The 144,179-nt window shown below is 37.9% G+C and overlaps 6 protein-coding genes across 6 annotated transcripts; 2 read left to right on the top strand and 4 right to left on the bottom strand.

Moving 5' to 3' along the window:
* Positions 1–11,088: 11,088 nt before the first annotated feature.
* On the bottom strand, positions 11,089–13,794 carry LOC145786946 (chromatin accessibility complex protein 1-like). The gene is made up of 3 exons (XM_082598690.1): positions 13,613–13,794; positions 12,759–12,876; positions 11,089–11,361 (listed from the first exon to the last, which is right to left on the bottom strand). Exons 1-3 carry the CDS (start codon positions 13,742–13,744, stop codon positions 11,282–11,284), a joined length of 330 nt encoding a protein of 109 aa, XP_082454816.1. The 5' UTR covers positions 13,745–13,794; the 3' UTR covers positions 11,089–11,281.
* Positions 13,795–37,795: 24,001 nt separating this feature from the next.
* LOC145786956 (E-selectin-like) lies at positions 37,796–45,324 on the bottom strand. Its single transcript, XM_082598706.1, has 10 exons — positions 45,234–45,324; positions 44,113–44,289; positions 43,701–43,886; positions 42,704–42,895; positions 41,793–41,984; positions 40,402–40,593; positions 40,079–40,270; positions 39,229–39,426; positions 38,499–38,615; positions 37,796–37,937 (listed from the first exon to the last, which is right to left on the bottom strand). The coding sequence occupies exons 1-10, from the start codon at positions 45,304–45,306 to the stop codon at positions 37,921–37,923; spliced, it is 1,536 nt and encodes a 511-aa protein (XP_082454832.1). The 5' UTR covers positions 45,307–45,324; the 3' UTR covers positions 37,796–37,920.
* A 5,665-nt stretch (positions 45,325–50,989) lies between these two features.
* Positions 50,990–73,874, bottom strand: LOC145786299 (sushi, von Willebrand factor type A, EGF and pentraxin domain-containing protein 1-like). The gene is made up of 19 exons (XM_082597939.1): positions 73,784–73,874; positions 71,832–72,005; positions 70,781–70,972; positions 70,240–70,428; positions 69,530–69,718; positions 69,076–69,264; positions 68,330–68,506; positions 67,909–68,083; positions 60,177–60,337; positions 59,437–59,637; positions 58,691–58,885; positions 58,209–58,391; positions 57,930–58,109; positions 57,049–57,231; positions 56,215–56,394; positions 54,000–54,179; positions 52,496–52,681; positions 51,722–51,907; positions 50,990–51,315 (listed from the first exon to the last, which is right to left on the bottom strand). Exons 1-19 carry the CDS (start codon positions 73,872–73,874, stop codon positions 50,990–50,992), a joined length of 3,537 nt encoding a protein of 1,178 aa, XP_082454065.1.
* A 2,955-nt stretch (positions 73,875–76,829) lies between these two features.
* On the top strand, positions 76,830–83,683 carry LOC145786567 (carbohydrate sulfotransferase 11-like). Its single transcript, XM_082598246.1, has 4 exons — positions 76,830–77,031; positions 78,075–78,159; positions 79,186–79,570; positions 80,502–83,683. The coding sequence occupies exons 1-4, from the start codon at positions 76,921–76,923 to the stop codon at positions 81,043–81,045; spliced, it is 1,125 nt and encodes a 374-aa protein (XP_082454372.1). The 5' UTR covers positions 76,830–76,920; the 3' UTR covers positions 81,046–83,683.
* A 6,133-nt stretch (positions 83,684–89,816) lies between these two features.
* On the top strand, positions 89,817–95,509 carry LOC145786559 (protein arginine N-methyltransferase 7-like). Its single transcript, XM_082598236.1, has 7 exons — positions 89,817–90,019; positions 90,398–90,594; positions 91,372–91,491; positions 91,810–91,911; positions 92,413–92,739; positions 93,405–93,584; positions 94,171–95,509. Exons 1-7 carry the CDS (start codon positions 89,839–89,841, stop codon positions 95,284–95,286), a joined length of 2,223 nt encoding a protein of 740 aa, XP_082454362.1. The 5' UTR covers positions 89,817–89,838; the 3' UTR covers positions 95,287–95,509.
* A 1,384-nt stretch (positions 95,510–96,893) lies between these two features.
* Positions 96,894–128,167, bottom strand: LOC145786594 (uncharacterized). The gene is made up of 14 exons (XM_082598278.1): positions 127,923–128,167; positions 117,282–117,534; positions 116,520–116,687; positions 116,074–116,242; positions 115,258–115,576; positions 113,188–113,280; positions 111,669–111,839; positions 101,965–102,090; positions 101,165–101,247; positions 100,792–100,960; positions 100,447–100,567; positions 99,998–100,105; positions 99,400–99,544; positions 96,894–98,486 (listed from the first exon to the last, which is right to left on the bottom strand). The coding sequence occupies exons 1-14, from the start codon at positions 127,998–128,000 to the stop codon at positions 98,378–98,380; spliced, it is 2,112 nt and encodes a 703-aa protein (XP_082454404.1). The 5' UTR covers positions 128,001–128,167; the 3' UTR covers positions 96,894–98,377.
* Between the last annotated feature and the right edge of the window lie 16,012 nt (positions 128,168–144,179).

Below are 144,179 nucleotides of genomic sequence, written 5' to 3'. Positions count from 1 at the left end.
ATTTATTGGCACCTTCTTCAGTCTGTGGCTCATCTAATTATTATTTGACATTTCTTTAACGTAAATTAACATTTTCGCGACGTATTATCGATGAAATGGCGGCACCTTATGTTGGCAGATATGTGGCTACAATGTATGTCTGCACACTTCTAGCAAACAATTGGAACAAACAAAACGTTCTGTTACGCAACACTATGCAACATCTAACATGAAAATTATATTAACAATAGATCAAAGAAACATGATGTCCCATAAAATATTAGCAGATAAACAAAATTTAATAGCAACAATCAATTAATTTCAAGCTGTAAGATAGCATTAGAACGAATTCTCTCCTGTGTCCCTTCCTTTGCCAAGTTTACCTACCCAAATCCAACCCCAGTGGCGCAGGTGTGAAATCCAGTGTGCTAACTGGGATTTTGGGAAAATTAGTGGGGCGAATCACCCATTGATGGCTTTCCCATGATTGCAATTCGTCGGGGATTCATATCACTTAAATTTCAAACAAAAACCCCGAAATGAAATCAAACATTTTTGAATTTCCAAATATCCTTCCCACAAATTTAAAACAAATGCAACAAAAAAATTGAGATGTTCAACAAATTGAAATCAAAGGTTTTTTAAAACAAATATGCACCGGTGTGGCAATTTAGAACATGAATTGCATTAGATAAAAATTAAACGAATCAGTGAAAAAGTTAAAAAAAAAAATTTAGGTGGTAAAAGCATCTGTTAAGGGGAAACGTCATTCAACATGAATTACAAGGATATTAAAACGTTATGCCAGCATTAAAACATATTTTGTAGGGGGCGATTGCCTCTCCAGGCTACGTCCCTCGAATGAATTGTAACAGATGAGTAAAAAGCGAAAAAAAATAGTGCAAGAGCACAGAAAAAAATGCAATTTGTAAGTTTGTAGTTGTTTGTTTTTAGTCTTTTTCTTTAGAGTCTTCTACGTTTGGTTGATACACCACAGATCGACACATTCTTGTGGGACAGAGTTCTATATTGAAAGGTCCCACTTGCTGCACTGGGTGATAAGCTGGATCACACAACAAGATAGTCTGCTGTTTAGGCCTTGGTGCCACAGATACATGCAACTGGGCCCGTGTTGTAGCCCCAATTTACCATTGCAAATTTAGTATGACCAACACTGGTTAGGAGTCGATTTAAGGTTTTCCAATTAGCCCAGGGGCGTTTGCTCTTGAGGGAAGAGACTCTGATGCTGACGCCTTCATTTCCGCGTATGATGGGTCATTTTCGAATTGTTGTTTCCATTGCTTAAGCCTTGTTTCTTTTTGTTGTTGAGATTAGTGGCTGAACGTGTGTTAGGAAACTTTTTCTTGATTTTTAACCGGGTCTGTGCAGCAGTTTGCCCATAGAGAAGATGGCTTGCAGTTCATTCGGTTTAATTAATTTGTTGAACGCATTGTCCTGACAATTTGTGGTAAATCTTGTGATTTGGTAAACACAAACAGCAATGTCACCAGGCTTCACTCACCTACGTCATGAACTAGCAGAAATTTCAAAACATCAAGTTGAAATGTCAAAGGACAGTAAATATCTTTGCTAGTAAGAAGACATTAGAACTAATATTTATGAAAAGCTGATTATCAGGAAATCTGCCTGATTACCTAGAAACGGTCATTGTCCTTAAGCCACTTCTACGAGTAACATATTTCTTCGCTAAAAACAAGTTTCAATTTTGAAATAAAATTCTAGGGAATCAGACTAAATCACCTTCGTTCCAATCGTTTGGGACGCTAGCGTCAGGTCATCAGTTTCCAGAGCGTACGATATTTCGCAGACTCATGTTGGAATTCAACCGCTTCCGTATCTTTGCCTTTTTGTTTCTGGAGCTTGATTGTAATGAACCGTAATATCCTGAATCATTATTGAATTGATATATTAGAGTTGTCAATAGTCTAATCATTATATTATTGTTACCATTCCATTTGTATAACTATAGTATATGCTTTTACAGTAAATAAAAATATTTTTAAGGTTATTTTTAAATTCAATGCCAAGCCAATGTAAAAATATTCCATCGTGTCCTGATATTAAAGATTTCCAATTAATGACAATTTTTGCTCATGAGTTTGTTAAAGTATCAACTAGTGAGGTTTGGTGGAGGCCTTTTTTGTGAGTTGGTTCTTTATATATATATGACTTAGACTTATATATGACTTATATGACTGATTATATATGACTTATATATCTATACAAACTATACACATCAGGGATTGATACACATTTGCAGAGTTGAGTGTAGAAAGTAATTTAATGTCCAGTTTTCGGTTTCAAATTAAGTAAAATAAATAAATGTTGTTTCTAAAGTTTTCAATTTACTTAATTTATTTTTTTGAATAAATAAATAAATAAATAAACTGAATCCGGTGGTGATCCTTGTTTGTTGACCAATAAACTTCAAGTGATGCGACAAAATTAATCACAAACACCTTGCCACTATGACTTGATTGGCTGTGCAGAGCCTGCCACGCCAGCGGCATTGTTGCCACGTGCCTACAGAATCAAATAGTGGGAGAACAACTTTTTGAGTTGTTGTGCAAAGCAATCAGCAAATTAATAATCACCTACGTTGTGATGTTGGATAACATGAGTGAAATTTCAACTGATCACAGTGTTGGCTAACAATAAATTATAATATTCAAATAGCATTGCACTGATTTCAAAGCCTGGTATCTATACAACAGTCAAATGCCTAACCGTAGCCTACAAGTAAAATTCGGATTGAAATATACAAATAATATCAAAATGGATTGTATTACCTTTAGTCTGTCTTTAGTGGATAACAATCAAGGCACCACTAAAACCATGTAAAACACACCAATACAATTTGTAGAGATTTACAAGTTGGTAGACCCAGTGGCGGCTCGTGGTCTCAAAACATGGGGGGGCTGCATCAACCAGTAGGCTAATCTAATATAAATAATTATAAATTTGTACCGGACTGAGTTATAAATGCACTGAGTTAGGGTTAGTAACACAGTAACATGTTCTTTTAATTGGCTGTCGTTTAATGTTTTTATCATTTAAAGTAAACTTTTGATAATGGCTTGAATTTGGTCAAGTTTAGGTGGTCACCAGATGGAGCTAGTACTATTTTGGGACTTGGTATTAACTTAGTTGGTTAGATTTATGCTTGTGCTTTCCAACGATAGCAAATTTGTTGAAATTGAACAACAAATGAATAAATGGGAGACAATTTCCTTCAGGTGTTTTTTAGTGCATTTCCACCCCGTACTTCCTCCTTCATAATAGTCCATTCCAACCTGTGTGACGTATTAAGACGTCATCATCCCAAAAGGACGAATTGTGAAAGAGCACCAATAATTACAGTAATTGGCTTTACTTCACATCAAAACTAGTCTGTCTCAGTGACTTCTCAAAACACAGATCAAGTAAAGTAACCTACATTCCCTTCACCTAATCACCGATAACTTCCACACGCTTACCCTAAAGATTTACGAGAACCAAAGTTGGAATCCCTGACCAGGGTCTGTTCTATTTGCAGTCCCTACATCGCTTGTTCAGTGATGCTAGAAAACTTTTTTCTGAAAAACCTACGTCATAAAAAAAAGAACAAGCAACACCGGACCTGCAGAATTTGCAGACCCAGAGTTGCCAATTAATTTTTGTAACACAAATTTTTTTTTTTACAAAAAAAATTAATATTAAGAGTTTTTTTAATTCTTCAAGCGAAATGAATTTAAAAAAACATGACAAAACTATCTATATGTAATATAATTCACATATGCACAAAAATGATGGGGGGGCTGCAGTCCCGCAGTCCCTTATGACGAGCCGCCACTGGGTAGACCTATATGCTTTACGAGCAGTGTTAGGACTTTTCAATGTGAGCTCAGTGCATCGCTATTTGGGTCAAATTACCATTTTAAATCTGGTTTGTTTAATAAATTTAACTGTTTGATATATTTCAAGCTTCAGATAAATTTTGGGGTTCTCACATAAAATGCAGACTCCTTTGCCAACTTTATAGTCGTAGCCTACCCCAAAGTGACCAATACCACTTGGCAGTTGGCTGATGGTGAATCGCCATTAGCTTCATTGTTACATTCACGATTACAGTTGGGTTTTGATTTGAACTATTTTTCATTTCGAGACCAGTAGCCTAACTAAGTCATAATTCATATTGGTGAACCTACCAAACTATGGCCCTAGGCCCCACACTTTCAGTTTTACGAAGTTTTCTTTAGTTTTGAATTCTGTTGTTGTTTCGGCTTTGGATTTCAACAAATTTGGTTAGATTTTTAAACGCAAACATTGTGCTTTTGGGGAACAAACAAATGATAGGTTTGCCGCATTAACTACTAACTGGTTGTTTGGAAGGCTTCGATAGCCTATGTTCCTAATTTGGCTTCAAAGTGGCGAGGTAGTTAGACACTAAATGGGTTTTGGCCGCCACCCCAATAGACACTTAACCGCAGCATGTCATGCGCCCATCAGAACGACGAGACGCTAAATGTAATTCCAACTGTTAACAACCTATTTTTTGGAAAGCATTGAAGCAATTCCTCTTTGGCGAGACAATTCTCAGAAAGCTTATTTTTAGTTTGCAAGCTCATGCGTTCCGTTGCACGCACAATTTGCGTCTAAGTGAAAACGACGCTGAATTTACATGTTAACAGCAAAATGAAGGTCATTGGTTTTCACTTGCTTTCAGATTATATGGATTGTTCTTCGTTTAGAAGCGTTGCTGCAAGGGTCTCTAGAGAACTAGCCCTGCCTTGAGTTCTATTTTACCTCAAAATAATGTTTGCAACACGTTTTGTTGCACCGGTATTTAAGCTTCTGGCCAGAAGTTGGGCAGTGCTTGAGTGAGCATAGAAGCCGAACTTCGTGACAACTTTCGAGCATGTGGTCAACGTCTTGCCAAGATACAATTGCATGCACTCGAAAGGTGTTGAACTTTGACCTTTGTTTTCGAGTATGAAAAATAGTTTCTCAACCAACCATTTGTATGGTTTGGAACTATCTGTCTGGATGCGTCATTGCTTGGCGCGCGATAACGATTCGCAACCAACAGAATCCGAAAACAGTTGGAAAAAAATTAAGCATGAACAATTTTAAAGTTTGCCAATAAGCTTTAAAAATTTTTCAGAATACATCAAATACTTTGAAGAAATGTGTGGCCATGCAAACAGCGGCGCTCATGATTTTGTACATTTTCGACCCTGAAGATAACATACCGACAACCAGGGCAGTTGAGAGGATAACTTGGACCCGGTACCAATGACGTCCGCGGGCCCTAATCAAGATACTTTTAAGTAAAACACTCCATAGCTCAAAACTAAGTGATAGTTACTTTAAGCTGCCGGGCCTTTTGGAAGGCTACGGGCCTCTAAAATCATCCGGGTCCAAAAGCACTCCCTGTCAAAGCTGCTGCCGACAACATGTAGGCTACAAAACGTTGGCGTTAGTGTTGCAAAGGTTATTGACAGACAATTGCTGAAATTGACCAAGCGTTCCTTCCTGGCATAACATGGGCAGCATCAGCAACATGAATTGATGTTACCACATTTGCAGTGTTTGAGCATCACTGCATTAAAATACTTTGCGCAAGAAAAGGTAAATAGAACAATTATTAGCAGCCTATCAATGAAAACATTCAACTTCATTTAATATAATAAACCGACCCTTTCAGAAAATTGAATCTATTGCATTTTCAAAGAATTAGTGGCTGGGATACCACCCAGTCCGTCACAGAACTGGTTTGAGACGAATGCTGCTCACCATGCCGAAGTTTGTAATGACCCGGCCTGCAAAATATAAAGTCCGTCATTTTACATTGATTCAACAGTCTGCAGACGTCGAATCAATGTAAAAATGATAGATTTTGCTGTCTGGGGCGCTGCCAAACAGCAACATCAATCATTGTCGTGGTGAGACAGCTGATCGTGCCAAAAGATTAATTTCACACAGAAAGGTGAATTGAGTTATCACAACGAACAGCTTCTGGTTTGAAACGAATCAAATAAACAAGATCACATCCAACGGCTACATTTTGGAAAACAAAATTCACTTGGAAAATATGAACAAAACTTGGAAATAGCCTACATTGCTTCGATAATTCAGTCCAAACTTTTACGATCAAGTTTAAAAAGCTCTTAAAAGTTTAATTTTGGTAGAGAGGTGACTTTTTTACCCATAGACAAAAGTTCAATAAAAGAACATTTGCATAGTTACTGAACAACGTGTAAAGTTTCCTTTCTAAAAACGGCGACTCGCAAAGAACATCGTGGCAGTGTTTGAAGTAATCTAGAACTGCATTCCTTCCACGTCATGGCAAGGTGGCAGATTGTTTTGGCAACAAGTTATTGCAGATGAAGGTTTAGTCGGAGTCATTTAATTTTATCTTTTGATCATTGATGTGTGGTGTCTGGAGTAGAAGATAGCATCAGCTACAGCAAGCAACATACAACGTCTATAAACGGGAAAAGTGGTAAAAACTTTGTAAGGTGCATGAACATTAAACAGTCGTAAGAAATGGAAGCATTTGCAGCAAACTTTTATCATGTTCTATCGATGTTAAACTAGGCTCCAAAGAAGGACTATAAGACGATATGGTTTAAAGAATACTACCTCTATCAAAATTGTATTATTAAAGAACTAGAAAGACCAGGTCACGTTAAAATAATTTTTATTTGGTTTCCATCATTTCATATGACGTCACGAGGTAAAAGTCAAACCAAAATTTTCTCAATCGTTAAATGCCGTTTCAATTTGCCACCTAATCTGCTATTCTAAGTCATCCATGCATTGGCCACAAGCCAATGCCGGTGCTATTAGCTATAAGGACAATTAATCTCAAGAAAAACAAATCAAACTAACTGACCATTTCTCTAAAATCTTTCCAACAAATTATTAAAACGTGTCAATTATTTGTATGAGATTACTTTTTGGTAATCAGAAATTTGTTTTCCTGCCATGCCCATTTTTGTCTAACGCAAAAATGGGTTATTGATTGCACACAGTAGAGGCCGTATGAGGTCGACAATCGTTTCCTTGTGAATGTCTATGCTGTCACCTCCCTCGCTACAGCCGGCTGGGCGATTGCATGTATGCTGCAATACTGAATTCGTTTGCAAACCGTTTCCTGCGCATGCTTTGAAACGTGGACAAACACGATAGGTCAACCAATGAGGAAAAAATGCCAAACAAAATATAGGCCTATTTGAAAAAAAGATGAATTTTTGATTCCATGCCATGTGAGAAAATTACTTTCAGGTTGAAGCAGTAGCAAATTCAGGAGGACGCCAGGTCAAGTGTTCCCGCCAAAACCGAGAAAAACACACGGTGCCGATTTTTTGATATTTTATTGCAATTGTTTCTCGCTCGTTCAATTTGATTAACCTAATTAGCGGCATTGGCCACGTGGTCTATGTTCTCTGCAGATGATTTAATAGACAGAAATAACGCCAAGACAATAATGCAATATTCCAAAGTAAACATATTGCTCACTCAACACTAAAACTTTCAATGAGCGGCACGAAAAGAAATGTGCCCTGTATACAATTTTTTGTTTGTTTGTCGTATCCAGGCTTACACCCGGTGATTGAAGATTTAGATTAAGTGAACGGGAAGGCAAGGAAGCCAATCTTCGTGTCCACCTCCATGCGTGCCTTTAAGTATCCTGCTACACAGCCGCATGCTCTTGAGCGGTGTAGAACCAGCACCCTTTCAAACGTCGTCCCAGGGCTCTCACCACTCGGCAATACAATTGACAAAGGAGAAGAAACCTCAGGCAAATTTTAGAATGTTCACAGAAAACACAATAGAACCATTGTTTCAAAACCTTGCAACTCAACTCAAGATTAAGACCCCAATTTTTATATCGTCCATTTTTTTCTAAAATTTTTACGCCGTCGAAACTACGGTGCCCGCTAAACATTTTTTCTCAATTCAGAGGTGATTTGAAGAGTGACTTTTATGCTGTTTGAATGGCTACATGCTTCGACGTTTCTCTGCCGTTGTCTTGTCATTACCATAGCCTGGCCACGTGCCGTGAATTGAAAAAATTAATTTCTGATGAATAAATACTCAGCTTGCATTCACGATAATTTTTTAGTTTGCAGCAGTTAGGCTACTCCTTTAGATAGATTTTATATTGAAAACAAAGAATGTGATGTAACACTCTTGACGTCGCATATAATGTTTAACGTAGACGACGTTGTTGGCTTACAACACTCCTGACGTCGCATGTAATGTTTAACGTAGACGACGTTGTTGGCTTACAACACTCCTGACGTCGCATGTAATGTTTAACGTAGACGACGTTGTTGGCTTACAACACTCTTGACGTCGCATGTAATGTTTAACGTAGACGACGTTGTTGGCTTACAACACTCCTGACGTCGCATATAATGTTTAACGTAGACGACGTTGTTGGCTTACAACACTCTTGACGTCGCATATAATGTTTAACGTAGACGACGTTGTTGGCTTACAACACTCCTGACGTCGCATATAATGTTTAACGTAGACGACGTGGTTGACTTACTTAACCCAATGTACCACGTGTAGGCTATTGAGGATACGTTCAGTGGCGTAAGCAGGATTTTGTTACTGGGGAGGGAGATATAATTTGACAATTTTTGATCATCATATTTTTCGTCATCAAAAGTGGCCCAATGTTACCTTATAGTCCGACCAAGGTTTGAGGTAGTCTGTGACTATCTGTTGGTGAAATATAAACTCTCACGACCTTTGTGTATATCACTGTATTTACGGATTGAATTATTAGACATGTGAATATGAAAAGTATCACACTTTTGCTGATAAATACAATGTATTATAGTTTGATTGACAGGCAATGTCATTAGTTCAATTAAAGCATAAGTCGAACTTCTTAGTGAAAGTTCAAGTATCGCATGCAATTTATCACAGTAGGCCTAATTACGGTGCAAAATTATCGCACTTTGAACATATATAATGAAAAAGACCTACCTACCTACAGGGCCGTGTGAGTAGGCTACCATCTCGCTTACCCCAATAAAAAAATCCACTATTGGGCCCCTATGTCATAGCAAAGGTGCCTAAAATGTTTTTCAAACTATACGTTGTGAATTCGGATCAAAGGCATCAGACTAACTCCACAATCTGTTAATAAGACTCCATCTCTGTTTAAATAACAACAATGCAAAGAGTTATGGAGTTTTACTGAAAAAAAAACAACAACTAAGCTTAGAAGACCAAACAGGGCCGTTATCATAGGATGGGCTAATTTGCGCCTGGTGTCAACGAAAAAGAGTTTTTATTTATAAACAACATTGTCTTTATTCTCCTAAATGTACAGCAAGCTACGTTATAGCAGATTTGAATAGCGGAAGGGCCAAATTTCGCATAGCTGCTGCATAGGCTATGTGTCGTTTGGTAGTCTAACGTTCGGCAGCAGTAGGCCCACAAGTCTATATTGAGCTAACGCAAAACTTTTGTCTGCCAACCTATTCGGAGAATTCACATTGGCATTCTTCCGAGCTTTCCTACCAATGTGTTGCGTTAAATAACTTGAGAAATACTTGCTCGAATATGATGTGACAGCTACAGACAGAGAGAAAGAGAAACCTTTTATTTTGTCTGTTGCAAGATAGCACGGTACAATGTATACACAACATGAATAAAATAGCACCATAGCCACCTAGATACCACAACAGACAGGAAGCAGCGAAAGACTATATCAGCCATCGAGTCAGCTGCTTCCCTGTTCTTAATGTGACAAATGTCAAGCATCGGTAAATTACGTTTTAGTTATTTTTCCAGTTTCCCTTTTGTTAGTTTGCCGTTCACTACGTGTTTGCGCCAACAATTAAAAATAAAATTGAAAAGAAATTAAAAAAATTACAAGTTTCCTGAACTTTTTACTTTGAGTCTTCATAGGCAGATTGATCAAAATTATGTTCGACATTCAAAAGTCAACTCAACAGCGCCAACTTGCGGATGTATTATCCAAACTGCATTTAAATAAACAGCAAGGTAAAGGAAACCTACAGTAGCAAATTTTTAATTAAGAAATTGAGCTCTTCTGAAACAATAATTATTTTCACATTCTGGGGTCAATAAGCTAAAGTTCATGGAAGTGTTCACAAAATCCAAAACAGGTTTAAACGGCTTTAAAACGGAAGGAGACAGTTTTATAAAGTAAATCGCTTTTGAATGATGAATATTTAAAGCGACCAAAGAGTGCTGGTGACACAGGCAGCTTCAAGGAAGTATTTCGTCAATTGAAATAGTTTATACTTTGTGTTTGCAATTGAATTTCTATCTCTGACGTCAGTAATCGACGCGTAAAGCAGTTGGTGAAAACGTGCCTTTACAAATAGCTATTGTACTTTCCACATGCTTGCTTTAGATACAAACGACAGGGTATTCAAGGCAACTTTATCCACTTAACAACCTCAAGGTTTTCATTACTGTTTGTTCACGCAGCACTGGACGAAGTTACGCTGACTTGGCTGCATCACCATCTGCTCCGAACAATCTGTCTCACATGAATCAAAACTGTCTGGAAGCTCATGGAGATTCTGTGGTGGTGATATTGATGATGACGCTTAATTAAAAAGCCAATTTTTGTGTGCTATGCAGATTAGTTGTTTCGGATTACAGCCTCTAATATAAGTTCAATTAGGTGGGTTGACAGTTTTCTAGCCTCAGAAGCAATATTGCAATGTAAACCGCTTTGTATTGTCAGTTAGCCACCATGGAAAAGCAGTTGTAAAGTGTGTTTCTCCAACTAGGTTAAACCATTGTTGCTTGATCTTGTTTGTGCGGATAAGCCCGATACACCATACAATGGATGGTGGTAAATCACAAACGACACGAAATTCAGTGACGCAACAGCCGAATTGCCAAATAATTCAACCGATGCTTTTGGCACGATGATAGAAATAGTAGGCTAGCTAAAATCTGAGAAGAGGCAAACAAAATATTTTTTTTTGTTTCAATGTATTGACAAGTTATTCACTGAACCTTGTATTTGGCGGGAAACAAAAGCTGTTTCAAACTTGATATCTGGCAAAAAACATAAAGGTTGAAAAAGTACCATTGCCAGGCAGTATGAAATTTTATTAAAAAGCGAAGGTAATTCTTTGTCAGCAAAACACATCTTCTAAATACAGCTCGCATTGAAGCGAGTGTGGAATAACGCGAAGTGAAGGGAAACCATCGCAGCTTCATTGAAGTGGCAAGTTGAAGGTTCACTTCGTTTCAAATAGACGAGCAACCGTTTGAATGGAAGGAAGCATCAATCGTTGTCACCTGAGCCTTGCATGCCCTTCGTCAGCCTCATGTACTCCCGGACGGTGATTTTGTAGGGGATGACCTCTGTGATGTCACAAACAATTGCGTGTCATAACGTCATGTTATGTAACAAAGAAAGAAGAAAGTTTGTATCATAACTTTTTAAGTCGGCAAAGTATTGCCTAGAAAATAGTTTTGAAAATAATTGATGCAGCATTAAATGTTCAACAAATAGTGAAAATGAAGAGTAGAATTACAACACATGCATCGTTGATACAATGTCAAATATTATAGGATGCATAATTGCATATTGTCATGCTCGAAATGGTGGAAACAGGCTTTTTTGACGAAACTACACTTAATAAAAGGCAGTTTGAATTTGAAACACGAGTTTTTCACCAATATTTGTTTCGAACAAACCCACAAAAGCCGCATTACCGATAAACATGGCGAAGGACCATGCACTATAAATTTAAGATCGTTTTCTGTGCACTGATAGTCTGGATGCACCACATGATATTCCGAATGGTGCCTGATACCGGTAATGATATATACAGTAGTACCAATCAGCTAAGACGATGGAATGTTCAAGCTTGCAAAATAAACGTGAAAGTCAGGTGGGGTTCCTGTACAATTGTACATAGTTCATGCTATTTATACTATCTTGTTGGAAGGTGTACCACCGATAGCGCGCACAAGCAAGACCAAGCAACTAACGGTTTAAATCCTGTGTAGTTGAGCAGGGCAATCAAACAAACAAAAAAGGCTAAACTAGTTGATTATCAGTTGTGAGTTGACCACTTAAATTTATAAACACAACTGTAATTGCAGAAGGTGGCAGATGTTTTGCATTCTGTTCAAAATATGTAAAGTTTTTGCTTTCTCTAATTCCACAACTCTTAAAGATTGGGAGAGTTATTTATATGACTTTTTTTGAAGTTTGCAGAATAAAAGCAAATGTATTTATTTCAGGGCAATCTAACTGGGGGTGATTTTATCATCATCATAATCCATCGTCGGTTTGTTCCCCACTAGTGGGGGTGGCCGATTGTTTCCAATTATGCAATTACATTTACAATAGCCGATATTATAGGGAAACTAAATTTTCTTAACTAGTGATTAACAGTTGTAGATGATTATTGTCAATAAGGGGCTGTCCAATGTCCATAAAAGACGTCCACAGTCAAGGGGTTGCAAATTTTTCCATGAGACAGAGCCAATTTTTTTCGGACATAGGAAGATGAGGGGGTCATTTGTTTACAATATATGAGAACATCTTGGATGAACACTCCCTAATAATGTTACAAACTAAAACCAAAACACAAGCAGCGCAATTAATATATATGTATTTGGAATTAAAGATTGAAATAAAATCTTTTCAGTTGTTGAGGTACTTTGAATTTACATACTTTTCCCATAAGAATTTTTGAAATATGGCAGTAACTGATAAAGGGTTAAAACAATCGTATTTTGATACAAACCTTGCAAAAATCCGAACACATCGTCACTGTTCACAACATCAGCAAGACTTTTGTAATTGATTTGCTGTGCTCCACTGTTTGAGTACGTTTTACTGGCTAAATGTGAGACAAATAGCTCCTAAAAGTAACAGTTTAAGAAAATTCAAAAAGCAGAAACTAAACGTATGTTACCAAACATGTAGAAAACTAAACTGATTTTGTCATCAGTGTTCCACATCAAATAAACATGATTTTGCTGATGTTTGCCATTTGCTGACATGGGAGTTTTGCTTTTTTAAATCTGCAGTTTTGGCTTTGAATAACCAAGTATTCCAACCATTCTAAGTAATCTTTTTAAATAGATTTTTTATTAAAATGAAAACACAGCGCAGTTAAACTATAGTACTTAATAAAATACACAACTACCTGCTTTTAATTTAAGATTATATTATATATATGTGGAACTTTATTGCATTGCCCATCTACAAATACTTTGTGAAATTATTATGATACAAATTACTAAGTGGCTATTTTTACACACTTGTTGCCATGGTCACAATCAGGTGTTGCCAGAGTTAGGATTAAAGTTAGGAAGGGTTCAGGTAAGGGTTAGAGTTTGAAATAAGGTTAGGGTGTTGATCTTTGCCCAGGACTAAAAACAGTTTTTAAAATACAAGTTTTTGTTTTCAACAGCATTAAACTTTTCTCAAATTAGGGCAGAAATTCATATCTCGCAACACTATTGAGACTATATTTACACCATATAGTGCAAATATAGCCACAGCTTACAAATTAACTGTAGTGCACAATCATGCAGCACTAAAAAAAATGAGTATTGACAAACTTGTCTCATTTACATGTATCATCAAACTTACTGTTGCTTTAGTCATGGTGTAAAGAGCATCTGGGCTTATCTGCTCCACATCGGGAGAGCTCTTCATAATCACCTTCACCCGAGATGTGGGGAGACCCAACTGATGAGATAATTTGGGAGATTTATCATTCATAGCCAAAGGTGAAGTGCAATCTTAAAATAACCTGATTGTAAAAAATTCAAGTTGAATATAAAATGCACTGAAACTGCTCTTAACATAAGGATAAGTTATTCACAGCCTCGAAGAGTACCGTAGGCAAGTAAATAAACAATTAAACATATCTTTCACATTGAATGCTATAGGTGCTACAGTGGCTAAACTGAGTTATCAATGGTCGTATGATTGCAGACCGTGTAACATTGCATTTATTCATTCATTTTTCATCATTAACAAGTTTGGGACTAAAAAGATACTACGGTAGCTTACACACTACAATAATAAACGGGAAAAGGTGGCAAAATCTTGAAAGGTTTAAAATGTGCCTGAATAGTAAATCATGCAGTAGGCTATATGTCTGTAGTTAGCACGGCCACAAAACACAAAAAATTAACAGCAAAAATAAAACAAAGAGAAGCACACATGTAGTAATAACTGACAACCTAATGAAAAGTGTTGAGGATTGAATCTGCCAGTTCCAATATTGATGTGGATGAGCAGTCATAATAATAATAATAGGATGGAGAAAGAAAACCGGACATAAAAGAAACTCATCCTCAGGCAAAAGCCCGTTTTGATGTGGCCCAGGAGAGCAGGTGATGAGCTCTTTCCATGGTCAAACTGCAACTGCACATCACACAGTGGCCTACGATGATTATGGAATGGAAGAGCTGGTAGATAAAAATAGCCACTTTGTAAAAACTAACAAGCATGCCACAAGAGCAAGACTTCCATCAATCCATCCTTGCACAGTGCACACTCTTGTCACTTGTCACAGTGTGTCTCTGGCAGTCTGGCTCTGCAGTGCAGAGTCTGCACATGCGCATTAACAAATAATAATCCCACAGTGAAAGAATAAAACACAAGTGTTGTCATTGCTGCTTCAATCTTAAAAATACAGCAAATGTAAAAAACCAAACAAAAAAATTGCTGCCAAACGACTTTAAAAAAAGGCCTTATTTGGGAAATTTGTCCAAAAGAAAAACAATCTGGCAACCCTGCTTCATTGCATCGAGATTCGAGACCGTGTTGCAAAATACCACCGTCATTCTGGCAGAATAATTTTTCCGCTTTCCGCCTAAAAACGTCATCCGTGAATAAGTGCGCGGTATACAATGCGACCCGAGGTACTTTCGAAAAATCTCAAATAAAACTATAATCCGCAACATATGCCACTTAAATTTTACATGCATCGGATTCAGTATTGAATTACCTTTCCAGGGGTGTGCACCAATAGGTGGGCATTTGGTAGGAACTCCCAGCAGAACGGTTCAAAGATGGAGGATAGATTGACGATAATAATCAAGAGAATAATGCAATTTTTGCATAATTGACACCTCTCCAATAAACCTCAAATAAAACTATAATCCGCAACATATGCCACTTAAATTTTACATGCATCGGATTCAGTATTAAATTTCCTTTCCAGTGGTGTGCACCAACAGGTGGGCATTTGGTAGGAACTCCCAGCAGAACGGTCCGAAGATGGAAGATATATTTACGATAGACATTAAAATAATACGATTTTTGCATAATTAAAACTTTGCCAAACATCTTCGAATAAAACTATAATCCGCAACATATGCCACTTAAATTTTACATGCATCGGATTCAGTATTGAATTCCCTTTCCAGGGGTGTGCACCAATAGGTAGGCATTTAGTAGGAACTCCCAGCAGAACGGTTCAAAGATGGAGGATATATAAACGATAATCAAGAGAATAATGCAATTTTTGCATAATTGACACCTCTCTAATAAAGCTCAAATAAAATTATAATCCGCAACATATGCCACTTAAATTTTACATGCATCGGATTCAGTATTGAATTACCTTTCCAGGGGTGTGCACCAATAGGTGGGCATTTGGTAGGAATTTTGAGGTTTATTGGAGAGGTGTCAATTATGCAAAAATTGCATTATTCTCTTGATTATCGTAAATATATCCTCCATCTTCGGACCGTTCTGCTGGGAGTTCCTACCAAATGCCCACCTATTGGTGCACACCACTGGAAAGGTAATTCAATACTGAATCCGATGCATGTAAAATTTAAGTGGCATATGTTGCGGATTATAGTTTTATTTGAGCTTTATTGGAGAGGTGTCAATTATGCAAAAATCGTATTATTTTAATGTCTATCGTCAATATATCCTCCATCTTTGAACCGTTCTGCTGGGAGTTCCTACCAAATTCCCACCTATTGGTGCACACCCCTGGAAAGGGAATTCAATACTGAATCCGATGCATGTAAAATTTAAGTGGCATATGTTGCGAATCATAGTTTTATTTAAGCTTTATTAGAGAGGTGTCAATTATGCAAAAATTGCATTATTCCCTTGATTATCGTCAATATATCCTCCATCTTTGAACCGTTCTGCTGGGAGTTCCTACCAAATGCCCACCTATTAGTGCACACCCCTGGAAAGGGAATTCAATACTGAATCCGATGCATGTAAAATTTAAGTGGCATATGTTGCGGATTATAGTTTTATTTGAGATTTGTCGAAAGTACTTCGGGTCGCATTGTATACCTCGCACTTATTCACGGATGAATTTTTTAGGCGGAAAGCGGAAAAATTATTCTGCCAGAATGACGGTGGTTGCAAAATGCCGTCACATGGATTTCTCCAAGCCGCTTCACAAATTCCAGAATCGCAATCATTTCTTTCATCTGTTGCGAAAATACTACAGTAAAATTATAAACAATACAAATAAAATGGCACCACGGGAATCTAAATACCACAACAGAAAGGAAGCAGCGAAAGACTATATCACGCATCCAGTCAGCTGCTTCCATGATCTTAATGTGACAAATGTCAAGCAGCGGTAAATTACGTTGAAACAGTGTAGGCTGATGTTCAGTTAACGTAAAAGAAAAAAGAAGAAGTCATGTGCGGCTGTTTTTTTTTTTTTTTCATATTATTACCCTGCATTGCGGGAAAGCGGACTTGAGCGCTATGCATCGGTGTACGCCTTCCGACGTACACCTGACCCACGCTGCAGCCGACGGCAATGTCTGTTTCCGATCGTCTACTCTACTTATAACTTAAATTTGGTACTACCCATTACTCGAAATCGATCACTGGGTAGAGGCAATTATCGTAAAGTTTCTTGCCCAGAGAAACAACAGCAAGTGGGGGTGGCTGGAGTCGAACATGCAGGCTCTGGACTGCGAGCTCAACGCGCTAACCACTCGGTCATTGCTGCGATCCTCAAGTGAAGTCTTTTGGTGTGGAAGAATTTAATTATTGAAGATTTTATTGAAGACAGTTTTCATTGTTTTAATTATTGAAGATTATTTTTTACCTATATTAAAATGACCACTAAAACAATCTAAACCTCATTTTTAATCCATTTTTCTGCCAATTCCAGCGTGATATTCAAAAATAATGGTTTTAATAAACAAAATTATTTCAATTGTGTGCTCAACCAGCTCCCCAAATTTTCATAAAAAACGCTGCATTAATACAAAATGTTAGCGTTGCCAGACTAAATCGAGAATAACGTTTTAACTACTTCTCAATTGTAGATCTATTCTGATCTATTCATATTTCACCAGTAGCGTAACCAGGAATTTTGAAAGAGGGGGGTTTTGACGACCCAACGGCGGGAGGTCTGGGGAGCTTCCCCCAGAAAATTTTAAAAAATTACTTTGAATTTGGTGCATTCTGAGAGCATTTTCAACAAAAATGTAGTTACGAATATTCCTGTAAAATGGTGGTGTCTGGTGGCATAGCAAAAGGATAAGATCATGTTTTTTTCGGCATTTTTCGGAAATAAAGCTAAGTCTCTATGTTTTCTTGTTGCTAATTCCTGGCTGAGATGTTTGGTATTGGCAAAACTTGCTCTTTTAATGCAATTTTGTTTAAAATTAAACAATTTCTTTTAGACTGAAAGCATCATTCTCAATATCGTGACGTCACACGCGTGCCAAAGGGGGGTTGTAACCCCCAAAACCCCCCCTTGGCTACGCCACTGTATTTCACCAGCCATTTTATGGCAGCAAGTGCCAAAAACCGAATTTCAACTTTTTCAAAGAGTTTTTTTTTTTAATTTTGAAAATAATACAAGTGTAAAAAATTCAATCGATTTTTCAGTGCCAATGTGTATGGGTTTTTTAGTCAGGCTTTTATTTTGTTTGTAGGCTAGCAGACGTAGGTTTTATGTCGGAACTTGAAAATGTTTACAGTTTGTGTTGGGCTACCAAACTTGAAAAATTCCCAGATGAAAGACAGATTTTATCAAATGGCAAAACTGCTAAGGATAATTGTTGCCAGACGCCTAAGAATAAAATTCTTAAAAACTGAAAAGAAATGGTTTAGTTTTTTTCCGAACTACGACAACCACAGCAACAATGCAGTTTCCAGACGCCCAGCGAAATATTTTCCAATCACTACTTCAAATTTTCTCAGCTTCAGTTGTCCTTGCGATCACCAAGATGGTCTTTAAACAAGCAAGAAAAATTTCTGCAAAAAGTTATTGTTTTCCGGTAGCATCTTGTGGACTTTGTAATTTCTGGCGTAGGCCTTCTAAACTTGCTAAATTTTCCCAATTGCAACTTAATTTCGTAGTAGTCAAATTTCAACAATTTTTTTCAAAAACTTTTCTATAGCTTGCCAAAGGTAGCCTATTCCTTACTTTTTTATAAAAAAGAGATAAAATACAGCTAAGCTGGATGGTTAATCGTTTTTTCATTTCAGTTCGCCCGATGGCTCAGTTGGTTAAGGACCTCACATCAAGAAAAAATAAACTTAAAAGTAAAGCGGCGATAGTTCGACTTTCATGCAACTCATTTCTAGGACAGCTTTTCATTCAACGGCACCTAGTGGATGGAATAATTGGAAGACAGCAACACTTCACAAACATCAACAAGCGGCAACTCTTCTCTGTCAATTTCGGTGATCTGGTCTGCTGTTTTATTTGCTAAAATAATAACATTTTTTCCTCATTTGAAAGAGTTTGCAGTCCAAACCTTATGATTCCACCACGGTTTAATTTTGAACATGTCCATTTCACTACAAAACACAATAAGTTAGGCGCAGTTACGAAATATATAGTGGCCCACTTGTGGACTTCGAGGAAAGGCAAAATGGTGCTTATACACAATAGGTCTCTGCCCAGAATTTAAACCATCGTTGCCTGAGGCACCAACGCAGGGGTCGGAAACCTATGGCTCGCGAGCCATATATGTAGGGCTACCATACGTCCTCTTTTAAGAGGATTTGTTCTCTTTTTTCAAGAAAAATGAACTGTCCTCCAAGGACACTAAAAATGCTCAAAAGTCCTCTTTTTCGACAGCTTGGGTTTTCATGCTTATATTTTTAACGGGATTATATTGCTTGATGACGTTTCGGCGACAGCTTGTAGGCTATTTGTTTTCTAAACATTTTGTACAGGCTACCAAAGTAACGTGCTGATTTATAAATTCTACTAGAAATTAGCGCATTTTATGGAACTTTTGTTCCCTGCTTTTGTTGAACGTTTATTACCTGGTTCACTGTAAGATATTGAACGACATTAAACGACAGAAAGTATTGAGCAACAATGGTAATTTTGCTGCAAATGTAGTCGAGTGATTTTTGTTGATTTTCATAATACTGAAAGAAGTTTTGTCATAGGCTATACTGTAGATATATCCGTTGTTTAAAATCGAAAGTTTAAAGGAATTCAATTTCACGATGAGGAAAGTAGCCAAGTTCGGCTTAAGACACATGATGCAACGCATGATACAAATTTATTACTTGTATTTTTGCTGAAAAATGCTTTTTGGGGCCCACTTTTAGTATTGTTTCCCAACCAGTCATGATTTCTCTCGGAGGCCCTGCTCCAGGCATGCTAAAATCCTTCCGACTCCAAAACCTACTCCCTGCATAAACACTAAGCAGGTTATAAGTTAGTAAAATTATTACTTCCTATAAGTAGCCTAAATAACTTACATTGAGGTAAGCAGTCAACCAGTCATAAACAAAAGTAGGCTATCATGCGCTAGATGGTGCTATCACAGAAGGATCCAGAGATGTTCACAGAATCAGGATTCAGATCTTGCAGGATCACTGAAAGTTGGTAAGATCGGGACAGGGATGAAGATTTTGATTTTCCCGGAAAAGCGGGATCAGGACCAGGAAAGAATTCAAAAGTTTTTGCAGCAGATCAAGGGTTGAAAACAGCGTGGAAAATTATTCACATACTTAACAAATTTTATTCTTTACATGTAACTTAGCCTGTAGGCTACATGACATGAAGAGAGGTAGGCATTTTACGTAAGTACGATTTGCACTGTGCATGCAAAATGAAAATTCAACTTCAATGTTTAGTTTTGTTTTTTTGTTTTTTGTTTTTCGTATCTTTATCCTGCATTGCGGGAAAGCGGACTTGAGCGCTATGCGTCGGTGTACGCCTTCCGACGTACACCTGACCCACGCTGCAGCCGACGGCAATGTCTGTTTCCGGTTGTCTACTCTACTTATGACTTAAATTTGGTACTACCCATTACTCGAAATCGATCACTGGGTAGAGGCAATTATCGTAAAGTTTCTTGCCCAGAGAAACAACAGCAAGTGCGGGTGGCTGGAGTCGAACATGCAGGCTCTCGACTGCGATCCCATCGCCCTAACCACTCGGCCACTGCTGGCCATTGATTTCAGCAACATGGTCCTGTGTTTTGCCATGCTAGACACTTAGACAGGTAGTCACTACCTGGTCTAGACCCTTGAAGAAGTCAGTCGTGTCTGGTTGACGAAACGTCGGAATAAAAGCAGATTGTCACTGTATACATCTTGTGATAGTTTAACATAATTTGCACCAGTAGAACATCTCATATTATTTAATTTGTATATTTTATTGGCATTTTCATTCAATGCTTCGCTTAGTTATCTACACGCTGTATGGCAGTACAGAGCAATTCACAAGCTTTTTGCTGGTTGACTATGTCCGACGTCACCAGGTTGTTTTGAGAAAGGGTTAAATCATGAGTCAAATGATTATGAGAAGAGATGCTCTCGGGCCAGGTAACCATTTTGTTTGCAACTTGTGGTCATTCAAAAGAGTTGTCCGCCCCGATAGCTCAGTTGGTTAGCGAGTGACTTCGTGAACGAAGAAGCTTCAAGATCAAGCGGCGCTGGTTCGACTCTCGGGGTCTGCGCTTGAGCAACCCACCCTAAAGACTGCTCTCCATGCAGTGGCACTAAATAGATAAAATAATTCCCTGTTAACAAGACTTGAACAATCGAAAACTTTACTCTGCCAATCTCGGTAACCGGCCCTGCAACAAGAGCCTCTACAAGTAGGCAAAACTATCAGGAATAACTTATCAAGGTTTTGTCAGTGCGATAATAAAGATTCAAAACTAACCAACCAGTGGATCTGATATATCCAGCTGAAAGTTGTTGTAAGTGTGGCAAGTGTTGACAGCGATGTCAATTCTGTTCTATGGTGAGTAGTCAGGTGGTGCTGACGCCAGGAAGATCGCTTCCTCTCAACAATAATTGTTACTTTCGGTCGATGCAGGCGAATGGGTCGAAGAAGAAGAAAAAAAAACTAATTATTTTATAACAAAAGTTCTTTTAATTTACGATAAAAATATTCCGTATGTCGTGGGTTCATGCAATTAAAAATCACTCGCCTATAAACTGTTTCAGAGCAGTCTATTATAGCTTGTTAGCAAAGTTAAGCATTTAAAAAGTTACACGTAAATAAACATAACGATGCGAAAGAGAAGCAACTGTTGCACGTTTATTCTCCAGGACATGTGAGAACATAATAATGCTCACAACACACACAGACAATGACAGATTATTTTGTCACCGACTAGAGGAGGTTTTAAGTGTTTTGTTATCAACGTGACACACGTCATAATTATGACGTCACGATAATTAGATCGATACTAATGCAATTAAGAAATAAAAATATTGCAATTTCTAATTTAATTCTTATTATGCAGCTCACTTTTCAAAGAGTGATTAGTGACCCCTTAAACTCCAATTTTTGGCTACGCTACTGCTTGTTGTAACTTGATGCTTTGTAGATATCCACATTTTAAATTAAAGTGTCGCAGTCCGTAGACCAAGTTTAGCCTAACTTTATTTTATACCCAAATATATTGTTAAAGATTACATACAATTTCGTTTTGTGAGGTAAACTATTTTTTCATGCAGCACTGTTTTTGGTTTATTAGTGAAGACATAAGCAGTAAAGTTACAATCAATTAAATGAAGACTACGTAGTGTGCAGTCACTTGTGGATAAAATCAATAAATGCAATTGAAACAAACACAATTTTTTCTGCGATTATTCAAAAGTGCACAAATATATAAATAAAAAGCCAAAAAATATTTTCATAGTTCACTACAGATTGCTACATAAAATTATATGCTACATTGATAAGCGTAGAAGATGGTGGTGCAGGGGATGCAGTCTCTCCATCGCTTTGTTTGCACCCCAAAACTGTTTTGTTCTTTTGCGGCTCTGGCTACATTGCAAAACTTATTAACAACCTACCAGAAGTAGGAAAATAATTTGAGCAATTTTTTAATAAATTAATTTTTTTACTTGCCAAAAAATTGGTTAATTTACTGATCAATTAATGGCGCGCTAGTTTCATCTGTGGCAACTGTCTGTTATTTTGGCAAAACATTCATTCTGTTGTATTCACTCATAAAAGTAACAATTACAATTCACGATTGATAAGCCAAATTAGGCAATTTTTGCAGATAGCGTATGAGACTAAAACCTCTCTTAAAGTGATAGTTAGCCGCATCTGGTAAGATTGCGCCAGTAATTTATGAAAAACAGGTACAAATGTTGCCAAGAAAAATGTTTTCCAATTATTATGCAATAATTATTTAACACTTTCCAACAACATAAATATTTGGACTCTGTACGTCAAAGGAACAACTCCTCACAACGTAACGTAGTCGCCCACAATAATTGACACGCATGATTAGAAGTCGAGAGGTTGCTGGATTGATTCCATCACAAACAGCGCTATTTGTAACAGATTTCCACTGGAGGGGCAATATTATTGGTAATTGTAGTAGTTGCTGAGAGGCTTCACCCCCAGACCCCTCAACCTCAACTCTATGCTGGCTTCTCTGATGTGTAATTCACTTGGCAAACTGTGTTACTTTATTGCTTCCATCGTTTTAGCATCAACGTTCATTTAAAATCTACGATAAAGATTTTATTTGAGCTTTTCTTGCAAACTTCAGGCTGACACGAAGAGAGGTTTCAAAGTTATTAAGTAAAAAAAAGTCAAATTTTATGGTTAGGTCAAAATTTTCTTTTAACGTAGTTTTTCTTTTCTCTATTGATAATTTATTAAAGCTACACAGATACTGATTTTTTGTTGCAATTTCTGACGTAATAATAAATTTGTTGCAATTTCTGAGGTAATAATCTTGTTTCGCCCACTACTGACGAGTGAATATTAGCCTAAGTAGGCTAGGCGTAGAAAGCAGGTAACGTGGTTTTTGTTCTTAATTAGGTAAATGCTCAAACCATTATACATATAGGCTAGTATTGAGTTTTAACTTCCTGATGTTCTCAAATTTGTCTTTAGCTAGAAGTATAATACTGCAGAACCCTCTCAGTAATTTCGGGATATTTAAAGACACTCCATATTTATCTTTTGCAGTTTTTCGAGTGACTTTCATTACATGTTCGTTAGCTGTGGTGTCGTTAAGTCTTCCACATTTTTCTTTTATTTTATTAGAAAAAGAAGATATCCTTACCTAACGGTTTGATTTCTATTATGCTTTGTATTTCGCATTTGGGTTGCAAACGCAGAAAGTTATTGGTCAAAATTAGGTCAAAATTTGTAAATTATAAAGTCAAAATTTCAAGTTTTTAGGTCAAAAAATTGGTTGCCTTAGTTATGACTAACTAGGTACAAAAGTTTCCAGAAGGATTGATTGAATAAACACTTGAGAAATTTGTAATGTTGGTTTTGCTCCTTACATTCTAATTTGTTTTTCACTTTAAACAATTTGGATAACCTTACTTCAGGGAAGATGTTTTTGTTTGTCGTATCCAGGCTTACACCCGGTGGTTGAAGATTTAGGTTAAGTGGACGGGAAGGCAAGGAAGCCAATCTTCGTGTCCACCTTCAGGCATGCCTTTAAGTGTTTTGCCAAAGACACAGCCGCATGCTTTTGAGCGGTGTCGAACCGGCGCCCTTTCGATTGCCGTTTCAGGGATCTCACCCCTCGGCTGTGTAGCCGACGTGATATTTGTTAATAGATTATTAGTATTTTCTTTGTATATCGTTTAATAGAAACTATAGTAATTTATTTGTGTGAAATAAATTATTAAATATTTTGGCACAATATTTTGATATATGACAATTTCACTGCAACGGAACATTTTTTTCATAAGAAATACTCAACAAAAAATATCAAGAAGGAAAATTTGCGTCAGATCCAGCTTCGAATTCGATTACGTTGCAAGATGTACTTGACCAATTGCTCTGTTGCCATAGAATCTAGTTTGATAATTTGCTTGTTCTCCCTCGAAAGTTTGTAGTTGTGGGTTAAACACTTCCCAGTCGACAAATCAACTCTTTTTTATATAGATTCAACGTCGAAAAACATTGAATTAATACAAAAAGAACTTACAACTTGTTGCTGATTGAAGATTGAAATTACTCGTGTCGCGTTATGATTGGTTGAAACATTTCAGGACATGAATTTCATTGGCCATCCCTAGGGCGATCTTATATCATCCCACAGCTTTGCAAAGCAGGTTATTGGTAGTTCACCAATTGATTTGATTCGGTGCGACCCAGTGCCGGTGGTGCTTGAGGCATGGAAAGTTGAACATTTCTATTCAAATCTCATTATTTTTGCAAAACAACTAAAAATAAAGCATAAATTTTTTGCTATATAATTAAAACTTATTGAGGTTTTGACTTAACCTTTTCCTGACACAGCATAAAAAGTTATAAATTGATTCAACAAAGCGAAAAACCAATATGAAAACTTCATTTCTCGATCCCGGACAGGAAAAACGTATCTAGCAGTCATGGACAATGTTTTAATTTAAATGTTCTGTAATTGTTTGAAATAATACCTAAGTAGTTTTTTATTATCAGTTTGCAAATCAAATAAATTAAATCGCTGCAATGTTTTTAACACAACAGGTCATTTTCAACAAACGATGCATTGGATTGTTTCTATAATCATTCAATATTGCTGTGTTACGTCATAGGAGAGTTTATTTTTATGTTGAGTTCTATTTTGTCGTCTTTGCTTTGTTCCAATTGTTGGCAGACTTACATTGTAGCCACATATCTGCCAGCATAAGATGCCGCCAATTCATCGAATGTACGTCGCAAAAACTTTAGTTTACATTGAAGCAATTCTAAAATAACAATTAGATGGTATGCAGACGGGAGAAGGTGCCAATAAATTAATTGAACAATCTTTATAACAAAATATATCTAAAAAAAGCAATAATAATCCAATTCGTGATTTGTCTCAAAAGTTTTTACTTGTGACAAATTGAGATTTTAAGTGCTCATAATGCTCACAACACACACAGACAATGACAGATTATTTTGTCACCGACTAGAGGAGGTTTTAAGTGTTTTGTTATCAACGTGACACACGTCATAATTATGACGTCACGATAATTAGATCGATACTAATGCAATTAAGAAATAAAAATATTGCAATTTCTAATTTAATTCTTATTATGCAGCTCACTTTTCAAAGAGTGATTAGTGACCCCTTAAACTCCAATTTTTGGCTACGCTACTGCTTGTTGTAACTTGATGCTTTGTAGATATCCACATTTTAAATTAAAGTGTCGCAGTCCGTAGACCAAGTTTAGCCTAACTTTATTTTATACCCAAATATATTGTTAAAGATTACATACAATTTCGTTTTGTGAGGTAAACTATTTTTTCATGCAGCACTGTTTTTGGTTTATTAGTGAAGACATAAGCAGTAAAGTTACAATCAATTAAATGAAGACTACGTAGTGTGCAGTCACTTGTGGATAAAATCAATAAATGCAATTGAAACAAACACAATTTTTTCTGCGATTATTCAAAAGTGCACAAATATATAAATAAAAAGCCAAAAAATATTTTCATAGTTCACTACAGATTGCTACATAAAATTATATGCTACATTGATAAGCGTAGAAGATGGTGGTGCAGGGGATGCAGTCTCTCCATCGCTTTGTTTGCACCCCAAAACTGTTTTGTTCTTTTGCGGCTCTGGCTACATTGCAAAACTTATTAACAACCTACCAGAAGTAGGAAAATAATTTGAGCAATTTTTTAATAAATTAATTTTTTTACTTGCCAAAAAATTGGTTAATTTACTGATCAATTAATGGCGCGCTAGTTTCATCTGTGGCAACTGTCTGTTATTTTGGCAAAACATTCATTCTGTTGTATTCACTCATAAAAGTAACAATTACAATTCACGATTGATAAGCCAAATTAGGCAATTTTTGCAGATAGCGTATGAGACTAAAACCTCTCTTAAAGTGATAGTTAGCCGCATCTGGTAAGATTGCGCCAGTAATTTATGAAAAACAGGTACAAATGTTGCCAAGAAAAATGTTTTCCAATTATTATGCAATAATTATTTAACACTTTCCAACAACATAAATATTTGGACTCTGTACGTCAAAGGAACAACTCCTCACAACGTAACGTAGTCGCCCACAATAATTGACACGCATGATTAGAAGTCGAGAGGTTGCTGGATTGATTCCATCACAAACAGCGCTATTTGTAACAGATTTCCACTGGAGGGGCAATATTATTGGTAATTGTAGTAGTTGCTGAGAGGCTTCACCCCCAGACCCCTCAACCTCAACTCTATGCTGGCTTCTCTGATGTGTAATTCACTTGGCAAACTGTGTTACTTTATTGCTTCCATCGTTTTAGCATCAACGTTCATTTAAAATCTACGATAAAGATTTTATTTGAGCTTTTCTTGCAAACTTCAGGCTGACACGAAGAGAGGTTTCAAAGTTATTAAGTAAAAAAAAGTCAAATTTTATGGTTAGGTCAAAATTTTCTTTTAACGTAGTTTTTCTTTTCTCTATTGATAATTTATTAAAGCTACACAGATACTGATTTTTTGTTGCAATTTCTGACGTAATAATAAATTTGTTGCAATTTCTGAGGTAATAATCTTGTTTCGCCCACTACTGACGAGTGAATATTAGCCTAAGTAGGCTAGGCGTAGAAAGCAGGTAACGTGGTTTTTGTTCTTAATTAGGTAAATGCTCAAACCATTATACATATAGGCTAGTATTGAGTTTTAACTTCCTGATGTTCTCAAATTTGTCTTTAGCTAGAAGTATAATACTGCAGAACCCTCTCAGTAATTTCGGGATATTTAAAGACACTCCATATTTATCTTTTGCAGTTTTTCGAGTGACTTTCATTACATGTTCGTTAGCTGTGGTGTCGTTAAGTCTTCCACATTTTTCTTTTATTTTATTAGAAAAAGAAGATATCCTTACCTAACGGTTTGATTTCTATTATGCTTTGTATTTCGCATTTGGGTTGCAAACGCAGAAAGTTATTGGTCAAAATTAGGTCAAAATTTGTAAATTATAAAGTCAAAATTTCAAGTTTTTAGGTCAAAAAATTGGTTGCCTTAGTTATGACTAACTAGGTACAAAAGTTTCCAGAAGGATTGATTGAATAAACACTTGAGAAATTTGTAATGTTGGTTTTGCTCCTTACATTCTAATTTGTTTTTCACTTTAAACAATTTGGATAACCTTACTTCAGGGAAGATGTTTTTGTTTGTCGTATCCAGGCTTACACCCGGTGGTTGAAGATTTAGGTTAAGTGGACGGGAAGGCAAGGAAGCCAATCTTCGTGTCCACCTTCAGGCATGCCTTTAAGTGTTTTGCCAAAGACACAGCCGCATGCTTTTGAGCGGTGTCGAACCGGCGCCCTTTCGATTGCCGTTTCAGGGATCTCACCCCTCGGCTGTGTAGCCGACGTGATATTTGTTAATAGATTATTAGTATTTTCTTTGTATATCGTTTAATAGAAACTATAGTAATTTATTTGTGTGAAATAAATTATTAAATATTTTGGCACAATATTTTGATATATGACAATTTCACTGCAACGGAACATTTTTTTCATAAGAAATACTCAACAAAAAATATCAAGAAGGAAAATTTGCGTCAGATCCAGCTTCGAATTCGATTACGTTGCAAGATGTACTTGACCAATTGCTCTGTTGCCATAGAATCTAGTTTGATAATTTGCTTGTTCTCCCTCGAAAGTTTGTAGTTGTGGGTTAAACACTTCCCAGTCGACAAATCAACTCTTTTTTATATAGATTCAACGTCGAAAAACATTGAATTAATACAAAAAGAACTTACAACTTGTTGCTGATTGAAGATTGAAATTACTCGTGTCGCGTTATGATTGGTTGAAACATTTCAGGACATGAATTTCATTGGCCATCCCTAGGGCGATCTTATATCATCCCACAGCTTTGCAAAGCAGGTTATTGGTAGTTCACCAATTGATTTGATTCGGTGCGACCCAGTGCCGGTGGTGCTTGAGGCATGGAAAGTTGAACATTTCTATTCAAATCTCATTATTTTTGCAAAACAACTAAAAATAAAGCATAAATTTTTTGCTATATAATTAAAACTTATTGAGGTTTTGACTTAACCTTTTCCTGACACAGCATAAAAAGTTATAAATTGATTCAACAAAGCGAAAAACCAATATGAAAACTTCATTTCTCGATCCCGGACAGGAAAAACGTATCTAGCAGTCATGGACAATGTTTTAATTTAAATGTTCTGTAATTGTTTGAAATAATACCTAAGTAGTTTTTTATTATCAGTTTGCAAATCAAATAAATTAAATCGCTGCAATGTTTTTAACACAACAGGTCATTTTCAACAAACGATGCATTGGATTGTTTCTATAATCATTCAATATTGCTGTGTTACGTCATAGGAGAGTTTATTTTTATGTTGAGTTCTATTTTGTCGTCTTTGCTTTGTTCCAATTGTTGGCAGACTTACATTGTAGCCACATATCTGCCAGCATAAGATGCCGCCAATTCATCGAATGTACGTCGCAAAAACTTTAGTTTACATTGAAGCAATTCTAAAATAACAATTAGATGGTATGCAGACGGGAGAAGGTGCCAATAAATTAATTGAACAATCTTTATAACAAAATATATCTAAAAAAAGCAATAATAATCCAATTCGTGATTTGTCTCAAAAGTTTTTACTTGTGACAAATTGAGATTTTAAGTGCTCATAATGCTCACAACACACACAGACAATGACAGATTATTTTGTCACCGACTAGAGGAGGTTTTAAGTGTTTTGTTATCAACGTGACACACGTCATAATTATGACGTCACGATAATTAGATCGATACTAATGCAATTAAGAAATAAAAATATTGCAATTTCTAATTTAATTCTTATTATGCAGCTCACTTTTCAAAGAGTGATTAGTGACCCCTTAAACTCCAATTTTTGGCTACGCTACTGCTTGTTGTAACTTGATGCTTTGTAGATATCCACATTTTAAATTAAAGTGTCGCAGTCCGTAGACCAAGTTTAGCCTAACTTTATTTTATACCCAAATATATTGTTAAAGATTACATACAATTTCGTTTTGTGAGGTAAACTATTTTTTCATGCAGCACTGTTTTTGGTTTATTAGTGAAGACATAAGCAGTAAAGTTACAATCAATTAAATGAAGACTACGTAGTGTGCAGTCACTTGTGGATAAAATCAATAAATGCAATTGAAACAAACACAATTTTTTCTGCGATTATTCAAAAGTGCACAAATATATAAATAAAAAGCCAAAAAATATTTTCATAGTTCACTACAGATTGCTACATAAAATTATATGCTACATTGATAAGCGTAGAAGATGGTGGTGCAGGGGATGCAGTCTCTCCATCGCTTTGTTTGCACCCCAAAACTGTTTTGTTCTTTTGCGGCTCTGGCTACATTGCAAAACTTATTAACAACCTACCAGAAGTAGGAAAATAATTTGAGCAATTTTTTAATAAATTAATTTTTTTACTTGCCAAAAAATTGGTTAATTTACTGATCAATTAATGGCGCGCTAGTTTCATCTGTGGCAACTGTCTGTTATTTTGGCAAAACATTCATTCTGTTGTATTCACTCATAAAAGTAACAATTACAATTCACGATTGATAAGCCAAATTAGGCAATTTTTGCAGATAGCGTATGAGACTAAAACCTCTCTTAAAGTGATAGTTAGCCGCATCTGGTAAGATTGCGCCAGTAATTTATGAAAAACAGGTACAAATGTTGCCAAGAAAAATGTTTTCCAATTATTATGCAATAATTATTTAACACTTTCCAACAACATAAATATTTGGACTCTGTACGTCAAAGGAACAACTCCTCACAACGTAACGTAGTCGCCCACAATAATTGACACGCATGATTAGAAGTCGAGAGGTTGCTGGATTGATTCCATCACAAACAGCGCTATTTGTAACAGATTTCCACTGGAGGGGCAATATTATTGGTAATTGTAGTAGTTGCTGAGAGGCTTCACCCCCAGACCCCTCAACCTCAACTCTATGCTGGCTTCTCTGATGTGTAATTCACTTGGCAAACTGTGTTACTTTATTGCTTCCATCGTTTTAGCATCAACGTTCATTTAAAATCTACGATAAAGATTTTATTTGAGCTTTTCTTGCAAACTTCAGGCTGACACGAAGAGAGGTTTCAAAGTTATTAAGTAAAAAAAAGTCAAACTTTATGGTTAGGTCAAAATTTTCTTTTAACGTAGTTTTTCTTTTCTCTATTGATAATTTATTAAAGCTACACAGATACTGATTTTTTGTTGCAATTTCTGACGTAATAATAAATTTGTTGCAATTTCTGAGGTAATAATCTTGTTTCGCCCACTACTGACGAGTGAATATTAGCCTAAGTAGGCTAGGCGTAGAAAGCAGGTAACGTGGTTTTTGTTCTTAATTAGGTAAATGCTCAAACCATTATACATATAGGCTAGTATTGAGTTTTAACTTCCTGATGTTCTCAAATTTGTCTTTAGCTAGAAGTATAATACTGCAGAACCCTCTCAGTAATTTCGGGATATTTAAAGACACTCCATATTTATCTTTTGCAGTTTTTCGAGTGACTTTCATTACATGTTCGTTAGCTGTGGTGTCGTTAAGTCTTCCACATTTTTCTTTTATTTTATTAGAAAAAGAAGATATCCTTACCTAACGGTTTGATTTCTATTATGCTTTGTATTTCGCATTTGGGTTGCAAACGCAGAAAGTTATTGGTCAAAATTAGGTCAAAATTTGTAAATTATAAAGTCAAAATTTCAAGTTTTTAGGTCAAAAAATTGGTTGCCTTAGTTATGACTAACTAGGTACAAAAGTTTCCAGAAGGATTGATTGAATAAACACTTGAGAAATTTGTAATGTTGGTTTTGCTCCTTACATTCTAATTTGTTTTTCACTTTAAACAATTTGGATAACCTTACTTCAGGGAAGATGTTTTTGTTTGTCGTATCCAGGCTTACACCCGGTGGTTGAAGATTTAGGTTAAGTGGACGGGAAGGCAAGGAAGCCAATCTTCGTGTCCACCTTCAGGCATGCCTTTAAGTGTTTTGCCAAAGACACAGCCGCATGCTTTTGAGCGGTGTCGAACCGGCGCCCTTTCGATTGCCGTTTCAGGGATCTCACCCCTCGGCTGTGTAGCCGACGTGATATTTGTTAATAGATTATTAGTATTTTCTTTGTATATCGTTTAATAGAAACTATAGTAATTTATTTGTGTGAAATAAATTATTAAATATTTTGGCACAATATTTTGATATATGACAATTTCACTGCAACGGAACATTTTTTTCATAAGAAATACTCAACAAAAAATATCAAGAAGGAAAATTTGCGTCAGATCCAGCTTCGAATTCGATTACGTTGCAAGATGTACTTGACCAATTGCTCTGTTGCCATAGAATCTAGTTTGATAATTTGCTTGTTCTCCCTCGAAAGTTTGTAGTTGTGGGTTAAACACTTCCCAGTCGACAAATCAACTCTTTTTTATATAGATTCAACGTCGAAAAACATTGAATTAATACAAAAAGAACTTACAACTTGTTGCTGATTGAAGATTGAAATTACTCGTGTCGCGTTATGATTGGTTGAAACATTTCAGGACATGAATTTCATTGGCCATCCCTAGGGCGATCTTATATCATCCCACAGCTTTGCAAAGCAGGTTATTGGTAGTTCACCAATTGATTTGATTCGGTGCGACCCAGTGCCGGTGGTGCTTGAGGCATGGAAAGTTGAACATTTCTATTCAAATCTCATTATTTTTGCAAAACAACTAAAAATAAAGCATAAATTTTTTGCTATATAATTAAAACTTATTGAGGTTTTGACTTAACCTTTTCCTGACACAGCATAAAAAGTTATAAATTGATTCAACAAAGCGAAAAACCAATATGAAAACTTCATTTCTCGATCCCGGACAGGAAAAACGTATCTAGCAGTCATGGACAATGTTTTAATTTAAATGTTCTGTAATTGTTTGAAATAATACCTAAGTAGTTTTTTATTATCAGTTTGCAAATCAAATAAATTAAATCGCTGCAATGTTTTTAACACAACAGGTCATTTTCAACAAACGATGCATTGGATTGTTTCTATAATCATTCAATATTGCTGTGTTACGTCATAGGAGAGTTTATTTTTATGTTGAGTTCTATTTTGTCGTCTTTGCTTTGTTCCAATTGTTGGCAGACTTACATTGTAGCCACATATCTGCCAGCATAAGATGCCGCCAATTCATCGAATGTACGTCGCAAAAACTTTAGTTTACATTGAAGCAATTCTAAAATAACAATTAGATGGTATGCAGACGGGAGAAGGTGCCAATAAATTAATTGAACAATCTTTATAACAAAATATATCTAAAAAAAGCAATAATAATCCAATTCGTGATTTGTCTCAAAAGTTTTTACTTGTGACAAATTGAGATTTATCGATTTTGGCCGAGATTGGTTTAAATTTTTGACAGATTTTTAGTTTAATTGATGACTTTTGTTACCTGTTCAATGATTGTTTCACATTGCTTTCAACTCACGCTTTTATGCACATGTTGCCATTTCTGCAGTAGTAAAAATTTATTACAATCGCTTGAAATTTTTTTCTCAAAATACATAAAAATAATTATTTGTAAAAAGTACAACTTTAGGTACATCATGGCCACCTGGAGGTGCGGCCTGATTTATCACGTTTTGCAGATTTTGATTACAGCTACTGCGAGTGTTTGACTGACATTTTTTGCGATTATTTTACTTTGTGCTGTCTCCTGTTGATATAAAAGCTTCTTGTTGCCTTGAGGAAGCAATATCAAATGAGAAAAAGTAAGTTGAAAAACGCGGACTCAGACTGTTATTGAAAAATTAACAGTCTGAGTAAAATCTTCGAAATCAAATTTTCTTTGTTTTTCAACATCTGAGGATGTTAAAACCAGTTGTGTCATCTGGGGAAAACAGTAAAGAAAGCTTAAAAATATAATTTTTAGAAAAAAATATTTAAACATTCGCCCAAAGTTAGAAAAATCTGAAAATTTCTGCAAAATGTGACAAATCAGGCCGTATCTTTAGGTAGCCATGGGTACATATATTCTTGCTTCTGAAAGTTATTGTATAAAGATGAGACAATATCACTTTGTGCTTGCACGTACAATTTCTCACAACAACTGTTTCTTTGAAGCAAATAGAACAAAGAAAATAAAATCCAAACAAGCTTTGCAAGAATGTGGTAGTGCCACATTACTTTGGTCAGAAAACGATGCAAAATTATTTTAATCCGTAATTAATTAAAAGGTCAAACATCTTGTCGTGTTCTACTTTTTCGTAATGAATGAAATCTTTAATATTTTGTGACATTTTGACATTCATTGACAATATCTTGGAACCATGTTAAAAACCTGTCACCTCAATCACAATATCATAAATATTTTGCAAAAATAAACAAATTTTTGCACTTATTAGAAAAAGAACGTTGTTTCACAAGAAGTGCAAAAACACGAGGAATTGTTTGTAGATTTTCTTAGAGACAATTCAGACGAAAACAAGCGACATTTTGATTTGTCATATGAACTTTTACAAGACTTCAAGTTTGTTCTGAACTAGTTAGTTTGTATTGTTGTCAGGCAACTCTTGAGACTTCACTCGGCGTAAAAATACAAATAATCCTCACGATTAAATGTCACGTGACTTGACTAAACCGACTCCCGATGGATGGCACAGAGAGCCCCATCTCCACCTGGCACGCCTGCAGATTATGATGCTGCTGCTGAAGCTATGGATCGGTATTTTCCCATTGTCAGCTCATAAAAGACTTTGTTTTGCCATAAATAAACATAACTTAATATAAGTTCAATATCCATTGTCGACTATTGAAGACAAGTGAGCCTGCAGCACGATTTAATGATTGCCTTCCATCGCGTCACTTACGAGTGGTACAGGTTTGTTTTCGTTTTGCTAAACTTGGTGCTCACAAAACACGTTCTTGCACAAGAAATTTCCATTCTCTAAGCAGTGGCGGATCCAGCAGGGCCATCGTCCCCCCCGCCCCTTCAACACAGAAAACTAACTTTATTTAGGGCATATTTGCAAAGTCGGATTAATGGAACCCACATATCATTGTGTTTTATTGAAACCCCCCTCCTTAAGGCTACTTTCTGGAATTGCCCCTGTTTCCACAAAATGAGATAAAATTACAAGCTGAAATTGCGTCGTCATCAAAAATGATCTCCCTCGTTTCTCTCATATCGTCGCGTTAATTATCATGGCACAGGCAGAGATGATCGTGATCTTGGACTTGATCTGACATCATTTTTATTTTGGTGATTTTGATCTAAGATCACTTTTTTTGTGTGATCTTAGATCAAATCGTTCTGTATCAAACAAACGTCAGAGTTGACTTTTATTTCAACGACTCCAAACACACCAAAATCCCTCGACTCCAAGACTCTGACTCTACACCCATGTCCCCTACGCCTATAACTGTTGCTATGATATGTGTCCAGCAAAAATCAATACGAAATTCCAATCTAAGTTGGTCAGTGTTGCCATTTCAAAATCGAAAAAGTTTTTGGTCATAATAAAAAAGTAAATTTCCTTATATATTCTATGTCAACGGTGAAAAATAATTCAACTTTGTTCACATTTGCTGGATAAACTGCATATGCACAAAAATTATAATATAACGTTTTATTTTTCCAACATTGTTATACGATCAAAGTGTAGGGTATCGTATTCTTCTGACCACTCGGCTGCGTAACCGAGTGGTCAGAACGTCTGCGCGACGTTCAAAAGGACGTGGGTTCGACACCCCTCCAGAGCACGCGACTGTGTCTCGGCAGACACTTAATGGCAAGCCAAAATAAGGGGAGCAGCTGACTCGAAGACTATATGTCACTTCGCTTCTTCTTGTCGTCTGTTGTATCGCATCTGTGATCGCAGTGTACTGTATGTTGTGGCAATGGGCGCAAATAAAAGCATGATTATTATTATTATAAATGAAGCCTTCTCAAAGCGATTCCGAACTAAATTGATTTTGCTACAGCAAACATGTTACATTTTGCGCCATTGTGACATGACGCTAGAATCACGTACATGCAACACGCCAGACGCTTGAAGCAGTGAAAGGATATGTAGTTACTCGTTATTAGAGGCGAATTAAACCGGCCCGAGAAACAAAAGCGGCCGACTTTTATCAAAATAAATGTTGCAGCCTAAATGGCTACCACAAGTTGCAATTACGGACAAATTACAACTAAACACGACTGAATATGTTGCTATGTAGGACGATTTCTAAGAGTCTTAATTGGTAAAATCATAGCCATGGCAAACCTGTAATTTTCCCATTTGCATAAATATGTAAAGAAAGCAGTGACGTTCGGTGGCTTAAACCGTTGGGAAAGCAACTTGGAAATATGCTGCAGCAAGGTAGTAGGCACGAAGGGCTAAAATTTTTGAAAAACACTTCCAACTTGGTGCGCTCTGAGAGCATTTCCAAAACAAATCAAAATAAAAATCTGTCAAATTGTGCTTCGCCTATGTCGTGATCATGCATCCATTTAATGTTTAGAAGTCATGAACAATCTTAATTTTAACGTTGCAGGACCAAAATCCAGTGTTAGACATGGAATAATAGTTGTCTAAATATTTAATTCGTCATGAATGTTCATTCTCAGATATTCAGTTAGGCCTACACTACAAAAACTAACACTTAGGCCTAAACATTACAACCGCAAGCAATTTGTACAAAAAGCTGGATAAGTTTGCCTCCTGCGTATAGAAGCTTAACGAACTAAATATTGCACCCGCACCTGAACGTTCATTGGCGAAGTAACGTTATATCAACGCTGTAAAAAGGGCAAAGGCATGACTATGAAAGCTAGTAGGCTAAAGTACATGGCGAGGAGACATAAAAAAACGGTTATAGGCGAATTCTTCGTAAACAATTCTTCGTAAAGCAATTCTTCGTAAGCAATTCTTCGTAAAACAATTGTTCGTAAACAGTTGTTGGTGAAATGAAATCCGTAAAAGAATTTTTCGTAAAGCATTTCTTCGTATACACCAAATCTCCATTGCATGCACGAATAAATGCTTTGGGAAGAATTGTTTTACAAAGAATTAACTATACGAAGAATTGTTTTACGAAAAATTGCTTACGAAGAATTGCTTTACGAAGAACTGTTTACGAAGAAAACGTCGGACACCAAAAAAACAGCAACAATTATTTCGGCATTATGATGCTGTGCTCTGTACCGTGACGAGAGACCATTCTGACGAGTTAGTCTAGCCGCTCTAGCGAATGTTCGCATTGACGTCACTGGGAAAGCAAAACTAACCATACCATAACCATAACACATCTGATTGGCTAAGCAGCTGGTGACGTTTTGCAAAACGTGTGCGGATTGGATAAAACAAAGGCGTTGTTTGACATTTTTGAATCTTAGGCCTTATCAAGCACGTTTGATAGTTGCTTACTTGGAGCCTCAGTGATTGTTTCTGACAGAAGCGTTTGCGTTAATTGGCATTTATAGGCAAGACATGCGGTTTGGTGAGGACTTAGACTACTCACAAGCGTTACGAGTAATTCTAGTCACGAATACAGTAATTTTCAAGTTAAAATAGACGTGATAAAAATAATAATAAGTTAAACCTAGAATTCAGTCATTATATTTTGCATAGTTTTCGCTCAGGTAAGCACTGCTTTCCTTGCTTTCCCTCACCGATCGTCACTGAAAGTAAGCAATATTTACCCTTAGACATTTTTTTGGTTTAGCCGCAGATGAGGTATATGCGTTGACGTTGACCACAATTTACGCAATAGTAATGTAAAACATGTAGGCCTGAGATTTTCCAACTGCATTCTGGAGGTTTTTGGAAACTTTATTCATGGCAGTTTTGCATAGCTGTTAGAGCAACATCATTGCAGCAGTGTTGTTGTATGTGAATTATTCCATCAACTAAGTGCCGCTGAATGGAGCAGTGTTCATGAAATGCGTTGCTCAAGCGAGCATCCTGAAATTAGAACTAGTCTAGCTTGTATCAATGCTTCTTTTTCGACTGTTCTGCACACAATCTCTTGTTTAACTAACTGGCCTACTTGGAGTGTGAATGCGGCATAGTGATCTAACAATTCAGAGCGACGGCATCAATATAGGCCTACGGAAGCAAAGAATTAACTCCTATAGAAAAACGAGGAACTCTCATTAAACGCACAGGACCCCACTACATGTTCCACGGAACCCTAGGGTTCAGAGGAATCCATGTTTAACAGCACTGATATAGAGGCCCCATCTTCTGTGATATAAAAAACAAGCTACATGCCGGCAGTAAGGAACAGAAGAAACGATGGAAGACACGCCGCTGTTTGAACTTTCGAATTTTTCGAATCAACTGTTGTCACGTGGTGGCGACTGCTACGCGTTTTCTGTCTGCTGATGCGCATTTGCACACGACGCATTGTTGAAATGAAACAAACTTGGTTTATTTGTTGTGAAACAATGAAAATTGTAACGTTTGACAGGATAACAAAGAATATATACATAATGTTGTTGTTCTCCATTGTCATCCACATCTCCTCTTCTTCATGGCGGTTAACCCCTTCGCTTTTCTGAAACACACAACAAACCATTGAAAACAAAGTAATAACAAGAAAAGAAAAACTTTTTGAAATTGTAAAGACAATATTGCTTGAGAGGAAAACTCCCTAAAAAGTTGCAAAGTCCAGTTTAAGATTAAATTCTCAACACAGTTGAAAATAGCATAAGATGTCTTGTTAATAACCCAGAAAACAACTTCGTGAGATCGACGATGCTATAACAGTATGAAAAATCCATTTCTAATCATTATGATGAAACTGGTAAACTGATGCTGCGTTATTAGCTAGGCGCATTCTTCTTATTGATGATGAGACAATCAACCGCTTCAAGCAGACAGTCTGCTTGGGTTAGGTTCCCAGAATAACTGAAAGATTTTATTTACCACAATTGAAATATTACACCATTAAACTTATTAAAAATAGAAAAAAAGTCATTGCACTTGGTCATGACAAGGCACGACATCCAAGGATAAAATACGTCGATTTTTATGAATAGAAAACTGCTTGATGAAACTCGTGTTGTGTGCGATTGGATTATGACATCATGACGGAAAGAAGCATGCATCTACTTACGGCAAACTGATTTATAGTCGTCGCAGCAGTCTCGCTTGAACACTCGGCAGAGTCTATTGCATCGGCACGGAGCTCGGCTGTCGTACCTTCCATTTCTACACCTGTCTTTGCAAGACCCTGTAAAATAATCTTGTGTATTAAGCTGTTGGCACTAATAAGAGCAGGGTTGCCAGTTCCTTACTTACGGCCGCCTTTCCTTCAGCAACTATGCCCACCCAATTTATTACACCCTGGGTAGAGGTGAGCGGTGTTTTCAACAACCAGCTTAAGCCGGGAGTCGAACCCGCATTGCATGATTGGAAAGCGAACGTTCTTCTCCGTTGCTTCATTCTATCAGTGCACAGTCTATAGACATTGAATTACTAAAAAAACGACAAATTTGTTCGGGTAAGATCATGCCTTGACAGTTTATAGTTTTTTTTTTTTTATAACTTGTGACAAGCTTACCCAACAGTGTTGGTCTGCGCAATTATATAATGCTATCCTCTCTCTGAAATAGTTAACTAAACATTGTCAAAAACAAAATAGCATTGCTAATGCTTTGAACAGCTTCTTCAATGTGGTTTTCTATTCATCCTTTTCAGAAACTGGTTTTAATGTGAAATTCTTTTCAAATTATGATTTGTTTTTGTTGATTGCTCACCATTTGCTATTCCCCAAAAAGGTAAATCAATTATCAACCAAATGGAACAGTTTGAATCCATTAAAAAATGATAAACGTTTTAGTTACCCTTGCAAGTGGGAGGGTTCCTGTTCCAAGTTCCTGCAGACGTACAAGTGATGTCTTTGTAGCCCGAAATTGCGTAGTACTTGCTGCATTGGAACCAAACCTTCTCGCCTTTGCTGAAGTATTGTTTGTTGTTGGGCCTGCTTGTGACGTATCCATTTTTGGGATTCTTTGGTCTGGGACACTTCGGTGTCGAAATACCTGAAAAGATACAATAATTGTTAGAAATTACAGCAAAATGTTTACTCACAAGCGAAAAAATCTGTCTCTGACAGCAAATCAACCATCCCCAACCAGCGTCTCCAGACGTTGAATCAATGTAAAAAGCGATAGATCAGCTGTCTTTGATAGAAAAACAACAGTAGCACATTTAGCATGTGACATGTGGAGAAGGATGATTGGTGGAGTGAACGAAAGTGGAAACCGAATGATGGTACGAGTAAGAAGAAGAACCCGCCAGCATGCCCGAAATAATACGACAGTTAACAGGCACTTGAAAGAACAAGATGTTGAAAATTTCAAACTTCAACTTTCGTAAAAATTATCTGTGAACAAATGCTTAGTGAGAAGTCTCATGCAATTTTTAGTAGGTCTACCATTGTGGAAACCGGATTATATCTTCCACTGTAGACGACTACTACTATCGTTGGTGCCTGAAAACGCTTTTGGCAACTGTACTTCGCATGGGCACTTTTAAAGTCGTATTTTACAGAGAAACTGACACATAATTTTTGATGATCTCATAGAACATGGGTATTAGAAAATCACTTTTGCCAAAAGTTTTAGCAAACATTCAGATTTCATTTTGAGTGCCAGCTGGTTGATCAACTTAATTTTTAAACAATTTACTTACGATCACAGGTTGGGAAGTTGCGATCCCAGTCTTCAAAGCCCTCGCATGTCAAATCTCCTGGTCCGGATAACCGAAACCCAACATTGCATCGGAACCACACCTTTTCGTTGACATCGAAAACTTTCTTGGAGTTTGGTTTGCTGACTACAACCCCATTGTCTGGGTTGTCTGGGCGAGAACATCTTGGGATACCTGTGACGTAACAAAGAAAGAGTCCAAATTACTGCGAATACGCAATATTACCTTATACTAATTAAAATATAAAAATAAGCATAAAAGATGAAAAAAGGCGCTAAACTTCGCTTATTCTTCAAATTACTCACGATCACAGGACGGGAACTCGCGATCCCAGTCTTCAAAGCCCTCGCATGTCAAATCTCCTAGACCGGATAACCGGAACCCAACATTGCATCGGAACCAAACCTTTTCATTGACGTCGAAAACCTTCTTGGAGTTTGGTTTGCTGACGACAACCCCATTGTCTGGGTTGTCTGGACGAGAACATCTTGGTATACCTGTGACGTAACAAAGAAACAATTGAAGATGAAGAGGGTTAGAAAGAAGTATTCGGAATTCAAAAATTTTAACTTTATTTTTAATATAATTCACCAAGTAGAATGATTTAAAACAAAGTTAGGCCTAAATTACAGAATTTAATTTATTTGAACTTAAAGGAAAACTTTTATTTTGTTGGTTTCCTGACAAAAGATCAAAGAAAACAAATTCAAAACTATTTTTACATTTTTTTTCACATCCCATTGAGGATCATCAGTGAATCTACTGTTACTAAGAAATAATTTCATGGAGCGCATAATGGCACATCTTCCAGCTTAGTTTCTTTTCATTATTTAAAATTAGTCTTTTATTCACGACCAATGGAAACGGAGCTTTGTTTGGAACAATAAGACACAGAAATACAGTAGAAAAAGTAAATTACTCACTGGCAAGCTAAAAATCAATAAAAACTCTCACAATTTCCATATTATTTAAAAAAAAATATATATTTTATCAAAGTTGTAAATGTTATCATAACTTATTTTATATGTGTTTGGCAACTCTGGTGAATATCTGATGGCACTGATGCTAAATAAGCAATAATATCGACATGCAATTAGACAAATTGAGGGGATCTGGAGATTAAGCTATCAAGTCCCAATCGAACAAAAGTTGAAGACCCCATAATCGAGTTTCATCCTTGTTTGGGATCATCAACGGTGCATATCCACGTGACCTGAGGAAGCTATCCCATCTGTCTCACGTCGGAGATGTCCACAATTCCCATCAAAGTTGCAGGTTCGATTCCCAGACAAGACACATGGATATATCCTACTGATAATCCCCACAAAGGGTGAAGCTCGAGTATGGGGTCTTCCATTTTTGTTCGATTGGGGCCTTTATGAATTAGACAAATCGAAAGAACGCAGATCTTCGAATGCTTGAATAAAATGCTCTGTGCTTTTTACATCTTTTGAAAACATAAATTTAAGAGTTTGTACTAGTAATTTCAATAAAGAAAAAACAGATTTTTTAAAGATGCAGCAAGTCGCTTCTTGCACTGTTCTGTTTGTGAGGTTATGACAAAATCAACTTGTTTTCCGAAACATGTTTCGACTCTTTGAGCAGTTACGCAGACTGAACACAAACTAAAAGTTTCAACAGCGTGGCAGATGAAGGATTGTCAGCTGATGTCTTTAGTATTGTTCAATTTACTCACGATCACAGGTTGGGAAGTCGCGATCCCAATCCTCAAAGCCTTCGCATGTCAAATCTCCTGGACCGGATAACCGGAACCCAACATTGCATCGGAACCAAACCTTTTCATTGACGTCGAAAACCTTCTTAGAGTTTGGTTTGCTGACTACAACCCCATTGTCTGGGTTGTCTGGGCGAGAACATCTTGGGATACCTGTGACGTAACAAAGAAAGAGTCTAAATTACTGCGAATACGCCCAGTAATTGCAATTATTTTCTTAACTTTCAACTTAGTTTGCAATAAAAAGCTTCAACAAGTTTAATTATATAATTTATGTTTATTTACCGCAATAAACAAACATTTGGCGTTAATGAAACAAATTGAACTTTTTAATTTGTTGTCGTTTATGTTTCTGATACTCTGCCCATGACAGAGAAGTTCGAAAGAATATGATCACCAATGCCTGTCAGTCTGCAGTGTAGGCGCTGTATCTGCTCAGGCACATAATCATCATCATATCTTGCCCAGTACCCATCGAATTTGAAATCTTCAGTAAATTTATTGGAAAAAAACTTTTGTGATAAATTTGTAACGACAAACGAGGAGAAACAAAAATCACTTTTTGCAAGTGGTAAAACATTTCTTTTCAGGGACTATTTTATCTCTGAATGCAACTTTTGCTGAATGCTTTTGCTTTGTACAAAGCTTCAACTTAAAGAATAGAGTATGTGTTACATAAAAGATAACAAAGGTTAGCATTCATAACATCGAAATATGAAGTTTTGTAAAGTTTTGCAAGTCGCTTTTGCAGAATCTGTGATGAAATCAATTGGTTTCCCTGAAACAAATTTCCTTATCTTTGATGTTTTGCTTCGTTAAACGTAAAAGATGAAAAAAGGCACTAAACTTCGCTTTTTGATTCATTTACTTACGATCACAAGACGGGAACTCGCGATCCCAGCCTCCGGAGCGCTCGCATGTCAAATCTCCTGGACCGGATAACCGGAACCCAACATTGCATTGGAACCAAACCTTTTCATTGACGTCGAAAACCTTCTTGGAGTTTGGTTTGCTGACGACAACCCCATTGTCTGGGTTGTCTGGGCGAGAACATCTTGGGATACCTGTGACGTAACAATGAAACAATTGGAGGGAATTCTAACGCAATTCTGAAAGGCCATCACATCTTCGAATGTCCATGGGATTCAAAATGGCTTGCATAAGTTTTTTAGTGGTGTGATTTTGAAAAATAATATTTATGGCTTGACAGTTTATTTTTTGGCATAAAGAAAAATCGTTATGATTAAAGGTTTTCCGTTTTGGCGTTTTGTGTAAAAATTAACTGATATACTTTCATCAAAACAAACTCAGTTTATTCTTATGACCCAAAACAAAGTATGAACTAATTTTATTTACTAATTTGGCAAAACTGTACTTGCAATCTGAAAGCGTGAAAAGCTAATTAATTCTGTTTTTTAGCAGCAAAGCAACGATGGTGAAACATGCCGTTTTATCTCAAACCTTCACAATTAGCAGATGGAATTGATGAACTCAGGGCAGTCTCCAGACAGCAAATCGCTTCATTTTTACATTGATTCAACGTCTGCAGACCTTGAATTTTGTTGTTTGGGTCAGAATACAATTATGCAAGTTGAGTTGTGGGACTATGAGTTCGTGGAAGGTTAAAATTTTACAATTTTTTATCGCAATGTGTTGACCTATAGGCAGTAAAATGTTTACATCGCCGACGTTGAATCAATGTAAAACTACGGGTTTTGTTGTCTGATGATTTACTCTAAATTGTATGACATGCCTGCTGCCGGATTATATAAGTAAAAACTTGGCTTACCAGTCGTATTCCTTTATTTAAATGTTTATTTACAACTTTTTGTTTAAAACTTTTAGTTTAATACTTTTTTCTATACTTACGTCTACAAGTGGGAAAGTCCTCGTCCCAGGTGTTGGGCCCCTCACAAGTCACGACGGCATCTCCGGACAGTTGAAACCCGTCATCGCAACTAAACCTTACGCTATCATCCTTGGAAATAAATCGGCTCCCTCTCGGCCGAGTTGTTACATCCCCATTGTCTGGGTCGTCAGGTCGCGCGCATATCGCTATAAGGTACATGAATATTTTGAAATCTTGCTACCTGTTTTTATTTTTTGCTTTAAAATTTATTCTTCAATTTACATCCATTAGTTAAAAACATTTTAAAGTATCGTTTGTAGGACTAACTCTAACTGTGACGCAACAATGGCAGCCGCAAGTGAAACGGCAGCCGCAACAATGGCAGCCGCAAGTGAAACCGCAAGTGTAACTTGTAGGCTACATGCAACTCACGGACGCATCGCGGCGGGGTCTTGTAGTTCCACCCATCAGTATCGCACTGATACGAGTCGTAGCCAGCCAAGCGGTAGTAGCGATCGCAGTAATAAGCAATTCGCTGTCCGTACCTGAATCCTCCGTTCCTGCGTGGTCGATAGTATCCATTGCGTACCTTGTAAGGGTCACATCTCGCTAAAAAATAAAAACAATTCAATTAAATTTGTTTTTGATTTTTCACTTTTTATTAGTTTCTAATTATAGAAACATCATTTATTTTACCTGTCATGTGTTTCACCTATTTTACAATCATGTTTCACACGAAGGAAGAAGCATTTATTTTCACCATTTGAAAATATGTGGAGTAAACTAATAATTTCTACGTGTTATCTTGTGAGGTGTTGTTCTGGCAAAAGCAACCTATTGTTGCAAATGCAATCATCTATTAAATTGTTATTATTTTTAATTATCTTAATCTGTTGGTTTCATGAGTTGACACAGAGTTTGGATTTAAATATTGTCACCACAGTTATACAGTAATTATTAGACTATTAAGTAACAATATCGGTTTGTTATGTACAATATTATATAGCGATGCTTCCGCGATATATTTTTATAGTTCATGAAACATCGTAAATGTTTGTTTTTATGCAACTTTGCTTAAATAAATTAACGAGAAAATAATAATGTTGAAAGATTGAAGTTAAAAACATCTTCGTTGCTGCACGGCACATTAATATTACGTAGCATATTTCAATAAGAATCCTTTGCTGATCCCAGTGAGAACGAATCAGGTTGTCTATGTTTTTAGGTGATTGGTAACTCTATTTGTTATACAGTATTGACAATTTGACGTTATTTTCATTTAGCAACGCAGACAGTTTCAGCGCAGGTGACAATCGTTGAAAACGTTCATGGAAGAAATATTACTATAGTCACCTATAGTCACCAGAAGAACGCTAGTTACTTTAATTATCAAATCTCTGGTGAACAATTTCACTCTGTTTTTAGAAATATTACTGTTATTTTTTATCTTCAAATTACAACTAGGTTCGATGACATTCGTTCCTGTCTTTGGTTCGATTCCTCAGGAAATCAAACTGGCAAACTACTTCTTTGAAAGAAGGCTTTATACTTACCGTAGGTTGTTGCTCCAGAGAGCTCGATGAAGAGACAGAGAGCCACCAGAGCGACTCCGACGCGAAGGCTCATTGTTACAAAGTTGTGATTCCTTCGATGTAATCGAACAATCAATGATGCTTGTTCACAGATGACATCGCTTTTATAGCGAACAGCCGATGAAAACGTGACACTTCTTTGTTTGAGAAGATTTAAAAAATCGCAGTTCTTTCTTTGAAACCCTGTGGGCAGAAAGATTCGAACGTGACGCGTTTTCATAACGCTCGCGATGATTATGTCGTCACAATTAAATATTAAGATTTTGAAAGCAATTAAAACCGAACGTCCTTTTGATTTTCTTTTTCATGAAACAACAGAAAAAGACATAACGGCGTTTGGCCGGCTTGTGATTGTTTCCTATGAAGTGGTGACAAGGTGGCAATAAATCGACGAAATTTATTTTATTTTGATCACCAGAAACAATTTTTACGAATTCTTTACTCAATTCGATTAAATGTTGTTTTCATAAAAGTTCGCAAGAATTTTCGTATCAGTTTGAAAACTGATTTTTGAGAATTGTAGCTTCAACTTAGTGTATAATTAGAATGTCAACTAAACCTTGAACAAAATTAGATTACAGTAAACAAATCCATAAAGTTTTAAACCTTTTCAAACTTACATTCATTTTCAGTAATTAAAAATTTAACTGTGTGTAATATTTAAATATTAAAAATTAATCATTAACATTATTTATGGAACATTAATAATTAATAAAATTAATCAATGAAAAATTAATAATTAAACATTGCAAATAAATCTAGTTGTACTTTGGCAACCATTGCTAAATTTTTTTTTATTTTTTATTAATTTTGTGATTATTTTAGATTTATTGCATCAACAAAAACCTACCACAGTATGAAACTTAACAGAAATTACTTGTTTTTATAAATTCCTGCTCTAGCTTGTATTTCTAGCCAATGTGTTTGCTGGGTATGCCAATACATGACAAACATCCAAATTTTCCTACTTTTTCCTTTCCAAGAATCAAACAAATATTTTGAGTGATTTTAATTTTTCAAAATTAAAAGTATTGAAATGTTATCGAAGCAAAACTGAAATTTTTCAAATCGAAAAATCATTTAATTTTTATTTTTTAAACTATCTTTGATTTTTATTATAGTTTAAAATTTAACGGAGTTGTTGGCACTTGACGGAATTGTTATTAAAAAAACGTCGGGAAGACAGTTTACTTTGTAGCTTATGTGTAATTTAGCTTTTACCGCATATACAATAAAATGTAGTGGTGTTGGGACTGTGTATAATCTATTAGAAGTCACTTTTTAGCATTATTTTTTAACTCATTAAGCATTTTTTCACACAATGTTTCCACAAATACAACTGCAAAGTATTTACGAGAAATAAAGAAGAACTTTTATCCAGTGAATCAATGTGCTGGCATCACTTCAACATCTGCAAATGATAAATCAATATAATTTTTTTTAAAGGGATAATTTTATCTGATCTTGTTTTACCTGTTGAACAGTTCGAGCCACCTAAATATGAACTCAGCTATAATATCCTTGTAATTGCCTCAAGTTTAAAGAACGATTTAAAAGGTTAATAATAAAGTTATTAAATAATTGTAACGTAGTTTGGAAAGTCAAGAGCATAAATTGCATATGTTTAAATGCACTCGTGTTTGAGTACAGAAGTGCTCATGTTGTTTTTAACATCAGAGAATAACAATTAAAACACAAGACGTCATAATTGCTGATAACATTCATTATGAAATCACAACTATGCAGAGAATTCTGTTGTGACCTTGTTCATAGACGATGCGTGTCTAAAATTATGCTTGGGAAGGAGAACACTAGGGAGGTTATCCGGTGGATAAGGACAAAATGGGGCGTGGGAAAAAAGAAAACATTTTCAAGATGTATATTTTGCTAAATACGACTCCCCAAAATCAATAGAGCAGGAGAATGTAATGATTTCTAAATCCCTCCATTTAAGATGGGTATGGTCGCGTGAACTGAATCAAGAAAAACAAAAATACCAATAAATAATATTTTAATAACATCGTTGTGATTGTATTTATTATCATTTTTATTGTAAACAAAATAGATATCATTATATTATTTTACAATTGAAATATCGCGGCAACTCAATATTTCAAAGTGAAGTGGTGTGGGTTAAAGTTGATACCCCTCCCTGGCAGTGGGCTTGGTTTGGTTTGAATCTTTATCTTCGGACTGACAAAGCCTTGGTAGGTTATTCCTGGTAGCTTCGCATACTTGTAGAGGCTTTTAACGCAGGGCCGGTTACTGAGATTGACAGAGTGAAGTTTCCGATTATTGAAGTGTTGTTGCCGGGGAATTGTTCTATTCACTAGGTGCCGCTGAATGGAGAGCGGTGCTAAAATGCGTTGCTAAATCGCGCACCCCGAGAGTCGAATTTGCGCAGCGTGATCTAACCCTCCAATTAAGTCGCAACGAAAAACTTTGAATTCCATTTGAAACTTGCACTTTCCGAACATGCGCGACAACGTCCGTAAGTTTTATCAATGCCACGTTTATCTCAGCCATCAAAACAGTCACTTTTACAATGATTTAACATTTGCGCAAACGTTCAATTAAAAATCAATCAGATGACTAAATTTCTGACTGGGATAAAAAGTTAGTTCTGATTTCTACTTATCGTGTCTGTCAAGAGAGAATGTAAGTGATACGGAATATATCTATACAGAAAATATCCATACGAAAAATATCCCAACTGGAAAATGTCATTATTTTTTGATAAGGGACATTTTCCAAGTGAGCACTTTCCCGTCCGGATATTTTCAGTATGGACATTTACCGACGGAAGCCAGTAAACGACATTTTAGCTTTTGTATCTTTACTGATATGACTTTATGATCTGACAGTTGTATGCTGATGCACTATCGTGTTACTAATTAATTAAAGAAGCAAATATTCCCTTGTACCTCAGTGGACCGCTATCAAACTAACACAGTCACTTTACTTCACGTCTGAATTGTATTTTGAGAAAGGTTCCGACTGAAACTCAGAAGACATCTATTACAAGACCTATAGCACCATCTTGTGGTTATAATTGACAAAAATATGTTCAGTCAAACGGCGCGGATAAGTTGATGTTCTTTTCGAAAGCTTCTGTCGTTTCAAGCTACTGTAGAGTTGAACTTCAGAGCTGGCGCGTTGTTTGTGTTATTTTGAAAAGAAAACATATATTTAAAAAAAATTGTTAACAGTATTGTTTCATCTGTTCAGTCAATGAAAAGTTTACAGGTTGATTCTTCACGGAAAGTCAGAATGAAATTTTATTATTGGATGCTCTGAACTTACCAGGAAACTTATTTTGTATATGAACTGATCTTAAATTTCGTTGACTCCAGAAACTAAGAAGAAATTGTTCTCCACTACTCAAGCCTCTATATTAGTTAAAACAATCCTCATGCATAACCTGTCAAACAAAGGTAAATAGAAAAAAATACAAGTGCTACCAATTTGGTAAATAGAGACTGAGAAAGCTGAAATAATTAAAAATTACTTGCTGGAGAAAAATTATGAACTATGGACGATTATGATGTAACTATTACAGTATGTAAACAAAAGCCATAGTCACAATATTGAATTTTAAAAATAAATATATTATATTGATGGTGTTTTATAGAGTCGAAAACTATTGATGCCACAATGTGATGTGCTGTTGGTCATCGCTTCTTTCTGTAGACTATGTTCTGTGATGTAGTAAACTAAAGCAACACAGCAGAAAAGTAAAATATTATCTTATGGAAAACGTGTAGCCTATAACTTTTCAGCAAGCTTTATCTTGTAAGTGTAAATCCAGCATCTTCGAGCAACGTGCTGGCTCTTGGCACTTCTCTCGATTTGCTGCAAGCGTCACAATAATCATCATTGGCAACTGAGTCAGGGAAGAACGTTGAGGCAAAATCCCTAGTTTTGTTAACTTCTTGTTTTGATGTTTAGCGTAGGATGGTTTACAACGCTCAGTGAATGGCAATTATAAGAATTAGGTTGACTCATGTCAATGATACTTGGATTGTGGATTTCTCTATCAGAGGAGCATCTGGCAATAGAAAGGTTTGTCATTTTTTTAACGTGACACTATGAATTTTACAGTGATTTGAGTTTAGTGGTCACACTCGTGCAATTAGGATTTTCATAAGTACCATTTCAAATAGGTACAAAGTACATTTGGCTAGAGTTTCAAATCTTGATTAGCCTACATCAGTCCGAAATCATCTTTAGAGATTTGTATTTTGGCAAAGCCTGTGTGTGCAATGTATGACGCTATAGCGCAAAGGCTTCTTCTAATAAAAAAGCATCAACGAGTCGGCTGCATAGCCGAGTGGTGAGAGCTCTGATACGGCAAATAAAAGAGCGCCGGTTCGACACCGCACGAGAGCATGCGGCTGTGTCTTTGGCAGGACACTTAAATGCCTGAAGATGGACAACGAAGATTGGCTTCTTTGCGTTTCCGTCCACTTAATCTAAATCTTCAAATGCAAGACATAAACCTGGATACGAAAAATACACAAACAGCAACCAGTAACGTTGACAGGGGAGTGCAGGGATTACTTTTGGAACCAGGCCCGGTATGATTTTAATGACCCGTAACCTTTACAAGGGTCTGGAATGTAGGAACTTGAAGAAACCATCGTGTATTCTTTGGATGTAGAGACTTGGTTTGGGGTCCGATGACCTCATTGGCAACGGGCCCAAATTATCCTCTCAACGGACGGCCCTGATAGCAACCGGTTTTATATAGAGACCTGCTGCTGTTTCAAGGCACCCAACAAAAATGTTTTCTATATTGCTTTTATTACGTCAACAAGTAAACTCTATTACAAAAGTAGAAAATACGAATTTTTGAACAGTATTGTAAACAAACACGACATTGCACAACAACTTTATACAATGGAAATTTCCTAATATACCAACTTTACAGTATGTAAAGATCAACCACGTTTTGATTGGTAAGACATAAATTAACCGCACAATCTATCAGCAAGTCACAACAAGAACAACAATCAGTGAGTACCTTGCTACAGAAACGATGTGACATATTTACATATCAATTTAGAAAGAATTTGTGCGTGATAAAATTAATGTGTCATTAATTATTTTAAAATATACTTAATTGGATCAATTACAGCTTTATTATAAAACATGTTCTAAAACTTTGTTCTGCGATTTCATAACAAAAGTCTCACTTTACATGAGGCGATTGATTTTGTTTCTTTCACACAACAAACAATTCAAAAATAGTTTTAACATGCACGCTCTTCATCAACCACTATACTCAACATAAAAGTATTTTCCAAGCTCTGCTGATAAAATACGTATTTGTATGAAACCAAAGCTTAAATAACTAACGTCAACTTGGAGATGCAAAGGTTTCAGAAGAGAATACCAGCAGGGGTTTTAGCAGGGAATGCTAGCAGGGGTTTCAGCAAGGAATGTCAACAGAAGGTGCATACAAATACGGTTCAATTTCTTCAGTGAAAGCGAGGTACGTAGCGTGGACCTGAACATAAAGAAGTTGAAGAGATTGTTTAAGACGTGATTTAAAATAATAATAATGGTCTTGTATGGAAAAATTGATCTGTCAATTTTGTTAAAATATTACATGATGCTTTCAGCAGTGTCAACGAGATTTTTTGTCGACGTAAACGTGGCTTGAGTTGTACTAGCTTAATGAAACAACTTGAATCAACTACTGTCAGCACAAAAAATTAAGGTATGTACTCACAAGTGGAAACAAAGTCTTTGCAGCAGTTCTTTCGGTAGGCGCACATGAAATTGCACTGACACTCCTTTGTTTCGTCATAATGGCCACAGCGCCCGGTGCATCCTCCTGGAATACCACCGCGCTCACATCGAAAGGAAGGGGTTGGGAACCATTGACCATTTCTTCCACATTTCAAATCTTTGGTTCCTTGACCAAGATAGCCAGCATTGCATTTGTACCACAACACAGTACCGGGCTGGTAGGTATCCTGCCTTCTGGTGATGTATCCATTCTCTGGGGTAGGTGGCTGCTTGCAAGTTGTGGAGGTTCCTAAAATTGAAACTAGATTTTAATTTTTAGTAAGCTTGATATACTGTAAGATGAAAGTTTATACGCAATGTTATAAATTGTGAAAATTTATTTATTGGAAACTGAAGTTAAAAATTAAGAAGATGGCCTTCCTTTATTCTATTACAAAAATATAACGTTTAATTTCAGAAGTTTATGCCTGGAGATCAAATGCCCTATCTTTATGAATGCAACTAATGCGAAGTTTAAAGACGTCTTGTCATGTTTAGACGCATTATTATGTTATAATAATACAATTTGTTTCTTGTATTCATTAGTGTGAGTTTCATGAAAAAATTAGTAAGCGACCAATACATTTCCTTCATTTTAAAAACTTGTATTGCAACAGCAGCAAATCAAGACTATAGGGCCTACTGTGGCAACTTACTGTTACAAGTAGGCTCTTCTGATGACCATTGTCCATCGCGCATGCAGACAATCATGGACGCTCCAGCGATAGTGAAGCCTTCGTCACAAGAGAACATGACACGAGTGCCCACGGAGTATGAAGAGCTAGACGCTCGTAGATTCCCATTGTTTGGTTGCTGTGGTCTTCTGCAAGTTGTTTGACGACCTGAGGAGAGCAAAGCAAGATATTAAGCTAGTTCTCGTCTGTTGAGGAAATTGGTTTGAACTCAACAAAGACTATAGGTTTGCTTTCGCGCAGCTGTCGTTGATAAAGTTCCAACAAAATTTCTGTGCCTCTACATACAATAAATTATGTTGTCATCTCGTATGTTACTCGATGTATCAGTGACAAGCGAGAAACTTAGAGATCAACTGAATAGTTATGTCATGGTGAGGTAACTCCTATAGAATCAATCAAGCTTTTAGAATCAGACTTTCACTGTTTAGAACACAAAGTCTTTCAGCAACTGATTTATTGCTTTTTGTTTTTGATTCTGTTTGAGGTAGTAAATAAACGTGGTTGAATGAAAGACAAATGAAAGTTTTGTCTCAATGTCTTAAAATGCAAATGAGTTGAAGCAGAAGAATCAGCAAAATCCTCAAAACTAAATAAAAATGACACGACTTATGGCTACGATCGTAACAAAGCCGTTTATGACGTGAAATTAGTCATCAACTTAGTCATCAATACTGACTTAGTCATCAATAGCTCCCAATACTCTAACCCTAATCACCTACGTAGTTGTGTACTTACGTCTACATGTTGGCTCTCTGGCCGACCAATCACCGTTTGGTTGGCATGTAAGTCTTTTTTCACCTCGAACCTCATATTCTGAGTCACAATTATACGTCACTACTGACCCCACCGCGTAGGAATCCTGGTCAGGGTCCAAACTTCCGTTTTCCGGCTGGTCCAGTATCCCGCACCTGACTTCGTCTCCTATGAAAGAGAAGCTGTGTGGTTAGTATTAAGATTGGCACAACTTTCGTTCAACACAAAAAAAACAACTTAAACGTAAGTTTAATGTGATATTATGATGTAGTGGTAAAATCATGTGACAGGAGCAACCGAAAAAGTTGCAACTTTGAGCTATTAACGTTCTCATAAAACTTTTCTTTACAGCTTAGGCTTGAAGGAGCTTATATTTTTTTGTAGTTTGATAAAATTTACAAGAAGTTTCATTTGATTTACAGTAAAATAACTTTGACTTTGTAGACTAAACTACAATGACATCCAAAAAAAGTTTAAGGTTTCTGTGAATGAGTAGCGGATATGCTTTGTTGTGAAAGGGATTCGCAAAAACGTGCCTCATACGAAAGAAGAAAAAATAAAAATGAATATGTGTTATCATTCAATGATATATTTTGTAATGGATGGACAAACGAAAATGAAATGAATGACAAAAAATGTTTCATGAAAACCAAAATCGTCCCAACTCAAATGGTATGCCATGCTGACGTCATTATATGACGTCATCGTGAATGACGTATTTACGTGAACAAGTGGGTGGTGCGTTAGACCATTGTCCATTGGATCGACAGGTGATCATTCGTGGTCCACGGCGGATGTAATAAGCTCTGCATTCAAAGATAACGGGACACCCTACTTGGTATCTACGGGTTTTGGGCCAAAAATTGCCATTCCAGGGTAAAGTAGGGGCTGCACAGGACGTCATTCGAACCCCTGGAATTAAGAGTCACTCTAGTTACATTGAGTTTTTAATGCTTTAGTTTATTTCTGACCGACCTAACAAAAAATGAAGCTTGCCATAACATAACATAGGTCTAACTATGTTTGAATATTGGCTACAGTCGTTTTTTTGTAAGTCAATATTGACTGCATTTGTATAATGTGAAAGAAAGTCTACTTTTCCCAGTTTTATTCAATTTATATTCTTGTACTTGTACAACATAGCCTACTAGATGCATAATGAAGAATCTTAGCATTTGGTGTCACGATTAATTGTTTGCTTCTAACAGGGTTGCCCCTAACAAATAAATTGTCACGTTGACAGCCTTGTTCCACAGTAACAGGATCCTCAGGAGGTAATCAATATTTGTATACTGCTAGAGTTTTTAATTGGTGGTTGATATAGTCTGTTTGAGGAGGACATAAGCTTTGTTCCGAAAACTGTTGCAATTTGCTATTACCACAGCAAACTCGAAAAATCAGGCTTAATCAGGTCATTAATATCTACATTGTGGAGTAAGCACAGATCATGCTGCTGAAAGCGAAATTCAATCAACAGTAAACTTACTTGTACACGTAGGCTCCTCCATAGACCATCCAGTTGGTAGACAAATAATCCGTTCGTCTCCGTCAACATCGAAGCCATCATCACATGAGAAAGTCACTGTGTCTCCAATTTCGTAACTTTCCTTCTTCTCTGAGAAGTCTCCGTTAGACGGCGCATCAGGTGAGTTACATGTTGGTTTAGCTGCAAAAGACCAAATAAATAATTTGCTAAACACCATTAGTTGACTGCGAAATCTCGCATGTCATAAACTTTTACTCTGTATTCAATTTCAGGACTTCTTTTAAGTTTTACAAGCATATAAAATTACCAAGACTGAAGCTTTCTTTCAGTTCGACTCTCGGGGTGTGCGCTTGAGCAACGCATTTCAGGACTGCTCTCCATTCAGCGGCACCTAGTGAATGGAATAATTTCCCGCCAACAAGACTTCAACAATCGGAAAACTTCACTCTTCCAATCTCGGTAACCGGCCCTGCGTCAAGAGCCTCTACAAGTATGTGAAACTACTAGAAATAACTTGTCAAGGCTTTGTCAGTCCGAGGATAAAGATTCAAAAACCAAACCAACCAGTCTAAGGTTGTGCCCCAGGAAAAAAACTCTCCATTATAAAATTCATTCGGTTTGCACAAACAGAGCTTTAAACTTATCAAAGATAAACCGAACCGGTGGTTAGATCATAAGAGATTGAAGGCCACATAGAGTAGATTCTAATACGTGTCTTGACGTCATAAGCCCAATGTGAAGACGTTTAGGATCACACTGATTCATTGCAAATTATTTTTAAAACAATTAACTTTTTTTCTTTTGATTTGACAAATTATAAATAGTTTATGGTAAATTAGTGATTCAATTTATGCAAATTCATAACCAAAAAAACAAAAGTATAAATTATGTGACGTCATCAAAGGGCAACCATTTCAAATTTCAAATGCGCAAGGTTTCTGACGACATAAACAGGTTAAACAGCCTCCAGAGCCAAACATAGTTTCTCTGTTAAGGGTACATTGAAACTGAATGTTTGAGATAAATACGAAGTGGCAGAAGCAATCTTATAGCCTAATTAGCAACGCTCCAACACTTTTGGAACGCAACTTACTAATTGTATTTGCATTTATAACTGCTCTATTCATTTTCTTCCCTCTATTATAATATTCGGTGAAGTTTTCGTGATTTAACTTTGCGTTTGTTAACATTTCTTTATCATATGCTTTCACCATTTATGTCGTCACAGACGATGCCGCTGATGACATTTAGGAAAGATATAGAAGCCTCACTGTGACCTTACGTGATCCAAGAATGTGTTTGCATCTAGCCACCGTTCCCAAGAATAGTGAATTGCTTTTAAACAGTGTTCTATTTAAATTGTCATTGTTGAACAGAGATTGTTCTAACAGTCATGTTGCGTTGTGATGTCACAAATACGTGACCTGAACTGAAAGTTATGGAGTCATAAAGGTCATTCGGTTTTGTTTGTTTTGTAATAAATTAATCGAGATCAATGAAATGGAAGCAATGAAATATAAACGTAACAAACTGTCACTAAGCTCTGTACTGGTTAACAATCGAGGAAGATGCTTGATCGACTCACGCTATTATATCAATAGATAACCGAGGTATCTCATTGGAAATTCACCTGGGTTGCAAACAAATAAAAAACAAGATATGGAAACGATGGTTCACCTCTCGAGGTGTGCGCTTGAGCGACGCAGTTGTAACTTAGCGGGAGGAATAATTCACAAACAGCATTCAACAACAAACAAAAACTTCACTTTATCAACCTCAGTGAACAGACCTGCTTCAATTACTCAAACTCTTTGCAACCATAACAAAAAACAGAACTAAGTCTCAACACAGACTTTCACTGTCCCAGGATAAAAATTCGACTCTCGGGGTGTGCGCTTGAGCAACGCACTTTCAGGACTGCTCTCCATTCAGCGGCACCTAGTGAATGGAATAATTCCCCAGCAACAACACTTCAACAATCGGAAAACTTTACTCTTCCAATCTCGGTAACCGGCCCTGTGTCAAGAGCCTCTACAAGTATGTGACGTGAAACTACTAGAAATAACCTATCAAGGCTTTGTCAGTCCGAGGATAAAGATTCAAAAACCAAACCAACCAGTCTAAGGTTGTGCCCCAGGAAAAAAACTCTCCATTATAAAATTCATTCGGTTTGCTCAAACAGAGAATGGAAAACAAGAAATGGATTTGAACTCACCATTACAGATTGGGAACTCGGCATCCCAGCTCCCATTGGTTTGGCAGGTCAGATCTCTGGTGCCCTCCAAAACGAAGCCATCGTCACAAGTGAACCACAATCGCTCGTCTGTTGCATAGGTCTCGTTCACCGGTTCCATCACTCCGTTGGCAAATTCCGACGGTGGCAAGCAACCAGCGGCTGGAAGTGGTCATGAGGTTTATTTTATGTGTTGACATAAGCATAAACAATAATTAGGCTGCTGTTTGTGCAAGTCTACTAATGTCAAAGAGAATAATAATTTTATTATAACAGCTCACTTTTTACTACAAAATGTAATTTGTGAGGTTTGATACTCGCTACACTACACGATTTCGCTTTTACTTAATATTTTGTATCTGTTTAATTTCCTACCACAAACCTCTATAACAGGGGCGGACCTACTAAGTAGCTGTAGGGGAGAGGAGATTTCAACAAAATACAATGATATGTAAATTTAAATCGATTTTGCAAATTACCATGAATGGCGTCACCGTGAACGATGACGTCACCGTGAATGACGTCACCATTAATGACGTTACTTTTCTGTGTTTTAAAAAAGGCGATTGACCTAATCGGGTCTTTGGATGCGCCACTGCCTTATATAATATTTTATATAATATTCAATATCATATAACATTTCCATATTTTTGCATTTAAAGTGCATCTTAGAACAATTAATCACAAGAGATCAGTGTTTAGAAGAACTTGTTTTTAATTAGAAATTAAACGTAAATTTATGAAATATTTCTAGGAACTTTACACCACGATTGTGTGTGGGGGTGTTAGTGAATGTGAGTTAGTGTTAGTTCTTACGTCGGCAAGTTGGCGGTGTAATTGTCCACGTGTCTCCAGGGAGGCAAATGATGTTTGCCAATCCTTCCAGGATAAAGTTTTCGTTGCATACAAAGAAAACAATGTCTCCAATGTTGTAAACTTCCTTAGGTGGAGAAAATCCCCCGTTTATTGGGCTGGGTGGGGGTTTGCATGTGGGAATTTCTAGAAAATAAAAATATTATGACAATTTAACATTTCAATAAAGCAATTTTAGTAAAATATTTGAATCCTTCCAAATAAAAATAAAACACATTTCAAGTATATGAACCTTGAGAGAAAGATCAAAACACTCTTACAATAGTTGAATTTTTGATAATTTTGTCCTTTCATGTTTTGACTTTTCAAGGAACGGTTGTAGCCTAATTGTGAATAGACATTTTTTGAACTTAGTTAAAAGTGTATTTTAATGCTTGTAAGTATAGCACTGTCAATAGAGAAAAACAACACGTTATTCTGGGTTAGAATAAAGCAATTATATCTGCAAACTCCAATTAAAAAAACAAAACTGCTTTCTAAATATTTGCTGGAAAAAAGATAAACCCATATCACAAGCTATTTTTTGTATCAATCAAAACTATGTAAGAAACTGCATCCAGATGTTGATTATGTCAACATCTACACCAGGTATAGATTATATCTATAAAGAATTATGCATAGTATATGCAATGGATAGTATCAATGCAGCAACGATACTGCTCAGTGAAGTGCACTGTAAAAGTGTATAAGTACCTTATTTTTAAAGCAAAAACTGACCAGGACATGAGCCCTACAACATTATACGCCACGTAAGATTTCATGGTGAAGAAAGTGTCACGTGGAAACTTATTTTAACAGAAGTATGAGAGTACACAGTGTAATACCTTCACAAGACGGAAACTCGTGTGACCATTCTCCAGATGGGAGGCATGTAATATCCTTCTCGCCAACAACTTCGTAGGTCTCATCACATACATACCAGGCTCTCTCTCTGATAGAATAAATTGGCAAGTCTGGCTCGAAAATTCCATTTTCTACTTCGCCGGGACGAGCACAGCCAGTGGCTGAAAATTAAAATAATATGTTGAAAGTGGGTTTGGGGAGATCTTACAACTTTATAGTTTGCTCATTTTAATTATGTTCCATTTTAGTCTCCATCTCACCATTGCATGTTGGTTCGCTATCCGACCACGCCCCGCTCTCCAAGCATGTAATCTGCGCAGCTCCGTCCAACTGGAATCGCTCGTTGCAGGAGAATGTGACCTCGTCCCCCACGCGATAACCGCGTCTTCTAGGCGACAATTGACCATTTTCTGGGACAAGAGGGGGCTCGCATGTGTACGCCTCTGCAACATGAAATGGTTTTGAATAAGCAGCGATCAATAAAAATAATACAAAAATAATTAATTAGTCATAAGCAATATAAAATAATAATTTTACTGTGATTGAAAATGTTACATTTGGTACAGTTTCACTAAAAAGATATAAGAATATATTCTAAATTATAATGAAATTAATTACTTTAAAGTTAAATCATTGAGAGAAAATATAATGTAAATGTATCGCACTTAAAAATGTATTTTTCAATGAAAAGATCTCGTTGCGTATCATTGATCACGTCACAATTATGACATCTACTACTCACCAACGCACACGGGCTCGTCATTCGACCACTTATGCTTAGACAGGCACGTGATTGTGACGTCACCGATCAGTCGGAATCCCTCGGCACAAGTGAAGGTGACCCTCCTGCCGACAGCGTAGTCGGTGCCATCGCGAGTGAACGCCCCGTCCTCAGGGGCGGACGGAGGAGTGCATGTCTCGGCGTCTCTCTGTTTCCCTTTGGCCCAACAATGAGAAACCAAGTTAGAAAACAACATTTAGAAACTATTAGTTGATCTTGGATGGAAGCAGCTGACTGGATTGTTCAGCACTAAGCGTACTCTATGTTTGTGAATTGTATGCTATTGTGATGTAAAGTTATTGTGTACTACTGTATCATAACATCTGATTGGCAAATAAAGTTATTTTTCTCTCTCTCTTCCATCTCTGTTTGTCTGTGTCAGCTGCATAGCCGAGTGGTAAGAGCCTTGGAATGGCAACCAAAAGGGCATTGGTTCGACACCGCTCAAGAGCATGCGGCTGTGTCTTCGGCAAGACACTTTAAAGGCATGCCTGAAGGTGGACACGAAGATTGGCTTCCTTACCTTCCCGTCCACTTAATCTGAATCTTCAACCACCAGGTGTAAGCCTGGATACGACGAAATAGATAAGGAGATAAAAGAACAGCTACTTTTTTAGATGCCACAGCACAAGTAATTAACAAAGAAACGGAACCGAAACATCTTTTGACAAATGTCAACCAATTATTGTTGTAAATCTTGAACTCACTTTGGCAAGTGGGAAGTCTGTGAGACCATTGTTGATTGTCAGCACACGTGATGTCCTTCTGTCCAATCAGCTCATAATCAGAGCGGCATTTGTACCAGATCTTGGACTTAGGTTTGAAGTATTTTGTGTCTCTTGGAAGGATGTATCCATTGTTCGGTTTGCTGGGCCTCTTGCAAGCTCTTTCAATGAAGGCGCTTGTTGCTGAAATGTTGAAGAATAGAAATTTTTGTAAAGTCGCAATTGACTTGCACCAGCCTTAAAACACTCTTGCTTCACATTTCCCAGTTAGCAAAGTTATCCTTTTTACATCGTTTCAACGTTTAACGATGTGGAAGTAGGCAACAATAGACTGGCCATGTAAAAAGGTCAACTTTGACAATCTCGGTGTCAAGTCCCCATTGAAACGTATTGGTTGACAAAGATAGCCAATAATTCATCACACCACTTGTCGTCACCTTGTTGCGAGTGAACGAAAAATGAAAACTATATGCTCACCCTGTGAAATGTAATTCTTGCCTGAATAAGAACTCATTAAATAGTTGTACTTTTATTGTACTGTATTTAAATTGCTTGATTTATCATTTCGGGTTGTTAGAATCATCTTAGCTCTTTACAAAACACTTTGACAAGGTTGAAAAAGTTACCACATACATACGTTTAGTAAAAACAGTATACAAGCAAATTGTAACGTGCATGAGATTTTATTGACTAATATTACAGCAAATTTATTGTATGCTTACGTGTACATGAAGGCATTCTGTCCTCCCATCGCCCGTACACGCATCTGGTACTTGAGTGGCCAGACATGCGGAAGTCCTTGTCACACTGGTAACGAACTCTTTCACCGGAATAATAGTACCGTCTCCGATGGCTGACGGAACCGTTTTTGAGGTACCGGTACCTACAATATCTACCTGTATAATTGAAAAAAAATACTCGTTTTTCTTTTTGGCTCTATCATGCATTGATAAAATTTGACTTCCTCGCAAGCCAAAAGCGGTTTATTAAAGTGTTATTAGATTGTTAGCACAACAAAGCAACAAAGCAATGCATCCCTTGTCGATTTGCAAAGACGACAAAGTATTGTTTGTTAGAAGAAAAAAGCTCACTTCTTGTTTAAAATTTTTGTTAGCAATTTTAATATTTTATACCGCTTGCAATGATCACTCCCCCATTCGGAGGCTGCCATACAAATTGTGACCTCAACGTGTATGTTTCACATAATTTAATAAGCACCTTTTGAGCTTTCGTGGCAATTCCATCATTTTAAAAAAATAAACGGCAAACCGACTGGATAAGCACATACTCAACCTACACGCTACGTATATATACGTATGTGCACAAATATTCAAACTTACTTCTGTAGTATGTTGTTGCTGTTGCTATAGAAGCACACAGCGCGATCATAAAGACGATTTGATGCTTCATGTTGTTTCTTAAAACTTCCTTCTGATTCTTCCGTAACTAACTGATGATGAAAAATGTGTTTCGCTGCTTATATACCCAGTGGAAAATGCGAGCGCATTTACAATTACATTATGTAAATAAGTTAGAGTGACTTATACTAGTTAATTACGCGCTGTAAAACACAAGTCGAATTCAACAATGGTAGTTGATGTTTCTTGTTCCACCTGACAGTAGCAATTAAGTTACATATTTTATCAGGATCATGTAAATGCGCCATTCGCTTGGGACAATGATGTTTCCTTGCCGAAAATTGATCACGATTTTGTGTAATTACAACGCAAGCGCCTTTAAACACTAATCAACGCTTTGATGTTATTCTTTTCTAAACGGTTAATTGATGCTTTATTGCATTTGTTTTCAGTGTAATGATTACTTTTTACTCTTAACACCTCACTTAAGTAACTCCTTTGCCGTGTTAGTTGCTGCAAATTAAAGCTTTTGTTTGCTAAACAATTGATGTCATCACTGCGTGACGTGATGCGTAGGCTTACTTAAACATGCCTTCGTCATAACGAAACATAACTTTTTGAATGTACTTCTTTAGTGCTAAATTATAGATGTTATCGTAAATATTACGTCACAATAATAGCAACAAGTAAACCACAATGTTTGATGTACGTAGGTATTACTGTGAATTTAAAACTAAAAACTCAAAATGAAAGTTTTGTAGACTACTTTATCTTTCCTTATTGATTTGAATCAACCATCACTATGAGAGCCACATTTGGCGAAGGCTGAAATGAAACTCGATTGACTTAAACGTGATAGTTCTTGTAAAGCTTTAGTTAAAATTAAATCATTTATCTCTTTAACCATTCAGCGGTATCCCAGTTCGTATCAACGTTTAAAAGTGACAAGTGGAGTTTTAAAAGTTTCATTTCATGAAGTTATTATATGAATATGCTTTTTTAACACTGGGTGGAATTTCTGTGAAAAATTGTTATCAGTACCTGTGCCCTATGCAGCTATGCTACTAATATTGTTCCCCTTATGTAAATTACCTTTGTTTCAACTAAAACTGATTCTCAGCATCAGGTGATTGCTAACCTTGCTAGTGAAAACAGATGCTTTCACCATTTGTCTTTCCTTGGTTGCAACTGACAGTTATGCAATTTGCTCATCTCGATGGAAAAAATTGCAATTACAGAAAAGGTCTCCACATAGAGACAGAGAAATTAAATAAATTTTAATTTGAAATCAAAATCTTGACATTTTAATTAGTCTCAAACCGTGACTTACGCTCATGACATGTGTTGTTTGTTCGGTCACAAAATAGATTCTCATTTGCTTGTGATGTCTGCGCTTACTTGCAGCTTGAACGTGGTGTGGCTCATACCACTTGCAACCTCTTGAGTTCAGTTGGCATGTCGGCGATCGTTAGCAACTCATTAGAATGGTTGGTTTTGAATCTTTATCCTCGGACTGACAAAGCCTTGATTGGCAATTCCTGATAGTTTCGCATACTTGTAGAGGCTCTTGACGCAGTTACCGAGATTGTCAGAATGAAGTTTTCGTATTGTTGAAATGTTGTTGCCAGGGAATTATTCCATCCATTAGGTGCCGCTGAATGGAGAGCAGTCCTAAAATGCGTTGCTCAAGCGCACACCTCGGGAGTCGAACCAGCGCCGCGTGATCTTGAGCCGGTCGCGTAACCATAACCACTGAGCTAACGGGGCGGTTTTATGAACGACACCGGTGTTTTTACACCATCTTGATATCATTTTGTTTTTGTGTTCAGGCCTGTTAGTTAATAATTTGAATCAAATGGTCAAGAAGTCAAAATATCGCATTTCCGTATTCCAATCCATGCATGTCATTAACTTCCTTGCCAAAACATAGTCGTATGATCTCAGCATGTTACAAAATGACTTGTTTGTTATAGATTGATAACAATGTTCATGTTTGACTTTTGAGCAATGCTCGAGCTGAAGGATTGCAGGAAAGATTGATAGCCTACTACATTCGTCGGTGGTATTGTGTGACATCACAAGAAGTTTATGGCAGGGGCAAACATACACTAACTAAACTAATCTATATAAATAGTAGAACATAGAACTGCAATTTGGTTTACCAAAAGAAGCAGTTTTCCTTGGTTTCCCTGTGTTACCTCTTTGACCCTTCTGTGTTACCCTCTCATCCTTCTGTTTTACCCCCTAGTTTCTCTATGTTGCTCCCCAGGCAATATTAATAGCAACAATACCAGTTGATGTTGGCAATGGCACTGTCCTGAGCGAAGGAAGCAGGTAGCCTTAGAGGAAGAGCAATTTCTACAAAACACAAGGATGTGTAGATCTACCCTAATCCAATATTAAAAATATTCGGTAAATAAAGTAACCTTTCTGTGCTTTAGATAGGGGAGAGGGCAATTGCACCATTTACAAGCCTCTCCCTGGATCCGTCACTGGTCTTGAACGAAGGAAACAATGATCTACTCTTATCTTCGGTTAGAAAACACACGAATAATTATTTGTAAGTTTAATTTTAAAACATTTCAAGCTATACAACAAACTGCGCCTGCTTTATATAGAGACAAATTAGTTTTTTTAATTCTGCAATCGTTTAATGTTTTCCTGTCACGCAAAAAATCGAATAAAGTTTCCCTGCTGCACATTATATGATGTTTCGCTCTATTCTTCATTAAATTTGAAAATGAAAAAATCGAATAGTATTTGCTAGTGATTGTTTCATATAATTGTTGGAAATGTTATTAAGAACATACTAGATTGTTCAATTGCATAGTAGACTAAACATTTCAAATAAAAGATAATAATGTTTAAAAATATACAGTAATCAATTGTTTTCAGTGACGAAATGCGTGAGCCTCCGAACAAAAGCCTCAAAATTAATGATTTCAAAATAATTTCAATGATGTAAGCTTGTCGTTAAACGTCAACCTCATTTATTCGGTTCCATTTTAATTAGTGTCTGGAAACTCTATTTCTGAATCGTTATTTTTAATCAGTCCTCGACTCTTCAGTAAATTAGTCATCGTTTCAGCAAGTTAAATTAGTGATACTCAATTCGAAAGTTCTGCTTTCCTAGCCACCAAAATAAGCTAGGCTATTACAGTAGTTATGAGCTATAGTGTTTATGACGTTTAGGATGCAGTGTTTATGACGTTTGACTACAATGTTGCCAAGTGGAAATTTAATTTTATTTTACAGTTTGAGTAGAGAGGTTACTTTTTTCGACCATAAACTGACGTAACCCAGTGACGTGCTAAATGCGATGTTGTTGAATTGTGTTAGTTTTATTTTAGGAGAACAAACAATTTAACCGAGAAACTTTCTTCGAAATGAAACCACGAGAAAATAATTCAGGGTTAATTAAAGCGATGTTCGAGTCAGTTTTAAAACTTTTTAATTGAAAGCTCATGGACCTCAATAAAGAACATGTGTTATTCTCACTGCGGTATACAAGAAAGAACACAGTCAGTACCGTTTTTAAAGTCTTTGATATGACCCGACTTGGAATCGATCTCAGATCTACCAGCACTACCAGCACCAGAGCCGAGTATGATATCCACTCGACCATCAAAACGAAAGCCGGCGATGCCTGTCGTTCTTGCATTAATTCAACGTTTGCTAACGTTGGATTGGTGTGGAAGTGACGAGTTTAGCTGACTGGGGTTTAAAATTATCGCTTTATCAACGCAACTTTTATCAAAGCACGCTTGATATCTTCAAGACATAACTTTCCCTGGGTAAAATTGAATTTCCGAAAGATGATGATGTTGTTTTTGCTAGTTTGTTTTATTTGTTTTCGTCATTGTTTTCAGTGTCGTCAAGTTATAGCCTATCTATTTTGTGAGTCGTGCAAGGCCTATGGTGCGTTGCGCTTGAAATGGCTTTGCCCGTGGTAGGATTTCTTTGTGGGGTTTTCTTTGCCTGCCTTGCTCTTCTTGCTATGAGCTAAACGCATCAAGACGTGTTCCCCTTAAGACCATCAGCACTCTTGATAACGCACCATGGCCGATCTTCATAGCAACTGTCCATACAAATCTTAAATATATCAGCTAAAGCTATGCGGGCTAATAAAGCTATAGCCTAAATTTGTTTGTTTTTGTTTTTTAACATTTTCTTTTTTTTCTTTTCCCTTTATATCTTAAATTTTTCTGAAGGTGTTGCGACCGTGCCAAATTTTTTTCAACTCAATAACTTACTTCGGTCACAAGCACGTTTTAACGTTCGCGTTTTGTCGCTTCTACCTTTTTCTCGACCTTTGCTATGTTGACGTGTATTGTTTTGATATGATGGTCAGAAATAAAAAAACAACTGAACTGAACTGAAAAGTAAAAAAAAAAAAAAACGTAACCCAGTCGAGAATCGAACTCAAGTCTGAGCAGTCTGTGAGTCTCAGTTGACAGCTGATGCCGTAAGAACGTCATTTCTCGTCAGTTGTGAAAAGACTCATACTAATCTTTTCAGCAGTTTCCAGCATTCCAGAGGCAAGCTCTGATGGTATCCTTATCTGATCGCTGATCTTGCTGATCACTCTTATCATTATCTTCCCTCCTCGTATTGAGGGTTAGATATAATGCTGATCATTAAGTGACGAAATTTAACAAATTTTGCGACTATGATGCAGAAATTTATAAAAAAAAAGTTGCCCAAAAATCTTCACAGTTGTAAAACGTTAACATACGAGTAAACAACGTTGTTTTCACCATAATTTCTTACAACATCAGAAAAGGTTTGGTGTAGTGGTAAACCTTAATGTGATGTTCCTGTAAGCAACCGCCAGTGATTGTGGTTGATGTTTGCTTGTCATCGCATCGTCTCAGGTTTTGTTTGGTTTCTTTGCTGCTTTTTATTAGAAGTTTATTTTTGTTTCTTTCAGTTTGATTTCATTTGCTGTCGGCTGGTGAAAGCCCTGGAATGGCAATCGAAAGGGCGCCGGTTCGACACCGCTCAAGAGCATGCGTCTATGTCTGTGGCAGGACACTTAAAGGCATGCCCGAAGGTGGACACGAAGATTGGCTTCCTTGCCTTCCTGTCCACTTAATCTAAATCTTCAATCACCAGGTGTATGCCTGGATACGACAAACAAAAAAACATTTGGGGCGTCCCTACTTTTCGGTTACAAAAATGTTCAATCAAAGAAAAATTTGGTTTGTTTTCGTGCAAACTGTTTTCGTGGCCTACCGAGTGGTTGTATGACCCCAGACCGAACAGAGACAAAATTGAAACTCGAGGCATGGTAAGGCACTTGGTATTACTGGTGAGCAGTTGATTTATTAATCGTTTGCTCAAAATAATGTTGTGGCTAATGAATCACATAACGTCTTTGCACGTTTTTGCCAACATCTTTTATTGACCTGCTGAAAGAAAAGTGGCCTGTACATTTGTACAATGTATTTTCTTTTCTTTTTTTTAGACTGGATAAGGGCTATTTGCATAACCGAAAACGTTTGCTATTTTGTTTTTAGGATGCTAAATGCTGTGTTGTTATCAATTATGTCTTTTAGGCCTCTTGCTATAAGCTAACAAAGTCGAGGGTTCTGTCTAAATGAAATCACAAGGTAACCTCCGGTTAAAATCTTTCTAAATTTGTCAAATGCATTAAAGAAAATATCAGCACCTCAACTTAGAGTTTTTCGATAAAATTGTTGCGTGCTTGCAATGTTTACAAATCACTGAGTAAACAATGTGACGTAATTGCACGGTTGGAGATCGTTAGTCAATCTCAAAAAGAAAACTCTTGAGATTTATTTCAATATAAATTACTTCTTTTATTGGTCAATGTTAATATTCGAACAACAAAATATTAATTATCATTTTATTTTGACCGACTGTGATAACATGTAGAACATTTTGAGATATCGATATAATATCTTTCATTGGTTAAATCGTAAACACCGAGCATAAAAGTGGACGCAAACAATAAAATAATTCAATTACATAAAAAATAACTTCTACAAAACCAGACACTCATAAAGCTGCCAAGGTTTCAGTTAAAAGTTTTAATGCATTAAAAATATCATCAAGTGAATTTGAATTATTTCACGTGGTATCATAAAGCTGGCAAAGTAAAAGTTTCAATAAATAAACAAAAACATAATACTTGTTTTCAGGTATAGCGTGACACGTAATGGGTGCTTTACTACATTGTGATATCCAGTAAACTTTACAAACTTGTTGTCAGTCATCGCAAAATCAATAAAAAATATATTTTTGATGCAAATTAACAGTTTTCATGCAATTGACTATCCACTAGTTTCTGTGGGAATGAAAAGATTTTTCTTCAATATCTTTTTCTTCGGACACTTCTTTGGTATATTTGAGAAATGTAACTTCGGCCTGCAATGAGAAAATGCTATCAGCGGCATCTTTCTTGCAACAATAAGTTCGGGCGCTGTATGCTCAAGAGATATCTACAGGTAATTTTCAACGAGGTGTTTAAAAACTGGGTAGAGTAGTCTATAGCCACCATCTTTTTCGAATTCTTGTCATAGGGTTTACATGTGTGCACATTGCATTATTTAAAAAAATGCATTTATTCAAACGTTTCATCATCCACTGAATACTAACTTTTTCAAATAATCCGCTTTTTATAAAATAAAGTGTAAGCCTACTAAAAATAGATTTGTTAAGGACAGTGTATAGGCAAATGTTTTGGTACTATCAAACTGGTGCCACCAAACTGGTACCACCAAACTGGTACCACCCTACTGGCACCATCAAACTGGTCCATCGAAAAACATGAAACCAAAATTTTAATTTAAAAATTCTTCATATGACTGCCATGTCTTTCATATACCCTATGTTTTACTGAAAGCCGAGTCATTCACATATGGCCTCCAGGGAAATTTTTACTAAAATGGCTTGGCAATCAATGTGTAGTTACTCTTTACTTTTAAAAGTTACAAACGCTAACTTACAGTATCCGTAGAAATCTGTGCAGCAGTTTCCATAATGTCTGCACAAAATGTTGCACTGGCACTTGAAGCTACTGCTATAATGGCCACATCGCCCCAAACAGGTCGAAGTCGATTTCCGAACACACTGGAATTTTGGGTGGGTCCACTTCCCGTCTGTGTTACAACGAATATCAGGGATACCCCTGGCCACATATCCTGGATTGCAGCGGTATCTCGCCCTCTCAAGTCTTTTATAGTCGGCTTTCTTAGGAGTTACAAAACCATTGGAAGGGATGACAGGGATATGGCAAATTGTCGGCTCTGAAATTTACTCAGCATTATCATGAGAGAAATTTCTTCTTTATCTTCTTTCTATTATTCCTTTCTTCTAATTTGGTTCATGTTTTGTAGTTATTCAAATATTTAATAATAAAACATGATCAAGTATTATCAAATGCGCTGTAAACAATAAGTCATAAAAATGTGATTAAAATAAACAATATTAACTTTATTATTCTTCAATTTTTTTATTTACAATCTGCAAATGAAGGTTTCTAGCAGACTCACTCTCGCAGGTAGGAAGACGACCCGACCACGTTTCATGTTCCAAGCACGTCAAGTTTGTCACAGGCAGTTGGCCTCTGGAGGAACAGCTGAAGTACAACCTCTCTCCAATAAGGAAAAACTTCTTCTGTGGTTTAAAGATTCCACTTTGAGCCTCCACAGGAAGAGAACATCTCAGAGCTGCACAAAATTGGTGAATCATATATTTTCTTATCATCACATATAGGTTGAACAAGGCGGTGTCGGCTGCATAACCGAGTGGTGAGAGCCCTGGAACGGCAATCGAAAGGGCGCCGGTTCGACACCGCTTAAGAGCATACAGCTGTGTCTTTGGCAGGACACTTAAAAACATGCCTGAAGGTGGACACGAAGATTGGCTTCATTGCCTTCCTGTCCACTTAATCTAAATCTTCAACCACCGGGTGTAAGCCTGGATACGACAAACAAAACAAGGCGGTTTAACTTTTGTCTTTTTCTTTATTTGAGCTTTTGAGTTAAGGATCAATACTTTTGCTGCTTTACGTTGGTAATGTTTTTTTCGCACTGAAAAGTTACTGGAGGGTAGAGAGAAAGATCTATCCCGCATTCTGTGCATAGATCGATTGAAACTGTTGATTGCAGAACCAGCATATTCGCATTTTTGAGATGCGCTGTTCGGCAAGATATATTTCCGATAGTATTCTAAACTGCCAGTTTTCGTGTTGATATACAATTCTTTACATATGCCTTGAACAAAGTAAATTACTTACGAACACATCTTGGATATGTTGAAGACCACGATTGATTTTGAAGACAAGTTAAGTCTTTAACTCCATCCAAGTCGTAACCGGAATTGCATTTGAACCAAATCTTTTCGCCTGGGAGGAAATGGGAGTTTTCTCGGGGTAAGATGAACCCATAAGGATTATTTCTGGGTTTTTGGCACTGTGGATTGAGAGCTGCAAAGTGAAAAAGCTGAGTGAGATATTTTCTTTGAAAACAATCTTTTTGTTTCTGATATCAAATAAATGAATATCATTACCCAACTGTTTTAGTAAATTTGTTTAAATAAAAAAGGAAGCAAAAAAACTTGGAGAAAATGACCTTTAACCTTTAACTAATTTCGAATTTTTAACTCAACAACGTGCAAAATCTGCTGGGAACTTAAATATAACTTAGTGAAAGTTATTTGTCATCGCTATTCAATCCAAACAAATTACTTACGAACACATCTCGGATATGCTGAAGACCACGATTGATTTTGAAGACAAGTTAAGTCTTTGACTCCATTCAAGTCGAAACCGGAATTGCATTTGAACCAAATCTTTTCGCCTGGGAGGAAATGGGATTTTTCTCGGGGTAAGATGAACCCATTAGGATTATTTCTGGGTTTTTGGCACTGTGGATTTAGACCTATGGAAAAAAAGAAACAATTTAACTTTTTGATTCTAAACAATGTTGAACAATTAAACATGTCATCCAACATTCACTGGGTGGTTTGTTTATCTGGTTCAACGTATATTCTAAATAAACGAAGATTAATCATGGGAATTAAATCCTCTTTGAAAGACAATTTTGAAGACAACATAACTCAAAGGCAAATCAAATGCTCGGTTACGTCATCAGAAAAGAAAAGTTTGATGATCTTTGCCTAAGCGGTGGCCTTCTCGGGAGATATGCATGCGGCAGACAACGAACAACATTTTTATTTAATTCTTAGCAAAATAAATTAAAAAACACTTCGGAATACAGCACGACATGGGGAAAATTGGGAAAAAATACGAACTGAGCATCTAGTTCATCAAAGGCCGCATCGGCAATGATACTGTAATAGTAGTAGTAGTGTACAAGTAGCAGGCTATAGTAATTATGGAATGGTTTTGCAGGTACCATCCTCACTTAGCAAGGCTATTGAATCAAAGCAAATTACTTACGAACACATCTTGGATATGCTGAAGACCACGATTGATTTTGAAGACAAGTTAAGTCTTTGACTCCATTCAAGTCGTAACCGGAATTGCATTTGAACCAAATCTTTTCGCCTGGGAGGAAATGGGACTTATCTCGGGGTAAGATGAACCCATAAGGATTATTTCTGGGTTTTTGGCACAGTGGATTGAGAGCTGTAAAACATTATAATGTACGTTTCAAATAGGAGTTGTTAAAAAAAAAAGATTAAAAATATTTTTATTGTTCAAAACTAAACTCAAACTGTAGATAGCCTACAAAACTCATGTTCAGCAAACGTTTCGAAAACTGAACTGCTTTCATCTTCAGTGCTATAAATATAGTGGTGAAGATGAAGAGAGTAGGCTACATAATTTTCGAAACTTTTGCTGAACATGAGTTTAGTTTCTATATTTTTTGATCAGATTAACCAGGCCTTCCAACCATTTTGCTACTGAACTTTTATTGCCATTAGCTTAGCCTAATATATCTCTATAGCGAATATGAGCGCAATAATAACTTATTTACCAATGCAAAATGGGAACTTGTGGGACCATTTTCCTCCCAATAAACAGGTTAAATCGGAGGGGCCAGTTGCCCTGAACCCCTCATGACATTTGAACCAAATAGTTTCTCCAACCTTGGAGTGTCGAGACCTTCTTCTGCGTTCATACTTGAGGTATCCGTTGGCCACCTTCCTGGGACGTCTACATGGACGAGCTGGAAAAAGATCACAATCTGTTGCAATTGAACCAATCAATCCATCAATGATTATCCTTCAGAGTATGAAGGCATCAGAAACAATTTTGAGTTGTGTGTGATCTTTTAACAAATCCGTAACCTTTTCTGTTTGGTTTGTATACGTACATGTAATTGTTTCAAATTTCTTTGCATAAATTCGGTTTTGTTTTTCAATAGAAAAACCACCATCAGAATAGCAAAGTTTCTCGCTGAATTAATAAATTCAACTTCAGAGAGCGCGTGACTTGCTTAGTAAAAGTTGTAAGAAAGCAAGCTGCGTAAGGCTAAGGTATACTAAGTTAATTCAGAGATCATTATCAGTAGGCTATAGTCACTTATCACAAAGAAAACTTTTGACTGTAAAACTATTTGTAAATATGTAAAATATACTGTTATAATGCTATAGCGAAATCGATTCTTAATAAATTATACTAAGAGGTTAGAACGTTAGATTGTTGTGCAAATGCCAGCATTTGATGAATGCAAACGAGCAATGCTCAACCCTGTTGTATTGTTGTGTCCTGCCTGTCTTTGGTACAAGAAAGCAAACTCTCTCCCGAAACTACAGTAGGCTCCTATTATAAGGAAATTCTTCAAATAGTAAGTAATCAATACAATAGGTTACAAGTATGATTTGAGCAAGTAGATATCATGATTGTATTTTGTCGCTTGCATAGGCCTGAAGAGCTTTGGGTAAACACTTACCGAGGGCACGTTTGATTACCAAGCACACTTGGTTAATCACATGTTTTAATTAAAAAAATTTGGTTTTCTTACATTGCAGTCGACTAAAATACCAAAATGTCGATCATAGCGTATCAGAGTAGAGCAAATTCACCTTTGCAAGATGCTTTACTTCCTTTCCACCCGTTTATCGTACAGATAGACGTTGAAGACCCAGAAATGTAGTATCCCTTGTCGCAAGTGTACGTGATATTTTGGCCACGGTTGAACGAGTCTGCAATCGGGTGGAACGAACCGTGATCGATATTGCGTGGGAAGCACCGGGAAACTGAAATTTGAATAAAGTTTTGTAAATTATCCGTTTCTAAATTTCACTGGTCTGGATTACTGATGAGGTTGGGCAGAGTGCGTAACCAAAGTTCATATGGATGAGATAGGAGCTCTTAAGTACAATAGGCCTTCGACTCTCAGTCTCAGGGGTGATTTATAAACCGTAAGCAGCCCACATTCTGGTCTGTTGTATGCAGTATAAACGTCTACGTTGCTGTTTTTGCAACGTAGACGTTTTTGTGCACCAAAAATAAGCTTTCTGATTGGCTTTTTTTCTGACTTCTTCCTTTAACACCAAACAAATTTACAAATAATGTGCAGCAAAGCATATATACTCCTGTACGTTTTTGGGTATTAGGCAGGCGCGGATCTATGGGGGGGCCCAAGGGGCCCGGGCCCCCCCGAATTGCTGTGAGAAATTGTTGAATGGTTTGATACGCTTCTAAACAGGTGATATTAGTCCCACAGCGGACTTAACTTATCCCGGAAGGGGGGGATTATTTATTGTTATTATTAAGGTTGAAATTATCCATCGATTATACATTTTAATAGCAATATTTGTTGGAGCTGGCTCAGCTGAAACCAACGCTGAGCCAAATGACATCAGTTGAAACAATCTGAAACCTGAATTGTTTTATAGTTGTTGGTCTTCATCATAATTTCAATCAATTACCGTAGGCTATATGTCTGCAAACATACAAATATCCAATTGGTCATGGACATTGCATACAGGGTTTTAAACCAGATTTCAAGTTTACTTTGCATGCATAACAATTTTTATTCCAACCCCCCCTTTGGCACGCGTGTGACGTCACGATACTGAGAATGATGCTTTCATTCTCTATGTCTCTAAAACAAAATTTGCCCAATTTTAAGCGAAACTGCATTAAAAAAGCGACTTTTGCCGATACCAAACATTCAAACATCTCAGCCAGGAATTAGCAACAAGAAAACGTAGAGACTTAGCTTTATTATCGAAAAAATGCCGAAGAAAACATGATCTTATCCTTTTGCTATGCCACCGGACAGCACCATTTTACAGGAATATTTTACCCATATTTTTGTTGAAAATGCTCTCAGAATGCACCAAATTCAAAGTAATATTTCAAACTTTTCTGGGGGAGGACCCCGAGACCCCCCTCTGCTGGGTTTCGCCTTTGGCGAACACGCCATCGGGCTTCGCCCGCCGGCCGTCTACTTTTTTATTAATTTTCAAATTTTCTGGCCCCCCAAAAAAAAACTCCTAGATCCGTGCCTGGTATTAGGTAACTACTTGTTGAAACATGAGCGCATGATACGCACTACATTGCAAGCACCACTGAAGCCGAATAGCAGGCCACACGTAGATGTGCAGAATTTACGAGAAGGTTAAATTTCTTTTTCGAATTTTTAAATCTGATTAACAAAAGGGAGTGGTTCACTTTTTTTCCCCTGTCAACTACTCCTATCCTCTTGGGAGTGAAGCAAATTAAACAATTATGAAAATAATTTTAAATAATCATGGCAAAAGTTACAAGTAAAAATAGAACAAAAAAAAAAAGTCTGGAATGAAATTTTAAAGAACATTATAAAGTAATGCTTCATCTCGTTTAATAAGAATTCAAATTTGTTTTCCTCTGCAAAACAACATTGTTGTATCAAACTTTGCAGATACCTGCAGTAAAATACCGCATGTCACACTCTGTAGCTTACTTTGTTGTGCTAGAAACGTTACAAATAAAAACATCTTTACAGAAAAAAAAAAACTGTTAAGATTGTGATAAAACAAATAATCACCACGTGGTATGCTCTTCCCTCTGCTAGACCATGCCAATGCATAGTAAATGAACTGAGCAAGAAGAACAACAGCAAATGAAATTTTCGTCATTATTGTCCTCCCTTTGAAGTGGCGTAGCTTGGATGAGTTCGAATCCAATGGTTCTATACGATTTATAGTTTCAATTACACCCCAAGCGTGACTCCTTCTATCAACAAATGGATTTTAATTTCATAAATAAAAGTTAATTGCTTCAGTAAAATTACACTCGACTCTCTTCGCTTTCAGCGCCTTGTGCAATTACTTTTGTTTATTTGATATGACATCATCAATAAATTGCAATGGAAAAAAGGCTTAGTCACGTCACAGCTCAGTGGCGGATTCAGGGGGGGGGGGGATGGTGATTGACGATTGGAAGGATCGCGGTCGCTTCTCTTCCCTAAAACACAGAAAAGTAACTTTTTCTTTATTCACGGTGTAGGCTATTTGCAAGGTCTGATTTATGTAGATTGCAGACCTACACATCATTGTGTTTTGTTGAAACCTCCGCCCTAAAGCTACTTGCTGGACGCGCTCTTATCACAATTGGCCCAAAAAATAATTTATGCCTTCTTTACATATAGTATTTACCATTATACATACATTTTATACGATTATAAGATCATGAGTGACCAACTGACCAATCACATAGTAAAGCATCTTGTTCTTCAAATACTGCTCTGAAATATTAACCGTTGAATACATTAATAGTTTTGTTGCTTCTATCTTTGTATGGAACAAGTCGAAAGTTTGTAAAAAAAATTATAAATTTCGATGGCGATTTAATGCCGTCTCAAAGTTGATTGGGATGTTGCTATGTTGATTGTTTCAACTATCTTGATTCAAGTTTAGCATTGTCACCAAATTGTTGCGCTAAATCATTTAATTTGGTATTGATTGTCGGAAAATTTTCTGTTAAAACAAACAACATCGCGTGATGTCATTGTGACGTTTCCTTCAGCGTCCTGCATCACGACTTTCGATAAATGAAAAATTACCCAGTGTAGAATGAAATTGCCAATTATAAATGTAAAAGTATTAATAAATAATAATTGTTTGATATATTTATCTGATAACAATTGCTTCGGGTGCTTTTGTCCAAGTGCATTATGATTTTGTAGCCAGCTAAATTCTTTCGTTATAAATCATATTTTGGCTGACTGGCAAAAGACAGTGTGAGCTGCATTACCGGTTCAGAAGGGTCAACGTGATATATCAGCACATAGTCCAGTGATTCCCAAGCTATTTCCATTCGCGTATCATTTGAAAGTTTCGTGCTATGTTCACCTACCAAGGAAGTGACAACAATAAACAATAAAAGACTAGAAAGTCTAATGGATATCGGTGCAGGGCTCAAAGACAAATAAAGAACTAAAAATGACTCAAAACATCAAATATTTTCATTGACATGTATTTTTCCACCAGTTGGCCAATGTGAAGAGTAACTTCGCTAATAACGCACCCAAAATCATGCCCAGGCGCAACAAAATGGTTTCTAAGCTACTTTTCGAATTGATGGCCTTTGATACGGAAATCTTGTGGCCTCATAAGCGCTTGAACCTCTTTTCCTTCCCCTCCCTAATACAAGTAATTATGGCTCAATAATGCACATTATCTAATTTTAAAGTTTTCTCAAATTTTATTATTTTGTCTCAATTCTTGTCAACTTTAGGTGAGTTACTCACGTACCACCTGGAAGACTTCCGAGTACCACTATTGGTGCGTGCACTGCAGTACTGCAGTTTGGGACCAACGGTCATGGTGTAAAAGGTGGCCATGGTGATTCAAACCAATTTTAACTCCAGCGTCTAGAAATGAAAACCTCGTAAATGTCACTTGGATCATTGCTGGAAAGTTCTGATGAAACGATTTTCTTTTTCTTTTATCAACATTACATTACATCAGAATGACCAACTATACAGAGAACGGTTGACTGATTTACTTGGTGAATCTCTCAAGCGAAGATAGTCTCGACTCTCGAAGCATGAAGTTGGTAGAACTTGCAATGTTTCAAGTTTGCTAAATGTTGTAGTGATGTTCAGTTGCCTTTCTCGCTTCACTAAACTGCAAGCTCATTGTGAAAGAGGACAATAGTGCACAACAATAGTGCACAACAATATTGTAACTTGTTGTGCAAATCTACGTAGCACGCCAAAGAAGCTCTTAGAATTGTGAGCTTTTGTACGTTGCCAAGGAATTTTACCACTTTAGATCCATTGAATACTTGCAGCTTGCTGTAAATAATTTCAGTCAGATAGGTGCAGAATTTCCAGTAGGAAGGCTACCGCCAAGTTGAGTATCTTCCGATTATTGAAGAGTCTATTCAGGGTTTAATGTGCTTCTAAGGTTTCAACGTTACCTAACGTTACAACAATGCTGAAATGACGTTTGCTATCCTACCTCTAACTGCAAAGTGTTTGCGAAACAGAAGAAAAAAGTACATCTACTGTAAGATGATCTGTTCCACGCCGAATTGTGTGGTTTGGCTTGGCGTTTGTGAGTGATGATATGTTTTGTGTTTCGTTTCAGAGGAATAGCTTGCAGTGTCAAAACAGTAAATGTTAAAAATCTGACTGTCTGCCATGTTGCTTTAAATGTGGTTGTTTTCTTTTTGTTTGTTTTTTCTGCAATAAAACGTGCAAATCAACATGTCAAAGTAATCCTTGCAAGATTACAAACGTTACGCAAAACCAAAGAACTTGGTCACATGAATCCACCGACTGCTTACCAATAATAACCACATAGGGTCAGGTCAATAATAACATCACAAAATGGAGGCAGTTCATAAGGGAGATCACAGCTGATCAAACATGATCAATCTGTTGAAGAAGAAGAAGGATCAGGATAGCTGCAAATGGGTTCAGGTCTCAGGGTAGCTGCAGATGAGTTCAGGATAGCAGGAAATGGGTTCAAGAATATTATCAACTTGCCTAGTGATAATATTATCATTTTTGTTATTGTTTTATGTTCAAGTTAATCATCCTCATTATATTCAGTTTATGGTAGCCCACTGCTGAGCGACGGCCTTCCCCTTTTCTTGCCAATCCAGTCGCTTGTATGTTTTAATGCACAAGTTTGTTCAAGTTAATGCTCGTTGTGATTGTATTAAGTGAAGAAGATGGCTAGAGGAAGAGGAAAACTTCGCGTGCTCATTTTCGCGTCTGTAGCATTTGGAGTTGTTTTCTTGTTTTTGAATTATTACGAAAAGTATCCACAGTTTGATGAAGATGTAAGTAAATAAATAAAAAAATAAAATAAAGATTTTATTAAACATTTTAAATTTTGATTGTATATAAATAGAACAAAAGTATTTAAAACTACATAGGTTTATTTAATAGATTGAGTTTCGCTTGTAGCAGCGTGATCGTTGTTTACTTCACAATGCAGAAACAACCTGTTTTAGCGTGATTCTGCGGGTTCGCTGTGGTAGTAGCGATTTGTCACGAGCTTTCGGAACACAGTTCCCTTGCCATGTGATATGACGAGTGGTGAAGGAGTCAAAGTGTCGTTGTTTCATTAGGTTCGTTTTATTAAGAGTTTGTGTTATTAAGGTTTAATTAAAGCAACTACACATTGACTCCTACTGTACATCATTCGTCATTGCACAATGCACATCACTAAGGAATTGTGTTTCGAAAGCTCGTGGCAAACCGCTACGACCACAGCGAACCCGCAGCATCAGGCTTAATCAAACCATTAGCCTAGCATCTACATTTGTGAAGTTAATAGGTTCAGTATTACTTCATTTATTATACAGTACACCAAGATTAGTACATTGTCTTACCGCTGCCACTTTGTGGGATAAAAACAAAATTTAATGTTATAACTAGGGTTATGAGTATGTAGCCTACTTGAAACATTTTAAATTTTACTTAACAAATCGGGTTAAATCTGTCGGTTTTGTCAAATCTGGCAGGGTAGAGTTCCTCAAGCATTTTTGTGCTTTGTATTTACACTTGTATTCGACGCATTATCTCGTTTTTGTTATCTATCGTCTTCATTTGTGTGAGACAGGATCTTTCAGATTTCAGGACAGGTTTCTTCGTTCTCTGGGTCGCGGGTTTATCCTTTTACCACCCCAGTCCCCACAGATACCCTGATGTGTCTCTATATAACTTTCAAAGTTAGCAAGTTGCTATTATAACATGATTAGTCTGTTTCAGCACTCCAATTGTTTTCTCTTTGTCAGTTAATTTATGACACATCAGTCGCAGCGGATTACGCAGCCCTTTATTCGTTTTCCTCACAAGTCATATTTGTCCATTTGTCCAGTTTCAGATTAATGGGATAAAGGTCAAGGATTTGTTTCGTTCCAAGAAATTGAAGGAAGCTCCTAAAGAAGTTCCAGGATCGATAAGTATTGAAAATAATGCTTTCTTTTTAGTCATGGTACAGTTTAAGAAACAAATTTCGAACCGACATGTTTGCATGTGAAAAACTCAAAGGCTGAGGGGTTCTCTCCTTTTATGTTTCACATTCATTAAATTTTCATTGCTCTCTTTTATATAGGTGCAGGCATGGCTGTAAGTTTTCTCCACTTATCTTCATTATGTTATTACCTCTTTGTATTTTTTATTTAAACCTATTTGTAGGGATGTAGTCATGAAGTTGTTTAAGAATAAGATGCAAAAAAAAAAAAAAGCAAAACATTCTATCTGAGAATTATCAAAAACCTACTAGGCCTATGCCAAAAACTAATTTCAGTAGTAGCTGATTGTAGTCTAGGACTAATTTTAACGCATTTGATCAAATAAGAACTGTAAGGCCATAATGCCTTTATAAAGCTATGAGAAAACTTGTACTTGGCAAGGAAAATTTTTCATCGTGGTAGATCTGCCTAGAAAATAATCTTTTATATTAAAAAAATAAACGATATACACTAATTTTTTGAACAAAAAGTTTTACAAAAATTTATTTGAAATAGATATTTTAATGCTGGCTATGATGAAAGCATTGCGTCAACAATGACGTAGAAAGTTTGAATTTTGTAGTCTCTATTGTCATCATATACCTACTGCACTTTCGTTTCGATTATAAAGTAAGCCGCCACAACTAATTTTCACATTTAAAGTATTCTAGTGATACGAGTGGAAGTCTTAACCCACTCCTATAAAACTTTCTGTGTACGTCACTTACTACGTCACACAATTAAGTAAATGTAAGGTAGGTTTCACAGTTATCCAGTTCTATTTGTAACTTGTTCATAATATTGAAGCATAAAAATCGTGGTTTACAAACAACAAAGACCCGGATGTAGCCTACTCACAATCTTATGCGAGTCAATGGTGGTTTTAATAATAATTTGTTTCTAAACGCTTCCAAACCAATTTACCATAAATTATGAACAAAAAACGATTAAGTCAAACTGTTGTATTGTTTTCAGCGCAAGGTATTGAAAAAGAAGAAGAAGCCATTCTAACTGATATATCCACAGGGATTGGTCAGAGGGTGGAGAAAATTAATAAACTTCGAAGGCAGAACTTGGCCAAACAATGCTTATTGTCTAAAGTCGTGACGAATACGTCACTATTTGATTATACTCATCCGCGTATGCGTGATCTCATTAACATTTATCAAAAATCAAGCGATAGACAAAAAACTCCTCCAGTCCCAAGACTCTTAGTCTCTGATCAGCACAAAGCACTTTATTGCGCAATAGACGGTGCTGCCATGGAAACATGGGAGATGGTCATTATGATGCTGGAACAAGGATACGGAAAGTCGTTAGAACACGCGGATCAAAGATATTTAACCCATGATAACTTAAGGTAAGCAACGTATGGGATGAAAGTCGTCTGTGGCTGAGCCTCTGCTATGATGAAGCATGTCTTTTTTTGTCACAAAAGAGAATAATTTACGATATGACGAAGTTGCAATGTAACATATTCCATCTTTTAATTATCACTTAAAATTTGATATTTTTTTACGATTAGTAATCTGCATGATTGCTGAAATTCGTGCATCTGAAACATCAATGGTCTACTATTTCACACCTTCACCGTATCCATGACCATAATGGACTTCTAAATAGTTAGTAGAATCTGGACTGGAAACGCAGTGGACAACAGTAGGCCAAACAGTTGGTACAACAGTTGGCCAACAGTGGGCCAACAGCCAAGTAACTAACCCTGTTGGCCCACTGTTGGCCAACTGTTGTACCAACTGTTTGGCCTACTGTTGTCCACTGCGTTTCCAGTCCAGATTCTACTATTTAGAAGTCCATGCCATGACACTGCTACTTGTTGGTCCCCTTTCATCCGTAACCTAGGCCTACCTTCTTTTCTGTTGAAAAATATAATCAAAGTAAGATTAAGGATTTTGCTTCAAAATGATCTATATTTGCTTCCAACAGCTTTTATATAGATCTAAAGAGTTGTTTATTATCACCTATTGTTACTTCGACCCTTGTCACCCAGAAAATACATCTTCATATCTCTTAGCGTTTGCACACGTAGCACAGTGGCTTACACTTTTCCAACCTGGGTTTCCTATTTCTAAAGATGCTAGCTTTGTGGCACCAGTCCATAGTTAATAAATATACCATGGTATAACTATGGTAGCATTTCGTCTTTGAGACGCACAAACGAGATGCATAAGGAAGTGCAAACACTAATCCTCTGGAGATTTTCTGTTATTTAAATAGAAAACCCCTTTAAAAACTCTGATGTGATTTTTCAACAATTTGTTTGTATCTTCCAGGCCATTATGGGATTACCGACCGATAGCAATTGAATACCGGCTGAAGAATTATTACAAGTTCATGTTTGTTCGAAATCCAATAAACCGCCTTCTGTATACCTTCCAACATCGGTTTCCACATGAAAAACTTCAATCTGAGAAACATTTTGGAAATGCTAGTTGGTCCAATCAAGTCAAAAAAGATCACGTCTCAACTGGTGGTAAAATTTTAAAAAAAGAAGTCGTCACATTATCGAGATTTGTGTCTCATCTCACAGAATTGTCGAAGTCCAAACGTGAGATGGACGCGATGATTGGTTCGTTCGTGCAGCTATGCATGCCCTGTCACATTCAGTACGATTTCATTGGAAGGACAGAGACGATAAAAGATGACTTCCAATTTCTTTTAGGAAAGGTTGGAGTAGAAGAAAAGGGCTTTGGCATCAGCCCCATTGACCAGAAAACTATGAGTGAATTGTTTGAAAATCTTTCGAAACTCGAAAGGGACGAACTATATAAAATGTACAAATTAGATTATTCTATTTTTGGATATTCGTATCCATGATATCATATGTGTAGCCGAAACCAGTGGCGCATCCAGGAGGAAAGCAGTGGCTACTCTAAAACACAGAAGTTAAATTTATTCATGTGGGTTAGTGTTGGGCGATATTGAAAAAAACAAAACGATACGATATTTGAAAAAATACTCGATATTTCGATACTTTTCGATATTTTTGTACTACTTAAGAAAAGAGTTTCTCAGTCTTCGAAATTAGTGTCGGTAATTGCCGACGCAGATGCATGAATGGCGCATTAGCGTCGGCAATAAAAATGACGAGGCCACAAGAGCGCTTGTAAGGTTAGGGTTAGACATTCCTCCCAGTCGTTATGCCACAGCCATAGATTTGCTCCTTAGTCAACACCCTGATGGAGCTCTGCGAAAGAGGCGTGTGGATGGGAATCAAAGCACGAAAGCGGCAAAACGTGGACGCTTCATTGAGAACGACGAAGACAATGTAGACTGTAGATTTACAGCCAAGCGACAAGCCTCTTGATGTGTCCGATTCCAGTGATGACACGACAACCTCATCTTCCGATACAGAATCTGATGATTCCGATTCTGACATCTAGTTCTTCATCAAACAGACTTTGTGTTGCTCGCAGTATCCCAACTGTGCCGAAATTATGTTAGTGCATACCTAAATCGAGGCAATCTTCTCGCAGGGAGCGATTAATTTGTTACCGGTACTTAGTTGAGCAACGTTATTTTATGATAATTCAACGTCGCTAGATGTCGAATTAATGTAAAACAAACGTAAATTTCTGATTGGGCAATGTTGTTACGCAATATAACCACTATAACTAGCCGGGAAAATTAAATCGATTTGTGCTGACTCGAACGTTGAATCAACCCAAAATTAACTTATTTTTCCTTCCCGTGAGTTATTCATCGTGAATTACCGCAACAGCGTGCGTATCGCGTTGTTCGCTTTATCGCTACTTTTGGTATTATTACATCACAACAAATCAAACAGTGCGGTCGTGATAGACTACTCTAGTATATTTTTCGCTTCTCGTTTCACATGTTTTGGTACAATTTTTTTCCTAATAAACGTTCACAGCAATTGCCGAGGCAATTTCAACTTTTGCCGTTTGGTTTCGGCAACGTTTTTGTAGGGGTTTGCTGTTACGAGTTATCGAACGATATTGAAATAAATATCGATATTGAAAAGATATCGTATCGTATCGAAAATTCGATATATCGCCCAACACTAATGTGGGTGGATATTTACAAGGTCCGATTAATGTTGTAGACTTACACATCATTGTGATTTGTTGGTATTGCCCCACCCAAGGCTACTGTACTTGCTGAGTCTGCCCCGGATCCAAATCGTAGGCTGCTTAGCCTAATATCAGGGAAATAGTCATAGAGGATATGGGATGGTAGTTAACTCACAAATATTTCTTGCCCTTGAAACACAAAGGATGCTGTTATCACACACAAGCTACAACTCCTTTGAAAACAGTTGAATGAGACCTGAACACTTAAAACAGGAGTCACCAAACTACGGCCCGCGAACTGATTTCACCGCGAACGTGCTGCGGAAATAACAGCTGCGCTACAACTGTTAAGGAAAAAAGTTACCAAAATTTTTGTAAAGGACTGACGTTGCTGTTTATCATTAGGCCACCATAAATGGGGACAGCCTAGGCCAAATTTGGAAAGATGTAATGTTGTTTCAAGAGCACGATGCCTTGTAGTGTATCACAGCAGGAGATAACTTTTCCAGCAACCATTCGATTTTCATCAACTTTGCTATTCCACAGCTGACTTTGTTATTTATTGTGCTCAATTGAAGTCAATGGAGATTCTAAATGGTTGTATATCTTTTCGCAGTTTGCATCCGGTCCGCAGCTGTTAATCTCGCAGCAATCCGGCTCTCAGAGAAAAAAGTTTGGTGACCCCTGACTTAGAATATTCTCCCCAAATTTCTTCCAGCAGTCAAGTGACTCACATCAGGAGTGTACGGTATATGCTATAGGCCAGGGGTCACCAAACTTTTTTCTCTGAATGCAGTATTGCTGCGAGATTAACAGCTGCGGCCGGATGCAAAATGCGAAAAGATATACAACTACAGTATTTAGAATCTCCATTGACTTGAATTGAGCACAATAAATAACAAAGTCAGCGGTGGATTAGCAAATTTGTGATGAAACTCGCAAGGTTGCTGGAAAACTTATCCCCTGCTGTGATGCACTACAGGGCATCGTGCTCACGAAAACAACATTAGGCCTACATCATTCCACGTTTGGTCTAGGCTGTCCCCATTTGTGGCGGCTTAATGATAAAAACAGAACACCAACATGCAGGCTGCCTAGTGGTGCTGCCGTGTAGCTCAACAGCAACGTCAGTCTTTTACAAAAAGTTTGGTAACTTTTTTCCTTAAAAGTTGTAGTGCAGCTGTTATTTCCGCAGCACGTGGCGGGCCGGATGAAATCAGTTTGCGGGCCGGTTCCGGCCGGCGGGCGTAGTTTGGTGACCCCTGATATAGGCTACTAATCTATAGCTATTTGTCCAATGTGATCAAGTAAATTTCAACTATAAAAAGAAATTCGATTGTTTTGTTGAAGACCTTTGTATTTCGATGTTTCACATTCACGCTCACTGCTAATATAGATTACAAACTCGTTAAATTACGTGTAACTTACATCGGACTACTCTCGTTTGTTATAATAAGTTAGTTTTTCCAGTTCCAATAATTGGTGCAAGTAGTTGTTTGCAGTGATGTACGCGCATACAAAAAATATTAACGCCGTCAGCGTAAACGCAAACGTTCAAAAAACCATACGCCGTATGCGTCAACGTAACTTCTAAAAGAAGTTGGCGGCGTCAGCGTCAGCGCATACACCAGCGTAAGCTCATTTTGTTCGCTCGGTGCCAAACATTCACACGGTATAAACCACTCGAAACAAACAAGTTTTATTTTGAATATCCACGAAGGAACACAAGCATCTGAAAGTGTTCATCTGACATTTTGCTGTGTTTTGGTTCCAATGTCTTTGGCCATTGAAAACATTCTTTCAACTGCAGCGCTGGAAGGTATTGGCGTGTTGTAGCGAAAAAAATACATTAAAAAGTATGCATTGATGCTATGCGCTAAAAAATTGCGAAAACTTTACGGCGTAGCCTCAAGCGCAAACTATCCAAAAAAAATGTAGCCGTAAGCGTTAGCATAAACAAAAAGTATACGCCGCAAGTCTGCGGCGTTGAATTTGCGGCGTATACGTACATCTCTGGTTATTTGATGGTAGACCAGTTGATTTGGTTTAGATCTTTCTGTAAGTACGCTAACTAAACGCTGCATTAATTGGGATTAATCCGCCCCGTTAGCACAGTGGTTAAACATTTGACTCACGATCAAGCGGCGCTGGTTCGTTTCTCGGGGTGTAGCCTAGGCTACGCTTGAGTAAAACATTTCAGGACTGTTCTTCATTCAGCGTCACCTATAGTGAATGGAATAATTCCCCGGCAACAACATTTCAACAACTACCGTAAACTTTACTCTGCAAATCCAGGTACTCGACCCTGCCTCAAAAGCTCGGCTTATCCAGAGCATCGTCAAAAGCCTCTAACAAGTATGCGAACCTGTATAAATATAATTGCATCATTAGCATGATAAACGAACGCAAAATGAACAAACAACACAGCCTCGTTCTAATGTAATCACATAGCTACAGTAGGCCTATACTGCATAACTTAGTAGTCAGCCTGCAGATTCAACACAACAGTCAGGATAGGCTACCTTATGGGATAGAATGAAAGAAGATTTTTCACTTTCTATCCTAAATTTCTCTTACATTTCATTTCTATTCCACCATCAAAATCTTCTCTTCCGTATTTCATCTTAAACAAAAATTTAGACAACCGCGTCCGTTTAATAGGCTACAAACAGAAAATAAAGTAATTTTAGTTGATCAAACGGAAACTTTTAGGTACTCAATTTTGAAAAATTTTTAGCTTAGGCTAGCCTATGTCTTGACACGGTGAAGAAGTTCATGATAGAAAACTGTCTTTATGAAAAGGTTAAAAAACTTTAAGTGTCCACCCAGGGGCGCCGGAACGATTTTTGACTGGGGGGGCAAGATTACGAAAAAAGGGCACTTTTTTTTTTATTAAAAAGCAAATTTTTTGTCAAATTTTAAGATAAGATATAGCGATAATGCTAATCTATCAGCTCACTAGGTATTGAGTAATGATAGCCCACAAGTGTCCAGTATACAAAGAAGGGCATCATGCTATGTCATAATGATGTAACCTGCTGTCAAGCCTTAAAGCAGCCTGCGGCCATGGCCGCTAAGTAGTGCTTGAATGACCGCCGGTGCTACCTCCTCAATCGGCCAAGTTTGGCCGCCGGTCTCTTCTAACCAATTATTTAATTTCGCAATAGAATGATTGTCGATTAACTGTCGAAAATATGTAGTATAAAAGAGTGACGCAAAATTAGGTCAGCGAGTCATAATCGCCACTGTTGCATTGTGCGGGGATATTTGTTATTGATGGAATATATCCATCTGCGTTCACCAGCGCTGTAAGTCTTGTTTGTAATTCCCGACGTTTATTTTAACAAAGTCTTAATCCAAAGTGCTAATTTACATCGGCTGGCAATATTGTCGTTTTTATGTCGATTCGATGTTGTCGGACATTGAATCGTTGTTAAAAAGGAGAACTAGGTTAGTTGACGTCCAAGGGGAAAACATTTTTTGATCATATTCATTGCCCCCCCTGCCCCTCCATCTGCAGAAAAATTGAGGGCAGTTTCCGGCGCTTCCGGCGCCCCTGTAGTCCACCCAATAGTCGCATGGTGAGTTTTGATCTTGTGTTTTTGTTTACTAACGTGCCTTGAATTAACAAGTAGCCTATCCATGAGCATGCAGTGAGTATCCAGGCTTGATGCTAATAGCGCAATGCAGATTAATTATCATAGCAAGATTTATTGAACTACGGTACTATCGCTGTCACTTGTCATTTTACGGTAAACAGAGATCATTTACGATAAACAGAAGCCCTTCTACCGTCCGACGTATTAAAAGACTTCGTATCCTCTTCTTTAGATATCCCTGCATAAAATTATTACATTTAGCGACAGAAGGCATGTTCTTGTAAAACAATAGCTTGTTTCAAAAGATTGATGGCGTCACCATGGCACCCCATTGGTCCCAACACTGGCAAATTTTTTCTTGCCACACATCGAAAACATAATATTTGAAATTTATCCTGAGTTTAATCCCAAAGTGTATTTATGTCGATGTCGATGATATTTTTGCCATTTTTGATGATGATGAGTCAAGCTCAAAACGTTTAAACCTCTTAAACTCGCATCATAAAAATATCGAGGTTAGCCTAAACTTGAAAAATCTAATAGGCTACTATAGCTTTTTTAGATGTTAAAATTGAAATTAAAATTATATTATAGCAACTAGGTTGATGATAAAGTTTAAGGACATGTGACAACACTCAAAATATATTTAAAACATCTTCATTGTTTTTCTAGGCAAGAAACTTAATTTCTTGCCTCTACTCAGTGATCGATTTCGAGTAATGGGTAGTACCAAATTTTAGTCATAAGTAGAGTAGACAACCGGAAACAGACATTGCCGTCGGCTGCAGCGTGGGTTAGGTGTATGTCGGAAGGCGTACACCGATGCATAGCGCTCAAGTCCGCTTTCCCGCAGAGCAGGATAAAGATAAACAAACAAAACAAACAAAATCTTCAATGTTTGTTTCATTCAGCATTGATTGATTGATTGGTTTATTTTGTTGTGCAATATCATAACAGCAAAATCATTAAATGATGCAGCACGCTTAACGAACACAATTGAAACAAAGAAAAATAACAAATGTACACTGCATCTTTGAAGTAAATCATCAAGACGTGTTCCCCTTAGTGCCTTACGACCATCAGCATTCTTGATTACGCACCATGGCCGATCTTCATAGCAACTGTGAGCTGTCCATACAAATCTTCAATATATCAGCTAAAGTTATTATGTAGGCTAATAAAGTTATAGCCTATATATATAGCCTATGTTTATTTGTTTTGTAACATTTTTTTATTTTTTTTTATTTTCCCTTTATATCTTAAATGTTTCTGAAAGTGTTGCGACGGTGCCAAATTTTTTTTCAACTCAATAACTTACTTCGATCACAAGCACGTTTTAACGTTCGCGTTTTGTCGCTTCTACCTTTTTCTCGACCTTTGCTATGTTGACGTGTATTGTTTTGATATGATGGTCAGAAATAAAAACAACTGAACTGAACTGAACTGACCATGACGGTCATGCAGCCACCCTCAGCCAAATCGATGATAAACATTTGTCAGTTGGGAACTTTTTCTGCCAAAATCAGTATGAGAAATCTGGCAGTTGTTTAACCTGTTTAGCAGGAAAACGATCAGTTTCGGCGGTTTTTCAAAACGTGTGTGAAAGTCGGCAGCAATGGCGAGTGGTTAGCGCGTTGGGCTCACAGTCGAGAGCCTGCATGTTCGACTCCAGACACCCGCACTTGCTGTTGTTTCTCTGGGCAAGAAACTTTACGATAATTGCCTCTACCCAGTGATCGATTTCGAGTAATGGGTAGTACCAAATTTTAGTCATAAGTAAAGTAGACAACCGGAAACAGACATTGCCGTCGGCTGCAGCGTGGGTCAGGTGTACGTCGGAAAGCGTCCACCGATGCATAGCGCTCAAGTCCGCTTTCCCGCAATGCAGGATAAAGATAAACAAACAAACAAACAAACAATTTAAGAAATTTGGAAATTAAAAAAAAATTGATTTAAAAGGTGAAAATGAACACTAATTTGGCTTGATCTTTCATGGTTAGTTGGCAGCACTGCATGGAGAAGCCACTAAGATTTCAAAGACTTGGAGTTTCTCCCTTTTTTACTTGAATGTGCACAGTGCACTTGCCTTGGCAATACCATGAGATTGTAGGCTTAACCTTATTTTTGCATTAAAATAGTAGGAAAGAAATAAAAAGCGTTCTGTGATGGTAACGGTAAGTATAAAACCAAATAGGGACAAAAGATTGCATGGATTATGATTAAACAAGTCAGAGATGGAAGTGGTGATGCTTTGTTATTGCTTACGGTACGGTAGTTCCATCAAAGATCATGGTGGCACCCAAAAACATAAAGCTAAAGCTCGGGTGGTGAGTGAGGCAGAAGGCTTTTTATGCCATGCAAACCACAACAGAAATGTGTGGTGAGCAATAAAATAAAAACAGCCGAATATACTAATTGCAGCTACCGTAATATAACATGCCCAGTTAGCGATTTATACACAAAAGATCGCCATAAAACCAGGGCTACTCTTGGCGGATCGCGGTTTGAATCTGGACCTTCATTGCCTCGTTTCAGGGCTTTTTTGAACAGATTTTACTGGGAGGAAACAATGGATGTGTAGGGTTTTCCTAAACCCTACAGATGCAACCTAGTTCGTACCCTGAAAAGATCAAAAGAAAAAATTAAAAAATGCGGAAGTTGCTGATCGCAGTTTCCGCAAACATTTAAAAATTTTTCCCCTGAAAAGGTCGAGAGAAAGCTAGCACAAAGCCGAAGTCGCTGATTGCAGTTTCCGCTAACCCTTACCCTAACGCTAACCCTCGCTCATCGCAGTTTCTGCAAACATTTTTTAGTAGTTTCCGCTAACCGCAGTTTCTGCTAACCCTTACCCTAACCATATAGTAATCTATGCTCTAACCCTAACCCTCGCTGATTGCAGTTTCCGCAAACATTTTCCGCAGTTTCCGCTAACCTTTACCCTAACTCTAACCGTAGAGTGATCTATGCTCTAACCCTTGTTGATTGCAGTTTCCGCAAACATTTTTCTGCAGTTTCCGCTTACCCTAACACTAACCATCGAGTAATCTATGCTCTCTAACCCTCGCTGATCGCAGTTTCCCCAAATATTTTTCCTTGTTTCTGCTAAGCCTAACCCTTGAGTTTGTTTGCGGAAACTCTGATCAGCGACTTCGGCTTTGAGCTATTAAACTGCGATCAGCGACTACAGCTTTTTTTTATTTTTTCCCTTGATTTTTTCGGGGTACGAACTGAGGGTACAAACTGTTCAGGGTACGAACTAGGTTGCACCCGGAAACAATTACTGTGATTATTCTAGTTTCTGGGGGGCTTTGACTCCCAGACTCCCCAACACTCTCTCAGAAATCCAATTCAAGTTACGTTTTACCTAAAAAAGTGGTTTGGTATCAATGTATTAAGTTTCATAGGAAATAACTTATTACCAGACCGCTAAAAATATTCAATTTGTTAAACTGAACCTTTGTTATAATTAGTTGAGTAACCCTGCCATAGACCATAAGTTTATTGATTGGTGTATTTTTTTTGAGCAATGCTGTTTCAGCATGCAGTCTCAAATGAAGTTGCTTGCCAAAGATATAGGCTATGTTTTATTAAAATATTATAATTGGTACGGTGAGTAAAGGTTTACTGTGTTTGCAAGTCAACGACAAATAGGCAGCCTCAAGTGACCATGGCAGTTTTCAAGTAAAGCAATTATACTTTGCCAAGCTGATAAGAAACAGTTGTTTTACTTAACATTTTTTTACATGGCAACAAAAATAGAAGATTTTTACCACTTTCTGACCAAATTGGACAATTTTCATTACAACTCTGATCAATTTGTACTTTTATCCATCAACTTTCTGGTTTCTAATGGTTTCATCGCACATTTTGTATATACTAAGAGCAATTGTTCTAATGGTATAGCCTACCCTAACTGATATTTTTGTTCAGTTGATGCAAGTATTAATGGTGTAAATTAAAACTTATATATACATTTTATGCTTGTGGCTTGGGAGGCAACCTTTGCTTTGCGTCGTTGTTGCTCTCTTAGGTTGAAAATTGTTACTCGAAGAATGAGTGAAAAGTTGAATAACTACCAGTTCACACAGAAGACAAATCCAACCACAGGGCAGCATGAGTGGGTTGCTGAAATCCAAGATGAGCATGATTATGCCACTGGTATTTTCAAATGTATTCACATTATGCTGCATCAAATGTTTAAAATAAAGTTAGGTCAAAACCTTAACCAGTCAATATCTTGTGCCTTGTCATGTAAATTACTAACTATGGTGTTGCCTACTCAAACTTTTCAAAATAAAAATATTTCTTTAGTTTCAATGCTAAATTTTTCAAAAGTTTTTTTGAAATTTCTTCTGTGAAGCCAAAACAAAGTTCGTCAATATTGTAATGTCTTTAGCATGAAAATATTACAAAAGGTTTAAACTCATATTTTACTTTATTGTAAAATTGTCTTGGTTTTGCTTTAAATATTTATGAATAGTGTATTTGTATTTCGACAAGACAGAGTGTTTTTAACAGTCACGTTGATATTTCCAGACATTGCTCGGTCATCGTATGCTGACATGCTCCACGACACTGAAAGAAACCAACTTTATTACAAAGCTATCAGGCATGCTGTTGAAGCGATTCACAAAAGAGGTGAAAAGGCAAAAGTCTTGGACATTGGGACCGGGACTGGTCTGCTGTCGATGATGGCCGCTCATGCTGGAGCAGAACAACTTACTGCAATTGAGGTATGAATAAGTGTTTTAATGCAGATTCTTTTAGTTTTGAATATATATTACATAAATAGATATATGCAGTATCAAGCGTTGGTGGTTGAGATTTTGGGATGTAATTGTGGAAAGCTGTCCACCTACGGAATGGCTTGTTTCGGTGAGTCCGATTCGGTGAGTCCGATCCCTTAACGGAGAATTTTTTCAATTTTTTTTTTAAATTATTGGGTACCGTAGCCTAATTATCATTGCCTTTTTAGGGTTAAGGGTTAGGAGTTAGGGGTTAGATGTTAGCAACTCACCGAATCGGACTCACCGAATAGTAGCAGACCTGTCCATCTAGCACCACCTTGTGGATGGCATAGCTTATTGGTCATCAATACTGAAGCTAAACAAAGAAAGTTCAAACTGTCAATTTTTGTTATTTGGGCTATATAAGTGATTTGTGATCCCAAAACCAGAATAAACTAGGCTACTGTGTTTGAATACTGAAAGAAATATATCGTACTGAAAAGTATAATATATCATAAGTATTGTGCAATTCCATTGAAGTCTGACTACTAGTAACATTATAAGTGACGGAGTAGGCAGTAGGCACTGATGTCTCTCAATCTCTGTTTTGGTTCCTTCATTTTATTGTGGAAGGAAAATTATTGGAATAAGATACTGAAGAAGCCATCTCTACAGCAGCAAAAGCTTTATCAATAAATTGTCTATGTTTCTGCACCTGGCTGGTTTTATTTCTTATTGTTTCAACATTATTTATGCAATTACTTTCTTTATGTTCTTACCAAGGTCTTTACTCCGATGGCAAACATAGCAAAGCAAATTACAAAACAAAATGGATTCCCAGAAATCAAAATCATCAACAAACATTCAACAGAAGTTTCTATGGGAAATGATGGTGACATGAAGGTATTGCTCAAAACAGCAAACACAAAAACATTGTAGGCTTACTTTGGTATTTTTGTAAGTTAGAAATTTAGTTTATGATACAGTAGCAAATCTTTCAATTTGTATGAATTATTGAATGCTGAAATTGTACTTTGTGCTTATTAATTACATGTTACATTAAAGCATGTCTAATTGTCTAAAAGTGTTTATGAAAAAAAGTTTTAATAACAGAGTATCGCATGATAGCCTCACTTGAGGATCATGTACTGGACGAGTTTTGACAATCGTCTTCAGATTTAAAATTTCAAACCTAATTGAACAATGTGGTGTTTTATTTAGGAACGGGCTAACATATTGGTCACGGAGCTCTTTGACACAGAATTAATTGGAGAAGGGGCTTTGTCAGCTTACCAGCATGCTCACAAGTTCTTAATGGAAGAGGTATATTCTGTAGAGCGTTCAAGTCAATGACACGTGGTTAACAAGTAACATGGCACAGATAGGCGTGTGCTTGTCAGTCACCTGATGTCACGTAAGGCTTTTAAATGAACACTGCCGACCTTGTTGTTGCTATTACAGCATCAGGTTTGGCCAGATTGCCTTGACTAGAACATACATGTAACAAAAGTTGTGTCGTTTCTGCGTCATCCACGGTTTGCTTGTCGCCAACCATACCATCCGTCTAACAGTATGAAACTCTGCGTATTTTGGATAGTGAAACCTACATCTGTCTGTCTTGTTGTGGCCTCTCGTTTAATCCCGGGTAATATGGTAATATCGCTATCTTGTGGTGAAAGAACGGCCTCTGCCCCGACCGCAACCGCTCAATTGATGACGACCATGATCAAGTTGGGCTTTCTTTACACTAATTTAACGTTTGTAGACATTGAATTAATGTGAAAAGAACCGCCATTTGTGATCCAAACTCTTGTTTGTTTGCAGAATTGCATAGCAGTTCCCCACCGGGCTGTGACCTACGCTTCCATTGTGGAATCTGATCTGATGCTGTCATGGCACCAATTGAATCCAATCTCAATAGCAAGGTCCGGAGGGCAGAAACTTCACTTGGTACCCGATGATGACATGAGGAACAGTTCTGGCGTTCCAGCGGTCCACGATATCCAATTGTCACAGTTTCCACAAGACCGCTTGAGGGAACTAACCAAGCCGGCAAAGGTGTTTGACTTTGAATGGGCCAGCAGGGAGTTGTCTGACCAACCTCGCTCGAGTGTCTCCAACTTAGAAGTGATTGCCAGCGGCCAAGCACAGGTGGGGTAGTTTTGTTTCATGTCGTTTGCAAGTCGGATTTTGACAATCAGTCTCCCGCCTAAATCTTGTTTGAGAGCGGAAGACCTTCCACAAAAAGTCTGTACACTTTGATTGTACAGTACAGTGTAGTATTTGCGTTTGATGAAAGTGCTATCACTTATCCTAGAAGGTTATCATTATAATTGAACTGATTATAAGAAAGTAAGATACTCTCCTGATACGCCAAGGAGCTGTTACTCCTGTCCCTGCCTGCCTTCAACAACTTCTGCTGAAACACCTTAATTTCAATGCTGAGCCTTGAACTTCACCTTGTCTTTGGATCCCATCATGCTTTGCTTATTCCAGCGACTTCACGATGCACTTACCTCCACGATTGTGACCAACAATATAGCGACGCATTTGCGTTGTTCGAGGAGACGTTGTGCTGAATATTACTAAAACAACTGATTAAAAAGAAATAACGAGTAGTTTTATTATTTGACGTCAGATCAAGACTTCAGGGTTTTTATCCCAAACCGAAGCCAAGCGATTACTATCCTCGCTGATGTATTGTGATCTCATAGACTAACGCTTCACATGGAAGACATGGTGGATGATGTTTTCGCTGAATTTGTCAATTTTCAAGGTTCATTCTTCACTGACTTGTGATGTGCGTGATCTTTTAGGTTGTCCTTTCATGGTGGGAACTAGAGATGGATGTTGAAGGAGAACTCCTCCTGAGCACAGCACCACGTTGGCATCATCCGGATCCTAGCAACATGCAATGGAGAGATCACTGGATCCAAAGTGTTTACTTCTTGCCGGAGAAGTTATCATGCGAAAAAGGCGATCGTATTACTTTGAAGGTTCGTGTTGTTAGAAAGTGGAATTCGGAGAGTGATAATGTTTTCATAATAGTTTTTTGAATGATAATACCTGAACTGGGAACTGGTCTATCTTGTGGCAGCATTACGCAACAAAACGATTTATGTTTCTGTTCAGTTTGTTGGCATTTATTCTCCATGATGGAGTCCTCTGAACAGAAGCTAGAATAATCCCATGCGTTGTCAATAATCGTGTAATGCGCCTTTCTTTTCAAACGTCTTGTTAATTTGGAATGGAAGACCTGACTGGTTTTCTCAGATTAATATGAAGCTTACTTTTAATGACTTCACTGCATTTGAGCATTGTCCATTGGGATCAAACCAAAAACCTTTTAACTTTCCTTTTTATGAAACGTTTGAATTAATAAAGTAAACAACATCACACCAAATCAGAAAAATCAATTTATTAAAATATAGAGCTTTCGCCACACAAGTGTCGCTTCTTCAGTATAGGCTTATTCAAATAGAATCAAATAAGTAGTTCGAGTTATTGTTTGCATCGCAATCTGTGGAATCATGGCGGTGAATTGACTGCTGTACCTAGTCTCATCCTCACGCCTTGTTTCAGGGCTTCCACGACGCTTATTCACTTTGGTTCGAAGCGTCTTCCCCGAAAGAAGTCGATGACATCATTTCCATCGAGCGTTCTTCTTGCGACTATCCGCCCCGTGTTGTGTGGAGTCGGTCACGACTGGGGCGGGTGAACGATGCTCAGTTCAACAAAACCTTTGTGGATGCTTTGGACGACTGCTCGAGCCGTCTGCCCGACCGCGGTGTTGCGCTGTGCGTCAGTGATTTCAGCTTGTTGTCGCTGTTTGCCGCTCAGACCTGCTTTGCTGGGAGGGAGGTGATCGCGTTGGAACAATCAAAGATCGCTCAGCGCGGCCTTATCAACTTGGCTCGACATAATCACCTCAGTGTTGAGGTAGCGTCTGGCAACCCTGCTTCAATATCTTCTGACCTTGAAGGCCGTAAAATAGCTTTGCTTGCCGGAGAGCCATTTTTCACGTCATCATATCTTCCATGGAATGATTTGTACTTCTGGTACGCCCGCTCTGAGCTGGATTCGTACCTGCACCCCCAGTGCCAAATCATGCCCTGCAAGGCTCACATTTGTGCCGCCCCGGTTTGTTTCGAGGATTTATGGAAGATCCGGGCACCTGTGAACATTGTGGAAGGTTTCGATGTGTCAGCTATGGATGACATGATAGAGCGAGCTCTTGAACTTAAAGAATATCACGAACCTGAGCCCCATGCATTGTGGGAGTACCCGAATCGCATGCTCTCCTCCCCACAGAGGATAATGACTTTTGACTTTACCGGTTTGGTACCAAAAAACCCGATTACGTCTATAGGTAAATTTCAAATTCGAACACGTGACTTTTCAAATAGCCGATCACAGCACTGCCACGGTGTTGTTTTGTGGATGGAATACGATTTAGACAAATCGCGGACGATCTCCACCGGTTCACAACCAGCTAGCAACAATGGCGATTTTAGCGCGACTGACGCGGCCCGCCCGCGTTGGTGCATGCATTTCAAACAAGCGGTATTTTTATTCAAACGACCGTTCAACATTTTCCGCGAAAAAACTTTAGAAATCAATGTCGATTATGACGTCACGTTTCAACCTCGTAATGGAGACGTAAAATTGAAATTTATGGTCGCGCAACAGGGAACATGAAGCGCATGCGCAGAAGTGTCATTTTGTAAAATGCTTAATTCTAAGTATGTTGCATTATCATAAACAGTCTTCTTCCAGATCTCCCACTCATGAGCTCCAAGTGTGATGGGAATATAAGGTTGCCTATTCAATGATGTCCAGTTGTCCACTGCACGTAACCTATTCTGAATAGGCTATTCATAATAATAAATTATTTCCGAAACTGTGCAGAAAAAGAGATTGCTTGGGGAATGTAGGGACAGTGATGAATGTTTCTACTTGTACGAGAAAGGACCACAGAAAAGCTCAATGGAGCTTTGAGAATAAGATATTAGCAGCCGCAGAAGTCCTGGTATGCCTCGTCTACGTTGCTCGTGTCAGGTACCTTTGCAGTTAGAGAAGCTGCATTGATTTCGGTCGTTTTTTTTTGTAAAGATCACGCTACTTTAATTGCACTCGTCTGCACGTGACTTGACTAAACAGTAAATACAAAACGCTGGATTTTGCGCCAAACACATTTCCTTATCAGGAAGCAGATTCCACGTGTGCCTCATCATTAGAACTTTCTTGCGAGACGGAGAAATGGGAAGCAGCAACTTTCATTCGCTATAGGCATTTTGCATTGTTTTTGCTTAAAAAGCCTTGGAAGCTTTATCCGATATAAGCTACGCACCACGCAGTTCATAACTGTTTATTCGCGGCTTCGCGCTATGAGGTTTGGCGGGTACTTCGGTGATATTCTAACTTAATTGAAAAAAAAAACAGGTTGCAGTTCTAAGCCAATGCAAAAATTATTAAGTTATAAGTTGCGTCCATGGCGAGATCAACAAGAGTTTGTTGATGCTTTGCCTTGAGCTTAATTCAAAAACGTTAATTTTTTTCATCAAACATACAAAGTACAACCAGTCTACTGCTGGAGACACTTGCTTGCCGCAATGGGCCAATCCATATAATTTTAGTAAGCTCCTGGCAGCAATCCAAATATTCGCACCCGAAGCTTTTCTGTGAGTTTTGCATCACAAGTACAAATCTTGTGGATTTTAAAATCTTTAACTGCCATTTTTTAATCAGCAGTTTTGTGAAAATTTAGTATAAAAATTTCGCCACTCGCAAGGCGCTTGTCTGTCGGAATGGGTTGGATCGTATAACCAAAGCAACCGCTGTTCGAGACAAGGATTCGTAGGGCTCGTTACGAAAATAGGGAAGTTTCATAGTTAAATTTTTCAATTGTAAGGACTTTTAAAAAAGTTTAGTATCCTATTACAAAAATCCCAACATCTGGAGTGGACACCCTTGATCGACTGAGTGGGTTGGTTCGTGTGAGTACAATGTGAGGTTGATAAACTCTACAAATTGTAAAGAACTCGTTGTGTTGCTGAAGCAGACCTCTACCGGTGATCCGAGGCGACCTCACTGGGTCAACCCACTATACGGCACCAGATACACGCGGTGGCGCCCTTGAAAACATGCGTACGATCTAGCAGCCAGCCTACTTTAAGATTTCCTCGTTTTGTGAAAAAAAAAACAGAAACTAGTGGTAGTGACAAAAATGCCAACTCAATGGAGTTAAATGTAAAGCGAAGAGTTGAAGCCACAGGTAAGCTTCAGTATGACAGATCACGTAGTTGCAAATGCATTAGTTATTTATTAGCGCTCCCTGCTGGGCAATCTTTTTCAACGCAAGCAGTCACTAGGTGGCATACTAAGTATCTACACACAATATATTTGCGCGTATATGACGTCACAACCATCACCGACGCACCGCACAATAGAAATGACAATTCACGTTTGTTTTACGTCAAATCGACCGTAAACTTTCGTGATTACATGAAAAACGAAATGTCAGCTTACAAACATAGATACGACCGTGATATGCATGACTACTTGATTTTATGGCATGGTTGATGTGAAAAGTCATTTTTACACAAATCTAACATCAGATGAAGGCGAAAAGCAACTTTCCACATATTTTACAACTACACAAATTACCAACAAGACGGATACCGATGATGTATTATGATTCAACAATACACAACAAAGACCTTCGATAGTAATTACAACGATCTATGACGAAGCAAAGCTGGTCGCTCTGCATGCATGTGACGTCATGATGCTCAATTGTTTCATGCACTTCCATTGTTGGGTGTCTCGATCAGAAAAACAGGAAAATTGATGGCAGGACGGTGTTTCCCCTCATGTAGGAATGTGATTATTTACAAACTAATTGCACAATTATCTACAAAATATCAGTTGCACTTATTCCCAGAGACTTCTGACAGGATAGAAATTACTTTTTTTTTAAGTATATACATACAACGTAGAAATAAAGTAGGTTGTATTCCTGTAAAGCTACATAATATAATTGTATGTCTAATTTAGTTAATATATTATATCTCGTTATAATATTATATACCTATGTCGGAACATTGAACATTAAGTTTTCTAATGATAAAAAGTAAAAAAGGCACAATTTAGATAGTAACGCATATGCATGTATCTTTCTCGTATACACGTATGTACTGTACAGTGTACAATTGTACATGCAGTGCAGCTGACAGATGTACATTATTTGGACATTGCTTGATAGTGAAAGCGCCATCTCGTAAATAGATTCTCAGTGGAGCACTTCCACCAGATAGCGGCCGTGATCATCCACACAATACAATTTCTGTCAATACATGGAGCGGTTATTGCATTGAGTTGTAAGGAACCTATGCACTGAAATGAATTCTCTAATTTCGAATGCTGGTGAACAATGTGCTTGCTTTTAAGCACAATTCATGTTGGTATTTTGAAGGTATCGCCCCTATCGACGGCGTAATAAAAGAAGGATACAGGCAAAAGGGTTAGTGGCAATGCTACCTCAAACTCGTCAGCTTCAAGAACCTCCAGTTCAGACGAAGAAACTTGAAGTAAAAAGTTTGCAGCACTAAATTTTGAAAGCAAATATAAAACAGCGAGCATGAAAATACACAAGGAAATAAAAAAAGTCTTTCTGTATCAATTTAAACATTTTTTAAAGTCCAATTCGTCAATCCAAATGTCCAGTAAGCATGTTCAGAAGACAAGGGTTTAAATCCCAGCCAAGGCATAACTACAAGTTGAGCTGGGGTTACTCTGTGATCAACTGAGCGGAGGCGGCGATTTTCTTAGTGACGTCATGTGGGCTTTCTCCATCAACGACAACTTTCATCCTTGAGTTTTTTATCACCACCTTGCGGCTGAAACACAACGTTCGATTATTGCAAAAGCTGAGGACTTCAGTGCAAATGATCAATAAATTAAAGACCTGAGTTGTAGAACTACTTCAGTCACATTTTGTTGAAATTGAGTTACCCCCAAAAATATGCTGTATAAATTGACCAATGCCTGTCCCCGTGCAAAATTTGATTTAGAAAACGGCTTCACTTCGCTATAACGCTGGTGTTTGCATAGAAATCAAAGATTAAACAACGTTAAATTGCTTTATCTCAAAAGTTGTATTTTGGACTTAAGTAGTTCTTCAACTCAGGTCTTCAAATGCTTTCTAAGTTGCGAATCGAGTCACTTTGTGTGAAGCAAAAACGTGAGAAGCCACAGCACCAATGCAACGGGTTGCTGTTTGAGCGTGGATTAGGAGATCTATCCTTAATCATCCCAATGAAAACAACAGTTTCGGGTCATCAAGAGCATTTAAAAATTAAACACAAGTCATGGAATCTAATATGGTAAAGGTTCCATACTCAATACTCAGGTACAAAACATCAGGGAATGAGAAGGGAAGATACTCATCACACTAAACCTTAAGTACCAGGGATGGCCACTTCCTTTCCTTCAGCAACTACGTCCGCCTAATTTATTATACCCTGGGTGGAGGTGAGCGGTGTATCAGCAGCCAGCTTAGATCGTGTGTCGAGCCAGGTCCGCATTATTGAAAATAGAGCGCCTTATTAACCTGACAATCCCACAAAACAGTGCCAGCCACAATGGGTGATATACCAACACTATACTGAACGATGGCAGGAACTTGCAAGCTTTACCACGTGTATGGCCAGTTTTTGGAGTGATCCATAGATCTAAAAGAAGAAAAACCTGCAACTGCACTCTACGATTCCGCTTGGCAAATATCATTAAAACACTCTATGACCACACTACCTAGCTATGACGTCAGCAGCGTTTCTCGGTTCCATGGTGTTGGCGATGATCTTGCTGCCTTCGTCACCGGTATCGTTCATGGTGAATCCCCCGCCTGCTGGCTCGTCATATGTATCGCTGCCACCCTCACTAGTCACTTCCATGTCTGTGAAGCGACAAAAGCGTTGACATCATGAATGACCAAACAGTAGCCATGTGGCGATAGAAGGGCAACAAATGGATTGGTTAGATTTTCTGCTTTTAAACGTTAACAAGATAAAACATAGAAAAACAATTTCCTGGCAAAACCAGCAATACAATTAGTCACCAACACAAAAACAACTGCTAGAAGCCATGGATGCAACCATGCAACAGACAGAAATGAATTGGGCTTTATGAACGAGTAGGCGGATACCAGAACAATTATTTTAGCTGAATGCACAAGATCCAACTTTTTAGTGATTTGGATTGGTGTGAAAGTAGCAGGCTAGCGTGTAGCAAACCAGTTTTAATCCGGTGATGCCCCTGTTACCGAGGGTGGCCGGGTGGCTTCCAAGTGCCGCAAACAAAACAAAAAAACGGAGGAAAACAGAAGTATCCACTAGATGGAGCCACTCACCGCGCACGTCATCTCCAGGATCGTTCCATTCCTCGCCGTATCCATGGCAATACTTATTCCCATGGCAACTGTCGCCCTCCTTGAACGAGAAAAGAACTCGCGAAGGTCCTGCCAATCACGTAACTATCAATTAGCAAGCGTTGACATTGTGACATCATACCCAGATAACCGCGTCAATGGGTTCCATGGTTCACGTTTGAAGAATGGATCTAGTTTCAGCATTTGATGCAGTGACGATTGGGGTCACGTTTCAAAAGATTCCTCGAAATTTAACTTCAATTTCCTATTTTGAACTTCGCACTTTTCATCCTCATTCGTCTTCTGACGATTGAAGTCTTAATTTTGCCGATGCATTCGGCGCTGGACAACATGTAACAAACACATACGAGTCTGTACATCACAGCAGAGTACACTACATGCAGATCCACTTCACCAATCTGCGAACTCACCATTGTTTAAGAACTCTTCAGCTGCATGATCGCCAAGTAACGTCATAGACGATGACCCGCCGTATGGGGAGAGCCGGGGGTACCAGCCCCCCAAGAAGACAGCAAAACACAACACCAGCATCTGAAAGGTAAAATGTGTCACTTGTAAAATTCTAAATACGTCATTTAGCAAGCCAAACGGGCCACAGAAAGACACAAACTCTCAACAATTTTTCAAAAAACAGATACCAAAGATTTATGTCGGTTTCGGCGCAAAGTGTTTTCTAGGCTTTTGTTTCCGTAAATGAGCCCACGACAAATTAATAAACAATTCACAAATCTGATCCATCACATGGATGCACGCACCATCAAACAGCTGCTGGTTTGTGTCGTCACAGTACGTGAGGCCTTCGGGATCTTTCCGGCCACCAGTGTCTGCAGCGACCTCAACTGGCTGAGCAGAGACCGGTTGCTATTTTCCAGGGAATCAACTTTGCGCTTCAGATCAAGATTTTCTTTGTTAAAATCGTCCATTCTGCAAATCAATGATTTTTGTCAAGAATGAATACGTTGTTCCATACCAGGTGACGTCAAAATACGTATGATTCTACGTCATAATTGTAAAAAGACAACACTGCGTGTGACATTGCGTCTAGAACGCAGAACTTTAACTTATTTGAAACTAACTTTAAATAAACATAAGCAGCCCAAAAACCAACCACAAAGTCACACAAATCACCTTTTTTCCAGTGTTTCCACATATTCCTTTTTCTTTCTTCGGCTTTCCTGGGCGGAGAGTTTGTTCTTGATCTTTCGACGAACCTTCAATAACACAAGTGATGAATATTGCTCGCGCTATGTTGACGATGCATTGAAAAATAATTAGCAACTTACCCTCCAAGCGTAACATAGAGCAGGTTTTAACTTTTTATTGACTTCATGTTGAACAATGCCACCCTAACGTTAAATGCTTCACTTCTCAGACCAATCTTGAGATAGAGCTCCCTACATAGCAAGCCCCATCACCAACCGGATACGACGCAAAGCTGCCCAAGCACGCGTCTCGTCAATGACTTTATTGATTGCATAACTATCAATGAACAATGGGTAGTGGAAACTATAGCGTTGCTTAGCAACCAACAGGTGCCCGCTGAACATCAAATCTGTGACTTTGAAGGCGAATACGCAACGAGAAGAACTGAAACTCTTTGGATTTTACTGATAAACAAGTAGGGTTGACCAGTTTCAACTTTTAAGTAAAGTTAGTCGCGTTGACTGACGAAATGTAGGAAATGAAAGTGCTTATAAAGTTCAACATCTAATAAAGGCAGCCCAGTCAATGGTCTCCTGGAAAACAAATGTTATTAGTTGGTGCCCAGTAAACAGTCTCATTCCATATTATATTGTTTCCTAAAACCACAAAAACATAACAGATGGGACTGTGCTGTCATAACTGAACCAGTTGTGTATGAATATTCACAAGATGAACGCAAAACTTATTGTCCTTGGAAAGTATTCCACCATAATATTGAATCTCACCTTTTTTAAAGATTTCTCCTCACTCTTGCTAAGCGGCAGTTTGCTAGGTATGGAGTAGCCTTCAGCTACCAATGTTCTTTTTTCTTCCTCTGTGAGTATTAGAGGTCCATGGGTTTGTGTGAAGCGCTGAAACATGAAGGCGACAAGATAAACGATGAGAATTGACGCATTCCAACCCATGGGTGAACACTGTTAGATGTCTAAGAGCATTAAATTTTTTGCCTACTTTTTGCCACAAATTTCGTTTGTATAGTTTTCTCATGTACATATTAAATCGTACAACTATCTACCAACGCATAGGAGGCAAGGGTGGTATGGTATGGTCAATATTAGTTAGTTACAGCAGACCTTGTAGGCTACAATGTACAGAAAATGAGAAAGTAATAAAATGTGTATGCGTCTAACGAGGGGTGGTCATACGAAATAGCATTCTGCAAGTGCAAAGATAAACATATAGCAATATTTACATATTCTGCTTATTCAAACTAGGATATGTAAGTGTTGTGAAATAGAAAATCAATGTTATTGTTAGTGTTGCCAAGTGCGCTACCATATTTCAAAAGATGGTGTAATTTTGTGGAGTTTGGTGAAATTACTGATGTTTCCGGTGGGAAACCCAGTGAGAATCCGGCAACACTGATGTGTGAAGCGCTGAAACCATAAAAGTCATACTCCCAAAAAATGCATCACAGGAGTCCAGGAAACCACCACGACACAAATTTAAGACCTAAGTTGTAGAACAACTTGCAGGTCTAAAATACGACTTTTGAAATAAAGTAATTAAATATTTTATTTCTATGCAGACACCAGCGTGTGTTATCGCAAAATAAAGCCGACAGATATTGAATATTATACAACATATTTTTGGTGATAACTTAATTTCCACAAAATGTGACTTGAGTAGTTCTACAACAATTGATCTTAATTATTGGCAACTTTCACAAGGCAAATTATTGCGTTCAGCGGTTTAAATTCTCAACTCTGTTATTATTTCAGCCTTTCATATGATCACGCCCTTCAATTAATTCGTATCTACCACATAATTAAGATCAACTCGAAAGGATTTACATTTTAGGTGAAGCCGTTTATTAATTTAGTCGATTGACCGTTTTAGTGTAAATTTTGGCGATCACAGTTTTGAACAAAGAAAGAAACGCAAATCTTATCACCTGGAAGTGCAATCAGTCGTCGTCCTACTTTCAACCATCGTCACAATTTGCAAGTTGATTATGTCACAATCAACCATGTCAAAGATTGCAAACGAAAGGAAAGACTCTTTCACTAATTGTGAAATAATGATGTTGCTCGCTCACAAAAGATGCAGGGTTTCAAATTAACTAAAGAGCTCCCTGCAGGAATGGATGGTGATGATGTGCAGGAAGATTTAAAGGTGAGGTGGAGGTGCTTTCTCAACAACGAGGGTTAACGAGATGATGCAGCAGGTCCAAAGTACTGAGCTGCAAGCGACCGGCTTTGTCAATAAAGTGATTCGAAGGTGCATTAATGTAAACTTGCGGAAACTTGGCATTCACCACGCGATTCAACATCAATTGCATAAATCGGTTGATAGACGAGCGCAACCTGTGCGGAGTTCGCGCCTTGTGTAGCCAGCTTACAAACGGCGCCCGGCATTAACAAAGCAAACGGCTAGGTGCCATGCTATGTTTGTACAATGCATTTATTAACGCTTAGATTGACTACATGCAAACACAATACACTTTATTGTACCACAATCGACGCCGTGTCCCACACAATGATTACAATGTATCAGGTGTAAGTGTAAATTTAAGCTCAACGAGGGATGACAACAACATAAACATCCTTTACAAATATTTGAAGATTATGCAAGTCTCGACTGAACAAACGAAGGCATGACGCCACTGAACGATATACGACCACGTATATACTGTACATATGTGTTCCAGTGACAAGGTGCAGAAGTTGCAATTAAAAGTGTTCCATTCAGCAAGCAGAGCTAAAATATTTACAGAAAAAACTGATGTGAAAATTTGATGTGTTCGGTGAGATTTCGTGCCGGTGTAACGGTCCAGGAGTGACCGCAGTCCAAGAGTTACCAGGGTTGCCAAATATAATTAATTATTTTTTTTTATAAAAATTATTGAAATTCTTACTGCTCAAAAAGTTACATTGACAATTTTAAGCATTGATTAATCTTAAATGAAAAGGTGTCCAGTAGTTTGAGAGCAACTACTCAATTAAACTTAGTTGCAAAGTTTTTGTTTTTGTATTGCTTTCGGATGCGCCGGGCAGCTTTGGTCATTTGTGGTCTGACGTCATTTCTAGACTGCCACGCTGCAGCATCGCGGTAACTTTTGGACCGCAGTAACTCCTGGACCGTTACACCGGCGCTACCGTCAGGCGCCACTTTGCGTTGATTTATAAGATTGCGCGTGATATCGCCCCCCCCCCTCCTTAAAACTACTTGCTGGGTCAGCTTCTTTGTATATTTGTTGGACTTCATAAATAAAATAGCTGTGTTACTCAGCTGTACACGTTTGTGACATAATAAAGTGAACTGTTAAAAGCTGCACGACTGCACGTGATTGTTGGGCTTGCAATGAACAACTTTCTATGAGGACAATGATTGGACCATAGGCATACGAAGCCGAGCAACGTTATTGATGGGATGACACGAAAAGCAAAAGAGCAATTATTCAAATGCTTTGTGCTTTTCTGACGTTTGTAAACCAAGAAAACCAAGAAAATTTTCGTTTTCAGAGCGAATGAAGTGGAAAATAATTTAAATTTTTTGTTTATCGTTACCTCTACTTCCATAGCACACTTCATATGCGTTGATGACGAACTGTTGGCACTTGCACAACAGATTAAACTCTCATTATATATGGAGCATCGGATTTGTGTAGTGATAATATCTTCAGCTTTTTAAATAGAATTTGTTTGTCTTCAAAATTGACACTGCCATGGAGTTAGTAGCATGATCCTGTCAACAAAGTTACGAACGCAAAGTTTAATTTGAATTTCTTGTTTGTTTTTCTTCAAAAGGAAAATTGTTTGTTAGAAGGCGGCCAGGGCGATGCCGGGGAGCGAGTGAGTCAATTGTGAGTCAAGCATCCTCAACAGTGTCAACTGCAATGCAAACCATGAGTGGGAGAGTCTGTGCGACGTAATCTGACGTTGAATCGACCACCGAATATGACCGTTTGTTATCATCCTTCTAACACGGTGTTTGAGCAAGGGTGGCAACGGCAAACAAACTAAACGGTGCAAGCGTCGCCGTTTTTACGTAATTGGCCGTTGCCACAACCACTTTTTATAATTTCAAACATAAAAATTTCAGTTTCAGGTGAAACGCTTTCTATCAAAAAAACAAAGAAGTTTCTTCGCCTCAGACAAAGCTGTTTACTTAAACAGACGCAGTGAGGCAATAATAGAAGCAACCGCATCGATTAAGACAAAGTAAATAACACGACACAGTGTTACTCCAATGCATCACTGATCATAAAATATAAAAAGCAAACAGAATTGCCTGGTTCGGATTTGGCAACCGAAGAATCTGCCACCAAGCAGTGCAGCTGAACTCAGTTTCAAGGAGCAAACAATCGGCGTTCTCTGCCACCTTTGCACTATATTTGTGTTGATGAATCTGTGGCGTCGATTTCTTAACAAATATCGACCAGTCTAGACCAGCCTAGCTGCAACATCCGGGTGTAAATACTAGTTTAATGGCATTTAAACTCAAACGATCTTCATCTGGAAGAAGTTGGCATTTTTCAAACCTACATTTCGATAAGTGAAACATTGTAAAAGCGTTGGCTTTTGTTACGCTGAGTTGATGTAATTGAGGAGGGCATGACACAGTAACTCAACCTTGAAGGGAGAAGGCAAAGTAGTTTTCAGGCAGCAAATCAATCCTTTTTTTACATTGATGTAAAAAGGACTGATTTGCCGGCTGGGTTGGTCCATAACAACCGCAGCAGCACACTTGGCTTGGAAATCAAGCTGATGTGATGGCTCACCTTGTGCATGGTATTTGGTGTCGCGAAATAGATGGACCTCCGCAATATAATCCTTCAGAAAGATGCCCATCAAGCTAAGCAGTTGTTAGAAACGATTCAACATGCCATCAATGTTGTTACTGGCAAGCCTGATGCGGTCGGTGGTGTGCTAGCAATTCTTGCAGACTCTCTCGGGTTAGAAAAATCTGGTCTTTTTACATTGATTCAACGTCTGTAGATGCTTTGGGAGTGCATGAATTGAAGGAGGCTGCGTGGGATCGAGAGATGTGGAGAAAGATGACATATGGAGTGACCAAGAGTTGTAAACGACTGAACGTATGATAATGATGAGATGCTGACCCAGACAGCAAATCAATGTAAAACACGACCGACTTGCTGTTTGGGGAGACAGTTGAACCTGATCAGGCAGCGACGAACTCAGCTTGCAATTAACACACTAAATTGGACTTTCCTCACAAACGATGAAAATGACGTTGATGAACAAATAACCAATGCACACTTCACTATGTTGGATCGGTTTGTGACCAACTGTGGAATCTAACACATGGGTGGGAGATCTCAATAAACCGTTGATCGGACTGGGTTGATTGAAAACATCACAGACAGAAAAATTCGTAATTTTTGCACTGATTCAACTTCTGTAAACGTTGGTAGTTGGTATTAAATTGAATATGAAGTTGGTATTACCATTAAGTTGTTTGATAACAATGTCATGTAACGTTGCAACTACGTTCATGGAAAGATATCTGATTCCAACAACATTTCGTGCGATGGCTAGTGGCTCTTTGAAATGGGTAAAATTAGAAGTAACTTTTGTTAGACATTTACGCAAAATGACATATTGTGTACGTCTAGCAATTCTATATTGGTTTCATTCAAGAGCTGCTTGCCACAAGAAAACATCATTTTCTTTCGATTGATATGAAGGTGAATCCTCAGTGTTCACGCCTAGAGATGGAAACTTCAGCAAAGGGACAAGTCGTTTACTTTATAGAGTCGCTTCAGTCAAGTTCTTGCGTGTTCTATCAGAGGCGGTTGCATCCAGACCACGTGGATTTACTTCATGGCTTAAGGCTATGCTGCGTCATAAAGAGCCGCGGGTGACGATGACTGCAGATATATTTAGAATGAAATGTCAAACCAGCAATTTTTGAAAGTTTGAGTGCAAAAATATTATCAAAATTTCCAACCATCCAAAGCTTAAAGATTGTTGCCTTGAGGTTGAGTATTTGTATCAAGAAAAACAACCGAAAGCAACCCGATCCACATTTGCGGAGATTGCTTGCCCAACGCAAGACATGCTTGCTGTGCACCAGAACCAAACGATTTTACAATTACTTGATGAAAATCCTCTAAAACTTGTTTTCTATTTAGATGAGAGTATGTTAGCGGCATGTGCACCATCAGCGCTACCTCTGTGACAGGGTGGTACCAAACCCGCAACCTGGCGAACAGACAGTCCAATTCATAGCGCTTGAGCGTGCTTTTTACTTTTATTCAAGCGGTTACTACAGCAAAAATATCAGAAGCATCTATGATGACGATACTGTATAAATCCCAGGGCCAATATAAACCACGTTGAAACCAAAACAATAAAATAATTTCACATGGTCGGCATTAGTTTGTTTCCTCGGCTCATTGCTACTGCGACTGCGGACTGCGAAGTCAAGTGACGGCCTAGTGCGGTTAGAAGGACGCCGAATCGGCACCTCATGCGTTCTTGGCAGGACATCAGATGACGTCTTCCTTGAAGGTGAACACAAAGACTTGCCTTCTTTTTCTTATGTCAACTTAAAAACTTTCCTGATATGAACATATCCGGATAAAATGATGAAGATAATCATCATGATGGATATTCAACACTTTATGTGGTTGGTGATTGGAAATGAGACTTATAATGAAGCCTCATTGATTTGAATATAACAAATCTGATTTGGTGAAAATCCTGCAGTAACATCTTAAAATAGAGACTGAGGACAGTTGACGTAGACATTTTGCAATAATTTTGGGTTCAATCTTTCGTGCACTCACTGCACTGTGTTTTTTTTTCAAATAAGTTGATCCACAAAATGCTTTGACATTTGTCACAGATCACTTCACTGCGGAAAACACCGGAAAGTAACTTTCATGTCGATTACATTTGAGGTTTGTTGTTGTTGGATAAAAATAGCAAATGTATATCTCGACAATCATGCAATCAAGCCATGCATGGATTTCCTTGTTGTGTCGTGGCTAGTTTAGCGACGTTGAAACTACATCTGGTTAACATCTGAATATTTCAATGCAAACTACACCAAGACAAGCCTGCTAGCAATATATCGATTCGACGACTGCAGACGTTAAAAAAATGTGAAAAAGACAGATTCAGCCGACTAAGACTTTTCAAATTTTGAGAAAATTCATCACTTTAGAAGAAATCATTTTGAGACTGCGGACGTTTCCGACCTCAACGAACCGAGGTTCACACCAGGTCGCCACAAAACAGGTATCCGCAATTGTGTTGTACAAGGCGCTCGTTTCAAAGTGCATTTCAACTTCAAACTAAACAAAATCAACAAGTGCTGAGGGAAGCAATACAAAGAAGCTATTGGACTCAGTTCTCATAATTTGCAGCTATTCCAATTCAGCAGACGTTGAATCCATGTAAAAAAACGGTTGATTTGCTGTCTGGTATTGGACTGAATTCTCATAATTGCAGTTATTCCGATTCAGCAGTTCCAGTTCACTTACCCTGAGACCATTCCACGCCCAGTGGCATTGAACCGATGTGTAAATAAGTCAGTCAGAGGTAAGTACAGTAAACATATGAACACCATACGATGTTAACTGTCTCGCAGTCTCTGTGGCTTAAAGAGGATCAACAAATACAATTCATCAAAATACCCTATTTGAGCCTAACATCAAAAACGACGGATGTGAAAATTACGTGAAAACGTCGCTCTGTTGCTTGTGAAAAACTTTTTGTTCTTAAAGAGCAGCTGACGTTCTAGAACAAGTTTCCTTTTAGATCTTAGTTTTAACGGAGAAAACCCAAAACCACAACACGATTTCCCGTCATGACATAAAAGGATCCGGATCCGGGTCGAATGATGTGATATACTAGATATAGTATATTGATATCGTTAAGCCGGTTTAGACGGCCAGATAATTGGATGGTTGGATCAATGCCCTCAAGCTATCTGGACTTTTATCTACAGCTTTGTTTCAATCGCTCTTTTAATCGTAACTGACTTGAAAACATAATATAAAAGTACAGCTACTTTATTGCGTCATAAAAAGGCGGCGTTAATTTTAAACGCGTGGTTTACTGCCTATAATCTACATGCCCAATTGTCCATGCTCCTCTATAATCTACATGCTCAATGTATGGTCGCTCCTTATCAACTGTGCATATCCTTGGCAACAGATAGTGTAGTTGTTTTCTTTTCACAAAAGGTAAGGGTTCAATTGACTGGCAAAAACAGCGGTTGAGAACTATGTGGCTTGAATTAGTGATGCGATACTGATGAGCCCAGCCTCATGGGCGCAACACGTGTCTATCGCTGTTAATTCTTGCTACACTCGACTGCCGAGAAAGACAGCGAAACAGGTGGCCGCGGAGGTAAAACAAATCCAAGAATCAAAAACAAACCAACACCGAAATCAACACTAACCTAGCTCTGCATCAGGCAACCATAGGTTGCCATCGCACATCCGTCAGTTGAGACAAAGGCGGGAAACGGGATTTCAAATCAAACAATGCACCGGCAACCACGCACTCCTGGCCGGTGAAGATATTCATAAGCAACAAGACGCCGTGTTTTCGTCGCCTACAAATCTCTCAATTTCACAGTTTTGATGTCATGTTATTGCTAAAGCGAGAATTGTAGCGGTATTTTAAACGAGAACAGATCTGGATATTTGTTTGTTAACAACTACAGCTTTGGTAAAGCGTTTATTGTTTTACACAGTAAATACTGGATGTAAAAAGTAAGTGCCATGCCCATGCAGAACTACAAAACTATAAACTTTCCAACTTCCAAAACTATAAACTATAAACAACTTCAAGCCCACGAAAGCTGAAAATATCCGTTTTTTGTCAGTATTGATGAACATAACTTTGTGGTGAAAATAACTTGGCTGTGAGGCTGAAACTTTGGAAAGGATTGAAGTATTAAATTACGATGATGAGTGAGTTTACTACAATATGACATACGCAAGTTGATGAAGTGCACTTTAGGGCACAAGTGTGGCGTAGTGAGTAAATTGTTCACTCGAAATCTGTTGCGTAAAAACAGGTAACAATTGCTTTTATCCAACGTTTGTTGTTGTTTATCAAACGAAACTGCAGATTCATCTACGGACTACACCTTCAACGTCTGCAGTCGTTGAATCAATGCAAAAATGACGGGTTTCGCTGACTGGGGAGGTATATGACAACATCTGCATTGATTTAACGACCCGAGGTTCGGTGTAGCGCTTTCTTGGTAATTGAGGCAAAATGCTGCTACATCCAGAGTCCAGACCACTTCAGTTGCCGCAATAGCGGCATCACCAGCACACAGACAGTACATTGATCCGTCACAGTCAGATGTTGTGAGGACACAAACAAAAACAAGGTCACAAAAGCAGCGATGACCATCAGATCCCGACGATAAGAGGCAACAACTGGGATTCCCAGCAAGCAAAATTGGTCCACTTCACGTTCATTTACGTTAAATTTAAGTGAAAAGGACCAGTTCTGCTGCCTGGGTTGTTGACAAGATCCCAGACAGCCTGAGGGGTATGACGATCAAAATAACAAGGCCTCGCGACAAAAAAAGATCAGTATCATAATTCATAAGGGTTGTCAACAAGGCATCATCTTACAAATAAAGGGTTCGCCCTTTAATCGACGGGCGATCGACGCGTCACGCTATTATCGCGCAACTCAGACAACAAATCAACAACTTTTACATTGATTCAACGTCTGCAGACGATGTAGAAAAACGATTGATTTGTTGCATGGGGATATGAGTTTGCGGTTTTGGAATTCACCTTTTGCGCGCAAGAAGCGTCTGCGCTCTTCACCATTGAATTAGTTTAATCTTCAGGTTACCAAATTAAGTTTCTTAGAAGTCACTTCAACCGCAATACTGTTGTGCTGCTTTAGAATGAAACATCGCGACAGCAGTTGTTGCGATTCTTTTTTTCACATCTGGTCTACCGTAGGTGCTTTATTTAGTCGCAAATGATGACGACGCAGAATGAAAAAGTCGCCGTTTTTACAAAAGTTGTTATTTTCACGGCGTTGACACGACACAAAAAACAACTTTTGCAGCTCGGCTGGTTGTCAAGGTACGATGGACATCGACAACAAGGAAAAATATATCCATCTCTCCGGCTTTGTTGGATAAAATAAAAAGTAGCTGCCATCTTAGATAGCAAATCAGCGCTTATTGACGTTGATGTAATGTCGTGTGCTTCAACACTACGCTACGTTGTGTTAGTAAGTCATGGCACATGTAGCCGTTCTGTTTTGTACGGTGGCTACAGGGTTAAAAATGGTAATTCTATGTCATAAATATGTCGATAAGCCGTTGAAATTAACTTTGTCACCAAAGTGTGACAGTTCAGCAAAGAGACCCAGATGGTAAGATGAGCATATGCTTCATAGATCAGGCATCGGCCTTCGTTGGCATACCGGGTAAGCCCCGCTGCTTAAGCCGGATGAAGGATAAAACTTACTTGGGACGAGCTAAGAAGTTGCGCCGCGAGCCTGGTACTGGAGGGCTGTACACGTATGTGGGGGTGCCGGGCGGAGGGGGAGTTTGATGCGCTGCTGCTCCCAGAACCGGGGCTCGAAGAACCCTCGGCATCGCTACTGCTGCTACTGGGGGGCGTTGGGGGAAGGTCGACCTGAGGATAACAGAAATCAAAATAACAAAAGTCAAAAACTAGTTGCGGTGCAAAAGATTGTTTAGATTAAATGCATGTAACTTGTTTCGTTGCCGCAAGTTCTCTACAAAAAACGAGACAATGAATTAATTCTCACTTCATCGGTTCAGACATAATCCCTGTCAGCAAATCAGTCATCCCTGCTTATATTGATTTTACATCTTGCAAACGTTAAATAAATGTAAAAAGGCCTGGTTTGTTCGGTGGGTTTAACTTGGAAGAATCGATCACGACCTACTGGTAGATTGTCATCAGCCAAGCTATTCAAATAAATATATCCTGTCAAAGTAACCTGTCAGAAGGTACCTTTTCCCTTTTATTGGAACAAATTGATGGCTAATCTGACAAAGCGAAGAATGAAACAAATTACTGTTGTTTCGCAGTCAGTAAGTGCTGGATGACAAAATTATGTAACTGGATACCGCGGAATAAAAAAGCGCAAGTCAACCGCCTTCCACAGTGCTGATGTCAGCATATTCGCTTGTGGCCGACCAGGCGACACAATGATTGTATGGTATTCACTTTGGTGGTAAGCTAAGTCCAGCCATGCGCCAATTTGTAAGCAAAAATAAAGTTAGCAAAATACCGATAAGGTTTTGGGACAAATTTTGTTCCCTAAGCTGAGATACTAATAGTTCATTGCCGGAACAACAAAAGTTTTTTGTTTGCTTTTTATTCAATTCAGTGTACGCAAGGGCTTCTCAAACTATGGGTCGCATCCTTAAATGGGATCGCAAATCGTAACTGTAGAGTTGTCTAACAAATTAAAAATAGGTCTTCACTCTTCAAGGGACAGAAAATTACTTTCTGAAATGGGATCGCACCATAAAAATGTTTGAGAAGCCCCGGTCTACAAATTTCAGAGGCAAAGGCGTGACCAGTGTACCGCAGAGCCGGTCATTAGGCTACACGGTTCAGGGGATACAAGATTCCACAGAGTACTTTCCATAGCGGTCGCAATTCACATACACTGATGCAATCATGTAACAAGCGCTCAGTGGTATATAGAATAGGGGAATATGCTAAACGACATACGCAGTCGAAGAAGGTGATCACTAGAGATAAAATTGTTCGACTTCGAAAATAAATATTGTTAAGAATGTTACAAAAATCTAACCAAAAATTTTAAAAATATTATGTTTTTGAAAAAGGAACATTCTAGAATATTAAATTTTACGTTTGTTCTATTTCTTGCAAGTTACGAACGTTTATAGCACTGCACTGAACGAGCATGCCAGACAATAACGGGCGAGTGCGTCACAATGCAATGGGAGACGCGGGTGAATGCTGTCAGACCGGTTGTACATACCTGTGGCTGGCAGATCTTGACAAATTGTCCACTGTCCTCGCAAGATTCCGTTTTGATGTGAATCTTACCTCCTTGTTGCTGTAGTCGTGTTACCTGCAATACGGAATAGTTCTTAAACCTCAACGTTGTTGGGTTGGAAAATCACGAGGTTTATCACAAAAGTTGGTCAACTTGTTGCCGGTATGGTAAACGATAAAAGTAGTTTCCCCACTCGAATCCAAGCATCGGGGGATTAGAGGAAAATATTTTCATGACACTTGGTCTGAGACACTAACGTCAGCAGGGCGGCCAATTCCTTTCTTTCGGTTGCTTTTCCATCAGCACTTACGCTAAAACTATGGCCATTGGCAAAGTGATGAGACGAATTGGTAAAATGAAAGCAAACTATAACACAGCTCTACAAGTATCACAGATTAACGATAAAAATTGTGGTAAACAAAACGTTATCATGGACATTGCGTTTGTTTGTGCCGGCAAAACAATTTAGTTTCACAATCGAGGCACATGAGCGTTTAGTCGTACGTACGTTACAAATCGCAGCATTTACATTAAACCCCAGGCTCCACATAATGTGGCGCATTATTCGCTGGCTCGCAGGATGTCACATGAGGATTATATACAGCAGGAACAATATAGCATATACCGATGAATACTGAGAACTGCGGTAACAGCGCATTTAATTCATACAACAATGATTATATTTTGCAAAAGGACACAAAACCAGGTGTAGCTCTAACAGGATAACCTCATAATCTTCACAGGCGCTGCAATAACAAAATTAGGCACAATTTTGAATGGTTAAAGGTTACATGGATGGTGCTTTTCTCTTAGTTTAATTTAATGTAATGTGAAACCAAACCACCCATACCATTTGTATCCAGGTTTACAGCTATTTAACATCTTTTCATAGCTCGTCTGCGTCCAAGTTTTAAACCTAGTTTTAATAAACACAGAAACTCCTGCTTCGCTTCTGATAATCGCTCCAGGCAAACGATTCAAAATTAAAGGAGCCATAAATTGAACCAAATGAGCGAACAACGCGTCACTGAAAGGTTGCAGTCCTCTGAATTCTATTTCACACTTGCAACATTGCAGCATTCATGAAAACAGAATCCACTCAAGTTTTTGTAGCGATAGGGCTGTGCTCGCAGATGTTTATTTTTTTCAATTGAGTGCGATAGGATATCAGCATTGGTTCTACATTTAATCGCGAAAACACTGCAAAATTTTCCATGTTATGCCAGCGAATGCACAAAGGCCAAATATACCATGCCACAAACAGGCTTATCAGCCAACAGAGGTGTGCCAGTGTGTATGCTAATCGTATTCTAATTGGTTGTGAATAGTTTTCTCCACAATCCATGAATCTGTTTAATTTTCATAAGAATAAAAATTCAGAGACTACTAATCGATGATTGAGTTGAGCAAACCATAACACCAAGATGCATAGACGGAATAGAATTTATAAAATGTAAAAAAATCGTTTTGGAGTCTGCTACTATTCGGTGAGTCCGATTCGGTGAGTTCCTAACTTCTAACCCCTAACCCTAAAACGGCAATGATAATTAGGCTACGGTACCCGATAATTAAAAAAAAAAATTGAAAAAATCCCCCGTTAAGGGATTGGATTCACCGAATCGGACTCACCGAAACGGGCCATTCCGGATATGATAATTAATTAATTATACACACAAGGAGAAGGATCTTTACCAAATGTGAATCACAAATGACAACACCAAAACCATGGAAGCCTACACGCGTACCACACTGGCACTCACAGATATTTAAACTTTCGACTACAGTGATGTGGATCTATCCACCTCAGCTTACAGACCTCGCCATCTTTCAGTCAGTATATTGTAAGTAATCTTTTGGTTAATATAAACAAGCAAGGCGACAGTCAAACAGGAAGTTGATCAAAGTTAAACCAAAACAACTTCACTGGCGAACCGGCACCGGATCTTTGCGTGTTACGAAAACAACCGCGCACCAGAAATAAGACTTCCTTGGCCCAAAAATAAATAAACTCAAATCAAACAGATTTTACGACAGAAACCGTTAGTCACTTACCAATCGTCCATTCTTGAGAATTGTTTGAAGAGTTGATGTCGGTATTTGTATTTGAGTTTTATGGGTGAATGTGTTGGTTGTGATCTTTGCCTGTGGGGCTACTTTGATTTTGTGGGGCACCGTGATCGCGGTATTCTGGTTTTCAATTCCGTCTTCTAGAAGGGGCTTAGACGTTGGGTTAGACCCAGGGTGAACTATTTTCAAGGGGTTGCTTTTCAAAATGGTGGCTTGGTCACAGATATACACCTGAGATGGTTTACTGGTGAATTGTGACACAGGGGTAGATAAGCTAGTGGCAATCCGTTGGTCTTTGCTGAAACTAAAATAAAAAGTTTGGTTGAGTTTGTGAAAGAATGCGAGAAGATGGGCTGTAAAATTAAGCAGGCCCAAAGTTAGAAAGTGGATTACAAACACTTCAAACTTCATTGAAATTAACAACACCCAGACATGGCATCACGTTTCAACAGGGGCTCTATCCACTTTTAGAATTCGGGGGGGGGGGGTGATTTTTAGACAGTGGGCTAAAATCGTCTTAGTTATTCCAAACCACTCCAATAAGTGGGGGGGGATCACCCCCTCACCCTCCCTTGGATACAGCCCATGCGTTTCAACACCGGGTGTAGCATATGCTTCTTAAAACATCTATTTGTAGGTGCAGTCAAGTTCGGTTTAGACTTGATAATAGAAAACTATGTACGCAGACATATGCGTTATATTAACGTGAGTGTACTGCTGTACTGTACAGAAATATCCGCATACGTTTGGCTAGTTTTTCCGCTATCGAGTCTGAAGCTTTTTCACCAGGACGAGATTCACCTGAAGGTAGAAGTATCTTCCTTTTCTGATGCGACGTTAGGCATAATTGTAGCGTTTCCATCCTCTCCTTTGGAGATTGTGATAACCTGGCTGTTGTCGACACTAGGCGGCCTAGCAACGGCGGCGAGGGAGCAGTCAACAGTCCGTTCCGAGCCGGTTGAAAAGAAACCTTTTATGACGTAGACATTAAGATAACTAAAACACGATCCTTCGCGCAAATACCAGTCACATACTCACTGGCCAAATAAGTTAATAAACTGGCTGTTTGGCTAAAAGTCGGAAAATCAATAAAGCAACAACTCTGTGACAGACAGCTTTCATGGCAGCTTCGTTTGCCTTTGAAAAAATCTTCTCAGCGCTGTGATCAAAATCAAAAAATTAAAGCAATATTGTTTGTTGAAACGAAACATGAAAACAATTAAGAAAACCATGTTTATGTTGCTCACTTTCTATTGAATCTTCAACGTTATTGTCGCTCTTTAAGTCAATCGATGGGGTTGCCATCACAGAGTCTCCGTCGATGTCAATTTCGCTCATTTCTTCGTCATCTCCGTAGGTTTGCCTCTCATCAAAAGCCTGGTAGCCCTCTAGGCCGAGGTCGTCAAGGCCGTAATCTACATTAAAACAACATTGTGGAGGTGGTAGAAGATCAGCCCCAACCTTCTCTTCATTGAGCTCTACACTGCCATGACCAATTGTCTACATTAAAACTTTCGTACAAAAAATGTCTTTTCAAGTTCAGATGATGTTGGAACATTTCTTTTAAACTTGTTACAAACGTAAGATGAGCATAACACCGGAAGTTAACGCAACAAATATACTTATTTATATGCTAAAACATAGAAACGCTTCCAATTTAGGAAGAAACGGGATGTAAAAGTTGCTTGGACATTAACGAGTTCATTTACAACAAAAAATGTATATGTTTTACACATACCGTACAACGTACAGTGGCGGATCCATGGGGACAATAGACCCCCTTTAAACACAGAAAGGTAACTTTATATATATCGGCTAGGCTACTGTATATACGGTGTATTTGGGAAGTGGGATTAATGTAAACCTACCCATCATTGATTCATTGTGTTTTGTTGAAATCGCCTCCCCCCCTGACGATGCTCGCTGGATCGACCCCAGGTAATGCATTATCTTAATTAATACAGACATCGATGACTTTATAAACGTCATCTATGAATTGGTGTGCTCACCATTAGAGAAGTCCTCAAATTTTACTGCTTGCAGAGGAGTGTCCGGCCGCTCCTTCAAGAGTAGGTGGGCGTTATCGGTTTGTTGGGTGGAAGCAGATGATCCAGAAGTCATCGATGATGGGGATCCTGGGGAGGCAAAGCCATGATGGTATTGGATGTCATGGGTCAGTTCAGTTTCCAAGTCTTTATCGGCCCAAAGGATTCCCTGAGTAGAAAGTCCCTTCAAGTCTTTCATATCTTCATCGCAGAAAGGCTGAAAAGACATGGAAACAGTTGTATAGATGTCCAGCAATGTGCATGTGGAACACGTTTTGACTTAATGCAAAGCTTCTACTTGTCAGTAAGCGAAATATCAACGTCTTGCTTGGAGTTGCCACAAAATGTTCCACCATTTCAAGACAACAAACACCCGCTTTTTTAATACTCAAACGTTACAGTGGGAACAGTCTTACACCGTTGGGCGTTTAAAAGGACGTTATTGATGACAAATAAACAAGCGGCAAACAGTAACAGAAACGAAGTTGCAGCAAGGAAACGTATCGCAATATTTAACCACAATTAAACAGCGCAACGAAACTTCCACTGATCAAGACATATCTCTCAACACTCTGTCTAAGAAATTTATTATGATGGGAATTTACTGCACAGGAAAAGCATCAAGTATCGATTCGAGGTTCAAGGCAAAGGAAGCGCAAGTGCAAAATTGCGGCATGTTAACGTTGCGGTTGTCAGTCAAATCTCACTTTATTACGTCCACAGTCTTGTGTCTGTGCAGTAAACAATTTCGAGCTAAGCAGAGGCTGGTACCAGATGCGCCGGACTGCTCATTAGTCAATATTATAATACTAAGGTTCAATAGTCAATATAATACGAGCACCAAGGTTCCTTCACACACAAACACATTCAGCCATGCCAGGAGTGATCAAATATTGACTTCACTCTTAAGATGCGTTGTGTGGTTGTTCCCATGTGCATTAAACCAGGCGAACATAATGCTCATCAAATGCCTTGTTGCTAAATTACATAAGAAAAAGACTTTGCATGGCAGGTAACGTTTGAAACACAAGAAGTCATTTAGGACATTTTGTTGATTTCACGCATAGAATATCAACAGCATTTGGCTTCAAAACACATTTATAACGATGACGAACAATTGTGCGTTACAAGTTACAACCGATGCCAATTTGTATCAAGCTCTCAACTTAACGCCAGTAAAACTAATTACAGTACAAACATTTTGCATAGTAAATTACCGCGTGCTTCTACAGAAACTGGCAGCAATTGAATCGACAAAATCTATTGAAGGCGGACTTGAGTTGATAAACCAGTAGACCTCGAAGCAAAAGCAATGTTACCAGCACAACAACTCGTATGATCAATATGGAACAGCTTATTTAACTCCGTCTTGAATTAATAACACCCTAGTCACCGGAAGTACGTAGCAATGGCACACTTGGATTGATTACCATATCTGCCGAACTCATTTGTGATTAAGTACAGCACATAGAAGTACAGCGCGCACTGCTCAATGCCGTAATTACAAGGGTCATCGCAATCGGATGGCGTCCAGTTGAGGGGGCATTACTATGTGCTTGTCCACTAACACGAACTTAATTTAGCGCAAAGGTAGTCATCCAGGAAAGCAGCTGTAAATTCATACAATTAAGGACTGTGCCAGAAACGCAATTTGTTTGGAACAAAAGACGTATCATGTCAGAAACTTTAAACCTGGAACAGCAGTTTAACAACCGCTAAAGGTCGAACCACTGACAGAGGTCAGTCATTGGGTAGGACAGTCAGAAGTTTCAGTTTGGTTTGTAGTTGAAGATTTGTTTCTGGTGTAATAATCTCTACAACATGGAGCCCGTGCGTAACTGCCTAGCGACTTTATTGGAACATCAAACAATTAATCGTGACATGATCTATTCAGCTGGTTCCAGTTCTGAACAATTTGGTGTTTTTCCAATCATATTTGCATTGCGTAACTCAACAGATCTGGCTGCAGTATGCTTTTGGTACATTTTCAATACGTTGGTAATTAAGGCGTTTAATTTGTTTCTATATTGCCGTTCGAGCACCGTCAGCAAAAGAGCCTGAGTGCCGATTTGTTGGCTTTGTAAGTCGTTTCCAAATTAACATTTCATTCACTTCACACACATGTGATCCCAGTGAAAACAAATTCAAACATTTGTTCAAACGATTTGATGCACGCATATCAAGCGCTAGTAAGAGAAATTTTAAAGCTAAATCTTGCAACCTTGCATAAATTATGGGAAAAACTATAAGATCAGAATTAGATGTGGTTTGAATTCATGGATATGAACTGGAAACCCAGCAAACCCCATTTATCACATCCAGCAACGTCACAAAAAATGCCCCAGTCAGCAAAGTCTACAACGTCGACAGACGTTAAACCAATGTTAAGTAACACTGATTTCTCGGCTGGCGTAAGACACACGTTGAGGTGCAACTCTTTAGACTGGACAGTCAGCAAAAGTTATACACATGAGTGGTGACAAGTAAGGTTACAGTTAAGCAAGAAGTGTAGACAACTACGATATTAATTCTACGTCACATAAAGTGGCATTGACATAACAGAAACGAAGTTGCAAGTTGCTAAGTTTCGCTTGCAAGTGCAGGCGCCTGGGCTGGCCAAAAAATTGAAAGGCATTGTAAATGTGCAGTTGGGTGGGCTGCAGTTACCATCAGACGCAAAAAGCACTCAAGTGACCTTTGATGATATGAAATCAGCGCAACAGGATTCTAGAAAAATGACTATTATATAGTCACCGTTGTCCTTCGTATAACAGAAACAAAAAACTTTTCATCCAGTTTCTCAAACCTGACACCACACACATTTTAATGACAACAGTAAAGGAAGTAGAATGATTTTTTTTTAACAAAACAACATAATGATATCGGACACCATAACACACCACTGTAGAATTATTTGGCTTGTAGGAGGCCAGCAAGTCATGTACCTATGTAAAAGACAAATGATCAAAATGTCTTGAAACAGAGCAAAGTACAGTAATCGAATCGTCCACTGCACAACAAAGATGAGCGATTTTGAAGATCATCTTGAAAGATAACTTATAATAATCGTGAATGGTGGTCAGTGGCTAACCAGTATGGGTGGGAATCATGGGGCGGGGACGACCCACCATGAAACGTCGCATAGTTTTTGCTGTGGGATAAGCTGTGGAACATCTTTTTCCGCTGCACTTGAACTGGCCAAGCAACCTTATAAAAATAAAGGGGCTTTTTCAAACAATGCAGCAATGACCCGAGAAAAATGTGACGATCCAACAACTAACGCAATAAACCCGAATCAACATTATCCGCGTAGAGAGAAAAAGAATTCGTAAAGGTTCGGTCAACCTTGACTTGTTGGTTAGCTCGGCTTTGCAATCTCCGTAATCGGATCGAGTATATCTAAGTTTCTGGGAAACTCAATTCAACACAATTTCTTTGTGGGAATCATCTGATCGTTTCGAGTAAAACAGGGCGATACAATCAACCTTTTGCCATGTCTCAGTGCGGACAAACTCTTTTTTTTTTTAATTCAGAGCAGTTTAAAGCAAACTATTTATCAAATCAATAGCTTGATAGTAGCTGGGATATGAATGAAGTACATCAGCTTCAACAACACTAACTGCAAAGCACGGTGAGCCCTATCTAACGCAATCCAATTGTTTGGATTGTCAACAATGAATAGAGATCGGTACGGCAGCAGAAGTAACACTTACAAACGGACGTGAGTAAACCCACATCTGCTGTATATTTCTACCAATGGCATACCGGTTGTACAAGCAACACGTGGTGGGCGATCAGCAAGAGAAAGGACTACTTAGTAAATCAGCTTGTTTATATGAATTCAAATTCTGCAGACGTTGAATCATGGCAAAAGGATACCGCTACTGATTTAGTCACGCACATTCACACGTTTACAAAGAATCTGCTACTATTCGGTGAGTTCCTAACCTCTAACCCCTAACCCTAAAACGGCAATGATAATTAGGCTACGGTACCCGATAATTTAAAAAAAAATGAAAAAATCACCGAATAGGGATCGGACTCACCGAAACGAGCCATTCCGTTTACAAACGCCTCATATATGTACATAAAAGCATATCAACTATAATATAATATATATTAAACCAACATTCAACAAAATCACCAAAGATCCTACATGTATTCCAATGACGTCAGTATGGGACCAGTGGGACTTCGCAAATGTGACGCATATCATGGGGCTGGACATAAATAAATGACAGAAAAGGAATCCGGCATGGTTGAGATATATGATATCACAAGGGTTGTTTAGCTTGAATGGCTTTGAAAAGCAGGTGGTGTATTTTCTGCTAAGACAAGGAGAAATAGACTAACAAGGTTAGAACGTGTCTCCCATGTCGTCGCTTTCCAGAAAAGTAACACGAAGAAATAAAATGATGAATAATGAATGAAATAAAACGTATATAATATACTTAATTGCGTCGGCGGGCCTATATGCCCGAAAAGAAAGGTTTTGCGATCAACCCAACCGTCACACACACCATGCTAATGAATGTTTTCAGTCGTACAAATGAAACTAAAACATCAAGTGAACGATGATATACACCGATAGTCCGATACACTGATAGGCCATTTTGTCACAGATGCCGAAGCAATGGCTTGGCATGACCGGGTCTGCTACTATTCGGTGAGTCCGATTCGGTGAGTTCCTAACCTCTGACCCCTAACCCTAAAACGGCAATGATAATTAGGCTACGGCACCCAATAATTTAAAAAAAAATGTGAAAAAATCCCCCGTTAAGGGATCGAAATCACCGAATCGGACTCACCGAAACGGGCCATTCCGGGCATGACCAGGGGGATACTTTGAAAGACAAACTTGCGGCCGGTGAAACGAAAAATCCAATGCAAATGATTCCAACACATCAGTTTACCAAAGTCATAAATGATAATGGATTCTTTGCTAGAAAGGCTAGTAATGCTTCATCTTATTGATCATGATCTATCGATCTGTCCACCTCGATCCTCCAAACAAGCAAAACAAGCTAACTGATTCAAACTTTGAATAGTAAATAGTGAAAAAGACTAATGAGTAACAACCACTGTGCGCAGCGCTTGCCAAAAGCAGTGTAAACTGTTTGATTGCTGTGACTGCATGAGTGTGCAACCTGGTGGAAATATTTCAGATAATGACACTAAAATAGAAACTTTCAGACCATCACAACGAAAAATAATGTATGCCGAAAATAGCAGAGGTCTAGACAAAAAACAAGCGGTTCTTGATGGTTCACCAGCCTTATGTGCAAACGTTTCTTACATCATTATTGCGTTGTTTTATTTGCACTCTTTTATGAAAAGGTGAAATACACACTTTTCTCACCGTATACAGTATGTACATGAGCAATACAACCACCTGGAATAAACCTTAGAAAGGAAAACACATTTCGAAATATCACGCTCATAAATGTCAAGATAACTGAATTTAGTTTAGTCCATCACCAAGCGTTTGTAAAAAGAAACAAATGAAAAAATGCTGGCTGAACAATTACGCAATTCGTTAGCTTGAACACTGAACGGAGCAAACACAACATCAACCAAAGCATTGGTAAACATCCAAAACCGTGCAAAATTCAGTCACGAGTTTCGCAAAGGAAACGACCAGCATTTTATAAAATTAGGCAACAAACTAAAGCAAGTTTCAGATTTTCCCTCTCACTAATAACTGAGTAGCAAAAGCTGAAACAAAAGACAACTCAATCGGCCAGCAATTTGGCCATAAGAATATCTTTAAAAACAGAAAGATGTCCGTGCGGATATATTGTCTGGTTGGAATCTATATTCAGCCACAATCAGACATTGAAAGGCAATAAAAAATGATTCAGCACCAAAATCCTCTCCATTTGGCTGATGGGACATACAGTCGTACAGGTGAATACTGAAAAGTTTGGGTGTTTATTAAGACAATTATCGTTTCTAGCACTATGCAACAATGTACTGTGTTGAAGTTAGTCTGACATGAAAAGTAGCAAAGTGGCCCAAAAGAACTCCAACATCTTGTCCGTTCACAATATTTATTTCCTAATTTTCACACGGAAAATCAGGCTTCAACAGCTTCATTCTTGTTAAAATATTTCAAAATATCACAGCAGGTTTTAAACTTCAATAGTAAAACAGCCACATCCTAGTGTGCAGACGTTGAATCAATGTAAAAATGACGGATTTTGCTGTCTGGGGTCATTCAAAACAGCCCAGGTAAAACAAACAATATCTTCTCATGTCTCTCAACAGCGTTCTCAACAACACATCCGGCTTGGGTGTACAACAAAATAGTCTGAACTGTGAAGCACTGCTACAATTGCTACATTGAAACGACAGTGAAGTGATGTACAATCAACTAAAGTAGGCATCTCACTCAGACCTGGGCAGTCCACTATCAACCAGTTGCTTTCAAGAGGGCCAAGAGGTTCTAGCAAGCAGAACAATAAGTATAATATAGTTGCCATAAATTCTTCAACAACACTGCTATATACCAGCTAGGTAGTGTAGTGCGTCCGCCTCTGAATCGGTAGGCATGGGTTCGATACCTTGTCGGGTCAAACTAAAGACTTTTTAAAAATGGCACTGAACCTAATTCCTGCTTGGCACTGAGCAATGGAATGGATTGGGTAATAATGTACTGACTTGCACCTCTATACGGCTGTAGCCGAGTCGCAACGCATTCTGCGATGGATACAGCGCTATATAAAAACAAGCATTGATATATATATACCTTGTAACTTACTTCATCTGTCTTAAACAAGAAATATATACATTTAAAACAATGGGAACTAAAAAAGCCAACAAAGTCTAACAGGTGATACACCAAAATCGATCTCCACATTCTTATGCAGGCTTCATAGAATTAAAAAGGAATACACTAACTACAGACACTTTTTCTTGCATTGTTTTTATCACAACTCTCTCACAATACTTCAATTTAAACAAAACACTAAAATTCCCAAACACCTTTTCATCATTAACTGCATATTCGCAAGACATATTTCAACATAAATCAGAGCATCTGATGCTGATATATAATATATGGAGACTGGAGAGCCAAACTTAAACAAAGAATGAGCTAAAGGGAAACCCAAATTATTTTTCATGAATAAAACATCTGGTACAGTATGTCAGCAACAAAACATTTTTTACTTCTCGTTGTTAACAATAAATTGACTATTTTTATTATATGTACATAACAATTCATGAACAACCATATCATAATATACATATAGAAAGAATGCTACCAATACCAATGTGTTATTCAGTGATAATTATTGTTAACAGTTTAACATGTTGCATACAAAATAAAAAGAATTCCTAATTAAAAGCTCCTTTCCTAAAAAAGTAGCATATTATTGACAAATTATTCTTGTTATTGTGCAAATTATGTACCAATACCACTAGGCCAGTGGTCTCCAACCTGTGGGTCGCGACCCCAAGTGGGGTCGCCTTAACTTTTCCTGGGGTCGCCACAACTCACCATATTCAATTTTTTACCGTTTCAATTTATTACCGAAAAAAAAGCCTGATACTTTTTTGTTCTAGTTCGCAACGTTTGTCTGTGTTTTAGAGCAGTGCTTCTTAAACTGTTTTAGTTTTGTTCACCCCTAGCACCTATCTCCAGATTTCATTCACCCTTATCTTTGCATCCCTTGTCAAACAATAAAATATATTGAAATTTATAAAAAACAACTAGTTTTGATTAAAAAATGAAAAAGTTAGAATTGATTTTGTTTTTCAAAATTCTCACCTGTTCACTGAACAGGTTGAACACCCGAAATATCCGCCCTGCTAGCAAGCTATCATCCATTTCTGATGGTTCACCTTTATTTACCCCTTTTGGTTGGTTCACCCCTGCAAAAATTGTATTCACCTTGGAGTGAACCATTCACCTGTTTAAGAAGCACTGTTTTAGAGTACAGCTTGCTAGCTCGTGTCGCAATTAAACCATAGTGGTGCAATAATCAAAAAGCGAATGGTTGGGATAAGTACTGTAGGACAGAGCAAAAGCATTCACGACGTTAGTTCAGACTTACTTTTTATTATTCAAGCTGACTCCAGAACAAGCGAATAGTTATTTATGCGGGTTTAGTTTGCAGAGATTATTTTCACCGGCTGTTTACGGTTTGCTTTGCAGCTAGTAATGGTAATTTGTAGCTAGTAAGTAAGCTAGTAAGTAGCTAAATTATATAAATATTATACAAAAATGGCAGCAAAGAATACCAGAAAAAGATCATATGACGCGGCTTTTTTAAAACTTAGTTTCACTAAATTTAATGGCAAACCAAAGTGTGCAATTTGCCAAGTTTTACCAGAAGAATCGATGAAAAAAATAAACTTAAACGTCATTAAGAAAAAAATCATCCAGGCTGCGTGGATAAACCATCTGAGTTTTTTTAAACGTAAATTGCAATCTCTTGCATCCTAAACCAGTGTGATGAAAGCATTTACTGTAGTAAATAAAGCTGCTGTATATTCTTCGTATGTCGCCTCTTATCAGATTGCAAAGCAGAAGTAAGCCCATACAATTGGAGAAAAATTGCTGATGCCAGTAATGAAGGAAGTGATGAAAATTATTATTGGAGAAAAAGAGAGCACAAAATTGGATTCAGTTTCACTATCAGCTACATCAGTCATCATCGGCGTATGAGCAGATCTTTCCAGGCTAGACTGGAGGGCAGGAAATCATCAGCCACTCAACAGTCTCGTCGTCCAGGACCCTCAGACCATGCGCACCGTGTGGAGGCCGGTGGGTTAAGCAGTGGTGGATGACATGGTCTGCAGTCTGTTCAGTGGCACCACACTCATATTCTGATGAAGGAACCAGGCCCCACCTGTGCATGTCTGCGCGAAAGCGGCCGACGCCAGTTCGCAGGCGGTTAAGCCTGACCCATGCAAGCATTGCGAGGGGTGAAGAACAAGCACCTTTTTGTGGTTCCTCCCGTCAGTACCATATCTTCAAGACAGAAAAAAATATGTAAAGCGAAGCTTGTCACACCCAAGCAAACCAGGCCTGAATTCAGAGCAGGGTGGATAGGGAAACGTCCTTCTCAGGGCGAGGCAGCCCCTCTGTCGAAAAATACCAACGACCGTCCTACAGCTGAACACCGAGGGAATTGCGGCCAGCAAGCTCAGCTACATCAGTAAAACGTAGGATTGAAGATATGTCCAATGACGTTCTTGACCAAATTGTAATTCATGTAAATGCTTCTCCATGGTATACAATTCAATTAGATGAGTCTACCGATCGCATTAAAAGTGCAAATCAAATGTTGAAATAAATTGACAATTTTGTTTTCATGAAATCAAGTTCATGTGTTAATCGAAACTTCTTAAAAACAATGACTTTGGAATACTTTTCTGTAGCCACATTTCTCTGTAATTGTGCATACTTACTCGTAATATTTAGCTTCAGCATTACTTGAAATATTTTTCTCCGTATCGGAAAACAAAATGGGGTCGCATGGAAATGCTGATTTCATTTTCATTTAAATTGGGGTCGCTTCTTAAAAAGGTTGGAGACCACTGCACTAGGCTATAGAACCTAGACACCTATTTTGTTCCATGGATCGTTCATTTGCACAAGTTATCAAGAACATGCGACCACAACCACCATGTCTTCAGCAAAACACTTAATGACATGCTTGTAGTTGGCTTCTTTGCCTTCCAGTCTACTTCACTTAAATCTCACCAGATGAATCTCTAGATATGATACATTATATGATAGTCAATAGTTACTGGTAATACGATATTATACATGGTAAAAAGCTTAAAGCAGTGGCTCTCAACTTTTTTCAGCTTACGGCACCCTGCAAACAACCAAATAATTTGGCGGCACCCACAGTCAAACCAAAAAGTTTTGCATTAAATAAACACAATTTTGAAAAGAGTTTTCGCAAAAACAAAACTAACTACAGCTCTGTAATATCCGTATCATATCATGTACAATTTAATGAAGTTCATTTCAAACAAAGGCAGTGCAAACTTTGCGCTGAGTTTTAACGCAAATCCTTTCAATGTCTGGGCGTGTATATATTTGATTTTCATAACACTACTCTAATAACTTGTGGCACCCTTGCCAAACGTGAATGGCACCCTTGGGTGCCGCGGTACGTCGGTTGAAAACCACTGGCTTAAAGAATGATTTTTGAAAGTTCATAATTGTTTGAAATTAAAAAAGATAGAGTTTATATTTAAAACACTATCAACACCAGCATCACAACCGCGCTCGATGGTCAGTAACGTCTCTCCTGTATTTCTCTGCCATAAACACGCGGGTGGCTTAAAACCACCAAGCCCCACACATATTTTTACCACAAACAATAAAATGGTGCACAATTTGATTTTTAAAAAAAATCTTCTTGCCTATACACAACATCATAACATACATAGCTGCGGAATGGCCTGTTTCGGTGAGTCCGATTCGGTGAGTTCAATCCCTTTAACGGGGGATTTTTTTAATTATCGGGTACCGTAGCCTAATTATCATTGCCGTTTTAGGGTTAGAGGTTAGGAACTCACCGAATCGGACTAACCGAATCGGACTCACCGAATAGTAGCAGACCCACATAGCTGACATCTTACCAGCTTGTAGTAGTCTTCATCAAAAATGTCAAACTCTTCGGGCTGTTCTGTGAAAAAATGTTGGCCCAGAAAAGCCATCGTTACTAGATAGTTTCCAACACTTGGTCGCAGGGTCAAGTCCGGTCCGTGGTTCCGTATCCAAGTGTCGTCAGTGAATCACAACAAGCAACTATTGCATTATATTGTTTTAATTAAATTTATAAATAAATTACTATAAAACTCATACAAGTGTGACACGTTTTGCAAAAGCTGAAAAACATTACAAGTTAAAGTATAACAGTACCTGATTACCGTACATAAATAACAAAGCGTTTATAAAACTATGATGGAAATAGTGGTTTTATCTTATCATATTTTTGGTAATATGTATATATTATGTAGCATGTGATTGAGAAGTAAACAAGAAACATGCAAACAACTGTAGGAGCTAACTTTGAATTTTCAGAGCCTTTCACCATCTTGTGCAATGAAAGAAAACAGCTTTGATTTGTAGCAATGTTGCCTGATTAAGAATTCCTGTTTCAAACTCGAAGATGTTTTCAAATACAGTAGGCCTCCTATGGAAAATTCCTTTTTTTGGAGGCTTCTTATTGCACTATTGAAGAAAAAAAGAAAGTGACTATACTTATTATGATGCCTTTTGTCATGATATGCAATCAAAAAGCTGCCAATAAACATCTATCTATAGTTTGAGGCAGTGCTGTCAGATAAAACAATATTTGCCTCAAATTAGGAGAAATTTTCAAATCTGAAAAAATTCATCAGCTGAATTTTTTTCTTTTGAAGATAGAATTACTTATTTGGCAACTAATAGTTTGTGCCTTGGGCCTAATGATCTGTTTCACGCCAACAAATCAACCTATGACTTTTATTTGTAAGGTGTTTTATATTATTGTTACATTATTGTAGTGGGTTAGTGGCCTTTACATTTTTTCTTATTGCTTTGGCAAAACTTCAGTGAATGCTGTATTCTACTACACTATCACATATATATTGGGTGTTTGTTTGAATTATCCTCGCCTTTCTCAGTCTGATAATAGAGATTCAAACCAACAAGGACTTGTTCTCAATGTCAATAGCTAATAAACTACTTTCTTTCATTGAAGTAGTGTGCCTATCTCTGCACATCTGTGTAGCCTATATGAATGAGTAGTTAGACTTATGGTTATGGGATGAGTAGATGACCACTTATGATCTTTCACAACCAACCTGATTGCGCCATAATCCAAACTACAGCTATGATGCAATGCATTGTTTTGATCATTTCATTCACTCTGCAGGTTTGTTATGTGGTGCTACTGAAACAAATAACTAACTAGACTACTACTATGGTAACTCAGGCTTAAATTGATTGGTTGATGAGAAAAAAAATGTACGATAAGTTAAAACACAATGTAGGCTACAATAAAACTGTTGAAAAAATGACAATTAAAACAAGCAAGTAATAATAGCATCACAACAACAGGAGGCTGTGAAGTGACCATTCAAGTTCTTTTAAGTGAGGCAGCCACCATGAAACTCATCAATGATAATTATAACTGGCTAATTGAGCCAAATAGCCTAAATAAATAAGTGAAGTTGTCCAAGATGGTAAGAAATTAAAAAACTTAGGTAGGCCTACGACTTATGTACGGTACTATGTAGCCTATATCATACTACCACTACAAGTCTGATTAGTGATTAAGCATTTGCCTAATATGTGTCAATAATTGTCTTTTTGTACATTCTTTTAAAAAGCTTAGTATTCTTCAGTGTAGGTAAGTCTAAATCAGGGATATACATATCTATAACTACGGGATTGGAAACTCTATCCAGTGCTATACATCAGTAGGGTCATCACATTACTACGACTACAGAAAGATTAACAAAATAAAATACCGACTAAAAGATATACAAAATTCGATTTTACAATAATAATACAAAATGTACTCATATTAAAACTTAATTGATTATAAAAGTACATTTACGCTGCTAGAAAAAAAATGATGAATCCAAAAAATGAAAGAATGCAACGAGTCCAAAAACCGCCTACTGTTGTTCTTTAGCATTTTGGTTACTGCAAATCGGATCAGAAGTAAATGAGGAGTGTTCAGCAATCAGTGAAATATGCTGTTGTATCATCAACTTGTTCACAGACCAATCCAGTACAAAACCAATCCGTTTACGATGTCATCAGAACTTAACCAATAGCCATTCTGGAAATTTTTGAAGCACCAAACAAAATACATCATGACTGCACTAATGGAATACAAACAAATAAACAAACCAGGCAAGCAGAGTCCTTACAATTAACAGCAGGTGAATTGATTGTTACACGTTTGGTTGTTCGTTAACCTACTACTTGCTGCCCTTTGAGGTCAATTTATGTGATTATTTATCAAAGCAGCGCCCAAAGAAAAGTGACCCTACTGGTGTATAAAATGGTTTTGAGTTCCACATAGTTTCCAATCCCGTAGTTATAGATATCCCTGGTCTAAATATAGTATATTTTTACTCAACCATGGTCTTACTTGAATAAGTGCAAGGCTACGATACGCTGTATATAAGTGCTTCAAATTCCCAGGTAGTCACTAAAAAGCGACAAAGACCATCAACACTTTCGATAACCCACCAAGGTTGACCAACATAGCAACTGTCTTTTTGTCTTGTTTTTTGTTTATTTTTTTACTCATATAAATTATTAAAAAAATTCACTAGCCTATTTTTTTTCAATTCATAAAAAAATTTATTGAGGGGGATGCGACCTTGCCGTATTTTAAACTGATTGTCCTGCTTTGGTATCAATCGTATCATGCACGCTATACCGTCCGCGTTTTGTCGCTTCTACCTTTTTCCAGACCTCTGCTATGTTTTTATATATTGTTTTTTCATTGTGATGGTCAGAAATAAAAACAAAATGAATTGAACCAACTTCACAATGGAGACAGCGCTGAAGTCTCACCATCCATTCCAGTCCAAAACCTTCAACTTCATGTAAAAAAGCCGAAAACAAAGCACGCACTGAAGTGAAACCGGATACGCTTATTCAAGCAGAACGACTTTTCAAAATTGTGATAAAAATGGTCAGCGCCAAAGCAAAATTTGACAAAAGGAAGCTCTGTCATATTCCAATCAAGTTCATTCTAAGTGCTGCTTTCAATTTTTGTTATTCAGTTTAAGCTCAGTGCAATCAAGGGCGTTGGCAGGGGGGGTCTAGGTAGTACTTTTGGATCCGGGCCCGGAATATTTAAGGAGCCCGGATTTAAAAAATCTCCCGCGACTTCAAACATTATCAAGATTGTTTGTTTGTTTATCTTTATCCTGCATTGCGGGAAAGCGGACTTGAGCGCTATGCATCGGTGTACGCCTTCCGACCTACACCTGACCCACGCTGCAGCCGACGGCAATGTCTGTTTCCGGTTGTCTACTCTACTTATGACTTAAATTTGGTACTACCCATTACTCGAAATCGATCACTGGGTAGAGGCAATTATCGTAAAGTTTCTTGCCCAGAGAAACAACAGCAAGTGCGGGTGGCTGGAGTCGAACATGCAGGCTCTCGACTGCGAGCCCAACGCGCTAACCACTCGGCCACTGCTGCCGACTATAATATAATCAGATCTAAAAGATTTGCCATCAGAGGTTAAAACAACCATTTCAGCCGTCAGATGGTAAATTACCGGGCCTCTTTCTGGGTACCGGGCCCATTTCAGCCACCAAACAGTACTATAAGAATTTACTAATTTAGCTTAGTCTAGTATAGTTGTTTCCCTAACCACAAATATAACCCAAAACACAAATTTCAAAATAAACAGGCTAACATTTGTTCGAACTCAAAAACTGAAATGGCACAGGTAAGAAGATTGCTATCCCTATTTCTTCACTAAAAATTAGACCAAAACCGCTTTTCAGATTGCAGCAATCAGCAAATGTTTGACCTAAGCTCAAACACCTTTCCCAAATCAAATTGAAAAATTTCTGATTGTCTGCAGTGCTCTAAATTCTCTTCTAGTGAGCCTAGAATGACCAGTGAAACATTAATGGAATCGAGAAGTAATACTCTAGCGCAAGACAAATAAAAGTTCAAAACAGAAACCGCTAGATAGAGATAGTAGCTAGCCTAAGTTTTGCGTTTCAAGAAATTTTAAGATTGCGCAAGATTTGTTAAATGACCATGCTAAACCGACATAAATACAAGTTTGTAGCCTACACAAACTTTATATTCATTATACCTTGTCGATGAAGGGGTCCGAAAATAAATTGGTACCGGGCCAGAAAAATCCTGTCAACGGCCCTGAGTGCAATACAGATAAATAAGGGAACGTTCAAATATTACGTAACGCTTTTTTTCCGAATTTTTGACCCCCCCCTCCCCCATGTAACGCCAAAGTAACGCTTTTTTCAATCCCCCCTCCCCCATGTAACGCTTTTTCACTACGAATTCAGCACAAAAAAACTACCATTCCGTACTCGAAAGCGTTACGTAACGTTTTGCTTGAACCCCCTCCCCCCCGATGTGACGCTAACGTAACGCTTTGCATAAACCCACCCCCTCTCCCTCGAAGGCGTTACGTAATATTTGAACGTTCCCTAAAACAAGTTTCTCTAATTTGTGTTTTATGTCTTTGCTACAGTGCAGTCTACGCCAAGGATGTAGATTTAGTAAGGCTGCTTTGAATCGGCTTTGCTGAATCGGTTTTGAGTTGACTTTGACCAGGCTTTGTTGTGGGATTTTGATGATCCGCTTTGCGAAGAACTCCAGTTATAGCCTAGCTATTTTTTGCTTTATTCTTGTTTTTTGTTATATTTCCTGTTTAAGGAAATTATCAAAACACGTTCTGCTTTTAAATAAGTTACTTCTTGAACATTTGAAGTTTGTAATGCATGACTTAGGAAAGACCGGCAGGCGCGATTCAAGCGAAGTTTGGTCCATTTAGCGAAATCTATGCTAACTTCGAAAGTTAAGTGAGCTATAACTAATAGGCTAGGCTTAGGTTTAGTGAAGGCCTATTTAGAAAAAATACGATCATAGGCTGAACTCGAAGGAGTTTACAATATTTAAAGCATACAATTGGACAACATAAAATACACACGGTGAGTTTGCAAATTCCAAGACGAGATAGTTATAGGCAGTGCTGTATTCGTAGGGTATACGGCGGTATACGCAGTATACTCTCTGCTTTTTCGAGCAACTATAGTAGCCTAGGCTATACCCTCTGGTTTTCCAAATAGAGTGCATATGCTATCGTTAGGCTACTCATTCTTGACAACTAACCTACTCTCACTACTTAACCTTTTGAGGACCAATGGTAGGCTATACGGGTGTACAATGGTACATGGGTGTAGGCTACCATGAACCCGTTCTGAGAGTTTTATCATTCAATCAATTCATTCAGAGCATTGTTAGCAGAATGCAAATGAGACTTTGTGCTAATGCCGACACTGACAATGGTCAGCTATTATGGTTGATATTGGTAACTTGCAATCTGAAAAAGTGATAGAAGGAAATTTGCGTCATGGAGAAGCAGAGTTGACAAGAATTTGTAGACGCTTTGACGTTGATGAAATACAGTCAATCCAAGGATTAAGAGACTTTAGTGAAAAAGTTGAACTTGTGCCCAATAATTTGAAGCCTCTCTTGACAGCTATTTCAACTTTCCTTGTTCTACAGCAGAATGTGAACGTGGTTTCAGTTCATTGAACGATATTATCCCAAGTTCAATAGCATCTTTGCTTATTGATAATGTGGGCTGTTCGATGTTTACTAAACTTAATTGCAATGGACCACCTGTGGCTCAATTTTCTGCTAAAAAATGTGTAAGATCCTGGCTGCCAAACCATCGATCAGCTAAGGATACTAAATCCCAAATTTGCAAAGAGGATAAAGATTCCTCTCGGCAGGCTGTTTGAATTGTATTCATAAAAAATGAACAATTTGGTACCTCTCGTCCAGTTTTGATGTTGATAATTCATGTTATGGTAGATTAAAGATTAGTATTTTTCAAGTTTTGTATTTATCATTTTATCAAATCTGAGACAGTTGTAGGCCTATACTCTGTGCTATTTTTTACGAATACAGCACTAGTTATAGGCTACACTACAGTAGGCTAGATCCAAACAAAGATTGAAAGGAAAAGTCGTTGGTTTTGTCTTCGAATTTTGTAATCCAAGAACCGTAAGATCAAGCAGCCCTGGTTCAACTCGAGGGATAGGTACATCTCGCTTCAATGACACCTTCAAGCTGGTTCCCATACTTGATACCCAGAATAGGGGAACGAGAAGATAACCCATACAACGCATGCATACCAAACCAATTTATGGTCCATAAAACATACATGAACATGCAATTGCTAGGTCTACATTACTTTTAACAGGTAAGAGTTTGAAGAGCAATTGCACAGGCCTCCAAACTTCTCCATACTTGCGTTTGTATTTGTTTTAATTTGTAATCGAATATCATCAACATATTTCTGGTAAACATAGTTGGAGTCAAAATAGGTGACTCAACTCATCTGTTACGTACTGAGCGTAAGCCGCTAAATATAATGGTCGATTACTAATCCTCCGATGAAGTTTGTGCAAACTGTTCCTCGATTAAATTTATCACTCAAGTTATTAGCTTATGCCGTATTTCCACAGCACACGGCCTGCAGGCCATATGCGACGCACAAGATGATTCAAATATATTGTAGAATTACTTTCTGTAATAACAATGATAATTATGTTGCGGTACGCTTCTTCGGCGGTTACCTTTTGGATTTTTTTCGTTATGTGAATAATATCTAGTTTAATTTAATGTATTAAAACAGAATTATAACATAACCCATGGCCACCTAAAGATACGGCCTGATTTGTCACATTTTGCAGAAATTTTCAGGTTTTTCTAACTTTGGGCAAACGTTTAAATAAATTTTTCTGAAAATTAGATTTTACGCTTTCTTTATTCTTTTCCTCAGATGACACAATAGGTTTTAACATCCTCACATGTTGAAAAACAAAGAAAATTTGATTTCGAAGATTTTGTCAGACTGTTAATTTTCAATAACAGTCTGATTTTGCGTTTTTCAACTTACTTTTTCTCATTTGCTACTGCTTCCCCAAGCCAACAAAAAAGTTTTTTGTCATTAGGAAACCGTAAAAAGTAAAAACATCTCAAAAAATGTCAGTCAAGCACTAGCAGTAGCTGTAATCAAAATATGCAAAATGTGACAAATCAGGCCGCATCTCAAGGTGGCCATGCATAACTTGATTAAAAATAAACTCAAACGTTTTCGACACGTAGGCTAGGCTACGTGTGTCATCAAGAATTACTTAAATCTGCAATATACATAAAATGAAAATTGTAAGGTAAGTTTAACTTTGCACTATACTTGTAAATTCCAGTAAAGCAACAAAACAGATGGCAGCACATTGCAAGGATGAATTGGAACCTGACGTTGTGGGAAAACATTTACAAAACTGTACACTACAGCACGCTAGAGAGCAATTTACGAGTATTCCAAATAAAGTTGAACCTCATTGTGACCAATGATGCGTTGGTTTGCGTTTGGTCTGAAGGAGAGCAACCTCTGTACAACTTGCAAAATTGCTACGGAGAATGCCTTTCATTTATTTTGCGAATGTCATGTTGTAAAAATTATTGGAAAGATGTTTTTTCTTGGATATCAGCAAAACTAAGATACCCTGTGATAGCAAATGACAAGTTGATTCTGTTTGGAACTGCGAATTCTAATTTGTTAAATTGTTTACTTTCATGCGCACTATAGGCCTATGTTGTTAATTGATGCAAATATGCCGAAGCTAACTCGACAATTTCCCAGTTTATTCAAATAGTGAAATAAAGTAAGTCTGAGAATTTGAAAAAACACCGATTGAAATGGAACCAGATGACATAAATAGATAGTGTCGAACTTGCATGCATCTTCCTGATGTGCTGATGAGTAGCCTACAATATCTGTATATCTTTGTGATTATTATATGTGTTGTTATTGTTGTGCAATAAAAAAACATGAAAAAAGAAGTTTGGGTTTGAGTGCTCTTCGGCCCTTGTCTACAAATGTCTGGTTGACATACCAATGCATGTCTGGTTTGCGTCACGCAAACAACTCTGTTTTATTTCTCTTACTTAGTTTTATTTTTCTATGGTTCAAGAAAGCAAACTCTCTACCAAAGCTTAATGTCCGACGTTGCAACACTATCTGCATGCGGCTGCAAAATATTTATAATTTTGTTGCGGCCCTTGTTTCATTTGCGAGTTGGTGCATCCAACCCTGAGCGTCTAGCGCGTGCTCTTAAGCGGTATCAAACAAACATCCTAGCGCCTTTACCAGTTAGACCATTCAGCTGACGATGAAAGAAATAAGACTGACGATGGCATGTATGCAATGACAACAAGCAAAAGCAAGTAATAAAGTAAACTTTTTTTGTTTGCAGGATTTTACATTATTAATATCTTCTTACATGATCGTTTTTGGTTTTAGTCAGGCCTTTTTATGTAATCGTTTTTCGATTTCGATAGTCAGTTTTTTGGCATTAGTTTTTGGTCACTTGTTTTTAGGACATTTGTTAGTTGGTCATACACGTTTAAGTAAATTGATTTTCAGTCATTCTTTTTAGGTCAGTCAATTTTATTTAGACCGTTTGGTGTCGGTCATTTTAAATCAGTAGGCTAGCGTTTAGTTTTTGTCAGTTCTTCCAAGTTAGACTCATAGTCCGATGTATAGGCCTATTGTTTTCTTTCTTTATTACTGAAAATCCTTCTTTTCCACAGAAGTCCTCCTTTCTGTTATTACTAATAACATAACCACAAGCAGGTTATCGGTGACGTATCATGTGTTTGACTAATCCTTTGAAACGGTACCCGGTCAATTGGTCGAAAGACATTTGGTCGACAGTCATTTGGTCGACAGACATTTGGTCGACAGGACGTTTGGTCGACAGACATTTGGTCGACAAGACATTTGGTCGACAGGACGTTTGGTCGACAGACATTTGGTCGACAGGACGTTTGGTCGACAGACATTTGGTCGACAGGACATTTGGTCGACAAGACATTTGGTCGACAGGACATTTGGTCGACAGAACGTTTCATTTTAGGATTAGGGTTAACTAACCCTAACCCTAACCCAAACCGTAACCCTAACCTTAACCCTAACCTTAACCTAACCCTAACCCTAACCTAACCAAAACCCTAACCCTAACCTAACCCTAACTCTAACCCAAATGTCCTGTCGACCAAATGTCTTGTCGACCAAATGTCTGTCGACCAAATGTCCTGTCGACCAAATGTCTGTCGACCAAATGTCTTGTCGACCAAATGACCTGTCGACCAAATGTCTGTCGACCAATTGTCTGTCGACCAAACGTCCTGTCGACCAAATGTCTGTCGACCAAATGACTGTCGACCAAATGTCTTTCGACCAATCGACCGGCCACCTTTGAAACATAGGTTATGGAGTATCAAAACTTTCAGTGCTTTTTGATACAGGGCCATATATTGTTTAGTTTGTTTTTCAAGCCGGCTTGTATGTTTGGTTCAGCCACCAATTTTAAAAATATTAGTCCAGATCGGTTAATGTAAGTCCAGATCGGCGCTTTCACAAAAAACACTTTAAATATCATTGGGAATAACAATTGATTTATTTTCATGATTAGTCAGTTCATTCTTATCCGGTGGTGTAGCTTATTAGTGCGTTTTGATACAGGGCATCCCATTGGTTAGTCGTACTGTATAGGCTAGTAGTAGAACTACCAAAATTTTTTCATTTTTATTAGGAGGACTATCAACATTTTTTTAAGTAGCCTACTCTTTTAGTTTTAAGTTATTTTTTTGTAAAAGATCTATAGCCAAGTCGGCTTGTATTTTTGGTTCAGCCAGTCATTTTTAATACATATCAATGGCCTAAGTTCAGATAGTCTTTCTCAGACAAAGCACTTTCAATGTCATTGGAAATACAAATCGATCTATTTCATATTTAGTCAGTTCAATCCTATTCAGTTAGAATTTAATTTTCATTCCCCAAGATTATCTTCCGCAAATCTGAAAGAAAACAGATTATACATATCAAGACAAAAATCACATGAAAACAATACAAAATCACGAAAGAGTTAAAGTGGTAAGTTAGTGCTATAAATAAAGTGACAAGAGTGGCAAGTGGCAACCTGCGTCATGAAATTGCCATCATGTTTTTTTTATTTTATTCTGCGCCCATTGCGATAACATACAGAACACTGCGATCACAGATGCGATACAAAAAATAACATACAGAACACTGCGATCACAGATGCGATACAAAAAAAACAGCCAGCAGCGAAGTGACATACTTCGAGTCAGCTGCTCCCCTTATTGTGGCTTGCCATTAAGTGTTTTTACCGAGACACAGCCGCGTGCACTGGAGCGGTGTCGTACCCATGTCCTTTCGAACGTCGCGCAGACGTTCTCACCACTCGGCTACGCAACCGACATGCTATGTCAACTGCATCGAGAAATCAATAACAAAAATGGTTACCAACACTTAAGGAGATTGTTATTTCAAAATATTCAGAACCTTCTAAATTTAAAGCAGAGTGATTTCAACAAAGTCACCTGAAAATCTAATAGCAACAAGCAGTATACAACAATAATGATCGAAAAGGTTAAAAGACAAAAAAAACGTTTAATTCGTTTTCAATATAACTAGTCAGTTAAACGGACTATCAAATTTCCTTTTAGAGTCCTTTAAAGTTAGAGCCCTTTTAAGTTTAGAGCGCTTTTAAGTTTAGAGCCCTTTTAAGTTTAGAGCCCTTTTAAGTTTAGAGCCCTTTTGAGTTTAGAGCCCTTTTAAGTTTAGAGCCCTTTTAAGTTTAGAGCCCTTTTAAGTTTAGAGCCCTTTTAAGTTTAGAGCCCTTTTAAGTTTAGAGCCCTTTTAAGTTTAGAGCCCTTTTAAGTTTAGAGACCTTTTGAGTTTAGAGCCCTTTTGAGTTTAGACCCCTTTTGAGTTTAGACCCTTTTAAGTTTAGAGCTCTTTTGAGTTTAGAGCCCTTTTGAGTTTAGAGCCCTTTTGAGTTTAGAGCCCTTTAAGTTGAGAGCCCTTTTAAGTTGAGAGCCCTTTTAAGTTGAGAGCCCTTTTAAGTTGAGAGCCCTTTCAAGTTGAGAGCCCTTTCAAGTTTAGAGCCCTTTCAAGTTTAGAGCCCTTTTAAGTTGAGAGCCCTTTTGAATTTACAGCCCTTTTAAGTTCGAGCCCTTTTTAGTTAGAGTGTAGTAGCCTACTGGGATAGCCTAGCAAAACAGGCTCTCACTAATGCTTAATAAAATGCAAATAGAAGACAAAGCCTACCCAGCAACTAAGGCGGCTATTCTTTGAAAACATGAAGAATATTTTTATTCTGAATGATTTCAACGAAAAGCAAATACAAAGTATGCAAGAAGAATGATTGAAACGTTTAAAAGGCAAAAGGACGATGAAAGTCTAGCTTTTAGTTGAAGCCCTTTTAGTTGAAGTCTCGTTTAATTGAAGTTGCTGTTAGTTGAAGCTCTGTTTAGTTGAAGCTCTGTTTAGTTGAAGCCCCTTTTAGTTGAAGCCCCTTTAGAAGCCCCTTTTATTTGGAGCTCCTTTTCGTTGAAACCCCTTTTAGTTGAAGCCCCTTTTAGTTTGAGTGTCACAGTGTAATAGCGTAGTGACAATGGCTCTCGCTTTCAAACCATGCGATCTTGAATTACTGTTCAGGTGGTTGCTAAAGTAATGACAGCACACACCTCTATGCGAGGTACTATAGATTGGGTGGGTTTGAAGTTGAAGGAAAGCCGCCCAAGAGAAAGGAGTAAACTGTCCATCATACTTTCATTAGTGCCGAAGGCTCAGTGTAATGAGATTATTATCTTTTCGTCTTTCAATGGTTGGGTGCAAATATGAAGATTGGAGATCACCTGTACCTTTAGTTAGTTGAGTTGAATAGTTGGATGTGTCCGATCCGATTAAGTGGATCCAACAGTTATCAAATTATAGGTTCTGGAAAATACTATAAATTTACATTTTACCTGTGTAAACAAACGTGATTAAAATAAATTTAGATAATAATAACAGTGGACACGAATAGTAGGCTAGACTTATTTAGACAAGATAAACCACCAGAGGAACCAGCTGAGAAAACTATGCAAACAACCATGCAAAGCAAATACATGAACATCCAAATGTGAAAACAACAAAAAGTGACAAAATTACATGATGTTGCCTTGTGGACTGGATGAAACCTGGAACTGGCAGCAAAAATTATCAAGTTATATCCGCATCAAAACTTTGATGTTGATTACGAATGTTTCGATGCGTTAACGAATATTTACGAATAGCGCACAACCTGATCAATGGCTACCGAAGCATGCGCAATCATCACCATCTGAGTGCAGAGCATCTTCTATTGATTTAGCATGTCTCGATTGTCATTCATTGAGTTGTGTTTGTATCCTAAGTAAAGTCAAGTTACTTGCGTCATTTTACGCAACGTCATTTTACTTGCGTCATTTTACGCAGCGTCATGTTAATTGAAATTTATATTTACGTATAGCATCTAAGAAATTTGTGATATCACTTCGATAATTATCTACATTTTGAAGGTTACATTTAAGGCACAAGCTAACCACACACCTTGATTCCCGCATTAACAAGACCAGGGCAACCATGGACGACATTCTCGGAAGGATCGGCACGTCGGCGCGTCACCCCCTGACTGCAAGTCACAAGGAAGCCAAGGACTGACACAATCTGGCGCAGCCATGAAATAATCAGCAAATGTTAATCGATCACAATTTGATGCTTTTAACTGTCATTCATTTAAAATTATATACGTTAGGTAGTTTTCTTGTATCTTTTTTCAGAAAAAATATATGTTTCGCTATTACATCAAATGCAGTTCCTATAAAAATTCACTAAAACCTTAACAAGCTGTTTCAGCACGCTTACTGGGATCATCGGAAGGTTCTTGTTTAACCAGAATGTTTGAAAAGAATATTCTATTTAGATAAGAACCTTCTGGTGATCCCAATAAGTGTGAAACAATCTGTTAAGCTTTCAGTAAATAGTAACTTCATTTGATGTAGCCTACTTTGGAATTATGCAGATCAAAATGAAGCGAATTACGACGCTATGCCTCAGAGATCTGTCTACAACAACGTCAAGCACCGGTCTACAAAAGTCTCGGACGTCTTCAACAATCGCGAGACCTCTTTAACAATCTCAGACGTCTTTCGACAATTTCCGTCGTCTGTCTACAACAATCTCGGACGTCTGTCTTAGAAAATCTCGGACGTCCGACAACAATCTCGGACATTTTTCAACAGTCTCAGACATCTTCAACAATCTCAAACGTCTGTCTACGACTGTCTCCGACATCTGTCTACGACAGCCGCGGACGTACGTCCACGAAAGTCTCGGACGTCTTACAACAATCTCGGACGTCTTGCGAAAGTCTCCGAAGTCTTACGAAAGTCTCCAAAGTCTTGCGAAAGTTTCGGACGCCTTGCGAAAGTCTCGGACATCCTAAAAAGTCTCGGACGTCTTCAACTGTGTCAGACATCTTACGAAAGTCTCCGAAGTCTCGCGAAAGCATCACACGCCTTACAACAATCTCGGGCGCCTGAAGGAGTCTCGGACCTCTTACAACAATGGCATCGCGATCGATTACACTTGCCACGTGATTACTCATGTCTCAAATCCAGACAAAACCCCAAAACACATCCGGGAGTTTGTAGATCCGGGGCAATGGCGTGTGGTATAGCCAGATAGATCATCTAGCGGTAATTAGTTTGTATATAAAGTTTCGCAAGGTGACGTGATGTTGGCGTAAAGACCTTTAGTCGCTTTCTACCTGATTTGGTCTCATGCGCTGAAATTATATTTATACTCTAGATGTTTAAAATACTTAAATGTGATCTCACAGGGTTAAGAATTCCCTAAATCAGTTTCAGCCAGCTATACTCGCAACCAAACAACTCATGCAAGGCAAAAACAGTGCTGGTGAGAGTACAGCTTACGTTTCTTTTAGGTTTCAGTTTACCAATACTTTCATCTCTAGTACGGTTAATCTTCAATGCCTGGACACTTTTCACAATAAATCAATTTCCCAATAACCGTGAGTGAAAGACAATCCATGCTTTGACGAAAATAGAAATCCAAAATCTGCAATAAAAAGCAAATAATTTAAAATTGATCAAAAGATAACATGAAATTGAATCTATTTAAAAAAGACATGTAGCCTACATTCGTCATTTCACCACATGTTCTCGTAGAAATGATCAGCTTTCTCGCGAGAGTCGTGACTACTGATTGGAAACTAGTGGTCGTGCAGTTTGCACTCTTTGCTAATTTCAATACAGTTACAACAATCCATACGGCTCATATGAATATTTAGATTGGTGAATTTATTATAAGATTTACTTACTGGAAAATTATATATAAAAAAGAATGCATTGGAATGAGAATTTAAAACTACTTCTTTAAAGTTAAAAATTGTTATGATGTTTGATTTTCAACAGAAGCACGGGAAAAACTATCGCATTTGTGGTCTGTCATTGAAAGGGCTGCCCAACGCTTCAAAATGAAGTTTAATAGACAGGAGTTAAATAAACTGAGTTGAAGAATGCCAAAGTACACTGCGTGTTTTATTATTTAATCAATTTCGAATTACTATAATTTTTGGCTTAACATTTCGATTTGCTTAAAATTAATGGTGGAATTCAGTTGTTTTGTACAAGCCGCTATTTAAATTTTATAGATCTTCGCGAACCGTTTGTAAACTTGCCCATGTGTCATCACATCTATGCCAAGTCAAACTTGTTGAAGATATTTAAATCCCATTTCTCACAATTAGATTAATGTGTATTTGGGAATCATTAAATAAAATCTCTACCGACGCTAAAACTTCTAGACTACATTAACTTTTGGATTTTTTTATTAGCGAATGTTAAAAGGTCGGTTTGAGTTGAGAATTCAATAACTGTGTTGACTATAACAAGAGGTGCCAAAACTACACTTTAGCTTGACTACCATAATGCAACAATATGAAATCTGGTTAACTCATTCCCGATAAACATTTTTGCGAACAACGTTGATCGGACACATCTGCTTTTAAATGAACTGTTTATTGTGATTTAAAATTAAGTGTTTCATACGGCGTCCCCACATTATTAGCCTGACTTATTCTCACTACGGTACTTTACATAAGAAAGCATATAAATACCAGTTTATAAAGTTTTGAAGTGATCAGGACAGGAACTAAACTCAGATATAATATAAGCAGTTGGACAGATGCTAGTTTATTTGTTGTTTGTTTTATTATCTTTACCCTGCATTGCGGGAAAGCGGACTTGAGCGCTATGCATCGGTGTACGCCTTCCGACGTACACCTGACCCACGCTGCAGCCGACTGCAATGTCTGTTTCCGGTTATCTACTCTACTTATGACTTAAATTTGGTACTACCCATTACTCGAAATCGATCACTGGGTAGAGGCAATTATCGTAAAGTTTCTTGCCCAGAGAAACAACAGCAAGTGCGGGTAGCTGGAGTCGAACATGCAGGCTCTCGACTGCAAGCCCAACGCGCTAACCACTCGGCCACTGCTGCCGACTTTTAGTTAGAGTTATTCGGACATTTATTATTCATTTTTAAATTTTTTTTTGATGAACAAGGTTTTATTTTTTATTCTTAAAGCATCCAAAATTTTCTACAATCATTCTACAATCACAGACAACCCCAATGTTTGCAATACTTCAAGCCATAGCTACTGAAACTGTACTCTCTTCCACACAGTTTGAGCACATGGGAAAACAAACTTACTTGAATTTTGAAACGAAACGCTTCACTAAAGAATTGAATACGAAACAAACCATGTGAAGAAAATTTTGTAGAAGAAAATCGAAGTTCCGCTTCTAAATAATTATAAAATACTTGTATTTCCAAAAGCCTTTGTAACAAAGTTAGGTGATTTCAAACAATTATAGATTGTACTTACCAAAATATCTTGCAGTGTTTCGTTGTACTGACGGTTTCCAAAAGTGTTACAAACTGCTCTCACTTGTAACAAGCCAACTGAACAGGAAGTCACATGATTGAATGATACGTGGCGGTTTCTTATCTGTTTCCGCGCTTCCTCTGTCACTTCCGAGCAATCAAGCAATCACTGATTAGTTAATTGCCTACAGACAGTGATTCCCGCCCTTTTTTTCCTGGATTCCTCCCTTTGCTTTTCTGGAGCTTACCAGCGCAGCGACCGAGTAGCTTCGCCTTCGGCTGTGGCGCTAGTAGA

This window comes from Aplidium turbinatum, chromosome 17, assembly GCF_918807975.1.
Source record: "Aplidium turbinatum chromosome 17, kaAplTurb1.1, whole genome shotgun sequence".
NCBI lineage: Eukaryota > Metazoa > Chordata > Ascidiacea > Aplousobranchia > Polyclinidae > Aplidium > Aplidium turbinatum.
This window is presented reverse-complemented; position numbering and strand designations above follow the sequence as displayed.

Coding starts and splice junctions, on each gene's coding strand:
- LOC145786946 (XM_082598690.1), bottom strand. CDS start 13,744: ATGAATGATAAATCTCCCAAATTATCTCATCAGTTGGGTCTCCCCACA. Junction 12,877..13,612: donor ACACCATGACTAAAGCAACA/GTAAGTTTGATG, acceptor TGTTACTTTTAG/GAGCTATTTGTCTCACATTT. Junction 11,362..12,758: donor TGTGTTCGGATTTTTGCAAG/GTTTGTATCAAA, acceptor GTGACATCACAG/AGGTCATCCCCTACAAAATC.
- LOC145786559 (XM_082598236.1), top strand. CDS start 89,839: ATGCTTGTGGCTTGGGAGGCAACCTTTGCTTTGCGTCGTTGTTGCTCT. Junction 91,912..92,412: donor ACAAGTTCTTAATGGAAGAG/GTATATTCTGTA, acceptor GTTTGTTTGCAG/AATTGCATAGCAGTTCCCCA. Junction 92,740..93,404: donor TTGCCAGCGGCCAAGCACAG/GTGGGGTAGTTT, acceptor GTGATCTTTTAG/GTTGTCCTTTCATGGTGGGA.
- LOC145786956 (XM_082598706.1), bottom strand. CDS start 45,306: ATGAGCCTTCGCGTCGGAGTCGCTCTGGTGGCTCTCTGTCTCTTCATC. Junction 40,594..41,792: donor CGACTTCCCAACCTGTGATC/GTGAGTAAATTG, acceptor GTTACGTCACAG/GTATACCAAGATGTTCTCGT. Junction 38,616..39,228: donor GAACCCTCCCACTTGCAAGG/GTAACTAAAACG, acceptor ATTATTTTACAG/GGTCTTGCAAAGACAGGTGT.
- LOC145786594 (XM_082598278.1), bottom strand. CDS start 128,000: ATGGCTTTTCTGGGCCAACATTTTTTCACAGAACAGCCCGAAGAGTTT. Junction 116,688..117,281: donor ATTTGAGGACTTCTCTAATG/GTGAGCACACCA, acceptor GTTTTAATGTAG/ATTACGGCCTTGACGACCTC. Junction 100,106..100,446: donor TGAAGAGTTCTTAAACAATG/GTGAGTTCGCAG, acceptor CGTGATTGGCAG/GACCTTCGCGAGTTCTTTTC.
- LOC145786299 (XM_082597939.1), bottom strand. CDS start 73,874: ATGACGAAAATTTCATTTGCTGTTGTTCTTCTTGCTCAGTTCATTTAC. Junction 70,973..71,831: donor AAGTAAAGCATCTTGCAAAG/GTGAATTTGCTC, acceptor ATCTTTTTCCAG/CTCGTCCATGTAGACGTCCC. Junction 68,084..68,329: donor TCGTCTTCCTACCTGCGAGA/GTGAGTCTGCTA, acceptor AGTAAATTTCAG/AGCCGACAATTTGCCATATC.
- LOC145786567 (XM_082598246.1), top strand. CDS start 76,921: ATGGCTAGAGGAAGAGGAAAACTTCGCGTGCTCATTTTCGCGTCTGTA. Junction 77,032..78,074: donor ATCCACAGTTTGATGAAGAT/GTAAGTAAATAA, acceptor CCATTTGTCCAG/TTTCAGATTAATGGGATAAA. Junction 78,160..79,185: donor AGAAGTTCCAGGATCGATAA/GTATTGAAAATA, acceptor TATTGTTTTCAG/CGCAAGGTATTGAAAAAGAA.